Source organism: Leucopleurus acutus (assembly GCF_964270905.1).
Source record: "Leucopleurus acutus genome assembly, chromosome: 12".
Classification (NCBI taxonomy): domain Eukaryota; kingdom Metazoa; phylum Chordata; class Mammalia; order Artiodactyla; family Delphinidae; genus Leucopleurus; species Leucopleurus acutus.
The window spans coordinates 25740714-25852175 of NC_139154.1; the positions used below are offsets into that span (position 1 = coordinate 25740714).

At 48.7% G+C, this 111462-nt stretch overlaps 1 protein-coding gene and 1 pseudogene across 4 annotated transcripts; both read left to right on the plus strand.

Moving 5' to 3' along the window:
* Positions 1-10646: 10646 nt before the first annotated feature.
* Positions 10647-106100, plus strand: LIMS1 (LIM zinc finger domain containing 1; the record flags this gene model as incomplete). 3 transcript variants are annotated; one of them, XM_082851522.1, is made up of 10 exons in its annotated part: positions 10647-10734; positions 89343-89502; positions 95880-95946; positions 96580-96700; positions 97054-97203; positions 98442-98592; positions 99026-99118; positions 99888-99936; positions 100989-101064; positions 103416-106100. In XM_082851522.1, 10 exons carry the CDS (start codon positions 10703-10705, stop codon positions 103528-103530), a joined length of 1014 nt encoding a protein of 337 aa, XP_082707648.1. In that variant the 3' UTR covers positions 103531-106100. The 3 variants fall into 3 exon arrangements, with proteins under 3 accessions (XP_082707648.1, XP_082707649.1, XP_082707647.1); XM_082851523.1 differs by lacking the exon at positions 103416-106100 and adding an exon at positions 101245-101560; XM_082851521.1 differs by lacking the exon at positions 10647-10734 and adding an exon at positions 61183-61289.
* On the plus strand, positions 65304-66756 carry LOC309970177 (transforming protein RhoA-like; annotated as a pseudogene). The gene has a single exon. The product of its transcript is annotated as a transforming protein RhoA-like (transcript).
* Positions 106101-111462: the final 5362 nt, after the last annotated feature.

Consider the following 111462-nt stretch of genomic DNA (forward strand, 5'->3'; position numbering starts at 1 on the left):
AGTCTAGTGGCACAAAGATGGAAGAAAACCAAAGACACCACAGACTTACAGTGAAAGGGATTCTTTTTAAAATTAAGAAAATTTATGAACATGAAAAACAGTCAGTAAACAGACCTTGTGCCCATACTGTACCGGGTTCCAGAAAGAGTCACCCTTTGCTAAGAGCACTGCTTGGTATTCACAACTGATTTCTTTCGATATCTTGTTTGTACACAAAAGCATGATTTTTATTACTTATAACCAAAGTAGAGGCTAGAATTCAGACCTGTTCTGAGCAATGTAACAGATAGTTTATATTATTTATCTTAGTGCAGTTTAAGATTATAGGATACAGTTCCCAAAGAGTGAAATACCATTTTTCACAAAGTATGGATCTGTAGTGTCTAGAACAATGTATCAGTATACCTGTTAACACTAAGCATAATTAGGAACTCTCTACATTTTATGGTATAGAGTGATCTCATTGTAAGCTGAAAACTCATGTTAACCACCAGACGTTGTGCAATGTTTAATTCTTATGATTCATTCTGAGTTTCTGACTGAGATCACTTTCTCTGGCCTTGTGCGTTTCTCCTGGGACCCATAAAATAGGCAGCTAACTTAATTTCATGACTGCACTGTTTCTGCTTCCTTTCCCTGAAAAGGAGGAATCATTCAGATCAGCTTTCAAACTGCCTTATATATGACGACTTTGAAATACTTTAGAATGAACTCCTTTGTTCTAGAACTTCTGTGTCTAATACAGTAGCCACTGTTCACATGTGGACATTGAAAGACTGAAATGTAGTTATTCCAGACTGAGATATACTGTAAGTATAAAATACACAGGAGATTTTTTTTTTTTTTTTGCGGTACGCGGGCCTCTCACTGCCGTGGCCTCTCCCGTTGCGGAGCACAGGCTCCGGACGCGCAGGCTCAGCGGCCATGGCTCACGGGCCCAGCCGCTCCACGGCATGTGGGATCCTCCCGGACCGGGGCACAAACCCGTGTCCCCTGCATCGGCAGGCGGACTCTCAACCACTGCGCCACCAGGGAAGCCCCACATGAGATTTTAAAGGCATACGAAAAATAACTTGTTTCTTTGAGGAAAGTAGTAAAATGGACACAACTCTGGCAGGATTGACCAAGAGAAGCAGAGAGATGACACAAATAACTTTATTAATAAACAGGGGACACATAATAGATAAAGTAGAATTTTAACAGATATGAGAATAATATAAATAACTATGTTAACAATTGTGAAACTTTAGAAATGAAATAAAACAATTTCTTTAAAATTTAAATTTACTCTATATTACTGTGTACGATGATTGTGTAGAATTTAAAAGCTTGAATAACCCTATAACTACAATAGAAATTGAAATGGTGTTTAAAATCTTCTCAAGAAGAAAACACGAAGTCCAAGGGCATTTGCAGTCACGTCCCACCAAATTTTCAAGTAACAATTGACCCCATTTCATACAGATTTATTCAGACAATAAAAAGGAAATATTCTCCAACTTACTCTATAAGGCCAGCATAAACCCTGATACCACAGATAAGATATAATTGGAACATTGCAAGCCATTTCATAGTGAATATAGCTACAAAAATTCTAAACAAAATTTGATGAACAAATCGAATCCAACTGTGTATAGAAGAAGATAATACCTCATGACTAAGTGGGGTGGATCCTCAGTATGCAAGGGTGTTTTCATATTAGAAAATACATTAATATATCTTATTACATTTACAGACGAAAAGAGAAAAGGCATTTGATCAAATTCGACACACACTGATATAAATTCTTAGTTAAAAATAGGAAAGAGTATCCGTGAAAAATGAAGAGCAAACGTCATCCTAACCGGACACTTAGAATCATTCATTTTAAAATAAGGAAAAATAGGGCTTCCCTGGTGGCGCAGTGGTTGAGGGTCCGCCTGCCGATGCAGGGGACACGGGTTCGTGCCCCTGTCCGGGAGGATCCCACATGCGACGGAGCGGCTGCACCCGTGAGCCATGGCCGCTGAGCCTGCGCGTCCGGAACCTGTGCTCCGCAACGGGAGAGGCCACAACGGTGAGAGGCCCGCGTACCGCAAAAAATAAAATAAGGAAAAATAACGTGGCACTCACTAGGATTACCTTTACTTAACGTGGCACTGACATCCCTGGATAGTGAAGTAAAATAAGAGAAATTCCAGACATACAGTGGAAAAGAAGTAAAACATTATTTTTAGCTGATAAGACGGCTTACATTAAAAACAAAAAAAAAAACCCTGCAGATAAAGTATTAGAAAACTTAGGAGGGTTTGGCAAGTTGGCTGGCTATAAGATTAATATATTTAAAAGGTCACTTTTGTTTTTATTATGCTATTAGCAAACAACTGAAATACTTAAAGAGAAGACACCATTGTAAATCAGAGAATACCAAATACCTAGGAATAAATACAACAAAAGGTATGGAACACTCCTAGACAGAAAGTCACAAAACTTATTAGAATATATTTTTAAACAGTTAAATAAATGGAGAGATGCATCATATTCATGAGTAGAAAGACTCAAATCATAAAGATGTCAGTTCTTCCCTAATTAATCTATAAATTCAGAGCAATTTCAACCAAAATGTAATAGGATTTTTTTTTTTTTTTTTTTTTTTTTTGGCTGCGTGGCACACAGGATCTTAGTTCCCCAACCAGGGATTGAACGCATGCCCCCTGCAGTGGGAGCTCAGAGTCTTAACCAGGAATTAGTTAGACTGGACCGCCAGGGAATTTCCTGCAATAGGATTTTTTATGGGACTTGATAAAATGATTGTAAACTGTATGTATTAAGAGGAACAGGCAACAGCCAGGGCACTTCTGAAAAGCAAAACCAAGGACATGGGACTTGCCCCATCAAATACTGCAATTATACAAAACCACGGTAACTAAGGCAGTACATGGATACAGTGTGGGTACAAGACAAACTGACCAATGGACTAGAATAGTGAGCCAGGCCAGACCCACATGTACGTGCAACTCTGCTATTTCACACAACACATAAAATCAACTCAGAATGTGGTCCATACACACAATAGAATATTATTCAGCCTTAAAAAGGCAGGAAATTCTGAGGACTTCCCTGGTGGTCCAGTGGTTAAGACTCCACGCTTCCAATGCAGGGGGCATGGGTTTGACCCCCGGTCAGGGAGCTAGGATCCTACATCCATGCAGCACAGCCAAAAATTTTTTTTTACTTTTAAAAATTAAAAAAAGAAGGAATGCAATTTTGACACAGCCTACAATATGGGTGAACCTTGAGGACCTTGTGGTGAGTGCAATAAGCCAGACACACAAGGACAAATCCTGTATGATCCCACTCATTTGCGCTCCATAGGGTTGTCAGAGACAGAGAGTGGGGTGGTGGGGGCCAGGGGCGGCAGGGCGGGAGTCGTTGTTGGATGGAGACGGAGTTTCCATGGGGGAAGATGAAAAGAGTCAGGAGACGGACGCTGCAGATGCTGTGCAACAGTGAGAGTGTACTTGACACGAGTGAACTGTACACTTGAAAATGGCTGAGATGGTAAACCTTCTGTTAAGTGTATTTTATCACAACTAAAATTTAAAAACAACCCTAGATTGATTAAGGATTAAATGTCAACAACAGAACTTTACAACTCTTAGAATATAGAGAGGGATACCTTTTAAAACTTAGGGTGGAGATTTCTTGAAAAAGATGCCTGAGACATTAACTATTAAAGAAAAACCTGATAAATTGGATTGTAGTAAGGTTGGGTTTTTTTGTTTGTTGGAAACACTTTAAAGAAAGTGAAAAGACAATTATAAACTGGGAGAAGATATTCACCATAAACGTAACTGATAAAAGCACAATATCATGAACAAAAAGATCTCTTTCAAATCAAGGAGAAAAGCACACACACGCACGCACACGCACACAAAACAAAAACTTAGGCAAAAGATGAGCAGAGTCATCATAAGAGATGAGTCCCATACTGCCCACAAGTACATGAGGAAATAGACAATCTCATTATTGACTGGGGAATTTTTTTTTATAAAGGATTTTTTTTAAATTTTGGCTGCGTTGGGTCTTCATTGCTGCGCGCGGGCTTTCTCTAGTTGCGGCGAGCAGGGGCTACTCTTTGTTGCAGTGTGCAGGCTTCTCACTGCGGTGGCTTCTCTTGTTGCAGAGCGCAGGCTCTAGGTGTGTGGGCTTCGGTAGTTGTGGCATGCAGGCTTAGGAGTTGTGGCATGTGGGCTCAGTAGTTGTGGCTCGCGGACTCTAGAGCGCAGGCTCAGTAGTTGTGGCACACGGGCTTAGCTGCTCCGCGGCATGTGGGATCTTCCCGGATCAGGGCTCGGACCCTTGTCACCTGCATTGGCAGGCGAATTCTTAACCACCGCGCCACCAGGGAAGTGCCTGATTGCGGAACTGAAATATCATTTTATCCCCATTTCATTGGCAAAAGGAAAAAGTGACACCAAGTGTCGGGGAGGATGTTTGCCTTCGAGATCTCAGTAGTTTGGAACAAACACTTTAAAAAGTGGCTTGGCCTTATCTTCTACTCACTCCAAGATAAATATTTAAGAGAGATTGCAGCATATATACAACAGTAAACATTCAGAATGTTCATAGGAGAACACTTCACAATCGTAAGCACCTAGAATAACCCCAGAGCCCAGCAACAGTGGAATTAATTAATTGTGATATATTCACACAGTGGTCAAACAAATTAACTACAGCAACATGGAACAACATCAATGAATCTTAGCAACATAATGTTAACTGATAAAAAATAAGTTCTAGGGGCTTCCCTGGTGGCACAGTGGTTGAGAATCTGCCTGCCGATGCAGGGGACACGGGTTCGAGCCCTGGTCTGGGAAGATCCCACATGCCGCGGAGCAACTAGGCCCGTGAGCCCCAACTACTGAGCCTGTGCGTCTGGAGCCTGTGCTCCGCAACAAGAGAGGCCACGATAGTGAGAGGCCCGCGCACCGCGATGAAGAGTGGCCCGTGCTTGCCGCAACTGGAGAAAGCCCTCTCACAGAAATGAAGACCCAACACAGCCAAAAATAAATTAATAATAATTAAAAATGAATATCTGCTTATTTTAAAAAATGCAAATTGTTAAATAAAAAGTTCTAATAGATTTTACATAGTGTATTTTCTGTATAAAGTTAAACCAAACTAAAATTTTAGTTGCTTGTTTGCAGATATGTGAGTGTATGTTCAAGAATTCATATAGATTCAATAAAACTATATAAAAAGAAAAGCAAGGAGACGGTAAACAAGAAATTCAGGATGAGAGCTGCCTTGGATGGAGCGAGGGAAGAGGATGGCCCCAGTGGGTAACCATGTATTTATGTAAATTATTATGAAGGACCTAGCCTTTCTTTAAGTGGTGTTTTCATGGGTTCTTACTACATTATTAAAAATAATCAACTGTGTAACAAAACGATGAACTGAAAGTGAGCTATTAATGGACCAAGGATGAAAGTGTGTCAGGAACTAAGTGTTATGATCAACCAGTTCCATGTCCCTAAAGTTTAAAACTTGAAAAATACAAGCAGTGTAAAGATAACCCGAGGAAGCCGTTATTAACATTGTGGCTCATTCTTTGCCGTGTTTTCCTCCATGAGTGATCACACACACACACACCCCCATCGCCCGCCTGACCAGCCCCTCCCCGGCCGTGACACTGTGGGACGTACGTCACCAGGTGACCCACGAAGCCAGACTGGCTTCTGCTGTGACTGCACCGACCTCGTGGTGGCAGATAGCCCCGAGGGGAAGGTAAGGAGCTGGTCCCTGTGTAGCTCAAAGGAGCAGTTTTAGGGACCTGTATAAAAGCCGAGCCTCCTTCACCTTTCAGCATCCTGTGCAAGGTCCCCTGGCCCCGGGATCTTTCTTATCCATGTGAAGTGGGGCGTTTTCAGGAGGCCGTAGGCTCGAGCCTGGGAGTCTTCGTCTAACGTCCACCCTGGTCGCAGGGAGGGGGAGGCAAGCTGGTGTCCACCTGTAGGCTGCGTGGAGGTGGGTCTGCAGAGCTACAGTAGTGCCTGAAATAGAGGCTCGTGTGCAGGTGGTGCTTCAGCGCAGGGCAGAGCAAGAGACAGGGAGACCTACAGCCAAACACCCCTCACATAATGTAACATGTGGACATTTACAAACCACCGTACATATTCTCCAACAACATAAGCAAAAGAAAGGACGTATACCAAAACTGAGAGAATGCTTCCTTACAGTTGGGAGCAGTGGGGAGGAAGGGCATGAGTGTGAAGGGGAAAAATATGAGAAAGAAATTATGAAAGAAAATTTAAGTTCAATTGAAAAACAAGAGAATGGAAAGGATGTGAGAAGGGCCTTGCATTAATTACTAAAAATAGTGGAATGATTAACAAGTTTTCCCCCTAGGGTTAAAACCAATTAGGACTCTATTTTTTCATGTGCCTGTTCTTGCTTGCAAATCTGATAGTTTCATTCCTTTTACTCAGTGGTTCTCAAGGTGTGCTCCCCAGACGGCAGCCACAGCACCTCCAGGGAGCTGGTTAGAAATGCAAGTCTCAGCCCCACCCAGACGCCCTGCATCAGAACCACAGGCCAGAGGCCCAGCAGGCAGGGTCTAACATGCACGCTGTGTGTTTCTGGTCCGCACTCAAGTTTGGGAACCACCGGTCCATGGGACTTAGCAACAAGGAAACACTGGAGCCTGCAGAGAGCTGAGGTCAGATTAGAGAAGAAACTGGTGTGAAGACAGTGAGAGGAAACAAGTTTTATATTTTTTTTCGATTCTTTTCTATTATAGATTATTACAAGATATTGAATATAGTTCCCTGTGCTATACGGTAAATCCTTGCTGTTTATCTACTTTATATACGGTAGCATGTATCTGTTAGTCCCAGTGGCATTGGCAGTTTTTAAAAACTTCTCAGGTAATTCTAACAGCCAGGGTCGAGATCCATTGATCTATAAATAAATGGAATATACAGTGCAGCTGTTAAAAATAATGAACTAGAGATATCCGTATTGAAGTGGAAGACTGTCCAGGATATATATTTTTAAAATATTAAGATGCAAAATAGTATATATAGTGCCATTTAAGAAAACATACACAGTTGCTAAACGTATAGAAAACATCTGGGAAAACAGACACCAGACTGTTTTCAATTACTCTCTCTGCAACATGAGATCACAGGTATTCCAGTACGCTGTCTCTTGATAAGTTACATGTTTATGTAATGTTTGAATTCCTGAATAGTAAACAGTATTGGCAATTGTTATGCTTCTATGTAACTGGCATTGTCCTCAGTGCTTCTATTGTCTTTTTTTCCCCTACTGATTCCCCAGTGCCTAGAACAGTGCCTGGCACCAATATTTGTTGAAAGGTGAATTTTGTTTAATCCTCTAACAAACTTTTGAAGTAGGCCCGGTTATTATTTCCTTTTTGAGGAGGAGTCTGAAGCAGGGAGAAGGTAAACCACTCAGCAGGTGGCTAGGAGGATTTGAACGTGAATGTGCCTGAGGCCACACCCTTCCCTCTCAACCAGGACACATCACGTATGAGCAGAGCTCTTCTGCTATGGAGCCAGAAACGAGATGAGTATATATCACCTGAGGATGCAGGAAAAAGCTGTCTAACTAACCCACCATTTCTGGACAGATAAACGCTGTTTTCCCTGTCCTCCTATTACGTACTTGTCTATTGGAGATCCGTGGAGGATGAAAAGAAGAAAAACCACATTAAATAAGTGTTTATAGTGAATACAACCTCTAAACTATTTCCACGTACGTATAACACATAAACTTACAAATACCAAGTTTCATTTTCAAAAGCCGAGTAATGAGAGGCAAAACAGAGATGCACGAAGCAGGCTTGCAGACATCGTGGCTTCATCCTGAGAGACTCCGGGGAAGTATGAACAGTAAGAAACACACTTTAACGTTTAAGACCAAGAGACGGTATTTTCTTCCGTCTTTGTGACAGACATTGGTCAACCACGGAAGCAGCTCACCCAGATAGCCGTCCACAGACAGGACAACTATGACGAAAGGCACTACTGCTTGAAAACCACCAATTAGAGACCCAGAGGTAGGCAGTTTCTAGCCGAGTGTCCTGAAGTGACAGCAAGATTAATAGATCACAAACTACAGTATGTTGGAAGCAAGCTACCATGAAAAGAAACCTGCTTTATAAAATATAACCACAACAACAACGAAGCAAAGCAATTGATATGAAATTAATCTCTCATTTTTGGGAACATTTGGAATATATATGCAAAACGACCCCAACTCTTTATTCGAAAAGAAGTGGGAGATGAAATTTGTTGGGAGATGAGATATCAAGACAAGTCTCTAAATATTTTGATTTTTTCTTTAAACATTAATACATATTCTTTTCTAGAAAATGAAGAAATATAGGAAAACATCACATAGATTGTTCTCCAAACAAATCAGAACTACTGTTGATATTTAAGCATTTTTAACCAGTTGTAATTCACACACTGTATATAAAATTTTTAACTTATCCCATACAATTAACCACACTGCATATTTTCTCAAATTACTACTGTCTTATAACTTGAATTTTTAATGAATTTATAATACTCCATTAAGGAAATATATTTTGTGTGCATGTTCTCCCCTCTTTCTAATCCCTAGACCCTCTACAGATCCAACTTCTGTTACTAGTTTCTTGCATATCTTATATTTCCAGATATTTCTTAATATACAAGTGGTGTGTGTGTGTGTGTGTGTGTGTGCGCGCGCGTGCGCGCGTGCCTGTGGGTGGTGTCTCCCTTTTCTCTTCCCTCAAACGGCAGCATACTAAACAAACTTTTCTCCCTTTCATTATTTCCTTACTTGAAATATATTGCAGAGGTCATTCTTTATTACTACAAATCATCTGCCTTATTTTTTTAAACTGTTGTAAAATATACATAACATAAAATTGACCTTAAACGTTTTTAAGTGTGCAGTTCAGTAACGTCAAGTATATTCACATTGTTGTACAACCAACCTCCAGAGCTTTTTCATCTTTTATTTTTTTAATTAATTTGTTTTTGGCTGCGTTGCGTCTTTGTTGCTACGCGCTGGCTTTCTCTAGTTGTGGTGAGCAAGGGCTACTCTTGGTTGCGGTGCGCGGGCTTCTCATTGCGGTGGCTTCTCTTCCTTGTGGAGCATGGGCTCTAGGGGCGCAGGCTTCAGTAGTTGCAGCGTGTGGGCTCAGTAGTTGTGGCGCACGGGCTTAGTTGCTGCACGGCAGGCGGGATCTTCCAGGACCAGGGCTCTAACCCGTGTCCCCTGCATTGGCCGGTGGATCCTTAACCACTGCGCCACCAGGGAAGTCCCAGAGCTTTTTCATCTTGCAAAACTGAAAGTGTACCTGTTAATCAAAACTCCTTACTTCCACCTCCCCCAGCCTCTGGCCACCACCATCTACTTTCTGTCTCTATGACTGTGACTCCTCTGGGGACCTCATATAAGTGGAATCAGACAGTATTTGTCCTTTTTTGTCTGACTTATTTCACTCAGCACAATGTCCTCAAGTTTCATCAGTGTTGTAGCATACGTCAGAATTTCCTTCCTTTTTAAGGCTGAATAATATTACATTGTATGGATGGACCACATTTTGTTTATCCATTTCTCCATCCTTTGGCATTTGTGAATAATGCTGGTAATGAACTCGGGTGTACAAATATCTCCTCTAGCCCCTGCTTTCAACTCTTTTGGATGAATACCCAGGAGTGGGATTGCTGGATCATACGGCAACTCTCTTTTTAGTTTTCTGAGGACCCTTCGTACTGTTCTCCACACTGGCTGCACCAGTGTACATTCCCACCCGCAGTGCACCAGGGCCCCAGTTTCTCAACCAACACAACACCCTGCGTGTGAGGTCGGTTCCATTTGCATTTCCCTGATGACTAGTGATGTTGAGCATTTTTTCATGTGCTTGTTGGCTATTATTTTTTTTACATCTGTGTAGTAGTATGTGTATAAACCGTGATTTATTTAATTAATGTCCTGGTTAAACAAACCTCAGTTACTCTTAAAAACAAACTGCATTGGCCCTGCCTGTACAAGCGTGTGGCCAGTTGTGTTCCGCTGCCGCACGCCGCCCCCCGCCACTGCAGTCCTCCGTAAGGGGCAGCCGCCACCCCTCGGGGCTCACCGGGTTCCCCGGAACGCGCCGCGAGAACTGTCCGTAAACGGGGTCTTCAGCGCTGCTGCAGCTCCAGGAGCGGCCCCACAGCGCGCACCGGGTCAGAGCGGAGCTGACTTCACATCAGCACCTACACCGCCCACCTTCCCCGCCCGCGGGATTCTGGTGCCGGGACAGCGGAGCAGGACGGAGGGCGACGCGGCCCCTCACCCCGACCGCGCCGTGCCCTCACGCCCCGGGACAGAGTCCGCCTCCGCTAGGGGGGGCCTCGGCGCGCGGGGAGGGGCGGCCTGAAGGCGAGGGCAGAGCCAAGGTGGGGCGGGGCCCACATGGGGGCGGGGCCCACATAGGGGCGGGGCCTATATGGAGGCGGGGCCGACATCCGGGCGGGCGGTTCCGGGGGTGGGTGGGTGGGGCATGCTGGGCGGGGCCGAGCCTAGGTGGGCGCGGCCTCCGCCCCCGCCCCGCCCCTTCCTGCCAGTCCGCGCAGCGAGGAGGAGCGGCGGGAGCGGCGGGAGCGGCGGGAGCGGCGCGGGTACGCGGTGCGGGTTCGCGTGGCAGCCGGAGATGCTGGGCGTGGCGGCAGGAATGACCAACAGGTAAGGCCGCGGCGGCCGTGAACCCGCAGCCGGAGCCAGAGCCACGTCGGCGGCGCTGCCGGCCCCTCCCCGTGCGCTGACGGACAGGCCTGCAGAGCCGGCGGCCCGAGTGGACCGCGTCCCGGCCCGGCGCTCCCCACGCCCGGCGCTCGCAGCCCAGCTCGGGTTGCGAGAGGCGTCCGTGAGGGAGGGGACGTCTCAGGGCTCGAGATTTACCGAATTAGAAACGAAACTGAGACTTTAAAGGACATTGACTCATTCATTAAACGTAAAATAAGTCTGTGATCTCAACATACATAACGCATGCTTTATGAAAATAGCATTTTCCTAAACAAAAAATTAGTGTGACGAGAGCCCTGCTCTTAACATTTTGCATATCTCCTAAATGTCTGCATTTTCCTGCCTGCTCTGCTTTCAGTCCATTGCGGTCCGTTTTGGTTGAAGTCTGAAGAAAATCTGCTCCTAACCAGACATGTGGTTGGAAAAGGGAGCAGTAGTACTTTAATAGCTTTTCACGTAGTTGCGGTATTTTTCGTTATTAGTCCAAAACTAGACAAGCTTAACGTTTCTTAAAGATTAGTTTGATGTGGAGTCTGAAGCCTTACAAGGAGGTTTTCACTCTCCATGACATTAAAATTCACCGTCTGCCCTGCAGTTGGAAGGGGCTTGTACCCCGTTGTAACATCACCCTCATTTGGAAAATGTTGATTCACTGAGTTAGGCAGCCTTTCCAAATGTTGACACATCTCTTTATACAGCATCACTAAATAACATTTCTTAATATCACGGCTGATCTCCTTAGAAACTCTCTAAGTTTGAGAAGCTGTCAAACTCCAGGTGGTGGATACAAGTTTTCCAACATTCTAATTTTCAGTTGAAAGCTTGATTTTTATTATTGATAGGAAACTCTTGGCAATTGTTTTCTTCAAAGTAACAGACTCACTTTGTTTAGTTTCAAGAAATGTCTGCCAAGTGCAAGTCTAAAAACCATGGTTTGTTATTCTTTCTGGTAAAAATGGTAGACCATGAGAAAAAGCATCTAATTCAGCCGGCACTGGGTCACACTCGTGCTTTCCCTGCAGACAATCGTCTTACTGTGGTATGCAGCCCAAGTGCTTTGTTCATCACAAGAAACAGAATACAAGGTCAAAGTTCGAGATTTAATAACAGTAATTTGTATTGCTTCATCAAGGACATTTCTTTTGTTTTTAAAAAAATTTATTGAAAATTCAATCAATACAAAATTTAAAATATATGTAAGATATAAAGAATGACAATACAGTGTATACAATATGAATTAAGAGTAGAACCAAAAAAAAAAAAAAAAGAGTATAACCCTTTCCTTTTAAGAGCCTTGATCGTCTCCTGATCCCATTCCATTCCCATCCTGAATTTTCCCTTCACAATCCCTTGCTTTTTTGTGTGGTATTAAGCACATTCATAATGTTGTGTGGCCATCGCTGGCATCTGTCCATCTCCAGAACTCTTTTTTCTTGCGAAACTGAAACTCTGTCCATTAAACAGCTTCCCATTCCCCTGTCCCTCCAGCCCCTGGTCTCCCCTGTTGTATTTTCTGTCTCTGATTTAGACTATTCCAGGTTCCTCATATAAGTAGAATCATCCAGTCTTTGTCTTTTTGTGACTGGCTTATTTCACTCAATATAGTGTCCTCAGGGTTCATCCATTTTGTAGCCTGTGTTAGGATTTCCTTTCTTTTTAAGGCTGAATAATATTCCATTGTATGTTTATACCATTCATTTGTTTATTCGTTCATCCTTCAATGGACATTTGGGTTGTTTCCACCTTTTGGCTATTGTGAATAACGCTGCTATGAACATGGGTGTACGTTTTCTAATAGAAACTTTTATTGAGAGAATTGTAGGTTCACATGCAGTTGTAAGAAATAGTATAGAAAGATCCAGTGTATCCTTTACCCAGTTTCCCCATTGATAACGTTTTGCAAAGCTGTAGTGCACAGTCCCAGCCACAATACTGATGGTCATACAGTCCATTAATCTTATTCAGATTTCCCCAGTTTTACCTGTAGTTGTGTGTGTGTTGTGTAATTTTATCACGAGTGTGGGCGTGTGTATCCACCGAGGTCCAGATAGAGGGCAGTTAGTGCCCTCACCCCAAGGGTCCCTTCTATTCCATTTTCCTCTGTGTTCTCCTCCGCCTGCTCTTTAAACCACACATCCATTCAGCATCTCTAGAATTTTTATTTCAGAAATACTGTATGAGTGGAATCATACCGTTCTTAACCTTTTGGGATTGCGTTTTAAACAAGTCAGCTTAATACCCTGGAGACTCGTCCAGGCTGTTGTGTGTATTGTAGTTTCTCCTCAGGGTGGGTGTATATAGGACGGCTTAACTGTCAAATGAGGAACAAATGAAGGACATTTGGGCTCTTTCCGGTTTTGGCTATTAATAATAAGGACATATGGACGTTTGTGGACAGGTTTTTGGTGTCACCATAAGCGTCCCTTTCTCTGGAATAATTGTCCAAGAGAGCAGTGGCCGGGTGCATGGTGATTCCATGTTTAGCTTTCTCAGGAACATAGACTTTCCCAGAGTGGCTGGGGCAACACCGCTTTCATCAGGGACACTGAGAAGGGAAAGGGGTGTTCTTCCCCTGCAGGTGCCTGGGGTGAGGCGCTGGGTCCCATCACCGCTGCCCCCGCCTTGATTGGTGCTGGGGGCTGGCATTGGGCCCACGGCTGCCTTTGTACCAGCAGTGAAAATGCCTCCACCGCGCGGAGGGCCCAGCATCTTCCCGGAGCTTCTTAGCATTATTATGAAAACACTTTTCATCCCCCGGCTTCTTGAAAAGGTCTGGGGACCCTCCAGGGTTTCGAGACCACCCTTTGAGAACCACTGTTAACATAACCTGAAATCATGAGGGAAATGCAGATATTTGGAATATTTAAAAAGGGAAATCTACAAAGAGTTTTCTTAGAAGTGTGAGGCAAATGCTTGTTGTAGTGTAGTGGGACTTGAAGAACCACTAGGGGAAAAGCAGCTTTTGCCCTGAAGGATTTTTCCGGGCACGATGCCAGCGTGTTATGAAGAGGTGGTGTCCTGGCAGCGAGGGTCTTCGTAGGTCTTCAGTGCTCTCTGCCTGTTTGTGCACTGAGGAAATCGAGCACTTAGTTTAAGGAAACTGATGAAGACTTGGTAGCGGGAAAGGTGCCTCAGTTCTGGTTGCCGTGTGCCCTGCAGGCCTAGGGCTGTCAGGACCGCTGTCTTGACTGTTCATCGCCCCCCTTGCCTTTGGGGTGACCCTGAACCACTCCTGGACGCTCTTTCTCCTGCTGGGTGTGGGTGCAGTGCGTGGCCTTCCCTTTCCTCCCCGAGGGGACCTTGCTGCCCTCCTCAGGGTCCGGGGGCCTGCAGTGGGGAAGGCAGATCCAGGCCGGTGATGGAAGCACAGAGCTTTACCCCAGGAGCCTCTGTTTTCAGTAATCTTGTGTCTGTTCCTCAGAAGATCATGTAAATAAACCTCAGCGTAGGTCACGTTCTCAACTAGGGCTGCCCTTAAATAGAAGGAAAAGCGTCTCAAACTGCTGGTCAATTTTACATTTCTCGTTAATTGTGCTTTAAGCTGTGGTTTCCTGCCTACAGACATGTCATCTACATTACACGCTGGCCCGTGGCCAGGTTGTCTTCCAAAAACTTTAATTTTAAGATACTAGAGAAGCAGGAGCTGGGGCGCCCATTGCCACGTTCCGTGGACCCTTCAGCAGCTGTGGTTTTACCCATTGTGCGACGACCACTCATCTCTTGTTTCATCTCATCAGACGTTTGCACGCAGGAGCTCACGGGAGAGGGGGTCACGTTCCTGCATCCTTTTCACGTCGGAGCATACTTCTTGCCTTGATGAGTCCACAGTGACATTCTGTGTGTGGGTTGGAAGGTGCAGACCCAGCTGGCCATGGCCAGTGCATCCCATGGGAGGGGAGGGCGCGGACGGTGGAGGGTGAGCTTGGGCTGGGACGCGCAGGAGCGATGTAGCTCACCTGAGGTCACGTAGGGCCCCATGCAGCAGTAAGAAAGAATTCCGAAAGATCCAGTGTATCCTTTACCCCGTTTCCCCATTGATAACATTTTGCAAAATGATGGTGCGTGAGCCAAGCCGCAGTATCGACGGTCATGCAGTCCCTCGATCTCACTCGGATTTCCCCGGTTTTACCTGCGGTCCTGACCTTGGGACATCCCCATAGGCTGCAGACGCCCAGGTGAGACCTTGTCTGATGTATCTGAGCCCCATGAACATGGTAATTCTGGAAACGTCTGGATGAAGTATCAGATGTTGCCCCAGAGCTAGTGTATCACAAAGGTCCCGGATGTCAACCTCTTTGAAGTGGATTCCTTTTGTGAAGCGCATCCTTGGGGACTTGGGGTTCTGAGGCCCTCGTGCTGGTGACGGTGTTCTTCGTCCCCGGAGGCCTGGGTCTCCTCTTCACCCTGTGCGCTGTCCCCTAGGGCCAGCCCGAGAGGCCTTCCTGTTGGCGGGCTCCTCTGCTGGTGCATCTGTTAGGGAACAAGTCTGACCATCCGCACAGACAGGCCATGAGGTAATTCTCACGGGGAGAGCGGGAGTCCTCGTGTCGTGTGTCTGTTTCGACTCCTGAGGCCGGGCGCATTGCCAAGCAGCACAGGGCCCACCTGGGGGGGCGTGTGGGCACAGCTGGTGGTGGAACTGGGCCGTTGGTGGGTCCTTCTCCTTCTCGACGTGGTGGATGCGGCATGTGGTTCTCAGGTGCCAGGTGGGTGTGGCTGCAGAGATTCCCAGGCGAGTGGGACGTGGTCCCAGCTCATGAGAATCTTTCAGGTTGTTGTCATTCATGTCGGTTCCAGATTCACCTAAAGCATCATGTTGGTCACGTCCCCCCCTCTTTTCAGAATGTTGAGAAGACTACTCCCGATTGCCTGTCGAATAAGGGCCAAACTGCCGCGCCTGGAGTTCAGGCTGTTTGTCACCTTCCGGCCTGTCACAGGCCCCTTGGTTCTGAAAACATCCGGTGCTCTCCCATCACAGGGCCTCTGTCCACGCGGCTCTCTTGGGCTGGAAAACCTTCCCCTTCTGTGTCTTGTCTGCAGTCGGGGCAGGATTGCCTCTGGCCCCTGGATACTGAGTTCCTGCAATGTGGACTGAGGTTGTGCGCTGGGGGCTCAGGGCTCAGAGCTTATGTCTTTCCTCCCAAAGCACTTTGGCTTCTTTTCGGGTAGTTATCAACTTCTGTTTTATGTTACAGTTATTCGTAGAGATATCTAATCTTTTCTGCCAAATTGTAGGCTCTGGAAGTAAAGGAACATCTCCATCATGTTTGTTAGACGTCCAAGAAAAAAACAAACAGGATTTAAATGAGCTTTATTTCTCCTTTTATTCCTTCATTCATTAGTGAATTGAAGAGTCCAGAGCCAACTCTTCTGAGTGTCTGTGACAGTGCTTGAATAAACTCACAGAACTTGGGGTAAGACGAGATGGCCTTCACATGTGGTTTAACTTAACTCTGCAGGCAGAGACCCAGCACCCACGGACCACTGGGAAGAAGTTCAAATGATGTCATCCCTGTTTAGATTATTTCATTTCATGGCTAGGCTGCTCTTCTGGAAACTTTCTTAGTAATAACCATCTTTTATTAATGACCGACGATGATACAAGTACTTTAAAGGAGTTAAACATCTGTTTCACAAATCTGACACGGCTGCACTTTGAGGCAGGGTTTTTATGCCCATTTTACAGATGAGGAAACAGCACAGGAGGTTGGGAAGTCCCCGCGTCACAGGGACAGGGTGAGATGAGCCGAGGTTGATGCTGAGCTGTGCCCCCCCCCCGTGGCCCCTCCCCAGGTCTCTTCCCCGGGGCCCCTCGCGTTCAGGCGAGGCTGTGGCTCCCACTTCTCCTCGCTCTCAAGGCATCCTTTGTGTGTGGTTAATAGTTGCTCCCCGAGCATGGCAGCCGCGAGGGAGCTGCATCATCTCACTGCCGGACGGTCCTTCTTTCTGAACTTGGAGGGTCCCAATCTCACTCTGGAGGCCCAGCAGAGAATGTATCAGGTGAGATCACATTCTTCACTTAAATTTGGTGTCTTCGTGTGTGTGTGTGTACATGTGTGTGTGTTTGTTTTCATTTTGAGCTCCTGGCTGTGCCGCGCACGTGGTGGCGACCTTGACAAATCTGGGGACCGATGTTCCAGTTCAGTGCAGGTCTGTCCGGTGCTGTCAGCCGGGGTGTGTGTAGTTACGATGCAGTGTGGAGCTCGTCGTCTGTCTTGTATGCGGGTTATTTGTGTCCAGGTACCAGAGGAGAAGTTAAAAAAGTCTTTGAGAAATTAAAGGAGGAACTGATCATTTGTCACCAGGTATTATAGCTTTGCTGTCATTAATGTAAGACATGGGCCCCAGGCAGTGTCTCTTGAGCCCCTCAGGAGGTAGGGACATGCCAGCCTTCAACCGGGAGCCCGGTTTACTTGGCACGTCATGGGGGAGAGTCAGGAACCAGGCAGAGCTGCTCCCGAAACGTGGGCTGCAGACCTCCCCGCACGGGGGTCGTGCCAGTGCAGATGGGCCAGCCTCATCCCCTGCTTCTGGGGAAGAATGTCATGAAGCCTGTACTTTTAAACTTTTTTTTTTTTTTTTTTGCGGTACGCGGGCCTCTCACTGTTGTGGCCTCTCCCGTCGCGGAGCACAGGCTCCGGACGCGCAGGCTCAGCGGCCATGGCTCATGGGCCCAGCCGCTCCGCGGCATGTGGGATCTTCCCAGACCGCGGCATGAACCCGCGTCCCCTGCATCGGCAGGCGGACTCTCAACCACTGCGCCACCAGGGAAGCCCATAAACTTGTTTTATTTTTAATTAAAAAATTTTTTAAATTTTTTGGCTGCACTGGGCAGCATGCAGGATCTTAGTTCCCGGACCAGGGATCGAACCAGTGCCCTCTGCAGTGGCAGCGAGGAGTCTTAACCACTGGACCACCAGGGAAGCCCCTACACTTTTTTTAATGGAGAGTTCAGACGTAAACACAAAAAGTAGAATAATGTGTCCCCATGTCCTACCTTAGCTTTAGTCCTCACTGCCTGGCGTGACCTCACCTGTGACCGAGGCCCAGTCCTGTCCCTCTGCTCTGCCCTGTGTTGTATCCTAGAGATTTTATTTATTTTATTTTATTTTTTTGGCCTCGCAGCATGTGGGATCTTAGTTCCCCGACCGGGGATCAAACCCGCACCCCCAGCAGTAAAAGCAAGGATTCCTAACCACTGGACCGCCAGGGAAGTCCCTAGAGGTTTTAATAGGTATCCTAAGATGGTAAGGACTCTTCTAGAAAAGATTTTTAAACATAACTACAACATCATTATCCCACCTGAAAAAGATTAGTACTATTTCCTGTAGATCATCAACTACCCAGTTAGTGTTCAATTTTTGTTTTACCTCAAACATTCACTTTATAGTTTTTTCTGAATTGGGATCTAAATAAGGTTCATACCTTTTGAGAGCTTGATAAGTCTTTCAGTTTCTTTTAACATATAGGTACCCCTTCCATCTTTTTTTTCCCCCTTCCTGTTCTTGTGATTTTTTTTGTTGAAGAAACGGGTTCCTTGTCTTGTAGAATTTCCTACAGTCTGGATTTGGCAGGTCGCATCCTCTGGGCACAGTTTAACTTCTTTGTTCCCTATAAAGTGTATAAATTGATTGTTGGATCTAAAGAAGCAGTTCTCAAACTTCTTGGTCTCAGGACCACTTTCCACTCTTAAAAATTGTTGAGGACCCTGAAGAGCTTCTTGATATTTGCTGTATTTGAAATTTAATCAACCTTTTGTATGTTAACATAAATATTTTGTGATTATTTTCCAAAGAAACAAAATAGTGAAGAGTGGAGTGGCTTTAAAATCCTTTAGATGTATAGAGAAGATACTTTAAAAATACTTTTTGGGCAGATCTCGTCAATGTCTTAATGGAAGACAGCTGGCTTTCATTCTTTTGTAATACTTCATGTCACGTAGCTTCTGGAAGACTTCACAGTGACCCGTGAGAGGAGAGTGAGAGAGGCAGTTGCCGTCTTAGTGTTGGTGTGAACGTGGCCTCGACCTGCACGTCTTCTTGGAATCTGCGGCCCAGAAGCCTGACTGGGCTCCCACACCCATGACTGCGTGAGGGAGGGCGGTGGGTCCTCCCGTCAGGAGGCGATGATGTTGGAGCTGTGGATGGTCAGGGCCCTCGATCAGACCTTTTCTCTAAAGGGCCACGTGGTAGATGCTGTCACCTCCGCTCAGCTGTGCTGTTGTAGCGTGAAAGCCGCTGTAGACGGCATGTAAGTAAATGGGCACAGCTGCTTTCCAGTGACCTTTTAACTACAGACACTGAAATCTGAATTTCATAGAATTTTCACATGTCGCAAAGTATTAACCTTTAGATTTTTTCCCAGCATTCAAACTGTTAAGAACCTGGGAAATATGGATCAGGTGGACATTTTCCTATTCCTCCCACTAAGCACAATAAACGCTGGACATTATGTATAAAACAAGCGTAAGACTGTGAAGTGTGGGGAATTCCCTGGCATTCCAGTGGTTAAGACTCGGTGCTTTCAATGCCGTGGGCCTGGGTTTGATCCCTGGTTGGGGAACTAAGATCCCACAAGCTGCATGACGCGGCCAAAAAAAAAGTTCTGAAATGTGGAGAGAAGAAGGCAAGCTGGCAGGGACCATGGGGCCTGATGAACAATGGGGTGATGAGTTGTCTGGGTTTTCTTTTTACACTCATATCCCCATTTTATCCCAGACTCTGGCCGTCTAGAAATGCCAGCAGGTACAGACCAAAAACATGTCATAACGAAGACTGTTCTCTGTGGGACCAGGAAAGACAGTCTAACAAGGAGAAAAATGTTTAGACAGTAAATGCTCGACTTCAACCAAACACCCAGAAACAACTGTGGCCTCACCCGCACTCACGGCAGAGAAAATAGACTGGGGAAGAGAGCAAAGCCTTGGGGACCTGTGGGACCTTGGAATTCTGAAAGCAGAGGAGGAAGCGCGTGGGGTGGAAAAGGCCCAGAGGAAATAATGGCTAAAGATTTCCCCAAGTTGGCAAGAAATGTAAACCTACAGATTCAAGAGGCTGCACACACCACAAATAGGATAAACCCAAGAAAATTCAGGCCAAGACGTATCATAATTAAGCTCCTAAAAACTAAAGACATTAAAAAAAAAAAAACAACCTTGAAAGGGGCTTCCCTGGTGGTCCAGTGGCTAAGAGCCTGCGCTCCCAGTGCAGGGGACCTGAGTTCAATCCGTGGTCAGGGAACTAGATCCCATATGCCACAACTAAGAGTTCACATGCCACAGCTAAAGATTTTGCGTGCCACAACTAAGACCCGGTGTAGCCAAATAAATAAAGAGATAAATATTAAAGCAACAACAACAAAAACCAACCTTGAAAGCAGCCAGAGCAAATTGACACCATTCGTTTATGGGAAGAAATTGGAAAGACAATAGGTTTTCATCAAAGACTCTGGAGGTTAGAGGGAAGCGGCACAGTGTTTTTGGTGTTGGACTCTTACATCTCCAGAAGTGGGGGACTGAAAGGTCTTTATAAGGACCCTGCAGATCTCAGCTGCCTCTAAGCTTCTGTTAGAAACACAGGCTGGTTTCTCCAGATGCAGACTGTCTGGCTGAGAACTGCAGTTGTTTGGATTTGAAATTTTGCATGGAAAGGGTGGGAAGGTATGAAGCCCCTCGGTGCCACTGGAGTAGAGCTCAGGGCGGGTCCTGGAGCCTGTGTCTGAGCTTGTCCGGGCTGTGTGCTAGCCTCACGTCACAGGGGAATGTTGACCGTTGGTGATGACTTGGGCCTTAGTAACGATTGTCCTGAACCTCGTCTGTGTGTACAGCGCTTTGGGGTTTATGAAACCTTTTGGCTCGTCCCCCAGTCCCGACCTTTCCAGCCCCATTTGTGACTCATCCGCCCCTTCCTTCCCCCAGGTCCCTCGGAGAAATGTGTTCTGAGAACTGTTTGAAGTTAGGACACACCTTTTTCTTTTGTGTCTTCAGGTTTTTACATACCCTGTTTCCCAGTGTTTTGTGCCTTGTGAGGTGTTCCGTCCTCTGGGTTCGTTTCTGGAGTCATCTTTTCCATGCTGCCTTGGCAGTCCAGCCCTGTTGTTCCCCCTCCTCCCTCCCCAGCCCCCCTGCCGGCCCCGTGCACCATGACCCCAATGGTATAAAACCTGCCACGTCGCTTGTGAGGGGTGATTCCCCAGAGCTCCACCCTACACCCCACTCCCTTCAGAGGTGGTTTCTCTCCGTTCAGCCCATGTCCCAGGATCTAGCGACAATGCCTGGCGCCTCTTAGATGCTCAGTAAGTAGGTGAATGACCAATAAGAATAAATACGAACATCCTTGCTTTCGCATGAAGAATCAGAGATTTGGGAATTTGAAACATGCACTCAGGGTAGGAAGCTGACCCAGGAAGGAGCTGGAGCTTGAATTCTGGTGACTTGATTCCAGGGATGTTGGTTTTTCCAGCTGGAGCACTGGCCCACTGGCGCTCCCGTACCCCTGCCAGCTCCACGTTACCGGGATGAAAAGAGCTGTGCGATCAGATGTTACCACGGGAAAGAGCCTGTGCTCAGACCCCAGCTTCGCGTTTACTCGCCGGGGGTGGCCCGGCTTGCCTCTGCCTCGGGTGCGGAGTGAAGGGAATAGTGCTGGTCACGGAGTTAGACCAGTTTCCACGTGTGACATCCAGACGAACGGGGCCCCGCACGTCACGCACACTCCATGCTGGTTGTCCGGAAAGGGGGAGGAGAGGAGGTTTCCTGAGCACGGGTGAACACGTGACACCTCTGAGCTCACAGGCCTGGGGGCCGCGTTTTGCGGACTTCCCACCTAGATGGTTAACTCCTTAGGGTTCGGCTGATGTCGTGATGCTGCAGTTGAAGGCATTTCCTGTCTTAGCTGCCGCACTTCTGAGAAGGGAAGCTTCCTCTTCCTCCGCGACTACTTGGTAACCCGGTGGAACCAGGTGACAGATGATGCGCGCTGTCAGGTGACTCGGTCCAGGCCCCTCTCCGTGTCTGCTGCTGCCCCACACTCACGCCCTGAGCCTCGTGCTGGACGGGAGCCCTGCACGCAGACGAGCACGTGGTTGTGGTGCCCGTGATCGTCGTGCTCCCATTCCACAAGGGCTCGGTTGGGGCCGAGACCCGTGCTCTGAGCTGTGCGCCCTCCCTTGATGGGGGCGGGGCTCCTCCAGGAGCTCATGAGCCCCCGATCCTGCCCAGGAGGTTGACCCCGGCCAGGTCCCCGTCCAGGCGGTGGCCCTGCGGGCGGGGCTTCTATGGGAATTGCCGGCGTCCTACCGTCTACACCGGAGGACAGCTGGGGAGGGGCGGGATGTGGTGACGTCAGTCGAGGACGTCTCTCTCGAATCCTTGGACGTGATGGGGAGATCACCAGCCGCGGCCTCGAGTGCCTGGACGCCCTCAAGGGCGGTCGTGCCGTCAGTCCTGGGCTCACAGCGGCACATGCAGAAACGTAAAAACGACCCTGCTAATCAGTAATGAGCACATAATTAAAGAAGGGGCCTCTGGCGTCTGGCTTATGCCTTCCTTCCAGCTTGGATTTATTCTTCAGAGGTTTGAATATAGGTTAAGATTGAACCTGACTCCTCGGGCTTGGGCTGAATGCCTCTTTCTGCTACTCTAATGGGAAATCTTACAACAAAAGAAATATTCGTTCACTACTTTCAAATTTTCTCATTCAGAGAGTGTGTGGTAAAATGGTGTCCAGAACATCGGAGTTCAAGGTCATTGCCCGCATTAGAATACCCCAGTTCCCTTGGGTCCTAACGGATGGCTTTCAGAACTGTTCTTTCTGTGGAGCACAGTGTAGATTTTGTCACCGTGAGGCATGTGTCAGGGATGAGAGCGTAGTCTTCATTAGAATCTTGAGGTGGAGTAATTCATCCACCAAACGGGCAGCCTTTGTCTGTGGAGTGTGGGTAGTGACGTTTTTGTAAAAGCCAGGGATCCTTGGCTTTACAGGGAACACGGCTGAGACTAGTTTTCTGTTTTCAAAAATGAGTCTGAGGGACTTCCCTGATGGCGCAGTGGTCAGGAGTCCGCCTGCCAATGCAGGGGACACGGGTTCAAGCCCTGGTCCGGGAAGATCCCACATGTCACAGAGCAACTAAGCCCGTGCACCACAACTACTGAGTCTGCGCTCTAGAGCCTGTGAGCCACAACTACTGACCCCCATGCCACAACTACTGAAGCCTGCGTGCCTAGAGCCCGTGCTCCACAACAAGAGAAGCCACTGCACTGAAAAGGCCGTGCACCGCAACAAAGAGTAGCTCCCGCTCGCCACAACTAGAGAAAGCCCGCACGCAGCAAAGAAGACCCAACGCAGCCAAAAATAAATAAATTTTTTAAAAAATGAGTTTAAGATAGTAGGAGCTTCAGCTCCTACTAGAATCTGGAAAGTTCTGTTAGCACTTAGCTGGTTTCGGGTGATTGAGTATATTTACATGATTGAGGATGATGATGAAAAAAATATGTTTAAAAAAATTTTTAAGATATATGTATAGGACACTAGGTTGTCTGTGTTATAAGACAGACCAGAATCACAATGATGTAACTTTGAAGTGGGTGCCAAGCTAATGTCTGAGATAATTTAATGGTGGTTCTGGACTTAATGTCCTTTTTTTTTTTTTTTTAAATGCTGGCTTACTCGCATCAGGAAGTGAGAGCACTTTTTGTCTCTTGGGCATTTGCCAGATTTGCACAAAGCAGGAGGCATCTGCAGTTGTCTGTTAAGGCAGTTTCTTCATGCTTTTAACAGAATGTGTTAGCGTGGGTACTTATGCGTATGTAAGCTACGTGATTGTTGCTTCCCTGTGTTAGACCTGGGCTTTCCAGCCTTTGTCAGGTGCTTTCCCCTCTCTAGTGTTACTGGTGATGACAAAGGACATCGGTGAAGTTTAGAAAGTGGTGCTTAATTTTATTATATAGCTGTCTATTGAATTTGACAAAAGACAAAAAAGTCCCAGTGATTCCTCAAAATTTTAGAGGTCTGTTTTTTCCCACAAAGGTCATTTGAGGACCGTGAGACCAGAGTTAAAAAGAAGCGTTTTCCCAGCTTGAGCCCTTTTGATTTTTAAAATAAAGAAACACCCACATCGCCTTCTGATAATACGTTTGGTCATTTAGATGCTTTCTATGAAGGAAATTGTGGTGATAGTTTCTGGAACGTGAAGGCTGCAGCAGACAGATTACGTGGGTGATGGGAAAGCCAAGGATACAGGGCTTGGGAACTTTTTAGAAATGAAGCTTTGTTTTGTGCAGTCTTGGTTAATCATGCCTCCCAGGAGGAAGCATTGCTAGAGATTAGCTAAACAAATGGGATGAAAGTCAAAATTTGAGGTTGGATTTGTTAGATGAATTTTGATTAAAGGGCTTAAGTTGTAAGAATGCAACATTGTCCCACAAAAAGCTGCTGATGCTTTTTGGGATGCCTGTGTATCCCACGCCCAAGTGACAATGCAGAGCACACCGGAGGCACTCAGTAAGTGCTCGTCAAATGAATAAGTAATGGTGTCATGTGTTTTATTTGGTGTGTATGGGGTTTGGCTTAGTGAGGTAGAGCTCTTTAAATGTTGCCGTATAATAACACGTGAGTAAATGCTAATAAAGATGCCCTCAGTCAGCATTAAAATAGATTTGAAGGCTCATTTCAACTCCATGTAATTTCAGTAATTCTGTGCAGTATTTTAGCATTTCTTCTCTCCCTCGGGATTAGTGCAGGAACAGTTCTCGGACATGGGAAGATGCTGTTCTGCACCAGTGAGGCTTCCAGGGGAATGGGTGAAATCTTCTGGATCACACATGAACATTTTTTCTTGTGAACTTCTTCAGTTTTCCATATTAATATATAGCTCCAATACCATTAATCAGAATTCCAGGTGGGCGTCTTCTGGTAAAATTGATAGAATTATCCCGACGTTTCTTTCTTTGGAGGAATAAAGGGGCAAGAATAACAGCTGGTTACTGCAGGGAAGAATGTGGTGTGTGGGGGGGACATGAGCCGTGCTGGCTGTTTACACATCATAGGTCATCACACAAGCTCTGTGATAACGAGTTTTTCAGGGGGAAGGAGGCAAATTATTCAATTAGTGTCCCACAAATGGTGAGATCATTTGTTAGCAGTTAGGGGGGCAAAACCAGTTTATAGCTTTATAGCCTTATATTACATCAGAAGAAATTCCAGATGGATAATATTTAATAGTTACTTATAAAATTCAGCCAGATAAATGCTAAAATAAAATAAAAATGTTTATTAACTTTTTCAGAATGAGAAATACTTTTTGATTTTTTAAAATTAATTTATTTTTGGCTGCGTTGGGTCTTCGTTGCTGCGCGTGGGCTTTTCTCTAATTGAGGAGAGTGGGGTCTGCTCTTCATTGCGGTGCGCAGGCTTCCCATTGTGGTGGCTTCTCTTGTTGTGGAGCACGGGCTCTAGGTGTGCGGGCTTCAGTAGCTGTGGCACGCGGGCTCTAGAGCGCAGGCTCAGTAGTTGTGGCACATGGGCTTAGTTGCTCCGCGGCATGTGGGATCTTCCCGGACCAGGGCTCGAACCTGTGTCTCCTGCATTGGCAGGCGGACTGTTAACCACCGCTCCACCAGGGAAGCTCCAGCAGGTGGATTCTAACCAGGAAAGTCCTAGAATGAGAAGTACTTTTTAAATTCAGAAGTTTTAGGAACAAATTACAAAAGGAAAGACATTTGAATAAGAATAAATTAAATTTCTGAAAATTAAAAACAAAAAACAGACTGGGAAAAACACTTGCAACAAAAGCAACATAGAAAATATTAGTATTATGCATTGATCAGAATATGAAAACCCCAGTACATGTGTAGCGAAAAGAACGTGAACAGAGATACTATAACAAAATAGAAACAAAAGAGGAAATATAATTAATGTACAAAAGTACAAAAAGTGTTCCAGCGTGATTAGTGATTCATCAAAGAAATAAAATAGATATTATCAGTTGCCTACAATATTAGCAGATCTTATTAAGAACATAATTATCTTACATCGCTGGCATGAGGGTATATTTGTAAGATTTGTTAGGAAAATAATCTGGCAGTATGTATCAAGTCTGAAATGGTTTATAACTTGTAATCCAGAATACCCACTTCTGTAAATCAAACCCAAGAAAGTAATCGTAAATGTGAAGAGAATTTGATGTGAAATGATTTTGGCGGCGTTATCTATACTACAGTTTGTCCTACATTTTAATTCAATTCTGACACTATCCACCTGGAGTGTAAGATTAACCAGTTTTGAGAGCACCATTCGGTGGTATTAAATACATTCATAATGTGCAACCGTCCCCACCATCCGTCTCCAGAACTTTCACCTTGTAAAACTGAACCTCTGTCCCCACTAAACGTCAGCTCCCCGTCCCCTCCCCCAGCCCCTGCCCCACCATCTACTTTCTGTCTCAGTGGATATCACACAGGATTTGTCCCTTTGTGTCTGGCTTATTTCACTCGGCACAGTGTCCTCAAGGTTCATCCATTTTGTAGCCTGTGTCAGCATTTCTTTCCTTTTTACGGCTCAGTAATAATCCATTGTATGTGCAGACCCACCAGTACAGGGATGACTGGAAGTGGCTTCCTTGTCTTGTTTCTGATCTTTTGGGGAAAGCATTCATCTTTTGACCATTAAGTATATCTCTTTTATTCCTAGTTTTCGGAGTGTTTTTTATCATGAAAAGCTGCTGAAATCCTTTTTCTACGCCCGTTGAGAGAATCGGGGATTTTGGTTTTTGTCCTTTAGGCTGTAAATATGGTATATTACATTGATTGATTTTTGGATATTAAACCAAACTTGCATTCCTAGGGTAAATTCCACTTGATCACGGTGTAAAATCCTTTTTAGATGTTTGCAGTGTTTTATTTTTTAGGTTTCCTTAGGTTTTCTTTTTTTTGTTTTGGGGTGTTTTTTTTTTTTGAGGATTTTTGAGTCTGAGTTCATAATCGCTGTGTTCTATAGTTTTCTTATTTTGTGTCTGGTTTTGGGTGTCAAGGTACCACTGGCCTCATGCGGTGAGTTGGGATGTGATCAACGCCCGTTATGTCCACTGACCATGAATTCACAGCTCCTGGTGCGTTCTTCTTGTTATGGTTCTTGGGAACGGTGCGTCTCTGGTCTCGGGGAACCCGGGTATCTTTTTCTGTGGCTTGTTTCTTTCTCTGGTCATTTTCCTTTGCACGTCTGAGGAAGACAGTTCTGTTTCTAGAGTGTGTGAGGTGAGCCCTTGTGGCAGGACTTGTGCCTTGTTTACAGCTGTGTCAGCCGTGCAGTGTGGACCCTTCCAGTTTGGGGCTTTCCTTTGGGAAAGTACCGTTCGTTGATGTCTGAAGTGCCCTCTTTGTTGGCCATAAAACACAGAAGGAATCGCTCCATGTTTGCAAAGGGGCACAGAGTACATGTGCTGATGGACCCCGTCCCCTTGTCAGGTGAAGGGCTCTGGGTCGTCTCTGAAGCTGAGTGACCCATCCTGCTCTGCAGGGAAGTGCGTGGTTCTCCGTAGTCATTCTGTCTGTCCACTGGGCTCTTTCAGTTACAAGCAACAGAAAGCAGCTCTGGCTAACCTAAGTCAAGAAAGGGCTTATTGGAAAGGCTGTGAAATTGTAGATAAGAGGAAGACTGATTATTCATGTTTCGGAAAGAACTGGGGTATTAGTCACCCTGTCTTCAGATTGCCTTTCTTGGGATGAGTCCTTTCCGGCTTTTTTACCCGCTGTGTCATTGGGCTCAGGATCCCGGTGTTGGGAGCAGCGGGTCGGCCTGGCCTCAGTGGGCGGGTGTCCACCCGGGGGAGCAGGGCTTCCTCACTCGGTCTCACAGAAGGAGAACCGAGGCGTCATTACTAGAACCGGGGGTGGATCAGGGAAAACAAATGTTTTCTGCCTGGTTGTGGTCCATCCTTTTAAAAACAAAGGTGATTCAGGTGCTGTTAATCTGAGCACCAGGTGCCCAGTGGGGGGTCTGTAGACACAGCTGAGACATGTTCCTTTTGAAGGATTTTCCTGTATGTTAAAGAGAGAGATCCAGAGAGACAGGAGAGCAAAGTCTGCAGCCTGGGACCGAGCAGAGGTGCGGCAGGATGCCAGAGCAGGTGGGGGGCCCTTCAGCAGCCTGAACCTTGGGAGGGACTAGTCCATACAGTAAACAGTGTTCGAAGGAACAGTTCTCACTAAGAAATGTTTCCAGGCCACAGACTCCAGGGGGTGCTGGGTTGATATGGTGTTGATGTCTTTCGCTCCAGGCGGCCGTGGTATCTGCGTTAGGGCTGGAGTTTATGGTTGGTTTGTCACCATTGAGTGTTTTGTGCAGCTGAGAGAGAGCTGTGTGGTGAGCTCCCAAGCCCCCCCGGCAGCCAGCCTGACAGATACAGGACGAGGGTGTCAGGTGCTGGGGGCGGGGGGGCAGCAACCTCAGCATCACCTGTGCCCTAACCCCACCCTGACCCACTGAATGAGATCCTTGGGGGGTTCATGGCCCTATAAAGGTTTGAGACACTGCAGAGTGGGCACTGTTGCTTGCCTAGCAGCATCCGTTCCCTGTGTTTTTCTTAATAACAAGATGCAGGGGTTGTTTTTTTTTTTCAGTGCCCTTTGTAATAATGGTAGTAATGAATCTTCAGATGATGAAATGGTAGTCCTCGTTCCCCCCGGCAGCCATCCTGCGACCATGAAGGGATCAACCTTGAGACAAATCTGGCACGAAGCTGTCAGAACTGAGGATGGAAGGAACCTGGATTTGTGAGCTTCTGATCTGTCCTGGGCCTGGGTCTCTCCCAAGTCCGATCTCCCAATTATGTGTGATAAGTTTCTCATCGTTTACACCAGTTTGACTTTGGGTGTTTTTGTTCCTTGCAGCTGAAAGCATCCTAACGTATCCAGACGTGGAAATGGGTGCTGGACACACAAGGTGTTGTATGTGCCGATCCTCTGTAAAATACCCACTTTTTCAGATGGTCGCAGGTTTTTCTCTTAGTCTTATGAGTAATGCTTTTACCCCCGGGTGATCATTAAATTGTTCAGTTGAAGGTTGGTGGAGAGAGGGGGAGGGAGTAAGAAGAATGAGAAGGCTGAGAGGGGCAAGCACGGGGCTGCAGAGCCCGCTGGCTGGGGAGCTGATCCGTGCTCTGCCCTGATTTGGTGTTTGCACCTCAGGTTTTCATTTGTAAAATGAGAAGAAGAAGAATGAAATGGTGGAGGTGAAAACGCTTTGAAAACTGGACTCCTTTTTTCCCCCAGTTTATTTCTCATTTCTAATTGCTTTTGTTTTTTCTTTATGGTGCTAAAACATACATAATGTAAAATTTACCATTTAACCATTTTTAAGTGTACAGTTCAGAACTGTTAAGTTCGTCAGATTTTTTCAGCAGAAACCTTACAGGCCAGAAGGGAGTGGCTTGACGTATTTGAAGTGATGAAAGGAAAGACCTTCCAACCAAGAATTCTTTACTCAGCTCGATTATCATTTGGATTTGTGGGAGAGATAAAGAGTTTTCCAGACGCAAGAGCTGAAGGAGTTCATCAACACTACACTGACCTTGTAGGAAATGTTAAAGGGACTTCTTTAAGCTGAGAAAAAAGGGCACCAACAACCTAAGTGTCCATCGACAGATGAATGGATAAAGAAGTTGTGGTGTGAATGCAGTGGAATATTACTCGGCCATAAAAAAGAATGAAATAATGTCATTTGCAGCAACAGGGATGGATCTGGAGGGTGTCATGCTAAGTGAAATAAGTCACACAGAAAGACAAATGATCTCACTTATGTGGAATCCAAAAAAAACAAAAAAAATCATCAAACAAAACAAAACGAAACTCACGGATACAGAGAACAGATTGGTCATTGCCAGAAGTGGGGGGGTTTGGGCAAAATGGGTGAAGGGGGTCAAAAGGTACAGACTTGCACTTAGGAAATACGTAAGTCTGGGGGATGTCATGCACAGCATGGTGACTATAGTTAATAATGGTGTTCTGTGTATTTGAACGCTGCTAAGAGAGTCGATCTTGAAAGTCCTCATCACAAGAAAGAAAATTTTGTAACTTTGTATGGTGATGGATGGTAACTAGTTTTATTGTGGAAATCAATTCTTAGTGTAGACAAATGTCAATATGTTGTAAACCTGAATCGAAAATAATGTTATATGTCAACTATATACAACTAAAAAAAAACCCAAACGTGTGCATTACCACTATTTCCAGAACTTTTTTTTTTTTTTTTTTTTTTTTTTTTTTTGGCGGCACGCAGGCCTCTCACTTTGTGGCCTCTCCCGTTACAGAGCACAGGCTCCGGACGTGCAGGCTCAGCGGCCATGGCTCACGGGCCCAGCCGCTCCGCGGCATGTGGGATCTTCCCGGACGGGGGCACGAACCCGCGTCCCCTGCATCGGCAGGCGGACTCAACCACTGCGCCACCAGGGAAGCCCCCCAGAACTTTTTGTCATCCCAAACAAACCCTGTCCCTGTTAAACGCTAACTCCTGTGCCCCTGCCTGTGGCCGCTGGGAGATCTGTCCTACTTTCTGTCTGTACGAATCTGATGACTCTGGGGAACTCGTGTAAGTGGAGTCCCACAGGATCTGTCTTTTAGTGTCTGGCCTATGTCACTGAGCACAATGTCCTCCAGGCTCGTCACGTCGTAGCAGGTGTCAGGATTTCCTTCCTTTTGTAGCTGAACTACATTCCATTGTATGTGTGGATCACATTTTGTTTATCCGTTTACCTGTTTTGGACACGTGGGTTGCTTCCACTTCTTGGCTTTTGTGAGTAATGCTGCTGTGAACATGGGTGTGCAAATGTCTGTTTGAGTCCCTGCTCTGAATTCTTTTGACTATATACTTAGGAGTGGAATTGCTGGAGTATATGGTTATTCTGTGTTTAACTTTTTGAGGAATAGCCAAAGTGTTAAAAACTTGAGTCTTTTTAAAAATGAGTTGTTGGGACTTCCCTGGTGGCGCAGTGGTTAAGAATCCACCTGCCAATGCAGGGGACAAGGGTTCGAGCCCTGGTCCAGGAGCAACTAAGCCCGTGCGCCACAACTACTGAGCCTGTGCTCTAGAGCCCACGAGCCACAACTACTGAGTCCGTGTGCTGCAGCTACTGAAGCCCATGCGCCTAGAGCCCGTGCTCTGCAACAAGTGAAACCACAGCAATGAGAAGCCCATGCACCGCAACAAAGACCCAAGGCAGCCAAAAATATAATATAAATAAATAAATTTATTTTAAGAAATGAGTTATTTATATTTAGAAACAGATTACAAGGTGAACCTGTGCCTTTCTTCTTGGGACCATGTTTTTCTCGTTGATTGCAAGGACTTAACAGTTTTAACACGGGACTCATGAACTGACCTTTTTATAACACGTTGGACATAGTGTCAGATTCATATATATTACCCTCTTTAATCAAAATTAGAGAATAGGCAGTTTCTGTAAGTTAAAGTTTCAAAGTTTGAAGTGTAAAATGCTTCATGAGACTTTCGATGTCAAGGTACTCAACTTTGTGTGTGTGTTTGAGAAAGAATTGATTTATTTCTTCCAGTAAACACAGCATCTTTATGACGCACGAAAAACAAAGGGCTGAATGTCTAATGAAATAAAGACGTAAAATACAAGATCCTACTGCTCTATTAACATTTTCCAGCAAAGAGAGATGACCTTAGACTGTTAGATAGTAATGCTTTCCAGCAAAGAGAGATGACCTTGGACCATTAGATGTTAACACCTTCCAGCAAAGAGAGATGACCTTGGAGTGTTAGACACCTGAGACATTGCAGGTTCAGGAGCGAGAGGAAGGTCATTGTGGGCATTCTTGCTGCAGCGTCCCTGATGTCTATTGGCAGGTAATCACAGATGTACAAGTGTTTACCCTTCCCTCCCTTGGATTGTAGGCTCCGTTCTAACAGCCCAGCAGAGCTTGCTCGTGTTTTTATAGTGCTCAATGCCTCTGTTGTTCTGGCATTTCTCTCTTTTTTTTTTTTTTTTTTTGCGGTACGCGGGCCTCTCCCACAGTGGCCTCTCCCGTTGCGGAGCACAGGCTCCGGACGCGCAGGCTCAGCGGCCATGGCTCACGGGCCCAGCGGCTCCGCGGCACGTGGGATCTTCCCGGACCGGGGCACGAACCCGTGTCTCCTGCATCAGCAAGTGGACTCTCAACCACTGCGCCACCAGGGAAGCCCAAGGTGGTCTTTTTAGATAGTCTTTGGAGGTTATCTGCAGGAAGAGAGAGGTCTTTTAAGGTTGGGGTGAATTATTATGTAGTTTATGGGTCTAGGTCCTCGACCACATTGCGTCTTGTGTGGAAGTAGCAGGACTTCTGTGGGTCCCATAGGGGCGTATGGTAACTGAGAAGTGTCTTGAGCCACGTTTCATCCCTGTTCCACTATTCTGGATGTTGTCTTGGAGCTGTTTGCAAACAGTGTGGATACCCCCGAAAATAGACACGGACGGCTGTAGTCGCTCATCCCCACACGACTGACGCCAGGTGGGCAGTGCAGTCCCACGGAGACGCTGTGATACCTTCCTCTGGGGTCGCGTTCAGGAGGGACCGAAGCAGCCTCACGTGACGTTCCGGAAACGCTCCCAGCCGGTGGTAAAAGAGAGTGACCACTGTTTAGGACAGTGAACCTCAACATTTCATCTGCTCTTTCTTGGAAGGCTCTCGCTCTTCAGCTTTGCGCATTTAGCACAGAATCCTGTATGACAAGAAGGTACACACACAGAGGTGTGGGCTCAAGTCCTCATCTGGGGGAGCTGCTCCGGGGGTGGAGGGGCAGGCAGCCCAGAGACAGTCCTGCAAGTGGCCGACGGGGAAGGTCTCCCTCGGAGTCATGTGTCCTTCGGGAGCTCGGCCAGATCCGACCAACAGCCTGCCTGTAGGCTAAGGACCACTGACCCTTACCTGTTAGAAAAGGTGGGTAAAGGGTGAAGTTCTCCCGGACAGTGTGAATTTAGTGTAGCGGGTGCAAAACCGTGATGAGGCACAGACACACGAGCAGTGAGTGCGCTGCAGCTCATGTCTGCGCGCTGGCGGTGCTGCACGTGGCCCATCAGAGCTGCTGGGGACGGAGGACTTGAGGAACCGCAGCCTGTTCATCCTGACCTGACTTCGCGTCCATCTTCTGTGCCTTATGTCTCTCCTTCGCCTTCCAGGAATTTCCCTGTACTGGGGTGTAACTGGCGCACGTAAGCTGCGTACTGAGCTTCACACTGTCAGTTTTTCCTCGTGACGTCATCTCTGCCAACAGGGTGGTTCCCTGCAGCCCATCAGCCCCAAGGCCCCTCGTGCTCCTTTGTCATCCTCTCCCCCCGGGCCTCTGATTCCTTTGCCACTGCAGTCATAGGAGAATCTGAGAAACATTGTCTTAGGGAATTCTCTTATGTTCTGGAACCGGCCTGGACCCCAGAGGCAGCTCCTGGTCGAGCCTACATCTCCACCCGCCCCTCGTCCATCCTCTCTTGGCCTAGAGCCCGGCCCGATCTGCAGTTCCGCACATGCAGTGCGAGCGAGCTTTGCTGGTTCTCTGCGGCTTCCTGGGCCCCGGCAGGTGTGCGTGACCAGTGCTTTCCAGACTGTAGTGAAGGGTGAGGCTTTTCTTTTAAAAAAAAAAAAAATTCCGGTCCATTGTGGACTGATGCTTCTGTAAAAGACAATAAAAATGGGTTACTAGAAAAATGAAGTGAAAAAAATCATATGAGTACAAATCTCAATGTTTTTCTTTTTAGATTCAGAAGATGTGAAATTTCTCTGTCAAATTAGTAACTTTATACCTGTTCTCAACTTCTGCGCTGATCTCATTGTAGGTTGAAAAGAAACTGTCACGGTCACAGCTACACTGAGTAGTACTGTGATAGGCAACTCTGCTTTTCCTGTTTGTTTCACTGGGTAGAGTGATCTTTTGACCATGCTGTTAGAGTTTCCCACTTGGAGTGTTCAGCAGCTGTTGGCCAATTATCTTGACTTGGGAACTGAAAGGAAACTAACAATAGTTGAGTACTTACTGTGTGCTGGTCAGTGTGCAAAACATTTTTATTTTTATGATGTTAGCTATGGGATTGTCATGTACAGCTTTTATTATGTTGAGGTATGTTCCCTCCGTACCCACTTTGTTGAGAGTTTTTTTTTTCATGAATAGATGCTGAATTTTCTCAAAGGCTTTCCCTGCATCTACTGAGATGGTCATATGATATTTATTCTTCATTTTGTTAATGTGCTGTATCACATTGATTGATTTCCTGATATTGAACCATCCTTACATCTCTGGAATAAAATTCTGTTTGATTACACAGTGTATGATTCTCAGCGGAGGGGTGAATTAATTCACTTGAATTCACATATTCAGTTAAATATGTCTGAAACCTCACTCTGGGCCAGATATGTCCCAGTCTCTGGGGATACAGCAGGAAGTAGAGCAGATGAAACTCCCCATACTCAGGGGGCTTATGTCTTTGTTGTGGGGAGAGATCATAACCAAACAAATGAGACGCATTAGATGGTGATAAGTGATGGGTAGAGATGTAAGTTAGAGGAAGGTCTGGGGTGGGAGGTCAGGGAAGGTTTCACCGCCATGACCTCTGAGCAAAGATACGAAGGGGCAGAGGAGAGACCCCCCCCCCCCAATCAAAGCCAGCAGTGATGGTGAGGCTCCCAGAGGTTTTTGAGAAGCTCAGTGAAGTTAAAGACCTTTCTCCCAGGTAGTAGATGGCTGATCTGGGTTTGAACTCAAATTTGGCTTTTTTTTTTTTATCATGCTTTAAAGTCTTTATTCAGTCTCCATGCTCCTGGTTTAAAAGATGCCTGAATCCAAATACAGTGGAAATCCATTTGGGAGTGCAGTTTACGTGTGTCAGGGAATTAGGCTGAAAGTCTGCTCTCTTTGTGGACTTTGCTTTGGATTAGGTCTGGATATTTTCCAAGGCTTTGAATATCTTTTTCCTAAGGGTAGAGAATACATGAATTTTGTGGTTGAATTTCCATTTTTAAGTGGATGAACTTTCTCTAGGGGCCGTAGCAAGCTAGATAACATCAGGGAGAGACTTTTCACAGGAGAACAGATGATTGAAGCTCTGGAAACCTTTTGGTGTTGCTCTTGCATGTGCACTTGGCAGTGACGGGCTGTGTCAGGCGCTCCCTGCTCACCACGACCCGTACTTAGCAGACGCCTCTCCTCTGTGTCGACAGGCGCCCTGGCTGGGGGCTCTTTTCCCTCTGGCCCCTCTCCCACTGCCCAGGACCCCCCTTCCACACAGACCCTGTACCCGTGGTCCAGGCTGCTGAACCCTGGACTCCCCTCTGCCTGTCACTCGGCCCCAGATTGGGTTCGGGGGGGTTGTCCCTCATGACTGTCGGGTGTAACATTCTCACTTGAACTTGAACACCACATGAAATTCCCATGGCGGGTATTCCCATACCTGTGTTACAGACGAGGAGCGTGACATAGTTTGTCCGAAGTGGTCATCCCTGGATTGCTGCTATGCCGTCTCCCTTTTCAGCTACAGTTTGGACTTGAGCAAGCTTTTGTGGGTTGGTCGTGATTTTATTAATGAAATTCATGATATGGCTCCTGTGGAAATGGCAAAATTGTAAACAGAATTGGCTTCAAATTTTTGATGCTTGAGTTGGGGACTACTTGAGTATCATTCAGTTTTTACAGCCTTGCTAATTTTTCTTAAAGACTTTATTTTTTAGTGTAGTTTTAGGGTCACAGCAAAGTTGAGGGGCAGGCGCAGAGATTTCCCATACACCCGCTGCCCCCCCGCCCAGCCTCCCCCAGTATCAGCATCCCCCCCGATGGTGCATTTATTATAATTGATGAACCTACCTTGATAGATCATGGTCCCTAGTTTACGTTAGGGTTCACTCTTGGCGTGGTACATGCTGTGGCTTTTGAGAAATGTGTAATGACGTGCATCCACCGTTATGGCCTCTGCATGCAGAGCGTTTTTATTGCCCCCAGATCCTCTGTGCTTGGCCTCCTCACCCCTCCCCCAACCACACCCACGCCTCCCTTTTTTTTTATACATTTGCAGACATAGGATAAAAACGGGAGCTAACCTTTCTTCAGACAGGGGCAACAGGAGGCAGCAAGCTTGGCCCGACGCCTGTGCGGCCAGGCCTGGCTCCGCACTCACGCCCACCCAGCATGGTTCCCTCTCTGTTCCCGGCCTTGTAGCCATCCCGATGTCCTCAGCTCTCCCCTTCCCTCCGGGGAGTTTGTCGGGGCCTTTGTTCCACCGCGGCCTCATGGTCCTGCCGTCGTGGGGCTGAGGGTCTGGACAGGACGCTGACCTGTGAGTGGGGCAGTGCAGCTGCGCCCTCCTGTGCTCCCTTTTCCTCTTAGGCCCTCTTTCCTCTAAAGAATTGTATGTTTTGATCTGTAATGACTATCGAGAAGTCAGAATCTGAGTCCCCAGGTTTGTTTAGTCTTTCCTGAGAGTCGGGGGGCTGCTTGGATAATGTGGGATACAACATTCTTGAGTCTGTAGCCAAACCCAGCCCCAAAGAGGTGCCAACAGGACAGGAGAAACTGCAGGGCGACACTAACAGGACACCTGCCTCAGGGGGCAGAGGGACTGGGCCGAGGCCAGTGTGACGTTCGTCTGCACTCGGTGGGGGAGGGGCAGGCAGAGCAGGGGGCTTGGGGTGGAGGGGAGGCCTGCAACAGAGGGTCCCTCAGGTAGTCAGCGCTTTTGCCGTTAGGTAGCTTGATGGCCTCAAAAATCCTCTAGGTCAGTAGTTCTCAGTGGGGCTAGAGCTGTTCCCTAAGGAGCCACTGGGAACTTGTGGGCATTTTTTGTTACCTTGATGGTTTGGGGCATGTAGATATGGAGTTGGCTGGGGCCAGGGTTGTTGGATGGGATCGGGGTTGCTGGATGGGATCAGGGATGCTGGATGGGGCCAGGGATGCAGGATAACGTCAGCGATGCTGGATGTCACAAAGTTTGCATCCACAGGACTGTGGTTCAAATTAAAACAAAAAGGGGAAAAACGTTTTTATAATTCTCTGAGCATAGCACATGCTTTTATCTTAGATATGATCACAGAGTACTTTTACACAGTTTTAATTAACACTAAGTTTTCTGGGAATGCCCTGAGATTTGTCGATTGAGTGAAGCAAAGTTGGCTTGGATTTTACTTTAATCTTTACTCTCCTAAGTGGTATTAATTTCTTTTTATCCTATTTAGAAGCTCAAAGCCTTTAAGACATTGATTACAATCTGTTGGAAAGGTTTTTGTTTTGTTTTGTTTTTGTTTTTAAATGAGAGATGGCAGGTAAAGTAAACTGATATTTTTTCCAGTGAAATAGAGCGGAGACCTCAGGGAAAGCTTATATGTAGGGATGAATATGACAGATTTGGGGGGTTATAAATCTGTTTCATAGTCAGGATTAAGGAGAGTATTGAAAGATGGAGAGATTGAGTAGCACTTGATAGATTGAGTAAAACAAGTTGGGTGAAATTACTCCAGAGTTTTTAAAAGGCAGAGAGGGAAAGACATGCAAGGACATGGAACGCGATCCATGTGCACTCAGGGGGTGCCCCGTGGAAGGCATTTAACCTGACTGCTTTCTGTCTGTGTGAGGCCTGCCAAGGAAAACACAAGCTTGGCCGCGGCCGGACGGAGAAGACGGTCCCATTACCAGGCGTCCAGCCTGAGGCAGGGGTGACACGGAGCGGAAGCTCCACCTGGTGGAGGATGCTGGGCCTCGGCTGTGGGCCTCCCTAATTGCTGTTCGCCTGCGGGTGTACCAGGCACCGCTGTGCGCCGCAGCCCCTGTCCAGCTCCAGGGTGACAGCCCCGTCCCCGCTCTGAGAGGCGTCCTGTTCTTGAGAACCAGGCTTTCACGTGGCGGCTGTGCTCTGACCTCCGCGGCTGTCTTCTGACGCTTCTCCCTGGGGGCCTTAAGGAGTCTGGAATTTCCACCTGCACCACCGTCCTCATCCAAGAGGTTCAAACCGCCACCCCTCCTACAGGCTCGGTTTCGTTGAACTTTGCCAAGTGCCCGGTGTGTGCCAGGCATGGGCCCGGGGCCTGGACGGGCGGGAGTCCAGCTCCCCGGAGCGCAGGAAAGGAAGCCGTGCAGCAGAAGCGCGAGGGTCGGGGTCCTCCGAACCCGGTGCCCCCGCCGTGTGCAGGGATGTCGGTGAGGGCACTTGGGGAGGGTCTTCCTGGCCGAGAGGCCAGTGTGCGCTGCAGCCCCCCGCACCGCGTGCCTGTGTGTGTCTGTGCGTGTGCGCGTGTGTGTGCGTGCGCGCGTGTGTGCGCGCGCGCGTGTGCAGCTGCCGGGCTGCACTGCCTGAGTGGCGGGAGTGTCCAGAGAAGAGGATGGGGGCAGGGTGGGCCGGGGGCTGCAGGTGAGCTTCTGTGCTGAGCAGAGCCGGTTGGTTAGGGACCCGCTTCCTGGGGAGTCCTTGCTGGCCGGGTCTCTGGGGGTTGATCACGGGCACCGGCGGGGCACCCGGGAATCGCAGGCCAGGCGGGCAGCAGGGGTCCAACAACGGTGACGTAGGAGAGAAGAAATGGGAAAACTGCTCAGGAGCCAGACTGAGCAGAAGGGGGGGTGGGTCTGAGGACAGGAAGGCACAGGTGGCCGGGAGCTCACCGGCTAGTGGCTGGAGCGCATGGCCGGGCCACTGGAGGCTCACCCGGAGGGTGCAGGCGCCCGCGCGGGCAGTTTCATTTAATCCTCTGGGCTTTGAGTTGCTGGTGAGGATGTCCCGTAGAAGTAGCCCGCAGACAGTTTGGTGCCTGACTGTGAAGTTGGGGGGGTCTGGTTGGCATTGCTGGCGCAGAGGAGGTAGTAGAGCCGTGAGGATGGGGGTCACGGGGAGACAGTGGAGCCAGAAAGGGGGCTTCTCTCTCCTAAAGGCGGGAGTGGAAGGGGTCCTGCAGGAGACAGTGATGGGTGACCCTGATGCGGGCGGGGCCGTCTGGAGGCTGAGGGAATCGAGTTGGGACTTGCTGGGGAGCCTTGTTTATAAAGTCAAACATGAGGGAAGGATTGAGAACGGCCTCCTGGTTTTGTCTTTTAAAAGGTAAAAGGTGTCTCCTGACGGCAGAGAGTTGGAGAACGACTGGGCTGCCCTTAGAGAACCATCTGGAAAGGAGGAGGGGCTCCAGGTGGCCGTCTGGACACCCTGCCCACACACCCTGTGGGTGTCCTTTGCGGTGCCTGTGTTCAGTCACGAATGGGGCGAAGATGCGAGCATTCCCCTCTTGGGTGTTAACTGCAGTGGCATAAGCTACATTCTTAGGGAGAATTCCACATCCTGGGGCTGCAGCTCCTGAGACTTCCGTCCTGTTCTCCTCCTGAGAGAGATCCTGGCTGCTTCCCAGGGTTTGTGTCTGGGGCAGGAATTGGGGGCGAGGGCCTGTTTCTCCCCACAGACTGGCCTGCACTGCCCGCTTCCTGAAAGGGAGTAAAAATCCAGGCCAGCGGAAGATTCTCCCTTTTTTTTTGTTGTTTAAGATTGATTTACTTATTTTATATTTTATTTTTGGCTGCGTTGGGTCTTCGTTGCTGCTCATGGGCTTTCTGTAGTTGCGGCGAGCGGGGGCTACTCTTGGTTGCGGTGCATGGGATCTTCCCAGACCAGGGCTCGAAACCGTGTCCCCTGCATTGGCAGGCGGATTCTTAACCACTGCGCCACCAGGGAAGACCCCAGAGGAAGATCCTGGCTGGAAGTTTACTGTGCGTGTATTGTGTGAGAAATCCCCACCAGTCCTGAGGGTCAGGGTGAAGCTCAGGGCTGAGCCCCGAAGCTCAGAGCTTTCTCTGCTCTGGCTTGCCTGCTAGGCGCCAGACCCCTTGAGGTCAGATGCCCTGCAAGGGGCCTGCCATGCTGGAGGACAAGCAGAGGCCATGGGTTGTTTTCTTGTTTTCAAAGATTAGCCTCAGGGCCTGTAACCCAGGAATCTGCTCTGTAGTAAAGGAGGCGGTTAAGGTGAATCCCGGTGGGGAAGCCGTGTTCTTGCAGAAAGGTTGACCTAGTGGCTCCCGAGTTCTTCCTGCATCTCCAGCAAAGACCCCTTTATTCTTCCGTGGAAACTTGGCACGAGGCGGCCCTGGCTGTCAGTCAGCCAGGACAGAAGGAGCAGTTTCCACCGCTTGGCCTGACAGAGGGCGGCCGCCCGGCTCTGGGTTGGGCCACATCACCAGAAAGATGAATAAAGACCAGCTGCTTGACCTGATGTGCCAGAGAAGGCTTCAGAGATGCTCGGTCAGTTCACATGTGAAGGTGTCGTCAAGACCCAAAGGGGTTCAGCTCCTTGCGTGCTGACCAGTTATTATTTATTTTCCTCAATATTTTCCTGCATATTACAAGCGCTTTCAGTAAGTTTGTGGATGAACTTCTTGACTTAGTAAAGTATGTAAAACAAGCCAACAGGATGTGAGTTGTGACACTGGGGGTGTTGTCTTGCTTCAGGACTGCGGGGTTATCATGTAACACTGTCACGTGGCTCGACTGCGTGCAGGAAGAACCCTGATGTGGCTTCATCAGCTTAAATATAGTTCGGGGCAACAGACACTGAGTTGAGATGAGGAAGTTCTGTGCAGTGTAGGAAACAGGAGCTTTAAAGATAGCTCGCTGTGATGGGAACCCAGCTTCTGGAGCCCTGATAAATGAAGCGGGTAAGGGCAGACGCACAGAGAGGGGTCCCCCATTCCTGAGTCTGGAGGCAGCAGGTAAGGACCTCTTTGCAGAGGTGTGGCCATGCGTGTGCAGGGGAGAAGATGGGCAGTGGCCTCCAGAGCAGTGGAGGTGACGGCCCAGAGCAGCCAGTCGCAGGCTTCTGATGTGTTTCTGGGTTTGTTTCCCCCCTGGCCTGTCCTTCTCAGTCATTTGAAAGCAAACCTCAAAGACACTGGTCTAAACTTGCAAGTACAGTAGCAGAATGGTCTCCTAGTAGCCTTTGGCCGTGCTAATGTCTGCTTCTTGCTGCAGAGGGCAACGATGTGGTCGTTACTTCCTGTGGGTGTGTATTGTCGAATGTCTGTAAAAGCAACTGTATGTTTTATGGGTTTCACAGCAAGGGTGGGTGAGAAAGGGAGGTTATACTCTATGTTTGCAGAGAAAATATTAACAACCTTGTTAATGTTCAGTGCCATAGAGTTTATGGTCCTGCAGAGACTTTTTCTATAAAAGACCTTAGGGATGCTTTTTGGCATTTTATTACATGAATTTGTTTTGTTTTGTTTTGTTTTGCGGTACGCGGGCCTCTCACTGTCGTGGCCTCTCCCGTTGCGGAGCACAGGCTCCCGACGTGCAGACTCAGCGGCCATGGCTCACGGGCCCAGCCGCTCCGCGGCATGTGGGATCCTCCCAGACCGGGGCACAAACCCGTGTTCCCTGCATCGGCAGGCGGACTCTCAACCACTGCGCCACCAGGGAAACCCTACTCTGCACCATTTGATCATGTCTCAGGGTTGGAAGGAACCGCGTTCTGTTTAGCACCTGAGAATCTCTCCTCTTCAGAGCCTCCGCAGCCCGACCGCTGCTGCACAGACCTTCTCTTTCTTCCTTTGGCCTTTTCCTCCTTCAGTCTTCTCCCCTCTCTTCCCTTCCCCTTCCTGCCTCTGCCCTGCCCCTCCTCCACCTTCTCTAAAGGGGCGTGGTTGGGGGGCAATCCTGCAGTTCCCCCTCCACTCCCCCCGCCCCGACCTGACCTTGCTGTCCTTTTGGGAGGGATCCACGCACAGTGAGCTTCCTTAAGCCAGACCTTCAGAAGGGTTGGCACTCGTAATAAGTGATGGTGAATATTTGGGGAAAGTTGGGTGGAGAATAAGAAAATGGCATCATCGAAAATAAAAAATAGCAAGGGGCTTCCCTGGTGGCGCAGTGGTTGGGGGTCCGCCTGCCGATGCAGGGTGCGCGGGTTCGTGCCCTGGTCCGGGAAGATTCCACGTGCCGCGGAGCGGCGGGCCCGTGAGCCATGGCCGCTGGGCCTGCGCGTCCGGAGCCTGTGCTCCTTGCGCAACGGGAGAGGCCGCATCGGTGAGAGGCCCGCGTACCGCGAAAAAAAAAAAGAAAAAGAAAAAAACAGAAAATGGCATCACCAAAGCAGGAAATCCAGTCTTCGGGGGCTGCCAGCCCAGCACGTTGCTAGCAACAGCTGCAAGGAAATCATAAAAGCGGCTTTTCCACAAACCAGCCAGAAATAAAGTCCAGACTGCCAAGTCAGGATATCTTAGTCAGGGTGCCTTTCATCCCTTGTAACCCTGATTGGCCTGGCCCGTAACTGAAAGTCAGTGTTGAGTCTGACTTTACTTATTTCTCAGGCCACTGTAAAGGTCTTCATTTGTGGTGCATCTGATCAGACCCTGTGGTGAATAAAGGACGTATCCTTGCGTCTTAGGAGACTGCAGGCATGGGCAGGAAGTAGCTACAGTTATGGCAGAGCTACACTTAAATGTGGGCGGTAGCAGCCAGTTATTAATAACGGTCCTAAGGAGAACATGAGCCGCCGCCAGAAGTTTGGAGTTAATTGTACTGATTTGTGAGTTCATGGACCAGCGCGAGGAGGTGGGAGAAGCTGACGGAGGACCGGAGCCGGCAGTGCAGCTGTGGGAGGGGATGGGTTCGCCTGGGAAGCTTTGCACACGCCCTGCCCTGTGAGGCTGAATTCCATGGACGTGGTTGGAGTGGAGAGGAAGGAAAAAAGAGACTCAGGATCCAGGCTCTCTGACTAACCCCAGGGTGACTGAATCAGCCACTGAGCGTGTCCACAGGATTTCTAAGACCTTAAAGGAAAGGGCAGCACCCTTACTGAGAACGCGCTTCCCCATGCTGACCGTGGAAATGCTTTCCTTTGGTTCTAGTACTTGGCAACCCCTGAGGGAGCTTCATGTGCGCGCGTTACGGCCGGAGTCGAACCTGCCCCAGCTGATGAGGGTAGGGGTCCCAGCCCAGGCTGCCCTCCCAGCCCCACCCCGGGCTGTGCGGTTACAGTGAAAGGAATCAAAGGCTCCTGGTACCCTGAGTTTGGACGGGGTCGCCTGAGTTTTCAGTGCCTTGGCCTCAGGATGATTTCTGGGCCACATTTCTTGATTCCTTAAACGGGGCCTGTGACCTTATCTAGAACGGCCTGTCCAATAACATGGCACGTGAGCCACGGCCACTGTGTAGTTTAAGTTTTCCTAGCAGCCACGTGCAGAAAGAAACAGGTGAAACTAACTTGAATAATATATTAGGTTTAACTCAAAATGCCAAACTATTATCGTGTCCCAACTATATACATCCTGGGGTCACATTAACAATTACTGAGATGCTTTAGGCTTTGGGGAACTAAATCTTTGGAATCCTGAATGTATTTTACACTTACAGCATGCCTCAGTTTGGACCCGCCTCCCCTGAGTTGCTGTGTGTGGCTGGTAGCTACCAGGCTGCACAGCGGAGACCTAAGGAGAGGTTACTGAGACTCATCCAAACGTAGAGCGCTGTTTGAAGCCCTTGGGAGGGATTCTGGGTGGGCAGGAAGCAGCTTCGCCTGAGATAGAAAGGTCCCATTTACGGATGGCGGAACGTCACCGCACGTGTGAGCACGTTCCTGACTGAGGGGCTGTTCGTGGAGAGCAGTAAAGTCACGCGGCCTCAGTCTCCACTGCCAGCAGTGACCACAGGAAAACTGTGAGACCTTGACTGCCAGACGCTGAACCACATACTTGGGTGGCATGACTTGTCTTGGCAAATCTACTGGCCATTAAGAATGGAAACCACAGCCTTTAATGTATATATGGACACTGGTGCCAAAGAATCTTTTCCTCCGGATGCCTAATGCCTTACTCAGACGAGCAGCTGTAGCGTCCGCCTGCGGAAACAGCCACAAGCAGGCGTCCTTACGTGGGAATTTCCACGGATCTCAGCTCCTCTGCGGGCGAGATCCACCACGGTGCACACGTCTCTCCCAGCAAAGCAGAAAGTATTTTTAAATGTTCTTGGAATTTCCCCTTCCTCCTTTTCTTCCTGTGGTTCTGCCTACTTTGTCCTCTTTGCCCCACTTCACTTCTGTCTTCCAGTCTTTTCCCCTCTATACCCACTTAATCTGGTTGGTTTCTGTTGTGGAGTTGTGTGAGTTTTTTATAGATTCTAGATATGAACTCCTTATCAGACGCGTGATTTTCAAATATTTTCTCCCACTCTGTAGGTGGCCTTTTCACTCTGTTGATTGTGTCCTTTGATGCACAGAAGTTTATAATCATGGTGTAGTTCCCATTGTCTGTTTCTACTTCCGTTGCCTGTGCTTTTGGTGTCGTATCCAATAAATCATAACCAAAGCTACTGTCATGAAGTTTTTCTCCTATATTTTCTTCTAAGAGTTTTATTTGGGCTATTTGGAGTTAATTTCTGTTTATAGTATGAGATTAAGAGTCCAACTTCAGTCTTTTGCGTGTGGATATACATTTTTCCCAACACCATTTGTTGAAAAGACTGCACTTTCCCCATTGAGTGGCCTTGGCACCCTTGTTGAAAATCATTTGGCCATATTTGTGAGGGTTTATTCCCAGGCCCTCCGTCCTCTTCCATTGGTCTGTGTGTCTGTCCTTATGCCAGCACTGCACTATGTAGATTACTGGAACTTTGTAGTAAGTTTTGAAATCAGGAAGTGTGAGACCTCCAGCTTCATCTCTTTCAAAATTGTTTCGGCTTTGTGGGGTTCCTTGAAGTTCCTGTGAATTTGAGGATGGATTTTTCTATTCCTGCAAAGAGACATCACTTCGTTAGGATTTAGAGCCTCATTTTTTTCCCATTCATAAATGAGTTGTTGAGGATGCGCTGTGATAAGAAAAAAGGGCAAAAAAATAAGTTATTATTCAATGTTAGTCTTTAATATATACCTCAAATATAGCTTTAAAAATAATTATTTATTTTGGCAATTCTCTGCAAAGATGAGGATTTTCAATACAACTTACTTTCCCTCTTTTCGTAAAATACTTTTTAACAATGTGCAGCCTTTAAGGGTTAGCGATTGTACATCATTAAGCATCCTCTCTATCCAGGACACTAAAAATAATTTGTTCTAATTAAAGTTAACAGAGCCGAGTGGCCAGAGCAGAGTCCCCTCACTTTAGGTATTTTTGCTTGTTTGGGGGGGGCAGTTAATCTTACTGAACCTCAATTCCGAAGTCCAGAAAATGATCCTTAAACTCAGCCTTTTTAATCCACCCCACAGGGTCATATTCCAGAATGCGGGTTCACAGTTGAAACTTACTGGAGAGGCTGAGGGGCTGTTTGTTGAGGCAGGAGACCTCCCCCTGCCCCCCATCACTCTGGCTTTGTCAGCCCCTTCTCTCAGCCTTGAGATGTCACAGCGATAGGTTGGCCAAACCAGTTGGAAAGACGCACGCAGTTTTCTCAGTTGCACAGGTGAGAAGATGAGAGTTTTACGTTAGATCAGGTGGTCGCGTCAGTGGTAGCATCCCCTGGAGGTGACGGTGTGCCTGATGACAGCGTTGTGCAGACGGGGTGGGGGCGTGGCGGACCCTTTAGGAAGCTTAGCTTAGTGTAAAATGATTACATAACATGTGGGTGGGTTCCGTCTCCTGTCCTGTATCCCTGGTAGGGGTGCGCACAACGAGGGCGTGGAGGAAAGAGTCTGGAGGTGCTTGGAGCAGTTGGATGGGTCGTTACCGTCTTAGTTGGACTTACTAGTCCAGAGCACTCTGGGGCGCTGAGGCTTATAGACCTTCACAGAAAAATGCACGGAAGCACGTACACGAAAATTTTCTTATAACGTCAGGTTATTCGTGCTCCCAGCCTCTACCACAACACACGATTGTAATGGCAACTGCATTTCTGAGGTTCTTTTAGAAGCCTTGTATTAAATAGGACAGTTAAAATATTGTGAATTTTGGTAACTGAATAAGCTGCAAATTCACTAGCACAGAGCGGTCTGGTACTTTCCGGCAGGTGCCTGTGTATGTGTGTGTTTGCCCGTGTGAGAGACAGGGACAGACACAGGCTCTGTCTTTCCACTTCCACAACCAGAAGAATTTCTTTGCGCACGTTTCCTTTTTCTTCATTTTCCATAATGCAAACAGAAATACTGTTCTTTTAAAGCCTTCTCCTACATGTTCTACACATTAAATTCTAAGCTCTTTCTTAGACGTCCTGTTTATGGTGATAACCGCCAGTTACGGGTACCTGCCCCGTGTGAGGCTGTGCACGTCACCTCTGACCCCTGCCTCAGCCCTGCGGGGCACGCATGTTAGAATCAGGACCTGATGCACGTCACCTCTCACCCTGCCTCAGCCCTGCGGGGCACGCATGTTAGAATCAGGACCTGATGCACGTCACCTCTCACCCCTGCCTCAGCCCTGCGGGGCACGCATGTTAGAATCAGGACCTGATGTGTAAGAAGCTGGCTCAAGACCCTCCAACTAGTCAATTTTCCAGTATAGCAGATTCACAATGAACCAAAATAAATATATACTTTCGCCAAATTTATTACTTTACAAGTGGATTTTTTCACTAGGTGGGTCTTACATGTGATCTGAGGCGCAAAGAAAGCTTTCTGCTAAAAAATACCTCCCATTGTGGGTGGTATTTCCATGTTGTTGGTCAGAATAATGAAGGTAACTGTCAAGTAAAAATGTTCTGGGGAATTATAGTTTCAATCCTTAACGTTTTAGTTTAAAGTAGTTTGCCAGATGTTTTTTTCTTATCACAGCTTTAATAGAATTGAAGGAAACTTATGGCTTCTTATAAGCTGGGAGAAAGGAAAAATTGATTAGTACTATACTTAGAAGGAGAGATTGAAGACGGAGCAGCTGGGCGGTGAGCATCTCGGTGCAGGTCAGTGATGATAAAACACCCAGTTTGGAATTTTGCGTGGGATGGAGTCCTGATTGTTGGACACTAGCGATTTGGGGAGAGGAAGGTGTGTCTGCCCCGAGCACAGCACTCCCTGTTCTTCCCTGACTCCGCGGCTGTCACCTTCCTCTCTGGGCAGGTCGTCCCGTGGGGAGTGAGGCCCCGGCCAGGCGCGTGTGCGCGGGTCAGACCCCGTGTTGACGCTGTCATGTGTGCAGGCGCAGTGGAAGCTGGGAGTCTGTTTTCCTCTTGTAATTCCGCCCTCGTCCTTGTGGAGGCTGCGATTGTGGCTCTTCAGGGCATTCGCTTTGGGAAAGTAGGGTCGGATGTTTTGCTTGAGGAGTTAGCATCTTATAAAGAAAAAGCTGTTTTCTCGCGGCTCTCCAGTAAACGGTGCTTTGAGTGAGTTTGCCAGAGGTGGTTCAGTCTGCAGGCTAATGAATCCAGCCCACAGCCCGTGAGCAAAGAATGGTTTCGATGTTTCTAAATGGTTGAAAAAAATGAAAAGAAGATGTGAAAATTACACGAAACTTAAACATCAGTCTTGGGACGCAGCCCAGCATTTGTCTGCTGTCGTCCGGGGCCACCTCTGAGCCACAGGATCAGGTGAAAAGTCGTGACAGAGGCCGTGTGGCCCTCGGAGCCTGAAGTAGTCTCGCTCTGACCTTCATAGAACAGTCTGCTGACCCTGCGGCGGAGGAGGTTAGCAGTCGTGAAGACGCTGTTTACCGTTGTCAGGTTTTAGACATCACTGCGTTCAGATCCTCGCAAGTTAAATCCAGTTCTGTGGAAATGACTAGATAGTGACATACTTTAACTACATCGAAACAAGTCTTCTCTTGGTCGCCATCCTCACGAGTGGATTTCTTGTAACCAGCATGAACTAGCTTCCTTCCTTCCTGTCCTGGAAGAAAACTGGAGACTCATCAGAGCCGCCTGCCCACTGCTCCTTGGAGCCAACCAAGGACCAGGGGGCGGGGGGGGGGTGGGGGGGTGGGGGCTGGGGTGTCTGTAGAGCTGCGGGGCCCGCCCGAATCTTGTCAGCACGTGGCAGTCAGAGATGTGAACCTCTACCAGGTGAGAGCAGTTCCCCTGGGGGGAGGTTTGTGTTTGTTTTTGTTTGGGAGTGGTGGTTAATTTACATCATTCCTTTTTAATGGATCCCATTGTTTGTTGATTTCTCCATCTGGTGAGTCTCCGGGGATGCTGAGTCCTGCTCCCACTTGAGGTGCTGAGCCTCTGCCCCGGCCTCGCCAGCCCGAGGTGCAGCTGAGACCCAGGCGTGACTGCCGGCTGTCAGGTTCAGAGGTGCAGGCAGGGATGCCTGCCATCATTCCTAGAGGACGTGGCTGCAGCGGGGCCGGGCTGGGGGGCCAGACGCCCCTGCGGTGCTGTCTGCGCCTGGGGAAGATCTGTGACTGGCCGGCCGGTGGGCAGGGGGCTCTCTTTGCTGTTATGAGCTCAGTGCCTTGTTGATCCTGGAGATTCTGTGAATAGCCCAACATCCTTTTTTAAGTACCTCTTCTGCTGAAATTAACCTGAGGTGGTTTATATTGCCTGCATCCTAGAAAACCTGTGTGTATTGAGCTGAAAGTGCCCATTCAAAATGTCAAATATTTTGTATTAAAAATTTTTTTTTCTTTTTGAAACTTCTATTTATTCCTCTTGATATCCTACGTTGTCCGCCTTTTCCTCTTTATCCACACTTATCTACTGTGTACCTGCCACCTGCCAGGCGTGTTGGTTAAATGTCAGCAGAGGAACGTTTCATGTTGGGCTGTAGTGATGCCTCACTTAGGTTATGTCGTGAAGGATGGTCCCGACGTCGGTCCCCAGGTTCTCTGTGCCCATGTCAACTCGGGGACAGCAGTGAGGAGCCCAAGAGCAGTTTAGGAAGGAAGGAGGTCAGACTTTGAAATCAGTACAGGACAGAGACCTGTAGTCACCTTGAGGGATGGAGTGACTGAATGTAGAAAGAAACAGAAGGAAACAGGTGAGGCCTGAGCACCAGGTTCCCCCGCAGCAAACCTGGTAGCTCGTGTGATGCCCCGGGACGCCCACCAGACAAACCTTCTGACGGTGATCTGACTTCTCACCTGGTCTGCACCCGGGAGGGGACGGGCTGATCATGCAAGCTGAGTGTGTTCGTTGGCCTGGTGGTTACAGCCTGGATTCCTGGTTTTCACATCCGCTCTACACGTGTTAATCACAACTGCTGAGACGCATCCACTTTGGACAAACTGACAAAACGGGGTTGCCAGCCTTCAGAAACTGAAGGTCAAGCTTTTAAGCTTCTGAAAATTCACCAAGGAGAGCCTCTTTATGGGAAGCTGCTCACCTTCCCAGCACCCAGCCAACTGTCCCCATGAATCACACACCTCTTTGGGGTAAACTCCAGTTACGGTCATGTATACGTTAGTAAGAAAAAGGATCACAATTTTGTGAGACACTTTAAAAAAAAATCGATCAACATTCTTGTGTTTCTGCGAAGTTTCCAAACGTCAGTCGTTCAGCAGGCTTTTCTGTGGACCCACTGTGTGCTGCCTCCAAGCATCACAGTGTGGCAAGTGCCGTGGGGAGGATTTGTCTGCAGGAGCCCCTCCAGGAGCTCTGCGAGTCCCCACAGAGTGGAACCGTGTGGGGATCCAGATCTGCTACCAGCCCAGTAGGGCAGGGGTGTCTGGCAGCTCATCACGGGAGGGAGACGCAGAGCGTGTGGACTCTGGGAGGGAGAAGTGGCTGGACGTGAGGCCGCAGGTAAGGAGGTGGTGAAGGCTTATGTCTCCTGCGACACCAGGGTCTCTGGACTTCTCCCCCTGGAAAATAGACATCGTCTTCCGAACTGAGACATAATATGCTCAGATTTGCATTTAAAAAAAAAAATACAGGGCTTCCCTGGTGGCGCAGTGGTTGAGAGTCCGCCTACTGATTCAGGGGACACGGGTTCGTGCCCTGGTCTGGGAAGATCCCACATGCCGCGGAGCGGCTGGACCCGTGAGCCATGGCCGCTGAGCCTGCGCGTCCGGAGCCTGTGCTCCGCAACGGGAGAGGCCACAACAGTGAGAGGCCCGCGTAGCGCAAAAAAAAAAAAAAATACAGCTTTGACAGCAGTGAGGAAAAGAAGTATCGATGATGATGTGATACTTGTTTTTCATCGAGCACTCCCAATGTGCTTATTACTCCATTAATCCACGTCCTTTTCACGGTAGCTCTGTGGGGCATGGGTATAACCATCCCTTAGGAAGAAAAACTCTCCAGTAAGCCCCTGCCCAGGCTGGGATCTGAGTTCAAGGCTGACCGACCACGCCTGGCCCAGCACAGAAGGGCGGGCCTAGGGACCGGGGGACAGCGGGGTGTGCGGTGGTGGCGTGGGGGGCCTGGGAGGGCGTGCATACGAAGGGAGGGGCGACGTGACCTTCCGCACAGTGGCTGGGCTGGTGAGAAGGGGGCTGCTGAGGGCGACTGGGGGTTTGGGGGCAGCGGAGGGCGAGGCGCAGCTTGGTCAGGATGTGGGGTCGGGCGAGCGCCGCTGCACGCCCTCCCCCCCAGGGATGAATGGACCGCAGTTAAGCCAGTTGTCCGCTCCCTCCACCAAATAAGTGCACCTGTGCAAATAATCTCACACGAGGACTTGTTCCCACACGTCTAGTTAAGACCACTGTGTATGAGCTTTAGGTTTGCTTCTCTCTAACCTGGGTGTTGGTGCTGATCTCAGGTAAAGTTTGCTATTAAAAGTGCTATGTTCTGAGCGTCAGCGTCCATGCTGTGGGCAGGTTTCTTTTTACTGTGTTCTTCCTGCTTCTTCACTTCTGGGTTTGGAGTAGAGTTCTTCATTCACCTACCAGGTAGTTGTGTCTGGAAGCCGGCCCGTCTCACCTGGTTTTGCTGGCCTTATGACTCATTTAACCCTCTTATCTCTGATGTAGCCTACATGCATCCTTTTTTTCCTACAGTTTATGTCCAATAACTTTCTCATTATCTTTGGGCTTCATAGCATAATGTTTCAAAAAACGTTTTCTGGGCTTCCCTGGTGGCGCAGTAGTTGAGAGTCCGCCTGCCGATGCAGGGGACATGGGTTCGTGCCCTGGTCCGGGAAGATCCCACATGCCGTGGAGCGGCTAGGCCTGTGAGCCATGGCTGCTGAGCCTGCACATCCGGAGCCTGTGCTCCGCGATGGGAGAGGCCACAACAGTGAGAGGCCCGCGTACCGCAAAAAAAAAAAAAAAAAAAAAAAAAGTTTTCTTTTTCCAGCTTTACTGAGATGTAATTGACGTATAACATTGTGTAATTTTAAGGTGTGTAATGTGATGATTTGAGACATGTGTATAGTTTTGCAAGATGCTTACCACAATAAGGTTAATTAACCCACCCATGACCTCACATAGTTACCATTTTGTTGTGCTGGTGAGAACATAAAAACTGTTCTCATGACCTCCAAGTATACAGTATTGTTAATTGTTGTCACCATGCTGGACGTCACATCCCCAAAACGTATTCCTCTCGTAACTGGAACTCTGTGCCCTTTGACCAGCATCTCCCCATTTCTGCCCCACCACTCCCCAGCCCCTGGCACCTCCCTTCTACTCTGTTTCTATGGGTTCAATGCTTTTAGATTGCACATGTAAGAGAGATCGTATAGTATTTGTCTCTCTCTGATTTATTGCACTTAGTGTAATGCCCTAAAGACCATCCATGTTGTTGCAAGTGGCAGGATGTCCTTCATTTTTATGGCTAACACTCGTGTGCGTGTGTGTGTGTGTGTGTGTGTGTGTGTGTGTGTGTGTGTGTGGTTTTCTTTATCTGTTCATCCAGCAATGGACACTTGGGTGGTTTCCATGTCTTGGTCATTGTGGATAATGCTGCAGTGAACAAGGGGACACAGATATTTCTTTGAGATCGTGATTACATTTCCTTCAGATATATTGACCCGGAAGTGGAATTGCTGAGTCACATGGCAGTTGTATTTTTAGTTTGTTGAGGACCCTCCATACTCTTTTCCATCATGGCTGCACCAATTGACGTTCCCACCAACAGTGCAGGAGGGTTCCCTTATTTTCCACATCCTTGCCAACATTTGTTATTTCTTGTCTTTTTTTTTTTTAATATTTATTTAGTTACACTGGGTCTTAGTTGCAGCAGGCGGGCTTCTTAGTTGTGGCATGCGAACTCTTAGCTGCGGCATGCATGTGGGATCTAGTTCCCTGACCAGTGATCGAACCCGGGCCCCCTGCATTGGGAGTGCGGAGTCTTAACTACTTTGCCACCAGGGCAGTCCCTTCTTGTCTTTTTGATAATAGCATTTCTGATAGCTGTGAGGTGATAGCTCATTGTGATTTGATTTGCATTTCCCTGATGATTAGTGATGTTGAGCATTTTTTGTGTACCTGTTGGTTATCTGTATGTCTTTGGAAGAATGTCTGTTCAAGGACTTCCCTGGCGGTTCAGTGGTTAAGACTCCGTGCTTCCCATGCAGGGGGCATGGGTTCGATCCCTGGTCGGGGAACTAAGATCCCACATGCTGCACGGCCAAAAAGAAAGAAAGAAAGAAAGAAAAATGGCTTGCTCAGGTCTGGTGCCCTTTTTTTTTTTTTTTTTTTTGCTGCATCCCACGACTTGTGGGATCTTAGTTCCCCGACCAGGGATCAAATCCAGGTCCACGGAAGTGAAAGCACCGAGTTCTAACCACTGGACTGCCAGGGAATTCCCTCATGCCCATTTTCATTTATTTATTCATTCATTCATTCATGGATGGCTGTGTTGGGTCTTCGTTGCTGCGTGCCAGCTTTCTCTAGTTGCGGCGGGGGTATAACAACAATTAACAATACTGTTGACAGACACTGGGGAGGCTGTCAGACCAGGAGGGACGGCAGACCGGGAGCTGGGGACGTGGGCCCCGGTCAGGCTACTCTTCATTGCAGTGCACAGGCTGCTTCTTGTGGTGGCTTCTCTTGTTGCGGAGCACGGGCTCTAGGCGTGCGGGCTTCAGTAGTTGTGGCACACGGGCTCTAGAGCTCAGGTTCAGTAATTGTGGCGCATGGGCTTAGGTGCTCCACAGCACGTGGGATCTTCCCGGACCAGGGCTGGAACCCATGTCCCCTGCACTGGCAGGCGGATTCCTAACCACTGCGCCACCAGGGAAGCCCTCGTGCCCATTTTTAAATCAGATTCTTTTTTTTTTTTTTTTTTTAGTGTTGAGCTGTATGCATTCTTTATACATCTTGGATATTAACCCCTTATCTGATATGTGATTTGAAATATCTTCTCCCATTCTGTAGGTTGCCTTTTTATTTTTTTATTGTTTCTTTTGCTGGACAGAAGCTTTTCAGCTTGATGTAGTCCCACCTGTTGATTTTTGCTTTTGTTGCTTGTGCTTTTGGTGTCATATACAAAAAAATCGTTGCCAAGACAGATGTCAAGTTGCTTTTCCTTTATGTTTCCTTCTAGGAGTTTATAATTTCAGGTCTTACATGTAGTCCTTAATCCATTTTGAGTTAATTTTTGTGCATGGTGTAAGATAGGGGTCCAGTTTCATTCTTTTGCACCTAGCGTGATGCTTTCTGTCTTCTGTGTTATTAAGCATCATTCAGAAGTGGTAAGAAAGGCTTTTAGTGTTGGTTACGTATCGAGTGGTGGACACTCAGGCTCTCGCAGTGGGTTACATTCCTGTGACGTTGCACCTGAGAATTAACAATGCCCTTTTTTAGACTTCCATTTCCTGAAAATCATGTGCATGTAATACCCTGAGAAGCCACATGGTGGCAGAAGTGGTGCTTTGAAACTTGGGGGTTTACAAACCTCCTTTAAGAGAACGTCGGCTCTGCATCATCTTCATCCTTTTTTTTTTTTTTAAATGAAGGTGTAGAATTTAATAGAAAGAGCCTCCCAATACCCATCACCTACCTTAAATAAAACATGACAAGTACAGTTGAGCTCTTGGTACACTTCCCGTTCCGGTGATTTTCCCTCCCGCTTTTCCTCTGCGAGGGAACCACTCTCCTGTTCATCCTTTTATTACACACTGTGTGTTCCTAGCACTCATGGGGTTGTTTATTTTGTTTTAGATTTTAAATAGTGTGTGCTCTTTGTGATACTGTGCAAGCTGTGCTTTTTCACTCTCTCGGTTCTTAGGTAGGTTTATCCGTGTGGATTTGTGCAGCTTTAGTGAATTATTTTTCTTCTGTAGCAGTGTGGTATTCCAGGAAGGGGTCACGACTTGTTACATGCACTTTCCTGTTGACAGACACTGGGGAGGCTGTCAGACCAGGAGGGACGGCAGACGGGGAGCTGGGGACGTGGGCCCCCGTCAGGTCCCCTGTTGCTGTCCAACTACATACTTGGTCTCAAGAACACCCCTTTTCATTAGAATCTTTGCCTCTTTCCCCGAACACTTGGCCTGAGTCATCACACGTATCCTGAAGGGAGACAGCCTCCAAGGAGTCCAGGAATTCAGCGACGTCAAGGCGCAAGTCTGACGCCGTCAACTGGCTTCTGCCCCCGGAGCTATAGGAGGAAGGTCTGTGTCAGTGACCTCGGCCTCCTTCCCTCGGCGGCCCTTCCACCTCGTGGACCCAGGTGCAGCTGGACTCCTGCCTCATTTCTGGGAGAGAAAGTGGGCAGGCGGGAGGACCGTGGTTTGAGTCTGTCTCCAGCCTGTGTTTAGTCTGGGGTTGTCCCCAGGGCCTCTGTGCCCACAGTGGGGAGGGGACACCTCCCCTGCCCCCTGGAGTTCTCGTTGCTGAACTAATAGTAAAACTGGTGCAAGACAGATGAACAGGAGAAGAAGAAACAAGTTTCAATTCCTGTGCACGGAGGTCTCGCAGAAATGGGACCTAAGATGTGGCCAAAGCAGGTGGCTTTTTTAGACAAACAATAAGCTTGTGAGGAATTGACAGGACTAAGAAACGTAGGCTGTGGATGCTCAGTTAGTGAAGGATCTGAACGGTTTGGCCCTGGGGTTAGTCACCGGAAGAGGTCGCGGGTTTGTTTGTACGGGCTGCCCTGTCTCTGGCCATTAGGGTGTCCTTCTCCCTCCTTCACACGGAGACTTATCTCCCGCTTCAGGGAGACAGGAGGGGGTCAGAGTGTCCCTCTTACATCGGCCGTTTCTTAAGCAGCTTTAATTCAGAATAATCCATGTGCTGTTGAGGGACATTTGGGGGCAGCTCACCCTGGACCCCAACGCTGCCCTGCTCCTGTGTGCCCGCGAAGCTTCCTGGGCGGGGCTTGTCCGCGTCCAGACCTGGGTGTGGATCCACAGTCTCCCTCGTTGGCTGTGTTGCCCGTCAGGACCTTGAGCTGCTTGGAGACTCAGTTACCTCAAACGCATAGTGGGGGCAGTAATGACCCACGCTGGTAGGACGGAGGTGAACGTTGATGAGAGCGTGTTCCTCAGCTGTGAGCGGCGCTTACATCAGCTCGCGTGCGGCACAGCGTGCGCATCTTTGTGCCCCAGCCCTTTCTTTTGTAAGTACTCTTTGAAAACAGTCTTCTTAGATTCAATCAGTTTAAAATGCTGGCTCTCCGCGGGCAGGACTACGGCAGCACGAGTGCAGCCCGGGCTCCGCATCTGGTCTGCCACCGGTTCCTCTCCCTAAGACCCCCTTCCGCCCACTCCCCACCCTCCCACCCCGACCGCCACCCCCGTCTCCGCCCTGACAGCTCGGTCTCCCCGCTCTGAGAGAGGGGTCTTTGGACCAGAGAGACACCCCTGACTGGCTCTCTCGCCTCACCCGCCCCCCCAGCCCCTCGCGCAGCCTCAGGGCCTTTGCATGAGCTGAGCTGCTCTCTCCCCAAGCCTCCCCTCCCTCCAGCTCTGGGGGATCAGACCCGAGGTTCTGTCTCGGGAGGCGTTCCCTGCGTCCCTGCCATCCTCGCAGCAGCCTTGTCTCCTGTGACTTGACACATTTTCAGCTCCCTATTTATTTGTGGGTTAGATGGCTGACAAGGTGTCCCCCCAGACAGAAAGCTTCAAGATGAGACTTCACGCAGAACCCGGGGGTGTTTTGATGCCCTGGTGAAATGGTTTGGAAGTGGAAGTTGACAGTAGTAACTGGGGCATTGAAACCAGGCTGGGGCTGCGCAGGTGCTGTGGTCATGCTCACGACGCCCTGGAATTCCGGGGAGAAGAGCCATGGCCTCAGGAGCTCAGAGCCGCTGCCGGTAACTCTGCCGTCCAGGGATTCTTGCTCCGGGACCTTCGCCTGTTGGTTTTGTCACAGGAATGTTTAGTGTGGAAATGTGCTCAGCAGGTCCACGCCTGCTGCGGGGTGGATGGGTGGAGTGAGTGGAAACAGTGTGTGGAGCAACTTTATACAGAAGGTGATAGCAAAACACATTCTAAGTCAAATCATGTGAAAATCTGGATTTTCAGCAAAGCTCTCTTTTGTGAACATAAAACCACTAGAATTCCTTCAGAGAATTAAAAGTTATCCTATTTACAGAAGTTTAGCTTCATGTGCAGTCTTCTGAAACCGTGTTGACGGTGTCACATGGGGTTGCACTTGCCCGTGGATGGAGGCCGGGGCCCCATTGACTCTGCACTGTCTCTCCCCGTGGCCTCGGCGTCTCTGCGGCTCGTGTATCAGGCGGGTAGTCAGGGTCCCTTCCTGGGGTTTTATGTGCAGCTCGGCTCTTGGCTGTGGAGCAGGTGGCCGGGGAGAGGACCGAGGGCGGGGGTCAGGCCCGGGGTCGGGGGCACGGCCGGCCGAGCGTGTGAAGCCAGCCTCAGGCCCCGTCTGGGTCCGGGGCGGGAGCCTGACCTGCGGGGAGGGGTGAGCGTGCCAGGAGCCTGCCAGCCTTGGGCCCTCCCCTGCCGTGGGCGCTTGCTGAAATTTTAATCTGCAGAAAAGACCGTTCAGATCATCGGATTCGACTGCTCTGTTTCCGAAGGGAAAGATTGAGGCCTTCGGGAGTGATGTGACTCGTGTGCCTGCCTGCCCGCCGGCCGCAGCCGGGACGCTGCCCACGTGGACCCACCAGCCGGGTGACCCCGGGCTCGCTCTGCACCCTCGCACCAGCTTGTCCCCCCCTCGGCCCCGTAGAAAGATTGGTGGCGTGGGAGGGTGACTGACAGTTTTGTTTTAAATCCTGTTGAAGGACACGGGAAAGCTTGCTTGTTGCGGTGCGGCTTTGGGAATGTTCTGTGATTGTCTCGCAGAAGACGGTGGGTGACCCGTGTCGATTCTCTGTGTTTCTGGCGGCTGACCTGTCGGGTGTCAGACTTCGGCCGAGGCTCCCCCGCCTGCTCGGCGAGAGGAGGGTCCAGGGGATGTTCAGAGGGGCTCGCAGACGGGCCAGGGACCATGTCTTTGGTGATTTTTTCTGATGCTTCTGGACGGTGGATTCTGCCCTCTCACACTCTGCTCTGGTCGACGTGAACTTGAACCTGCACCCGAGAATCGCCGGGGTCCGAGCCCTCGTGTGACACCCGGGACGTGCCTGGGGGCCCGTGTGGAGGACGCGGGGCTGGAAGTGAGAGTTTTGGAGACGGAGCATGGAAGGAGGGAGGACGGTGCTCTGCTTTATCAGAGAAGCTTTACTTCCTCTGGAGGGGATTATTCATAGGATAAAATTTAAACTAAAAAGGATTCATTTCCATTAAGTTCAGAGTGGTTGCAAAACAAAATTCTTCTCTTACCGCGTGTGTACAAGGAAATTAATGGCCTGGAAACTTACAGCTGCTTGACCGTCTGCAGGCCTGAGGCCCCTGGTCTGGAAGGTCTGCTGACGGGGCCAGCAGCCAGCTGGGCCCCGAAGCCAGGGTGCAGCCCTCAGTTCTGCCGGAGCCGTCAGCGCAGGAATGCTGGGGACGGGTCTTAGGGGCTTGACGCCTAATTAGGTTTCTTTACCCCCCAGAGCCTGAAGCGGATACTGGGACCAAGTACACTGAGAACTGGACTGAGTCAGGTAGAGGGTGGCTTCTTAGTTCTTATCCCCAGTGGAAAGTGTTCATACTGGTGGAAGGTGTTGCTCAACTACAAATGTGCAGCATCTGAGTTTTTGCAATCTCTCAGGAAAGTACAGTTTTCCTAAACCGTGGAATGGATGTGCCTTTTAAGAATCTCATTTAGGTAATGTTGAGTGTTAAATGCACAGACAAAACAAAGCACAACCAGTTTCAAAACTCTGGAGCATTCATCTGAAACGCAGCATCATCATGAAGTGGCGAGGCTCTCAAAATCAATCGGTCGAACACTAAACCAGAGAACGTACTGAGCAAACGCACACTCTACCACGTACCTGGCCTTGTAAGACGCAGCGATACAGTAGCTACACGGCTGCCCTGGGAGGGCTGTTATCTGGGGCGGGGGGTGGGGGGGGATGGAGACCCTGGTGATAGTGAGTGAAGGGTCTCCAAAGCCCTCCTGTGAGAGGGACCCCTGCGCTGAGTCGAGAGGCAGGACTCGGGGCCAGGACGCCCCATCTGTCCTGGGACCACACTCAGCACGGGGATCAGCCGTCGGGTCACCCCAGGGTCTTCCAGGACCCGCGAGTGACCGGTTTACATTTGGAAAAAACTCCTAGAAATTTGGAGGGTAGAGTAGAGGTGGGTGAGGCCAGAGGCAGAGAGATGACTGGGAGGTGGAGAGAAATGGGCGGGGTGGGTACAACAGGGGCTCTTCTGTACCAGCGTCTGGCCTGCAGTTGAGGTCAGGGTCCCGCCCTGGGGCAGAGGCGTCTGTGCAGGTCGGAAGGTGAGTCCACCTGCCAGTGCCCTGAGATGGGGGCAGTGTTGTGCTCGCATGCATTTCTGAGACTCACTGACCTTGCTCGGATTCACAGAAGGTCGGTGACCGCCTCCCGCTCCACTTCGAAAGGTGAAGGGTGGGGTCAGAGGTCAGCCTGCAGAGCGAGGCCGGTGTGATGCTCCCTGGGGCTTCCTGCTTAGTCATTTCGACCAAGAGCACAAGCCTACTGCAGAAGGGAGTGCCTGCCGAGCTGACGGCACGTTTTGCTGTGAGTCGGAGCTCAGCGGGGGCAGTGGGCAGACAGGTTCGCAGAGCCGCCACCCCGCGGTGCCCCCTCGACACGTTCTGTGAACCTTTGTTCATTGACAGCCGCTGGGCTCTAAGGGAGGCAGCACTGCCCTTCGGAGTCCGTTTATGCCACGAAATGGACGTCCCTGTATGGACACCCACGTGGGCCTCCCTCAAATGCTAAGACGGTCGTTTGAAATTCAGAGCTCATTTAAAATAGGCCTGATCTACAATCCAGGCTCAACTGATAACTTTCTACGGGAGGGCGTGAAAGGAGGGAACTACGGGGATGGGGACTCTCCTGGCTTCACGTCGCCTGCCGCCTCCCAGGGCTGTGCCCTCTGTCCCTCTCTCCCCCCACGCAGATGCACAGAAACCATTGTTTGGGGGTGTCATCCGGCTGCAGCCTGAGCCATTGTGTGGTAGGGAGTTGTTCCCTCCCAGAAATGGGCGCCCCTCCCTGGCTGCGTGTGGCGGGGAGGGAAGGGTACCACTGTCTGTGTTGTCAGTGAAATGGCGGTGGTTAAAGGCCTTTGCCCAAAGCCCCAGGATTTAATTTTATGCAGTTGTGACAAGCATGGATCTACTGAAGTTTGTATGTGTCAGCACAGCCATTTTAAAAGTCTGCAGGCAAGAATTGTTTCAGTTTGTTTTACATAACTTTTCTTCCCCCTGTTCACATCCTTTTAACTTTAGACTCATCAAATACAGGATTCGTCCTACACGGTAGTGTTTCCTGTCTTGTCAACTTTACTAGTTTCCAAGCCTTTTCCCTTGTCAGCGGGCTGCATTACTCTATTGCAAGTTCTCTTTAAAAATCAAGCTCTCTTATGTTCATTTTCCTGTGGAAACAAGTCCTTTTCAACGTTGAGGCTTCTGTGTTTGCAGTGGCTACAATTAGTTTGTATTTTATTCCTCAGGCATCTATTCTGTTTTGATGCCTACAGGTAAAAAAAAAAAAAAAGATTGGTGCTTGTTTCTCTGCGTTTTTCACCTGTCATGACAAAAATGTGAGAATTAGGCGCTTTAAGGAATCCTAATTTTATGTTTCTATTACTGTAAACTTCAAACTTTTCTGTGTTTTATGTCTCAGTAGGATCCTAGAGCTTTGTTCAAAAGGTATATGTAAACCTTCTAAATTTTTCCTATTTATTTTTGAATGTGCAGGGTATTCCAAGTCCAGCAGGTATAGAGCAGTGGTTACAGAGAAGCTGTCTTCTGCTGCTCTGCCCCACCCCCAGGCACCCAATGTTACCAGTTTTCTGTGTATCCTTCCAGAGGGAGGAAGAGATACATTTGTCCCTCGATTTTTTTGGGTAATGTTTTGTCACTAATTACATCAGTGTGGTAACAAAATTACTAATTTTCCCCCTGCATTTTCTTTAAAAACGTATGTTACACTTCGATGGTGACTGTAAAAAGTTGTGTTTCCACTGGGGCGGGCGTGGGCAGGTGGGGACCAGGGCTGCAGCCCTAAAGGAGCCGGGGCCACAGTCCTGAGTGAAGGGGTGAGATGCAGAGCCCCCTTCCTTGGGGTCCTGAATATTTGAATTTATAATATGGATCCTTCTAGAGAGGGGAATGTATTAACTCTTTAACTCTTGGTGTGAAAAGAACTTTTAAACCCATTTCTCTGCGCTCTCGTCCTGGAGGGGATTCTAGGAGAAAGATGCTGACACGCAGAGAAACTGCCGGCACCGCAAAGCCAAGCTGTTGGCTGAGAGCAGGCCCGCGCTCTCGCCGGCGGGGACTCGTCCTGAGAGGGACTGAGTCAGACCCGCCTGCTGCCGCGCGGCCGTCCAGCGGGGTCCGGGGACAAGGACGTGCCCCTATGATCTGTACCCCACGCTGCAGACACCCACCCACACCCCACACCCCAGGAACCAGACCCTCCCTCCTGAGGCGGTGGCCGCTGGGATCAAACACGCAGGGACAGCAGTAGGCGGACAGTGTGCGCATCTCCCGCGAGGGGACCCGTCTCGGTGGGCGGCTTTGGGTGTAGAGAATCGCGGGACGGGGGATGGCAGAAGAAACCACCTCCCTTTCAGTTATGAATTTTTGAGTAACACTTAATGGGGGAGGAAGAAGACACTTCCTTCCTTTCTGAAGAGGATTTAGAGCACCGTGGAGAGAGCGGAGCCGGCGTGCTGCCCTTCAGAACTGCTTTTCCGTTTGAAGGAAAACGTCCCAACGAGCTCATGATGCCCAGGCACTTCTTGAAACCGACGGCTGCGTGTGAAGTGTTGGTGGATTTCCTGGCCCAGAGAACAGGGCAGGACCCTTCTTGAGTCACGACCTTTCTGGAGCGTTTTAGCCCGGTTTTGATGCAGAACGATGCTGGAACGGCCCACGCAGGAGCCGGTGCGATTGCTCAGGGCAGCCGGACTCTGCTCGGCGGTAGCACGTGAGCACCAGGCCCTCCCAGGTGCCGGCGCGGAGATACGGCCGCCCGCGGGAGGGTGTGTACCCGGCAAGCAGGAAGCGCGGCCGCCGGCGCCCCGGGCCAGGTGTGCGCGAGGTGGTCCCCAGCTCTGGCGGCCGCCCGCCCTCCGGTGCCGGACTCCGAGGGTCGCGGTCCGGGAGCATGACGGCTTTACAGCTCAAAGAGCTCTCGCAGTCGGGGCTCTACCGCCGGAGGAGGGACCGGCCGGACAGCCTGCGGCTCCCGGGGCAGCAGGAGCAGGCGCTCAGGTGAGTGGAGCCCGGCGGGAGGGGGAGGGGCGCCTGGCAGCCTGAACCCCGGCCCGGCCGGAGGGTGAGCGGCGAGGGGCGACGGGCTGAGCCCCTGGCGTCAGCTTCCCAGCGCTGCAGCCTCGCTACACCCCCAGGGCCGAGGATCGCGGAGGGAGGGTTAGACCTGCCCGCCGCTGTCGGAAGGCACATCGCTTGGGCTTCTTAGGGCGCGTTTCAGAGGGACTTTTCTCTGCGTTTTGACGGTGAGGGTCGCGGGTGGTGTCTTGGGTGGGCGTCAGGGTGTTGTTCTTCGGTGTCGACATGGATTTCACAAAGGAGGGCAGGGCAACTTTTGAACGTAACCTGGGAGGGAGGGAGACCTTTCTAACTGAAAAGGTTAGGGGTTTCTGTTTCCACCGTTAATTGGCCTAAAACAACACGGTGTCAGTTTTGCTTACCGCTACTGAATTATCTTTAGGTTACAGGTTCTGAGCAGCCCCTGCGCGCTAAGCTGTTGCTTAAACTGCTGTGTTTGCCGCGAGGGGTGGGGCTCGGAGCTGACAGCAGGGACCCTTCTCCGCGCACGCGCGCTGGGTGGCACCTCAGTGCCTTTGCGGACACTTGATCCACGCGTTTGAAAGTTCCACTCAGGTGGTGAGAGGAATAGATACGTTTTATATATGTATATAGTATATAATAATTATATCCTCTCGCTATATATATTTCACCTATAAATTCGCTTTTAGAGTTTATTTTAAATTCTTTAAACTTAACAGGAAACAGTTGACAAGGAAGCCCTTTAAACTTGTATTAACCTTGTGTACAGATTTACTGCAGGAGCCGTGCTTTGGGCGGGGTGTGTGTTCATTTGAAATTTTCTGACTCTGGCTGGTACTGTTACTCACACTGTTAGAATGTATTCCCTACCACGTTGGGTGTCTCTTCGCTACAATTAGTGTATCAACTCTGAACTGACCGGATTAGACAGAAGTTTAAAGCTTCAGAGTTTGACGTGTAAATTTCAAGTATGAGGGTTAGTGAGAATTCTGAGCCCCCTCCTGCTTGACCAGATGGGCACGGGTGGACGTGAGCCCTGAAACTGCCTCCGATCCGCTCTTGGTCCAAGAGTGGTTTTAATTTCAGATTCGGGGTCCTAAGGAATTTACTTTAAAAGAAATAAGATATGTAAAATGACGTTCAAGGCCAGCCAACTTTCACTTATTTTCAGACAGTGGCAGGAGTACCCATGAATGAGATTACCTGTTATGTCCGAGGGGCTGGTTATGTATATAAGTCATAATGACCTTTGAAACAACTAGGTTGTTTTGTTTTGTCTCGAGTTTAAATTACAGAAGGAAGAATCATTCTTAAGGTGTATTGCTTGTTGCCTTGGGGTGAGGACACATTTTCCCACTTTTTCTGCTGTATTGTCCCCTGGTGATTAGAAGGGGCTTAGACTGCTGCCATGTCTCTGTCCCCGGGTTCAGAGAAGTGACCGTTTACTTATTTTAGGACTTCGAGCTCAGCCAGGAAAAGAGCCTTTTATCGATTTAGAGAGGCAGGGTTTTCGCCTAGTTTTATAGGAAGCCTGTTGTTAGTATGAAATCGGGTTCCTCAGGTAATAGGAGCTGGAGGGGTGACTTTGAGGTTAGACACGCCCAGTTCAGGCCGCTGGGTCAGGCAGATAACCTTGATGGATTCAGGTGGCTCCTTTAAAAGGAGGATAAAAATCACTGCCGCTATTGAGTGTCGTTTATTATCTCATAAAACCCTCGCCACCAGCTTGATGGCAGGCGTTGTCATCCGGTGAAGGGTACTTCATGCATTACTCACTCGGCTACCTTTCATCCATCTCCTGCCGTGTGCCACGTCGAGGCTGGGCCGCGTTAAGACTCATGGCCGCCCCAGGGACACCGGTGTCTGGGCCCTGGAGGGTCACCTTCAGGTGTTCCTCCCAGGAGCTGTCGCTGGACTGAGCACCTGTGACATTGGGTACCTCGAAGTAGCACAAACCCACTCCCATTCTGACCCCTCCCTCACACACTGTTTTCTCAGCACGTTTATGGATTCTGGCAGAAAAACCATCAGAGACTAACAGGGCTGTGCTCACTGCCAGAAAACATGTTTAAGTTTAAATTGAAGACTGTGCTCTGAAACAGGACACAAGTGTTTAAAGAGCACGTAAGAGTCAGTGAAGGACTTCCCTGGTGGTGAAGTGGTTAAGAATCCACCTGCCAATGCCGGGGACACAGCTTCAAGCCCTGGTCCGGGAAGATCCCACATGCCGCGGCGCAATTAAGCCCGTGCGCCACAGCTACTGAGCCTGCACTCTAGAGCCCGCGAGCCACAACTACTGAGCCCGCGTGCCACAACTACTGAAGCCTGGGCGCCTAGAGCCCGTGCTCCGCAACAAGAGAAGCCACCGCAATGAGAAGCCCGCGCACCGCAATGAAGAGTAGCCCCCACTCACCTCAATGAGAGAAAGCCCGCACGCAGCAACGAAGACCCAACGCAGCCAAAAAAATTAAAAATTAAAAAAGAGTTGGTGAAACTGCTTCCGGCTTCAAACTCCAAACTGTTTAGAACAGAATGCTGCTGGTATCGATTTTTATTTTGAAGTATCCAGTACAGCCTGAAACGTGCTCTCCTTGCTTTGTACAGCAGACCATCAGCCTCCACGCCTGAGGGCGGAGTCACGGCAGGCGGTTCATCTCGTTTACACTTTGTCACAAGAGGAGAAAGTTGTGTGATTGGAGCCTCTTAGTTCTAGAACGCGTCCTTCAGTGTGGCTGGAACCTGACGTGCCTGAGAGACCCCTGGACGTCACCTTCCTCCATGGAGGTGGACCTGAGGACTCTGCATGCAGGTAGCGTTGGTGCCACCTCCTCATTCGGGGACAGGACTTCTGACGTCCTGCTCTGCCCGTGGGTTCATTCAGTGAAGCTCTTCTCCCACCCCCTGGGCTCGGAAGCTGTTCCTCGTACCTTCCCGGGCATGAACCCTTCTTCCTAAAGTGCCTGATGCCGGAAAATACCATCCAAGATATACCCTTGTGTGTGTGTGTGTGTGTGTGTGTGTGTGTGTGTGTGTGTGTGTGTATTTACTCCTTAGCTATTTGTTCTCCCTCTTAAATTGTGCTGCACCCAAACACAGTTTTTTTTGAGGAAACCTGAATGAAAAACACACCTGTGCGATCCACAACCCCTCCCACCCACCCACCCCCGTTAAAAATTCTCAGAGTCACCTCGGCTCTGCCTCAGACACATGGGGTCTGTAACTAACTGGGGACATCTCAGAATCAAGTCTTTGCCAGCCGGCTCCGAAAGGAAGTTTAAAGAAGGACCAGGGGCTGGTGAATTATGACCCTTACACCTGATCTTCCTGTTTCTCTGTGGCCCACGAGCTCAGGATGGATTTTATAGTTTTCAAATGGTTGGAAAAAATGAAAAGAATATTTCATGGCATAGGAAAATTACATGGAACTCAGTTTCCACAGATAAAGTTTTATTGACACACAGCAGACGTATTTGTACACGTGGTCTCTGGTGGGTTCTTGCCGTGGTGCCCGAGCTGAGCTGTGGCCACAAAGACGGGTCTGGCCTCCGGCTCTTTGCAGTCACCCCTTGGTCTCGAGCTCAGACCAAGGACCCTTAGGTCCTCCCCTCATGTTCCTTTAGTTTTGCCCCCCTCCTCCCCTCCACCTGCATGAAACAAAGGTGGATCAGAAGAGGCGGCTGACGTTTGTGCCCCTCTGTGAAGTCCACTGGGGAGGACTCGCTTGTGCTGTGCTTTCCTACGCTCTTCCTGGTGGAGCTGGGTCACCAGGACCACAAAGGGGGTGCAGAGAGAAGTAACCTTTACTTTACGGTGGTTAAGTAAGGCTTTGGACCTCCTGTCCTTCTAGATCTGGGATGGCGTTGTGTTCCAGCCGCAGGATGCCTTTGCTTGGTTAAGAGTAGGAAACACGGGGGGGCCGACTCGAGCCCGCTGGGCACACGGGGGCGCGCACGTCTCTCCCCGCCCTCCCGCCGCCGTCGCCGCCCGCTCTTGCTTTCTCGCGCTCCCCGCCCGTTGCTCTCCGTCGGTTCCCTCGTTAGTCCGCCGCAGCCTCATCAGCCACCCGCCGCAGTCTTCGAGCTTGCGAGTCGCGGACGGGAGTCCTTGGCGCGGAGAGGCCGGACTCGGAGTCGTCGCCTGAGTACCTTTCATCTGAGAAGTTCAAGGCACTTTGTAGAACTTCTGCCACACAGGCTGTGGGTCTTGCAGCACATTTGTAAGCAATGGCTGCCATCCGGAAGAAACTGGTGATTGTTGGAGATGGAGCCTGTGGCAAGACTTGCTTGCTTATTGTCTTTAGCAAGGACCAGTTCCCAGAGGTGTATGTACCTACAGTGTTTGAGAACTATGTGGCAGATATTGAAGTGGACGGAAAGCAGAAAACATCCCAGAAAAATGGACTCCAGAAGTCAAGCATTTCTGTCCCAACGTGCCCATCATCCTGGTTGGGAACAAGAAGGATCTTCGAAATGATGAGCACACAAGGCGGGAGCTAGCCAAGATGAAGCAGGAGCCAGTGAAACCGGAAGAAGGCAGAGATATGGCAAACAGGATTGGTGCTTTTGGGTACATGGAGTGTTCGGCAAAGACCAAAGATGGAGTGAGGGAGGTTTTTGAAATGGCCACGAGAGCTGCTCTGCAAGCCAGACGTGGGAAGAAAAAATCTGGGTGCCTTGTCTTGTGAAACCCTGCTGCAAGCACAGCCCTCATGCGGTTAATTTTGAAGTGCTGTTTATTAATCTTAGTGTATGATTACTGGCCTTTTTCATTTATCTATAATTTACCTAAGATTACAAATCAGAAGTCATCTTGCTACCAGTATTTAGAAGCCAACCATGATTATTAATGATGTCCAACCCACCTGACCCACCAGGGTCCTTCTGACACTGCTCTAACAGCCCTCCTCTGCACTCCCACCTGACACACTAGGCGCTAATTCAAGGAATTTCCTAACTTCTTGCTTCTTTCTAGAAAGAGAAACAGTTGGTAACTTTTGTGAATTAGGCTGTAACTACTTTATAACTAACATGTCCTGCCTATCATCTTTCAGCTGCAAGGTACTCTGGTGAGTCACCACTTCAGAGCTTTACTCATTTTAACAGATTTCATTGGCATAGCTCTGGGTGGCAATCCAGTTTTTTGAAAATGTGCTCAGCCAGAAAGGCCCAAGTCCACGCAGCTGTGGCAAAGTTACAGTTCTGTGGTTTCATGTTAGTTACCTTATAGTTACTGTGTAATTAGTGCCGCTTAATGTATGTTACCAAAAATAAATATATCTACCCCAGACTAGATGTAGTATTTTTTGTATAATTGGATTTCCTAATACTGATATTTGTCATCCTCACAGAAAGTGTATTGGTTTTTTTTAAAAAAAGAAAGTGTATTTGAAAATAAAGTCAGATGGAAAATTCAAAAAAAAAAAAAAAAAGAGTAGGAAACACGGATCAGGCCCCCATGCTGACTGAGCCCTTGCTGGGGGCCCGGCGCTGTGGTGAGAACTTCTGTGGTTCTGTTCTTAACTCAGTCCCGAAAGGGGGAGAAGGACCCAGCTCCCGGCCTTGGTTCAGCGTCCTGTCGGGCGGGAACTGGGCTGTCCCAGTGCGCGGGGTGGGCTGGGGGAGCATTTCCTTCAAACCTGTCTGCTGTTTGCTGATCATCAGGGGGACCCATCTTTTGACTGAAAAACCAGCATTTGTATTTTAGTTTTAGAAACGTCATCTATTAGACAGAGGGATAAAACTGCAGCTTGGCCATTTTGTCTGTCCTCATTTAACGGTTCAGCAGAACACATTTAATCTTCCCAACAGTGAGCTCAACTGATAACAAGTATTTCTTCTCTTTGGTCCAGGGAGGTGTCAGCTGGCCAGTGTTGGTTTTTGAAAGGTAGTAGTGCCTTCTCGTATGTGTTTAAGGGTGTAATTCACACAAACACACACGCACGTGTGTGTGTGCGCAATGGAGTACTATTCAGCTGTGAAAAAGAAGGAAATCCTGCCTGTCCTGACAGCAAGGATGGGCTCTGACAGGGCCAAGTGAATGAGGCGGACAGGGAAAGACAGCGTGTTCTCTGTCGTAAATGCAGAATCTAAAACCAGAGTGGAATGGGGGTCCAGGGGCAGAGAGTGGAGGCCTGGGGAGGGGCGGTTTAAGGCACAGACTTGCAAGTAGAGGATGAACGAGCTCTGGAGGGAGGCCTGCCACGCGGCACGGTGACGGCAGTCAGCAGGGCTGCGCCATGTGGCGTGACGGAGGTGTCCCTGATGCTCCGGGGTGATCATGCAGCAACACTAAGCATGTCAAACCAGCAGCCATGCACCTCAGACTCCCACGTTACGTGTCCGGTATTATCTCACTTTAATAACTGTGTGACACACAAGTGTTCCTGTTGGAATAGCAGGTTTTGCAGGCACCCGTTCCTCACCCTTCTCACCCCCACCCCTAAACTGAGTCCAAGCCACAGGCCCCACCGTCCACCCCGGGGCCTGGTAGCCATCCCTGCCCAGGGTCTGCTCCTCCCTGAAGGAATGAAAGCCCACTGGCTTCGAGGTGCCTCTTTTATTCCTGGTTAAACCCCTTTGACTCTGAGAGAGGAAGTTAAATTGACGTCCATCCCTCTGACGTCCCACACAGAGGGCTGTATCTACCAAAGGATGGACCGTGACCTTCCGGTGCTCCTTCTTCAGTGGTTTTGGGAGGCTTATTTTCTGAAGGGAAGTGTTTTCCTCTCGGTCACCTAAAGTATTTCCATACAGTTGAGGGGGTATATGCTGAAAGTAAAAATAGTATTAATGCTTAAAATTCGTGTGTGTTAAAGGGGTGGTTGATGGTCCTGTTCTGCGTCTCTGTGCTGCTCTGAGACCCTTGGCAGAGAACCTCGGCCTCAGCAGAGTCAATTTGTAAATTTGCTGTCACTCACGTAAAGTTTTCTAAATGATTTAATTTAATGACAATTAAATGCCAAGATTTTAATCATTATAAATTGCTTTTCTGTTGGTTAAAAGGAAAACAAAACTTGATGTATCAGTTATAAATCACTTATAAAAACAAAAAAATTACAATTGGCTAAAATGTTTGCTTTATATTACTTTGGAGAGATGCTATTAAAATGAAACAGTGCTATTTATTATATATGTATTTACATATCTTGGAAACACAGCCACTTAATTGTGTATATGTGTGACCCAGTGGCCATTCTGTGATTAAAACAGACTTTAGACAAATATTCTCCTACATAAAATCTACTTTTAGAAACAATCATTAAATAAGTTAATTAATATGAATTATGAATCAATATGAAGCTGGTTGCAGCTTCTTAGAGCTGCTGTAACAAGTACCACACCCTGGGAGGCTTTAGACGGCAGAGATGTCTGGTCTCTCAGTTCTGGTCACTCGGGGTCAGAAATCAGCGTGGCAGCTCTCCTCGTGCCTCTGATGTCAGCTGCAGGGCTGTGTGTCCAGCTTGTGGGGCATCACCCCACCCTGGCCTCTCTCATCACGTGGCTCTGTCTCCACATGGCGTCCTCCTCTGTGTGTGTGTCTCCTCTTGTAAGGACACCAGTCACATGGGAGTTGGGCCCACCTACTCCAGTGTGACCTCAGCTTGTGCCTTAATTACATCTTCAGAGACTCCACTTCCAATAAGGTCATGTTCACAGGTACCAGGGTCAGGACTTCAACACGTCTTTTGCAGTAGGAGCCCTAACAATGGTGTCTGCATGATACACTGAAGCTTTCTTATTTAAAAAAAAAATTTTTTTTTAATTTACTTATTTATTTTATTTTTTGGCTGCATTGGGTCTTGGTTCCTGCATGCGGGCTTTCTCTAGTTACGGCGAGCGGGGCCTATTCTTCGTTGCGGTGCACGGGCTTATCATTGCGGTGGCATCTCTTGTTGCGGAGCACAGGCTCTAGGCGTGCGGGCTTCCGTAGTTGCAGCATGCGGGCTCAGTAGTTGTGGCTCGTGGGCTCTAGAGTGCAGGCTCAGTAGTTGTGGCGCACAGGCTTAGTTGCTCCGCGGCATGTGGGATCTTCCCGGAGCAGGGCTTGAACCCGCGTCCCCTACACTGGCAGGCGGATTCTTAACCACTGCGCCACCAGGCAGGTCCCTCAACACGTCTTTTTAGGGGACAGAATCCCACCCACAGCAGTGGTTTTTTGAAGGTTAAAGATCATTCCAGTGTGCAGTTTTTTAGAAACAGCTTTATTGAGGTGAAACGAATGGGCCTCAGTAGGTGCACAGTTTAACGTGCAGCTTGGTCAGTGCTGACACGTTCACAAAGTCAAGGTCACGCGCGTCCTCCTCATCCTCAAGGCCCTGCCTGCCTTTGTAGCCCTCCCACGTGCCTAGGCAGCTGGCCACTCTGGATGCTCTTGCATTCTCTGGAGTGGGGTATAAATAGAACCATCCAGTCACATACCCTTTGCTTTCTTTAGGCTCCTTTAACTCAGCATCGTTATTTTAAGACTCGTCCGTGGTGCAGGAGTCAGTGTCATTCATTTTACTGCTGAGTCACCTTCCGCTTATGGATTTACTGCGTTTGTTGGTTGCCGGTTGAGTGGTACCCAGCCCTTGGCCGTTTCAGATGCAGCTGCGTGAACATTCGCATACAAGTCCTGTGCTTTCATTTCTCTTGGGTGGAATGGTGGGGCTGTTTGGTGGGCACACACTTAATATCTGGAGAAATGGCTAAGCGGTTTTCCAAAGAGGCTGTGCCATTCTGTGTTCCCACCAGCAGTGTTTGCGGTTCCATTTTATCCACATCCTCAGCCACACTTGGCACGGTGGATGTTTTCCAGTTTTAGCCTTTCGGGGGAGTGTACTGCTATCTACTTGTGGTTTTATTTGCATTTCCCTAATGACTCACGAAGCTGAGTATCATTTCTTGTGCTTATTTGCAATTCCTGTATCTCCTTTGGGAAATTTACCATTCAGGTCTTTGCCCAACTTTTACTGGGCTATTTCTTACAGTATTTAGTTGAAACGGTGCTTCGTATGTTCTAGATACAAGCCCTTTGTCAGCTACATATTTTGCAAGTGTGTCCTCGCAGTGTGCGGTTTGTCTTCTCATTTTTATAAATGTCTGTTGACAAGAAGCAAAAGGTTTTTTTTTTTTGACAGTTGATTGATCTTTTTCTTTATATAAAGTTTGTGCTTTTTGTGTCCTATTTAGGAAATCTTTCCCAAACCCACAGTGAATAAGATTATTAATAAATATGTTCCATATAAATGTAAAATCATTAATTATTTCTTTACACCAGCTTGGCCTCTCTTGCCCTTCACTGCTTTTCTGGCTGTGCTGAGTCCTCACAGGGATGCTGTGCAGTTCACAAGAAAGGAAAAGGGCCCTGGAGACCCGTGGTTGGTAATTCAGGAGTTGAGCCGGGGCTGTTCCCCGTGTGTCTTATGCTCTTAACTACACACTTAAGCCCCACTTAAGTTTTAGGGTAAGGTTTCTTACCTGGAAGGTCTGAATACACTTGATCGTATCTTAAAAGTTAAAAATTTACCAAGGGTGACTTCCTATGATGCCCGTTGAAACAAAAATGGAATTTTTCTGCCTCGTAGATAATTCATACATGTTTGCCAGAGAAACTATCTAGGTTAAGAAAGCTAAAACTATTATATTTTTGTTTCATAATGAATATATTACTTAAAATTAAAATTAAGCATTATAAGAATGTCCAGCCTTTTATCTTACCTAAAACATTTGTCCTCCTGCCCCAGCATCAGGATGTGGGGGAACGGACAGCGTAGGAATTGACCAGGCATCAGGGCACAGAGGATGTTTGCTTATGTCTGAGCATGTCTGCTGCCAACTTTAGTTCTCAGTTCTAACAGACAGACAAAACTGGGACAAAACAGAAATTCTGCAGTGGTTTGGAAAATTTTGTTTCTTTCTTTTTTTGCCGCACCTTGCAGCATGCAGGATCTTAGTTTAGCTCCCCAACCGAGGATGGAACCCGAGCCCTCGGCAGTGAAAGCGCAGAGTGCTAACCACTGGACCGCCAGGAGTGATTAGGGCTCCGCGCTTTCACTGCCGAGAGCCCGGGTTCCATCCCTGGTCGGGGAACAAAAAAAAAGAAAAGAAAAGAAAAGAAAATAAGCCTTTCTGGAAAATTTCAATAACATTTCCAGGTGCAAGGAAATACGTTCTTTGTTTCATGGTAAAAGCTAATGTCAGTCATCTTGGCAGTATTGGAGATAAACTGACGTTATGGGTATTTTAAACAACGAGGTTTTATAAAAGTATAGCCGATTTAAAAGATCAAAACTTTTCCTGGGTATGGAATCATTCTTTGTGTGGCAGTCAACGAATGCCTTTAAGAATGGATCCAACCGGAAATATCAGCTGTTCAACACAAATTGCGGTTTTGGCTCTTCTTGATTTAATGTCGTGCTTTATTTAAAGGATATATTGTCAGGTTATGGGTTTTCTGCATTAGGCGTTGGTGTGGTTCAGTCAGCATTTGCTAAGGTCCTGCCACGTGCCAGGGATGTGAGGCTGGTTGAAACATTCATTATCTGCTAACACAGAAGTTCTTGTGTGTGGACAACAGAGAGATACTTAAAGACCCTGCATCGCTAGAGGGAGGCCCATAGCGCTGCAGGAGCAAGTGCGTTAAAATCCTCTATTGTGAGAAACAGATTACCCAGCACTGAGCGGCAGTGGGAGTTGGCAGACTTTCTGTAAAGGGCCAGATAATAAATGTTTCAGGCTTTTGTAGGCCTTCTGTCAGCGTCACAGCTGCTCGGCCTGCGGCTGTAGTGTGAACACGGGCCGTGGAACATGTGGGTGAATGTGTTGCTAAACTTAATAAAAGCAGCCGGGGAGCCAGATCTGGCCTGTGGGCGCGGATTTGCTGACGGCAGGCCTGTAATCACCATCATTGTTTAGCTCCCAGTTGGTGAGGGTCAGGAATCGGGTTCAGCTCAGGCCGGCGCCTCTGGCTGAGGGTCTCTGAGTCAGGGCTGCCTCTTCTCGAGGCTGGAATGGGGTGAGTGGCCCCAGAGCGTTTTGTAGCCTAATTCCAGAAATGACTGCCGACCACCTCTACTGAATTGTCTTCATCAGGAGCCCTTCAGCGAGTCCAGCCCACACCGCGGAGGGAGCCGTTGCACACAGGTGCGAATACTGTCAAAGACAAAATACTCATGACACCTGGTAGAGAACAGGAAGGACCATCAGGATGGATGTAGGGACCCCTGCAGTGGGGCAGAGAGATGGGGCTCAACTCCAAATCCACCAAGGAAAACTGGGGATTTACAGCGAAGGAGCAGGCGGGGGTCAGCGGGTGGAAAGTTACTGAGAGGGAACATCCGGGTGGAGGGATTCTGGCTAAACTGACCTCCCAGGATTCCTGCTGAAGACAGGCCAGGGCATCAGACATCGCCTGGGGGAGGGGTGGAGGCCGAGGAACCGGTCAGATACAGGGGGCCATCTGACCTGCAGGGAGGGGATTCTGGCCCAGCTGACAGAGCAGGATTCCTGTGAAACTGGACACTCAGAAGTCAGGGCCCGTCAGAAAGCTCGGCAGGGAGTCTTTGTGGGTGCCTGGAGGTGGCCTCCCCAGGGCTGCCGCAGGGGCTCCCAGAGGAGAGGCAGTGGGTGCGGTGCAGGGAGGTGAGACCCGCGTGCCCACTGGCTCTGCTGCCAAGTCAGCCTGGGCTCCTGGTCCAGCGTCAGTGCCTGTGTCTCTGTCGTCGTCACGGTGCCTCAGCCTCCCGGGAGCATCATTCCCTTCCATCCAGCTCCTCTCGTCTCCGACTTCTAGTTCCATGTGTTACTTTGCAGCCAGGCTTAGGTAAACACTTGCTGAATGAAAGCGAAGGAGATCCAGGAAAGAAGCAGACCTCTGCAGACAGGATGCCACAAAGTCGCGGCCGTCCGCCCACATCCATTGTTGACCCCTCCTCTGCCCGGTTGGTGCAGGGGCGCTGGGGTGGGGACAGCGGGCACTGGGGCTCGCGGCCGCCCCGCCCACATGCCCTCATGCTCCCGGGAGCCCCTGTCACCGTCCCCACCAGGCAGGCGGGCGTCCCGGCTCTGCTGAAGTGCGAGAGGTGCGGGGACCAGGTTTTCCATCACGGTGGCTTCTTGCTAATAGACACTCAGCACAGGGTCGCTGAGTTGCAGGAATAAATGAAGGTCCTGGTACCTTGCCGTCGGCTTCGTGGTTCCTCGTGTCCCCCTGACAGCAGCACGGCCCTGCGGGGCCCATCACGTGTCCTGATGCAGAGCCACCCCGTCGAGTAGCTTCCCCGCTGTGACAGCAGCCTCGATCCGCTAGGCCGTCCAGACCTCTGGCCCCAACACCCTCCACCCTGGCCAGTCTGCCAGCCTCCTCGGGCCATAATGCCCTACACACCTCATGGCCACCTTCCCGGGCCAGTTATTCCCTGGACCGATTCCCAATTCACGTAACTCCTAGCCTCTGATTGCTGGGTGAACAAGTGATAGAAGACAGATTTCTGTCCTACAGCCTCACCTTCTTCCTGGTTACCGCGGGGCAATCTTCTTCTTTTACTGATTTTTCTATCACCCTTGTTATTATAACTATTTGAAACCTCCCCCGTCATTGGTTTTTTTCACCGCACCTGCTTTCCTGAAACCACCGAAGCTCAATGGTGTAAGATTTCTCTCTCTGTCCCCCTCGTATTTGTGCAGATAAACTCCACGTGGGGACACGTTCAGGTTTGCAGGGATGTTATGCAGCCAGTGCGCGGTTCCTCCCGTGTGGCGGTGTAACTGCTTCCCGTGCCCCCGTGCGTCTTGCCCGGCCCCTCAAGGGCCCTCCTCCCCGAGCCTCTTTGACCTTTCCCCCTGCCCTCGGTGATAGACGGTCCCTCAAACGCTGTGACTTTGGTCTCTTCTCAGCCGAGCCCTCGCAGCCCAGACAGAGTTTGACCCCCCCCTCCCGTCACTGGCCCACGTCACCTCATCAGTCTTGGTTCTGGTAGGGGGCAGTGACCGTAGCAGGCTCTGGCTGGCTGAGGCAGGAAAGAATTTTATTGGAAAGAGTTCAGATTGCTCACAGAATTGACAGAAATGGGCAGATGGAAGAGCCGGGCTCAGGGGGGGCGGGAGGCTGGGAGACCCCCCGGCAGGCACCCTGGCCGAGGTCCCGGAGCTGGACCGAAGCGTCCCGGCTGGAGCTCGGTGCTGCTGCCTAAGCTGCTTCTGTCCCTAAAGATGCCTCGTCGGCGGTGAGGTGCTGGAGCCAGGGTCTTGGGCCTGCAGGACCAGGAGGGAGCCCCAGGGGCTCAGGGTCCATGGTTCTGGACAGTCTGCTCCTGGATGGGCGGGGCCCGACCTCAGGGCGCAGGATGAGGGGAAGGGTGGTCAGGCTGCAGCAGAGCCTGTGGCCTCTTCCTCAGCTGTGAGGGCGTCAGGGGAACGCGGGTGGTCCAGAGAAACCGAGTCAGGCCGAAGAGGAGCTTCCAGAGCTGTGCTTGAGCCCAGGTAGGTGCGTGAGCCCGGATGCAGCCTCGGGGCTCAGGACCAGTGCTCAAGCATCCAAGTCCATGGGGAACGTCAGATGGGTGAGGGAAGGTAACCTGGCTCGTGCAGGTCTCCTGAGTAAGCAGTTCACCTGGGCACCATCTACACCTGCACAGCGAGTGTGCAGACTGCCTTCTGGGTGAAGAAACGTGGACGTTGGCCCCTGAGGCTTCACGCTGTTGTATTCCGGCCTGTGCCCAGGTGGTGACCGCACAGGTGATGCCCCGTCCCCGCCCCAGTCCGTGCTGAAGGTCTGACTCAGTGTTTTTACCGCAATGGCAGCATCAGGTGTGGATTTTGACCTTGTGAGCTGTTCTTGTTTTTCTATCCCTTCACTTTTGCCAGGATCTTACCCTTGGTAATTGCTTTGGTGGGTTTTTAAAATTTATCCTTTGAATACAGAATTCTTTTCTGTATCTGAAAGGAGAAAACCGTCCCTTGAAATAATCCTGGTCCTTTGTCTCCATGGTTTAGAGTATTCTCCCCTGTGGAGAGCTCTTAATAGAACCAAGTCCACGTGCGGTGCAGCCTCACAGACTCATCACTGGAGGGTTAGCCGCTCTGTTACTCAGTCCACGTGGTTCTATTCGTTTGTGTGCACTATTCTCAGTATTCGTCTCTTGATGGACTTTCTTGGTAGACTGAGCTCTTTGAAAACTCGATTATTTTGTTCTTGCTATTTTCCCAGCTTAGTCGTGTGACCTGGGCCAGGCTAGTTCTGATGGCATTTTTGCTCTCCTTTATGCCATGACAAGAGATGGTTCTGGTTTGTGCTTTGCCGTGCTTGGTGTGGACCCGGGACGGGGCAGGTGCACGTGGCCTCCTGCACGGAAACCGCGCCCCCCGCCCCATCAGCTCCATTTATGGGAGAATTGGAGCCCCGCAGTCAGGAAGGCTTAAGGTTGCTTTTATATCATTTAAGTACTTAAATGTGAAAGACGCAGCGCAGGCGCTGCCCTGAGCTCCGGAGCTTCCCCTGCACAGACCTTTCCTTCCACACCTTCCTGGGAGGGTTGTGGCTGAGGCGGGAGGGAAGGGGGCAGGACAGACACGGCGCGGGGTGGGAGAGGAGGGCACGGGTGGGAGCTGACCTGGACCCCCAGCGATTTTATCACGTGACCCACCACCCTGCCTGTAGGTGTGGGTGTTTCCAGCTGCTGAGTGAGCCCCGTGCCTGTTACTGGATCCGGGCCCTGGGGTCTGAGCATGGCCTCGTGCCTCGATCTGGGTCCAATCAGGAGGAGAAACCCACACAGTGATTAGAAGGAGGAAGGTTCACTGCAACAATGAAGTTCCTAACTCTAACGGGCTTGGGAAGAGGGGCTGCAGGGGGGAGCCCACTGGGCGCGGGGCTGGGGGCCCAGGGCCGGGAAGAAGGGGCAGGATCTGAGCCCGCAGAGGGAGCCGGGAGGTGGCCGGTGGGATGTCCGCCTAGCCCAGCGCCCAGACCGGGTCAGAGCAGAGACCCCAGTGATGCTGCTGAGGGGCCGGCGGGCCTGCCTGAGGTCGGGTCGGGTCGGGCGTGACCACCGCTCCTGCAGATACGCAGACGCCCTGCCCCTGAGAAAAGCCAGGGGACTGGCCGAGAGCTTTCTCCCTCAGCCTGCGGAACGGCGTTCAGAAACCCAGTTCACCCAGTGCGGTGAGGGGTGCTGGGAGGACCAGAAGAGGGGGACACGCGGGACACGCATGGGCCCACGGAGAGACGCCAGCCGGTGCCGGACATCACTGTTCGGCCCCTCACATCCTCCGACGGTCCCGCGGGGGCATCTAAGGCTCGGCAGCTGAAACAGGCCCGGCCTTGCTGTGCACACCCGTGAAATTTGAAGTGAATGAAAGAAAGGAAAGCTTTTTTTTTTTTTGCGGTACGCGGGCCTCTCACTGCCGTGGCCTCTCCCGTTGCGGAGCACAGGCTCCGGACGCGCAGGCTCAGCAGGCATGGCTCACGGGCCCAGCCGCTCCGCGGCATGTGGGATCTTCCTGGACCGGGGCATGAACCTGTGTCCCCTGCATCGGCAGGCGGACTCCCAACCACTGCGCCACCAGGGAAGCCCAAGAAAGCTTTTTAAAGTTATCCAAAAAAACCCCATTTTTCAGTTCCCGCACTTTATCTTGTCCGATATTTTTCAAATGTTGCTTAATGTGCTAAAACATACATGAAAACATGTTCTTTGTTTAAAAGAAAAGCAGTGAGACGGGTAGATTAAAATTTGAAAGCGTTGTTTTCACTTGAATCAAATGTTTCTTTCTGTCCTTTGTCCTGAAATTCTCACGGTTTTTTTCCCTTGAGGAGGGCAGACCTCACAATTAGCTCACGGTCACGAGATAACTGGGCTGGCTTCCTCCCCCCAAGGTCTGCTGAAGGTCAGCTTTCAGGGAGCCGTCCTGGCTGAGGCAGAACTAAAATAAGGACCTAACGGAGAGCCAGAAAGCAAGTGGCGCGGGTGGCCACCGTGGGCGCAAAAGGGCTCGTGGACACACTGCAGGGATTTCCTCGCAAACCGGGCTTTCTCTGGAGTCCACACTCCTGCTAAAAATGCTGCCCTTTTGTGTTTGAAATACGAGACCCTCTCAAGTTTGTCTCTTTTGGTCAGGACACAATAGATCCCTTAAAAAGGATGTTTCGTGGTGAGACGGTGTGTTTGTGGATCACAGTATGAGTGCCGGGGAGAAGTGACCTGAGAGTGGAGGGCTGCTCCAGGGGCGTTTTCCCACGGAGACGGCTAAACACGCAGAGAAAACGGCCCAGCCTGTAAGAGGAATTCTGAGCATGTTCTTCAAGCTGACCAAACCCTGCTTGTCTGAGTGACCGTGGGGACCCAGTGGGAGGGAACCTGGGAGCCCAGTTCCAGATTCCAGCGGTGATGACAGTTCGGGGGTGGGGGCAGTTCCTTTACTGAGGGGATGAAACCAGGCTGAGGTGGTGAGTGAGACCCTTAGATGGAGTCATGCAGTCCTGGGGGAGGGCGGCAGTCTGCCCACCTGCTGGCCCATCCCCTGCGACTTCACACAGGGCTGGTCCAGCTGTTGGGAGATGGGGGAGCACGATGGGGCCGGTGGCGGAGTGTGTCCGTGCGGCGCCGGTCCCTCTGCAGGGTGGAGCAGGGTTAGATCTTCCCAAATCCCACGGCTCCCAGGCCACCGGTCAGCACAGGCGGAATGTCAGAGGAGTTTCACAGGAGGATCTGAGCGCCGGGCGGGCCTCAGAGGGCTGGAAGCTCCGGAAGGCTCGGGAGAAAGGGCCTGGAGTGTCCCTGTCCTCTTGGATGGTGTCCTCAGTGCCGGGAATATTTGATCGTCACCAGTAACGGCGATTGTAAACACCCACGTGGCGACAGCCGTCTCGAGTGTGTGTGGATCTTCACAAGGAAAGGGACCGGGTATTAGGCTGTCTGCACACACGGAGGTCTGGGGACGTCCCTCTGCTTATCCACGAGTTAACTCAAGTTTTACGCCTGTTTGTGGCCTATCGGGCATACGCCGTACACCTGCTTTAGTTATCAAAGAAAAGTGCACACTGACCAGAAGTAAAGTCCTTCTTCATATAAAGACATAAAGGCTTCCCCAGACCTCCGTGTGTGGCAGGAACATGGTGAGTCTTCTCTGCCTCTTGTACACTTTCTGTAACAAGCTGCACCGTGTTTGGGCCGACGGGGTCGGGGAGTCCAGCCCACCCCGCAAGCCGTGCAGTCGGGCCCTCCTGTCCCGGTGCCCCATGTGCCTGCACGCGGGGCTGCCCGCCGCACACATCATTCGCCAGTTTTCTGCTATTAAAGATTTTGCCTTTTGCTCCTGTCGATGGAAATAATCAATAAACGATCTAGAATAGGAATAGAAAAGAGTTTGGGGCGTTTTTCTGAGCCAAACTGAGAGGACTTTAGCCCGGAAGACAGCCTCTCAGGTAACTCTGAGGAGCTGCTCCGGAGAAGCAGGGTTTTCAGCACAGTTTTATATTTCATCAGAACAAAGAACATGAAACAAGCCAGGGATGCTTTCCTTCACGGTTTAAAAACAACAGACCAGCACACACGCAGTGAGTCAGCGTGGCCTTGGCCCCTGGGGAGGGAGGCTTACCATCCGAGGAGGACCAGCGCTGTCGTCCCGGGAAGGGAGGCGTTTCATCTTTATATTAACAAGGACGTTCTTTACTTCTGGTCACCGTGCACTTTTCTTTAATAATGAAAGCAGACATACGGCGTATGCTCGATAGGCCACACACGGGCATAAAGTTTGAGTTAACTTGTGTATAAGCCAGAGTGACTTCCCCAGACCTCCGTGTGTGGAGACGCCTTCCACGCTTCCCCGTCCCCCTGCTTCCCCGGCTGGGCCTGCACAGCAGGTGACAGGTGTGCAGCTCCCTCATTTCCACTTGGTTGGAGGAGGTGTGCAGCCGAGTCTCTTCACTCTGGCCCGTCGCGGTGGATGATTTTCTTCTCTGCAGCCAGGATCTGGGAACAGTTTAACGGATGGGGCAGACGTCATGGTAGCAGCAGTGCCCTGTCCCTCCCGTCCGTTGGAGGGAACGGGGCATTTGTGCTGGACGGGGATGTGAGAAGGACCTTTCCAGCACCAGTATCTTTACTGCATGTCACGATTGTTTTGTTTTAATAGGAGAGGAAAATCAGAGTAGGTTTTCCGTTTGAGTGAAATAGAGAAACAGTGAAAATAGCTGGTTTGCCATCCCCACACTCCGAACGCCCCGGGTTCCTGTGGATAGAGGTTGGAGAAGCTCCTGCCAGGCTCTGGGGTCACATCCACAGAGCGACTCTGCCTGTGTGACAGGGGCAGCATTAACAACACGTTTCCTGTGTCAGGGCCCGCTTTTTACAGGCAGTCGGTCAACATGTTCAGCCACGTAGATGAGGACCTACTGTATGTAGAGCACAGCAAACTCTACTCAGTACTTTGTAATGACCTATATGGGAAAAGAATCTAAAAACCAGTGGATCTATGTATATGTATAACTGATTCACTTTGCTGTACCCCTGAAACTAACACAACGTTGTAAATCAGCGGTACTCCAATAAAAATATTTTTAAAAACATAGATGAAATATTTGGTAGTGATGCATGTAATTCAGTTGTTGCTATTTGAGGGAATTTGAATTTAAAAGGTACCAGTTATTAAAAAGTTGCGTTTTTGACTTTGCCAGCCATGCTGGGCTTACACTCAGCGTCTGAGCTGGTGGAAGGAGCTGCCCTTTCTTGGTCTGCCGCCTCTGAGCAGGCTGTTTGCCTTGGGCAGGGTGTTTCCCCAGGGGCGGAATTTGTTCTGGCTGAAATCATGGCGTTAGCTGGATTGACGGACTTGAAGCCTTCGGTGCAGGACACGGGAGTGGTCAGCTCAACAGCAGATGTGCTGCGTGTGGTTTGGCATCTTACATGCAGTCAGGCACACTCAGCCAGGGTCCCAGATCCTGCCTGCTCTGGTCTGAATGTTTGCGCACCCGCTCAATTCATGTACACAAGTCCTAACCCGCGATGTGGTGTTAAGAGGGGATGAGGAGCTTCCCTGGTGGCGCAGTGGTTGAGAGTCCGCCTGCCGATGCAGGGGACACGGGTTCGTGCCCCGGTCCGGGAAGATCCCACATGCCGCGGAGTGGCTGGGCCCGTGAGCCATGGCCGCTGAGCCTGCGCATCCGGAGCCTGTGCTCCGCAACAGGAGAGGCCACAGCAGTGAGAGGCCCGCGTACCGCAAAAAAAAAAAAAAAAAAAGAGGGGATGAGGTCGGGGGGCGGGGGTGAAGGTCTCATGAACGGGACGCACAGGGCCCCTGCCCCTGCGCTGTGTGTGGGCTCAGCGAGGAGGTGCCGGCCAGGACCCAGGGGAACAGGAGAGTCCTCACCCCATACGGCCGCGCTGGTGCCTTGGTCTTGGGCTTCCAGCCACCAGGACCGTGAGACATGAATTTCTGTTGTGTATAAGGTGTTTGGTTACAGTGGCCCTAAAGGACTGAGCCACTGCCCAGCATACAAGAAGTCTCTCCACTCTGGATGGACGTCTGGGGTCCAGGCCTGTCCTGGGGGATCCCCCGGAGATCCAGGTCAGCCTTGGTGAAGAGGAGGCCTGAGCCGCTGTTGGAAACTCTCGGGAAGAAGCTTTGGGAACCCAGGAGCCAGGAAACCACCTTACAGGCCCACTGTTCAGAAAACAATGGCTTTGGGATATTTTATAAAACAGCTTGCCACCTGCTTCAAGGGCTGTTCTGCTGCGCTGTATGGCCCGTAGTGATTTCAGTCAAGAGAGTTCAGATGAATGTTTTTCTCATGGTTACGATCACAGTCTAAAAGGATTGTTTGCATTTCTAAGAGTGACATTATTAAGAGCCAAAAATGGGTTAAAAGTAACAGAATGCCTGGCTCTGAAAACTGAGCGATGGTGTTCATTTGGCCTCAGATTACCCCTTGCCCTCTTGGAGAAATTACACGCGCCTTTGAGCTCCACTCCTCCGCATGGCTGGATGGGGACGTGAGGGACCAGCCGACTGTCCTGGGCAACCCTTTGGACGTGTGGTGCCCTGACCGGTGGATGCCACGTAGTCATGGCTCTGCCCTCGGCTCCAGGGCCCGGGGAGAAAGGCGCTCGTCACCTGCGTGAGCAGTGGAGGGAGGACGAGCATCCCCGGGCAGCTCCTGCCACACGTGGACGCGCCTGTGTGCTGAGCGGGCGCCTCTTACGTACCAGTTAGGTCTGCAGAATCGTGAGCACGTAGCAGAAGTTCCGTGTGTTCAGATGTGACACGTGTGATGTAAGGAAGTTCCTTGAGCAGTTACCTTTTAAGAAGCTGAGACCCCAGCAGGAGGGCGGCCGAGGCCGGGCGCCCGCCCCCCACCCGGGACGCCCTTGGGGCCGAGGCGACCATCCGTCCACCCCTCCCCTCAGCCGGCGGCGCTGCAGCCTCGCCTCTCACTCCTGTGTTGTTTGAGCATGAGGGGCGCGTGGAAGGCCCAGGGACTCCCCTCTGCCCTGAGAGCTTCTCTGCGAGAACCAGCTCCTGGGACGAGGCCGGTAGGGGCAGATGTGTGATGAAGGGCCCACGGCTCTTCCAGCTCCTCCCTTCAAACCTCAGCCTGCCCCCAACCCAGCTCCCAGTTAGGCCACACCTTGGTGATTAAAAAAATGAAAGGAGGAAAGAATGAGAGGCGGCAGAACTGTAAGCAGACAGAGTGTCGTCTACCCTCCGCGTCGGCCGCGGTGCCCTTGTGCTGAGGGGCAGAGGGCACCTGGGGCTTGGACTCCGGTGGCAGGTCGGTCTCTCTGGGGCGACTGTGCGCCCTCGTCGGCACGGTTCCAGCTGGAAGGAGAGGAAACCGGGAAAAAGGAGGGTCTCCTCCTGCTTCACCTTCACACAGTGTTCCCGAAACAGCAGAGCTTCAAGAGCAGAGGGACGCTTTACTAAGTTTCCAGCGCAGTCTGAGAAGAAGGACCTCGTGGAGGGTGTGGAACAGTTAGTAGCTGGTGGAGAGGAGGGTCGGGACGTGTTTCCTGTCCAGGCACAGCCTCTGGCAGCTCTGTCCGTGGAGAGATTGGCGAGCCTGGCTGCATTCGGGGTGCCGGGGCAACAAAGCACGACACACCAGATTTGCACTAATCGCGACCTCAACTCTCAGCCTTGGTGATCAAGGATCATGTCATTCTTTAGTGAGCGCTTTAGTTCATCAAAGGCACAGTTGAGATTAGTAGGACAAACACAAAGTAAACAGTAAGACACCTTACTGTTCATTCTGTACATCTCTGTAGCGTTTGAATTTTTTTCCCAAATAACATGTATTTACTCTTTTTCCTTTCTGTCAGTACGATTATGTGGTGGAGTGACATTTCTGACTTCCTTTTTGTGCTTATCTGCGTATATGTGAACTTAATACGTGTGCATAATAAAATTGGGACTGCACACCTATTAGAACAGCTAAAATGAGTAATGATAACACCGAATGCTGGCGATGGTGTGGAGGAATTGAATCTCTCACGCTTTGCTGGTGGGCATGTGCAGCGGTGCAACCACTCTAGAATAAACAGCGTGGCAGCTCTCAAAGAACTAAACGCACCCTTCTCGCCCTGGAGCACTTATCCCAGAGAAATTAAACCTTATATTCACCCAGAAACTTACCCACAGCTGGATTCACAACAGCCCCAAAGCGGAAGCTGCTGAAGTGTCCTCCAGTGGGTGATAGTTAAACAAGCTGTGGTGTGTGCACACCACAGAATACTTACTACTCAGCAGTGAAAAGAACAGGCAATCCACATATGTGGCAACTTGGTGGGTTTCACGGGCATTTGCTGAGTGGAAAAGGCCAGTCTCAGAGGTCACAGGCTGCGTGATTCCCTCGACGCAGCTGTCTTAGTCAGCTCAGGTTGCTGTAACAAAAGTGCCATAGCTGCATGGCTTAAGGAAGGGTTTGTTTCTCAAGGTTCCGGGGCCTGGGAAACTCAAGATCAAGGCTCCAGCAGATCCTGTCTGCTGAGGGCCCACGTCCTGGCTGGTGGGCGGCTGTCTCTAGCTGTCTTCTCGCCTGGGTGTCTCTGACCCCATCCTGGGGGATTAACGCCCCTCCCTCATGACCTCATTCGACCCTGCTGACACCCCACAGGGCCATCTCCAGTTCCCGTTGCCTTGGGACTAGGCTGTCAGTGTGAATTCTGGGGACACAGAGATTCAGTCCACAGCAAAAACGTTCTCTAAGTTACAGTTATGTGGACGGAAAACAGACTAGTGTGTTGCTGGAGGGTGGGTGTGACCATCAGAGGGGACGTGAGAGAGGTCTTTGTGGGGATGGAAAAGCCCCAGGTCTGGATGGGGGTGGGGGTTACACGAATCTACAAGGTGTGACAAGGTGACACAGACCTGTACACACATCCCGCGGGCGTCAGAGTCCTGGTTTTGATTGTACGTAAGATGTAGTCATTGGGAAGCTGTGTGAAGGGTACAAAGGTCTTCTCTGTACAATCTTTGTAACTTCCTGTGACTATAATTATGTCAAAATAAAAAGTTTAAAGTGTGATTGCAGGTCCTTCACATTAATTCCTTGCTGGATGAGAGACTTCATTGCGTCGTGCGTTCAGGAACCATCAGCTTCTCCGCAGTCCTGCTTTCCTGTCTAGTAGAGATGGGACTAGTCGTTATGGGGGGAATGAGATAATTGGTTACATTTTCAGATGTGCCAACAGCAGCTGATTGTCATGGTTTCCCAGAGCAGGTAGGTGGGTGGTTAGCCCCTTTCCCTCACCAACAAGTATCTGTCACGCATCTTTGTGTCTGTGTGTGTCTGTGTGTGTCTTGTGTGTCTGTGTGTCAGTGTGTCTGTGTGTCAGTGTGTGTCTGAGTGTGTGTGTCTGAGTGTGTGTGTGTCTGTGTGTCTCTCCACACCAGCTGTCTCCTTCCCTCTCTATTCCACACGGTCACTGTAAACAAACATTTTTTAACCATGAGGCTGTTTCTTTCCTGTTTAAAGATGGCGAGCCTCTTGCTACATCCCCTGCAGGCTCTGGGCTGGGACCATTCTGACCTGTGCCCTGAGATCCTTAGGGTTCAGAGTGAGGAGAGCATGTCTCATTTTCTGCCTCTAGCCCCATTTTGTATGCACTACCCAGCCTTTCTAGATAACCTGTTTTGCTCCCCAGTAATTACGTGTAACCGTTTTCCCACAGAGAGTTAGCATCTCGTCTGTGGGATCAGACCACCTGGGTTTAAATCTCGACTCCACCACCTACTTACTGGTTATCCAGCCTCTTTGCGCCCCGGTTTCCCCACCTGTACCTCCTGGGAACACGGCAGTGAGCACCTAGGAACGCTGTTTACAGTTCTAGCCGTCATGCTGCGGACGTCTCAGACGCATTTTGTCTGTTTGCTGATGATTTCATGGCCCTTCTGTCTCTCGTGTGACCTGCTCTGTCAGTCAGTGTGCCTTTCACCTGCTCCCTAGGTTTTCTTTTTTTCTTTTTGATTGATTAGAGCACTAAATATTTTTTTTGAAAAAAAACCCCACTAAATATAATTTCAGCATCTTATATAACCATGTAGGTTTAAATTTTTTTAATTTTTAAAGAATTATTTTCTTGACGTTTTAAAATTGAAGTTTAGTTGTACAGTATTGTTTAAGTTACAGGTGTACAAGACAGTGAGTCGCCATTTTTAAAGGTTATGCTCCAGTTATAGTTATTAGAAGATATTGGCTGTATTCCCTGTGCTGTGCGGTATAGCCTTGTAGCTTATTCGTTTTATACGCAGTAGTCTGTGTCTCTTAACCCCCTGCCCCCGCCTCCCCTCCCCCCTTCCCTCTCCCCACTGGAAGCCACTAGTCTGTTCTCTGCATCTGTGAGTCTGCTTGCTTTTCGTTGTGTTCACTAGTCTGTCGTATTTGTTAGATTCCCACCTGTTCCCCTTGGTCTGGTGGGAGGCACAAGGGTGCCAGGAGGTCGGTTTGGAGAGATTGGGCCCCTTTCACTGCCCCAGGACACGTGTCCTCATCACTTCACTGCCGACCCTGGTGCGCCGGAGCCGACGGTGGTGTGCAAGGAGCACAGCGAGCCTGCAGCGCATCCTTTATCCTTTAACTTCTATCCATGATAAAGACCCAGAAGGACTGGCTGCCTTGGTTACAGGCTCAGCTGGGGCCAAACGGAAGGAGTTGTAACTGGACGCCGGCTCTTCCCCTGCTGAGCCTGGGACTGAGCTGTCACTGCGCCAGAGTCACAGAGCAGGGTTCATGCCTGCACCCCCTGCACAGCTGTTCCCTCCCCCCTGAGGGCGGCCGGGCTGCCACACAGCTGGTCCCGTGTGTGCGGGGAAAGTTCCTGGAGCTTCCAGACGCTCAGCGAATCCACACCGTCTCGGGCACAACTGCCTTGCCTGGAGCTCTTAATGTGAAAGGGCCGGTGCGACCCTGGAGCCGCTGACGTGTGGGAGCGGAGAGGGGAGTGACCGGGACGCCGCCTGGGTGTCCGTGCCTCCGTCCTGACCCGTCCAGTCCCCCGTTCCGCTCCGCGATGGCACTCCCAGACCCGCGCCCCGCTGCCATCCCGGAGGGCGAGGAGGTACCCCCGGCGGCCTGTAACGGGGAACACCGGGCACCCTGCGGCCAGGATGAGAGGGCTGTGTCCAGGCTGCAGCGCAGGCACAGCGACGTCAGGGTCTACAAGGAGTTTTGTGACTTCTACATCAAATCGTGAGTGCCCCTCCCAGCCCTCTCCTGGGGCTCGGGTTCCCTGCCTTGGGCTTTGACATCACCCCACCTTCAGTGGGGCCTTCCGGGGTGGAGCGGGCGTCCAGGATGAAATGCAGAAACGGAGGAGGAGAGCGCTGCCTTCTCGCTGCCCATGCAGCGCTGTCTCCCTGTTGGGAGCTGGGGGTGCCTGGGGCCTCCAGGGAGTCATTAGCCAGAAGGAGCATTTAACGGCCTGATTCTCTGTTTCCACCCATCCTTTCCCTGCGCTTTTGCAACAGATGTTGCTTCTCTTTACAACTCCTGAGGAGCTCTGTTTAAGACTAATTGGGCAATTATAATTACACTGTAACCAAAATACTTCATAAACTGTCACGACGCTTTTAGGGTTTACATTTCTGCACTTTAATGCTCGAGGTTTTGTTTCACACGCTTTGATAAACGAGGCACTTGAACAAGGGAAAGCTCGAGGAAGTCAGGTTTTCTGTGTGCAGCTGATGTGTGGAAGCAGGTCGGCCAAAGCAATTCTGACCAGACAGTTACGAAGGCTTTTCTGTTCCCCAAGCTTTACGTTTCCCAACGTGGAAATCCTTTTTTGAAAAATTAGCCTATTAATTATAACTAACCAAGTGACAGCTCTATCATCCCTGACTTTTAATAAGTAGCTTGTATCATCTGTGTTAACTGTGACAGTCACTGTGGAAAGAATGTGTGTGTCAGTTTTCCTTCCATGGGATGTTGGCCATCGGGGACACTGTGCCTGCAGGGTCGGGGGTGTATGGGAACTCTCTGTATCTCCCGCACAGTTTTGCTGTAAACCTAAAACTGCGCTAAATACAACCCATTAAAAAAATACACAGTGCCAGAGGGTCAGAGACAAGAGAGAAAGGGAAATAGTGTGAACAGTTGAGTAGGTGGGTGAGACTATTGGTTGGTTGGTTGTTTTCCTGGAAGTTTCCTCTAATGTTCTGTTTCTTTTCCTGCTTGTTATTAAAATGAGTACTTCTTCAAAAATACATATGACTTTATCTCTAAAACTACTTTATTTTTCCTGTGTGTGGGGAAAGGTTGTTTGTATAATGTGTCTGTTTTCTAACTCTTTGAATATTTGAACTTGAATGTAAACGGTCTATAGTGTAATGAGTATAAATAGGTCATTGATAAACATTTTGATCTTGGGACCCGTTTACATTCTTAAAGCAACATTGAGGTCTCCAAATAGCTTTTGTTTTATCAGCATTTACTGTATTAGAAAATAAAACGAAAAATTTAAGTATTTACTAGTTCATTTGAAATAACAATAAGCTCATCGCACATTAATAATATTAATACATATTAATATTCATTAAGTTTTTATGAAAATTGTTTCCAAAATGAGAAAACTTGGGGGGAAGAGTGGCATTGTATTACATTTTTGCAAATCTCATTAATGTCTGTCTTGGTAAAACTGTTTCACCTGCATTCATCCTTCTGCAATATGTTCTTTCACATGAAGTTTATAAAGAAAATGTGGCCTCTCACAGAGATGTGGGAAAAGGGAGGACATTTCCACCCCGCGAGGGTCACTGATCTAGGAAATCATGAGTCAGGATGTTCCAGGATTTCTTCTTTTGTAGGTCTCCTGGGGTTCTACTAAAATCATTGAGAATTTGGTGACTCTTCTGAGAAAGTTTTAAAGTCATAATAATGCTTCATATTTGAGTAGCATCTTCTGGTTTCCAAAGTGGTTTTATATACTTTTTCTTATTTCGTCCTCACGATGGTCCTAGGCCCATGGGGGCAGCTGTGGGCTGAGCACACCTCGTCGACGGATGCCTGTGGATGCTGGCCCCCGCTTTGGAGAAGGGGGGGCAACAAGCCTTTCCAGAGCTTTGACAAAACTACCGCTGTTCGTCTGGCTTATGGCAAAGCCAGGTGACGAAGGGAATTGATGGGCTTTTCTCCCTGATCCCAGTAACTTTGCAGTGACAAGTAGAAAATTTAATTTAGCATGAGACTCAGGTCAGGTTTGCCACAAGCAGTGGGGCTGCCTCCCTTCCTTCCTCTTCTGGTGGCTTTAATTGAGTTTTGCTTGGTGTGGGGTTGTGAACAGGCACTTCTGGTGGAGTGTGAATACCACAGGGCAGGATGCTGCTGGGTGAGAGCTTTGGAGGAAGAGGGCGGGGTTGTCTTCCGCTGGGGTAGGCGGGGGTGAAGCGTGCGCCGCGCCAACCTTGCTAAGGAAGCAGCGAGGTGTAGGCTGTGATGGGACGGGGCAGCCCGTCTGCCTGTGGGATGGACCCCCGCCCACCTGCCGCCTGGGGGGCTGGGAAGGTTCCTCGGCGATGACTTCCCCAGGTGGGCTGACAGGGTGTCTGGGTGGACAGAAGCTGCCCCAGGGCCGGCCACAGAGCAGAGCGTGCGCTCTGAGTGGGGTCTGGATATCTGAAAATAAACTTGCAAACTACGAAGCTGGCTGAGCCAGTGCCTGCTCTGCCTGGGGACCTTCCCACCTGGAGGCCGTTCCTTTATGTGAGATTCAGAGTAAGCAGTGGTCTGGTCATGGGCTTGATTGTATGCTTTTCCTCCAGGTTGCACAGGGTTGGGTGGGACGTGGGCCTTTACTGGAGGCACCCGCGTGTGCTGGGGTCCAGGGGGGACCCCGGCCCGGACTCACCAGCCGGGGTCTCGTAGAGGGTCCTCTCACGTCCTCTCGAGCATTTGACCTGATGCCATCATCTGGTTGTGACGCGTGGGCGGGGGACCTGGATTCTGGGCCTGTGTCTCCTGCGAGCTGGACAGCTTTGCAAGGTTGGGCTCGTTGGGCTCTGAACCTGCACTTCACCATCTGTAAAATGATCTTCAGAGTGGACAATTCTGTGCTTTTAAGATACATTTTGTAATATTAGTGTTCAACGTTTGTCTTCCCAATTGGATTCTAGGGCTAAGGCGTTTGGCGGGTTGTAGAGCTACTGAAGCTGCGTTCGGCAGGCCCTCGGCGGGTGCGAGGGGCCCTGCGTCTGGCCGGGCCTTCAGCGCGTCCGGACCCACGTGAGGGGGACTTAATGAGGCCACCTGCCAGGTTGTCGGCTCAGCCCTTGAGGCGGCTCTCGGTGCCCCCTGCATCCCTGCCTCCTGGAAGGCGGCGTGGGTGCGTCGTGGGCATTTAGCAGGGGATTCGGGAATGTCGGCGAACCAGAGGGTCTGCACCCCGGACGCTGGGTGGGGTTGGGACCTTGGGTCGCAAGCGGGAAAGCGGACAAGCGGACAAAGATACGGGAAAGCGTATCTTTATGGACAAGATACGATTGTGGTGGCCTCAGACTGAGCTCCCGGGAAGGGCCGCCCTCCGTGACCTGTGTCCCTTGTGTGTTGCAGCAACATGGCCAACGCCCTGGCCAACGCCAGCTGTGAGCGCTGCCGGGGAGGCTTCGCGCCCGCCGAGAAGATCGTCAATAGCAACGGCGAGCTGTACCACGAGCAGTGCTTCGTGTGCGCCCAGTGCTTCCAGCAGTTCCCCGAGGGCCTCTTCTATGAGGTGGGTACTGGCGGGCGGGTGGCGTGCGCGAGGGCAGGGGTGGCCCTGGGCAGTGACGCTGGCGGGTGTCTGGGGCTCGCCCGCCGACCCTGCAGGTGCCCCCCGCCCCGCCCCAGCACGGCCCGCTTCCTCTTGCCCCACAACTCCTAGCACCTGTGTCCTAAAGGGGCTCTTGTTTGGGGAGTTAGGGGGCACCCCCTCTGTATCCAGCTCTTCTCTGTGTCTCCTCTTCTTCCCCAACACTTGTTCTCCCTGATCCTGTGGTGTCACCACGTGGCCCGCGCTCGCTTGTGTTCATTCTGACCAGTCCTGGAACCCCCTTCTCACGTCTGCTTTGGGGGTGCTGGTCTAGGGATGACCCCGAGCTGTGAGCGAGGACGACAGTGTGTGTGTGTGTGTGTGTGTGTGTGTGTGCGCGCGCGCGCGCGCGCGCACGTGTGTGATCACCTCCTTACGCATTTGCATGTGTCTCTCTATGTGATGATACACATACATAGAGTTATGGGATACCCAGAGATGGCCACTGTTTGATTTCTCCTTCTATCAAGCAGATTTTAAACTTTTTCTGTTTTACAGGCCATTCCTAAGGAAGGAACGGTGGTTTTTAAAGGTCATTAGTAAGTCAGTTCTTGGCCAACTCGACAGCATTTTCCCATAGAAACAGTGCCCCTGGGAGGGAAGCTCCCGGCCAGCCTGCGGCGCAGCGTGTCGAGACACAGCTCAGGGAACACCGTGTTATTCACTCAAACGCATTTCTCCAGCTCCTGCTGTGTCCCAGAAACACACGTTCCCTATGACAGAAACCTGTGCAATTGGAACGAGAATCTCTCTTTCCGTGAAGGGCAATGGCTTTCGGGCTGGGAACGGCAGGGGACAGTTTGGGGGGCTGAGCGGAAGAGGGGACCCAGTGACCCACAGCCGGAGGGTGGGGCTGCCCTGGGTGCTGAAGAGGGTGAGGGGAGCAGGGGGAGAGGGGGTGGGGCAGCGGCTGAGGTCTCATGAGGCTCTCTGGCCCCAAGCCGGAGCAGGGTGATCAGACCCAGAGCACACTTACGGGGCTCCAGGGAGCCTGCCCCCAGCAGACATTGGTCTCCACACCCTGGAAAGCCTTTTCTTCCTTGAGGCCCAGAGAGGCTGAAGTGCGCTTGCTGACCGCAGATGAGTGACATAAATGGGATTCGAACCTAGTTTGGTCCCTAATATCCGATACGGTGTTCTTTCCCTGACGTGCGCTTTTCCAATCTAAGATCTTTTTATTGAAATGCGTAATATGACAAAGGCTTAGGAGAGAGATTCCAGGGGAGCAACAGAGAAGAAAGGCAGGCTCTGTTATTTCCATGGTCCGCTGTTCCCTCTCTGTCGCCTTCTCTTTCCCATGCTGTGCGTCTGCTGGCCACGTCGTGCGGCAGCACTGGGTGATGAGGTGAAGCAGGCGGCGCGCGCAGTGCTGTCGGTTAGCCGGCCCCGGACTCGCTCCAAGCAGGGTCCCCGTCCCCGCACTGCGGGCCCTCTGTGCTGCATGGCGCGTCGCTGTGGGGCGTCCCGTGTGTCATAGGGTGTTAGAGATGTCCCTGGCCTCCCCTTACATACGCAGTCGTGACAACTGGAGGTACCTACACACATTGCCGGCTTTCCCCTGGGGAGCACAGCCACCCTCGGCCGCGACCTGCTGCACTAACACCTCTTCCCGTAGGTAATGAACTTCCCTGTGCTGGCCGCAGGTTGGTTCTAAATGGCTCGTTCCCCAGGCCGTGTACGCAGAGCCCTGCACAGAACAAGACCTCCCTGTGGTCCCTCTCTAAGAATCTGACTGCAGTCACAGTGAATTCTTGTGCCATAAAATGTATTTAGAAGGTATTTCTAGAAAGAACTCACTTAAGAAAGACCCTAAAGAAAGCATACACCTTCTTGTGTAAATTGGCACAGGGAGGTAAGTACAGGCAGACCTCAGATAGTGTGGGTTTGGGTGCAGACCACGCAACAAAGCGAGTATGGCAATAAAGCGAGTCGCACGAATTTTTTGGTTTCCCAGAACATAGAAAAGTTATATTCACACTATATGTAGTCTGTTAAGTTGCAGTGGCGTAATGGCTGGAAAACAACACACACACCTTAATTTAAACTAATGCTGTCGGAAAAATGGCGCCGGCAGGCTCGCGGGAAGCAGGGTTGCCACAAACCTTCAGTGTGTAGAAAACACTATCTGCGAAGTACAATAAAATGAGATGTGCTTGTACGCATCCTTGGGCAGCTCATCACTCAGCTGTAACGAAAATAACGTCTTCATTTACCAGAAGCCAAAACATACTTTCTGTGTAGTGACTAGAACCGGCTCCCCAAACTGAAATTCAGTTTTCTCTTTTAAAAGATTCTACTTCTACATTTTAATTTTAAATAACTTTTAATTACTAATGATTATGAAAGTTATCCATCTTTTTTTAAAATATAAATTTATTTATTTATTTATTTTGGCTGCGTTGGGTCTTTGTTGCTGCACACGGGCTTTCTCTAGTTGCGGCGAGCGGGGGCTACTCTTCGTTGCAGTGCGCGGGCTTCTCATTACGGTGGCTTCTCTTGTTGCGGAGCACAGGCTCTAGGCACGTGGGCTTCAGTACTTGTGGCTCGAGGGCTCTAGAGCGCAGCCTCAGTAGTTGTGGCGCACAGGCTTAGTTGCTCCGCGGCACATGGGATCTTCCGGGACCAGGGCTTGAACCTGTGTCCCCAGCATTGGCAGGCGGATTCTTAACCACCGCGCCACCAGGGAAGTCCCCCAAAGTTATCCATCTTTTAACTTTATCCATATCGGAAGACAGTGATCAAATAAGAACAAAACACTGCGTGTGATTCGTGATCCTTACTTTGGTGTTGCGGTTATATCTTGAGAGGGAAGCCTGTCTTCATGGGCTGTCAGTGTTGCCCATCATTCTCCAATAACGTGGAGAGGTGTTTGTAAAACGGCCAAGTCACAGGCGGTTGATGAAATGCCATTTCCAGGGGGAAACACCCATTTGGCCCCCAGGCCCTGACACTGTGTGTGGCCATGACACCACTTCCTAAATCTCATTTTGTGACATCAGGGATTTCCTCCAAAAGGATTATCTTAATTTTTCCCCAAAGGAAATGGTTTGTGAAATAAAGTGGAACCAACCGTTCCAGAGTGACGTGATTCCAGAAAAGTTACTGACAGGATGGAGCGGGGGAGGCCAGGCAGCCTGCCCAGCTCGGCTCAGGACACCTCACCTTTCTCTCTCCTTAGTGTGAATTCCCCCAATGTGACCCCCGCCCCCCCCATCACAAATGCATAACAGGAAAGTCCAATTTGTGGTGAGTGATTTAGTGGGAAGACTTTACAAAGAGGTTACTTCCCTGGTTTCCTCTAATATGGAAGGAATAGTGATTCCTCAGGAAGCTGGACCCTGGGGGCAAGGCTGGTGGGCAGGAAACCTGGGAAGACTTCTCACATCTGCATGTGGCTGGAGGTGAGACCATCAGCACAGTTTCAAATTCTGAGCTTTCTTTAAAGCGGCAGGATTCTTCTTTTCCCCCAAAGAGAATCTTCACGGAACTCCAAACCAAACTTAGAACCATTAAAAGCAGGGCTGTTCTTGGCCAGGGTCCCTCCCCATCCTGGCGGGTCGCAGGCTTCTTTGGCATTTTGTTAAACGCTGCGAATTTGGAGCATTAATTTTTCTTATTCTCCAGACTTGTTCTATGATAAACCAGTTCTGGGTTGTACCTAGAAAGACAGTATTCCTGGAAGTTTGATTCTTCCAACTTGACGCGTTCTGACTTTTCTTCGTTTCACACCCTAGAGTTTTACTTTGGATCAGCCTCCGGCCTTTCTCCTGCGCTCAGAAATCGAGCCGGAGTGTGTCTGATCATTTCTACATGCTTAGAAAAGAGGCAGCTCGCTCTAGCAAAAGAAGCTCTCCCTTTTCAGAAGTCTTCATTTGGGGGAGCACACCCCGGGCATGCAGGGGGGTTGCCATAGGGATGGCTTCAAGGGCCCATTTCTGGACCCTCAGATTCTGGTCTCAGGGACTGTTCATCCTAAAATCAGTTTGCCTGATGATATTTTTGTATTCTCGATAGCGCTTAGTCCTCGCCCTTGACGAAAGGAAGGGATGTGAAATCCTACTCTGACAAATTGCTCTAGGACCCCAATCAGAAGAGATTGGGGGGGTCTCTAAACCCACAGGGCTACCCACCTTTCCCGGCCTTATGTGTTCTCTTGCTAAGGATGCAGCCCAGCTGAGGAGCCGTATCGGGTGTTCTGTATGCAGATAGATGGCAGGTTTGGGAATGTGGGGAGTCGTCGTGACAACGGTCTTTTAGGACTTTGCCCTAATCTCGTCCCCTAATTTCAAAAGGACTCATTGTTTTAAGGCAGAGAGAGGCGTGCAGAGAGGCTGCAGAAGGGCGGGCGTGGTGGGAGCCGAGCAGAGCAGGCGTGCCGCTCACCGCGCCGAGCAGGTCGCGATCCAGCCGGGCTGCGTCTCTGTCCGTCCACGGCAGGGTCCTTAAGCCCCACCGTGTCCTGCCCGCATGAATTACAGCTTTAAAGACTTATTCCAACCACAACCGGCCCTAAGCTTTTCAGTCTTCTACTAACAAATACAGCATATATGCCAACTGCTGGCCTCCTTTTGCTTTGTTTTTTTAAGCAATATGTCTTTCTCTTTTCATTAAATGCAGAGTCATTGCTGATCATTTCTTTTATTTTTCTCCTTCCACTTGATTTTAATGGGTCTCAAAAGTCTGTGACAGATCTTTGATCGAGTTATTTCCATCGAAAATACTGATTTTAAAAACTGATCAATTAAAACTGCCACTCGCGCGTGCACACAAGCCACAAAACACTATCCTTCTGAAGGCTTTACGACGCCTTGTTACCATTACCCAGCCTTTCACTAGTAAACTTAAGTGGCAAATTGAGACAGTTTGAGTCTCCTTCCTCCACTGAGCAAGACGAGGTGGCAGGTAAAAAGTTGATCATTTCGAAGTACAGTTATTTCTGCATTTTTATATTACGTTTCTTTAAAAACTTACTGCTGAAAGCTCGATATCAGATTTCTATGGATGTACACAATATACACTCAGTAAAGGAACACATCTCACTTATAAATAACTTCTGCTTTGGGCTACACGTTACAATGCACTGTGACGCGATATTGAGTAATAGTGTATTGAGTTAATACCTTCTGTTTGTAACTTTAAAAAATAGACTCATTAAATGTATCAGAGCTCATTCATTTGAGTTTAGAAATGAAGTAAGACTTTTTCTGGCACAAGATAAATCTGTTTTGCCCGGAATGCCAGTTAAGCTGTAGGGGATATGGTCAATAAATTGAATGAGCTAAATCTGCAGCTAATTTCCATAATTGAGGAGATTGAGTTGACAACTGGAACATCATTAAGCATGGATTTTGATAATCAAACAATATGTGATTGTGACAAATAACTTGTAAGGAGCTCAGAGATTCAAAGGAACGCATTATATAATTCCCATGACTTATTTACATGAAAAGGGTACAAGCAACCCCCAAAATAGAAAATAAATCTAGAATTAATGTTGAACCCTGAGTCTTCCAGTGGTCAGTCATCTTCATCCATGGAAGCATGAAGTAATGGTGAGGGTAAAGAGTGGCCCTGCTCATCTCATTAGGGTTTGCTTCTCATGTAGATAATTAAATAGTGAATAAAATGTAACATTCGTAACATACCTATGTTTTCATCATTTGTATACCAATAATCATTGTAATGACAATCCAGAAGAAGAAGAATGTTAACCTTTAGGGCCTTATGGATTTGGAAAGTAAAACAAATTTTAAAGTTTCACAATACATTTTAATTGCAGAGAAATATGGTAGGATGACCAGTTAAAGACCTTGGTGGAAAAAGTATTGTTGTAGCATAAAACTTTTGGGGGGAAATGAAAGGAAAACAGTTCAAGGAGAGAAATGAAGGATAAATTTTCCACCTGTAGGAAAAGGATATTTTTTTAAACGGGTTTTGGCCCCATTTTAAAATGTTTATTTTTTTTAAATATGCTAGCATATTTACTGCTCGTAAGTACGTATTTTCAACGTGGGGGGAGGTTTGTACGTCTGTGCACATTTTCTGGGGGGGTGTCTGTGGGAGGAGCTCACCCTTCTCTGGGGGCAGAGGATCAGTTCTGGCCTCAGCGGGTCTTTCCTGTGCCCACACTAGGTGCCAGGAAGGTACCAAAGTGTGTCTGCCTTTACATATCTCAGGAGGATTACAGATTCTGGGCAGAGCTCTAGTCCAGAAACCTCTTTCCTACAGTCTCCGCAGAAAAATTCCATTCATCCCGGGATTGTTTCCTATTTACAAGTCGCTGGTACTTTCTGTTTCAGTTTGAAGGAAGGAAGTACTGTGAACATGACTTTCAGATGCTCTTTGCTCCCTGCTGTCACCAGTGTGGTAAGTTCCACTGCCCAGTGCACGGTGAAAAGTAAGTTTCCTTCAGAACGACCTCATAGCACGTGCTCATAGGAAGGAAAGCGTGCAGGTGCGGTGTTTTGTCAGCCCTCTTCCCGTCAGTAATGTTAATGACGCTTCTCAGGGCCTGTAGGGTGAACGTAAGACCAGGACTCACCGGACTTCTGTTCGATGCCCCGTAGGATTCCTTTCTTCCCTGTCAGTGCAGCCCGGGCGGCCTCAGCGGGGACCTTGAGACGCGCAGGGGTGGCCTGCGTGTCACACAGCAGGAGAGACTGGGGGCACCGAGTAGCATGCTGACAAGGTTGAATGAAGGAAGAAATTAAGTACGTGGTACAAGAAAACGTGCAGTGGATTTCTGTTTTCTGTGTCCATGACCAGAAAAAAACAAAAAGACCTTCGGGAGAGGGAGAGCCCAGTACCTCCTCTGGAAAAGCAGATTCAGAGATGTGATAGACAGCCTGAAAGTGTGGCGCTACAGAACCCAAAACAAGGACTCAGATGACACGGAAGCACTTTTCTAACGTAGCGCTCTGTGCGGGAGCCGCACACCTGGGGGAAGGGGCGGCTGAGGGCGGGGAGGCTGCGCTGCAGCCCGTGTGCTCCTCTCCGCAGGGGAATTCATCATCGGCCGAGTGATCAAAGCCATGAACAACAGCTGGCACCCCGAGTGCTTCCGCTGTGACCTCTGCCAGGGGGTCCTGGCAGACATCGGGTTTGTCAAGAGCGCCGGGAGGTAGGAGCAGGGCACCCTGTCACCCGTCGGGCACGGGTGGGCAGAGTGACGCTCTGCAGTCGCGCGTGCTCCCTGGGGCCTCGGACACGGAGTCGGGGCATGGGGCCCGGTGTCTGCGGGAGAGGCTACCGCAGGGAGTTTCTCAGCCATCAGTCTGGTCCTCTGGGAGGGATAAATAACTCTCCCTGTGAAAAGTCGGGGCTCGGTTCTGCTCTCTTAAGCCCAGCGGTGATGTTTAAACAAACGGTTTCTTTAATTTCTTTTCATAGATATGGGAATCTTTTTTTTTTAATTATTAGGAAGAACCTTAGATCTTAAATTTAAGTTTCTAAAGCCGTTCTGGCTCTGTTTAGACATCTGTGTCGCCCCTGCCATAACCGAGAGAAGGCCCGAGGCCTCGGGAAGTACATCTGCCAGAAGTGCCACGCCATCATCGACGAGCAGCCTCTGATATTCAAGAACGACCCCTACCATCCAGACCACTTCAACTGTGCCAACTGCGGGTACTGCAGTGTCTTCCTTTTCATTGTACAAACGGAGGGAACCAGGGGTCACGCTGATCCGTAGTCTTTCTGTTACTCTGGCACCCAGATCGGTTTCCTTCAACTTTTAATCTGGAAAACGTTCAAACTGTAGAAGAGTCTGGAGACTAATACCTAGAGAAGCGCCACACCCTTCGTTCAGTTTCACCAGGCAACATGTTGCCACATTTGTGTGTGTGCGTGTACACGTGAACATGTACACATACCTTTAAATAGTCAACTCGTATTAGAATATACCTAAGGATTCCCACAACTGTTTTTCATAACCATGTTCTTCCAGTCCAGGATCCCCCCACAAACAAAAAACTTAAAAAGGTCTTATCTTGGTACATGCATAACAGGGTGTGACATTAGAGTGTTATCTTAAATTACATTTGTTACTTTTGCTGTATTTACACCTAAAGGGAATTTTTTTTTTTCCTCAAAAGCTCATGATAAATTGTTAGGCTGTGAGCTTCGGAATCTGCCTTCTAATATAAGAACTTAATGGAAAAGATACTTTACTGTAGTCAGCATGACCATCCGTGCTAAGTTACGGTAGGGAGTGGAGAGCTGGGGTGAAGGCTGACAGACAGCTTCTTTTGGGAGTTCAGTTTCTACCTTATCTCGTTCTCTTGCCTGTCCTCCCTTGGTTCATTGTTCATGAGCACGTCTAAAGAATCGTTTAAACCCGATGAAATTCATCTTGATTTGGGGCCATCTCTGTTTATTGACTCAGGAGACTGAAAATAGTAGTGAACGTAAGCATTTGGAGGAGGGCCGTCTGTGTATTTTCTGTTCACCTAAAACTACTCTTAGCAGCTTGCTAGTGAGCGTCAGTAAGTGGAGCTAGTCTCCAAACTCCTCGGTTATTTTGGGAAGATAACATCGGCGGGTCTGTCCTCACGCCTGGGATACTCCTCCCCAGCGTTTAAGGAAGACGAGGGACTCTAAAGTGACGGCAGACAGGGGACGGTAGCTGTGGCCGGCGCGGTGGTGTGTGGCCGGCTTGTCAGCACCGCACGAGGCGGAGGTTTGGATACGAATCTGAAGCCTGTTCAAGCGTCTTGATCAGACTACTCTGACCACCTCCGGGGGGAGAAAAGCAGCTACAGGGGTCCTTGCGGGTTCTCTTGGGAACCCCGGAGGCACAGGGGCTGCACCAGCTGCCTGCCCGCCTCGCCGCGGTGCTGCTCAGCGGGTCCCTTTCTCGTGGGCAGGAAGGAGCTGACCGCCGACGCCCGGGAGCTGAAGGGGGAGCTGTACTGCTTGCCGTGCCACGACAAGATGGGGGTCCCCATCTGTGGCGCCTGCCGCCGGCCCATCGAAGGGCGCGTGGTGAACGCCATGGGCAAGCAGTGGCACGTGGAGGTGAGTTCCCCGCGGAGCGGTGACCGGGGCCCTCGCACGCCCGGCACTCAGGTGCGCTGGCGAGGCTGGGAGATGCTGAGGGGCACATGTGGACCTCGTGGAAGACTAAGAGCATAGATTCTACACGGCTCTGTGACCTCCAAGTGGCGAGGCAAGCAGTGCTCTTGCTTCCTAGATCCTTGAGGCAGGAGGTGTCCTGGTCCAGCCCAGAGACGTGTCCCCACGCTCACCTCTGTCCTCACTCTGTGCTGCCGAGTCTAGGCCTCCGGATGCCTGGGCGCAGGCCGGGTGCTCTCCAGGGCCACCCGTGGCCCGAGTGGCATAAGCAGCCCAGGCTGTCACGGGTCTCCTCGGAGCTGCCCCAGCTCGGGCTTTGCTTCACTGCGCAAGTGGAACGTGGCGGTCCAGCTGTGACTAACGCGGTTTCTTCCAGCATTTTGTTTGTGCCAAGTGTGAGAAACCGTTCCTCGGACATCGCCATTACGAGAGGAAGGGCCTGGCGTACTGTGAAACCCACTACAACCAGGTAGTGACGGGGCTCGTGGGACGCTACGCACGCTTGTATGGGCCTGAGCCTCTCAATACTTAAGCACAGGAGAGCTCTGGGAAGATGTACGTTGGGCTCCAGCAATTGCTTTTTAACCTTTCATTTGGAAAATCGTTTCAGGCTCGCAGAAAGGTTGTAAAATAAAAAAATACAAAGAAAATACCTGTTTTACTCAGGTTTCCTACCTGCTTCAGCCTGTGTGTGTCCTGCCCTCTCTATGAAGACGACACTTACGTGAATGCACGTTTCCTCATATACAAGTTTATGTACACATATAAACACATGCGTATTTTTCCTGAAGCATTTGATGATGAGTTCCCCATGGTCCTTTACTCCTAAATACTCGAGTGTACATTTCCCAAGAATACGGGAATCTCTTATGTGACCATGGTTATCTGTATTGATGACTTCAATCTGTCCGTTTCAGTTCTGTCACCTGACCCAATAAACTCCTTCTGGCCTTTTTTCCACTCCAGTACCAGACCCAGTGTAGGGTTTTCATGCTCCTTTAGCTTCCTGAAATCCAGACCATTTCCAGAGCCTTTGTTTTTGATCATGATGAAGAGTAAATTCTTTTCATTGTAGGAAGTAAAAGCTAGTCAGTGAACTTTTGCTGATTCTGTCTCTAGTAATGGCAAATTCTGGGTTTAGGTAGCCAGCTATTTGTTTTTAAGTTGTACAAAGAACTGAAATTATTTATATTAAGTGTTTGGTGTTCTCATACTTAGTTGTAACTTTTCATTTTCAGCTATTTGGTGATGTTTGTTTCCACTGCAACCGTGTTATAGAAGGTGATGGTAAGTACCTGCAGCGGTTTTAACCTGTAGGGCACCGTTTTGACACAAAAACCCTTGGGTCACGTGAAGATTGAAAAGGGTTGTTTGGACTGCGATGGTTATCGGTTACTTTTCCCTAGTGTTCTCCAGCAGGGAGACGCTAACTCCTGAGAGGTGGGCTGGCTGCTCCTTTAGGCCAGTGCCGGAGGGTCGTTACCATAGGAGCGGCTGACCCCAAGGCCTCTTCTCCTTGCAGTCCCTCCTTCTGGAAGCTGCAGGGCGTGTTTCTTGGGAGCACTTAGGAAGGGTCCCCTGCACCCTGGCAGTTATCTCTAGGTGTTTCCAGGGCCCGCCCCCTCGTCCCTGATTGATGTGGACGGGAAGGAAGCCGCTGTGTTTGCCAACAGGCGCAGCAAGTTCTGCCAGAAGCTTCCTGGCGAAGTTGCAGACATTCCTGCTGCAGCCTCTGAGCAGAGAGCCTAACTCGGCCAGGGCTTTCTGAAACACTGCCCGTGTGCCCTTCACGAAGGGGTGGGTTCAGGAAAGTGATCTCTGGTGCCTTTGGGAATAAATCTTACCCCCGCCCACGGGAGACAGCTGCCAGGGGAGGGAAGCTCTTGCCCTAGTGTTGGCTTGGAAGACAGGCTCCTGCAGGCTAGTGAGTCAGTGTCTGGACTTTGTTTTAATTACCTGCTGTGCTAGGAAAGCCGGGCGCGCCCGTCACAGCTTGGCAGTTGGGGCGGGGCTGGGGGGCGTCGGCGTGAAGATCTGGTACCTGCCGTTCGGATGCCTCACGGGAGAAGAAAACATTAACCACCAACACGGGTTGAAAAGGCAACGGTGATCTTCCCTAAGGGGAAGCCTACAGTCGTGGGAGACAAATGCAGAGCTGGGGTTGTGTGTTCTGACAACGTGATGAGATAAATTAATGAATAACGTCGACTGAAGGTCAGTTAATGGCCCTGAAACTTCAGTGCCATGTGTGGCTCTTCGGTGAGAAAAGCCCTCGAGGGCACCCACCCCGGGAGGGGACGGGTGGGTGTGGTGAGTGACGTCCCCCTCCTGTCCCCTAGTGGTCTCCGCCCTCAACAAGGCCTGGTGCGTGCACTGCTTCTCCTGCTCCACCTGCAGCGCCAAGCTAACGCTCAAGTAAGTCTGCCCTCGGCTCCCGCGAGCCCCGCGACGAGCGCTTAGGGGACGATGTTAACAGAGTTTAAAAAGAATGATCTGATGCCTTATTTCTTCTTTCTGTTCAGGCCTTCTAAGAGCAAAGTTTCTTCCTTTAATTGTTCCCTGTTTTCTCCTGTTCCTTCTCTGTCCTGCGCAAAGGGATAAGTTTGTTGAAATTGATCTAAAACCAGTCTGCAAACACTGTTATGAGAAAATGCCAGAAGAATTTAAGAGGCGACTTGCCAAACGGGAGAGAGAAGCAAAGGATAAGGACAAGCAGAAAAAGAAAAAGCCAGTCTGTTTGTAAACTTTTCTATCCCTCTGTCAGCATTTTCACTGCTTTCTCCTGTGGTTAGTCCTCTAGAATATGTTTTCATTCTGTTTTTGTCTCTTGCGTTTTTCGTTACTTTCGGGCATGTATCTGTAGCCAGGAGAGGTTGAAATAGAAGCATTTGTCCCATGTAGAGCTGGTCCTTCTGCCTAATTATTAAAGTTCCACACCTTGAGAAGGGTTCACACTTAACACTGGCTTGTACTTCACTTTTGTCCCTGAACCTGTAGACTCTCTCAGCTCGTTTTTTTAATCACAATATGGTATAGATTTCTTTTTTCTTTTTCCATGGATTCAAAGGGAAGAATTCTAATCTCCTAATAGAGACTGGAAAAGTTTCAAAGTATTCTTGTCCGATAATTGCAGCTTTTAAAATCCTGGTTTTTGGTTTCTTTGCCTAAAATAATATAATTTGATCAATTCCAGTGTTGCATGTTCTAAGTTCTGTATTAAACTGAATCCTCTCAGCATGTTTCCTGTCTAAGCAGAGACCCTCTAAGGTACATAATAAGATACGGCATCTCTGGTGTGTGTATATGTGCTTTCATTCACTGCCCACATGCTGCTGGTTATGAACTCATTTTCTGGATGTTTTCAAACTCAATTGTATTCCTGATTTTTATGGGAAATATTTCAATCTTGGAAATTCTCTTGAATTGCTAGCATGATTGTCCCAGTTCCTTCAGAGTACCATTGTGTTATGAGCTCTAAAAGTTTTTTTATTGTTTAAAATTAAAGAGGAATTAAAATTCAGGTATGAGATTAAAACAACGTAAGGTTTGTTTAGCGTTATCTCTGGGAGCAGGGATAATTTATTTCTTTCATCAAAAACATGGCGGTTTTAATAGCTTTTGTTCTAAGAAGACTTTGGGAGAACTTTTAACTCAATGGTATTATTTAAATCAAATTGCTAGTTGAAATGTAACATCATGTGAATAACTGTCAGCATTAGGATCTCTGAAAAACAGTAAAAATAATTCCCATGTGGTGCTTTAAAATAAAAGATTTTTCACTTTAAATGTGTGGTCAGGAATTAACTTTGTCATTAATGTTGTTCTTTAAAATTATATCAGCAGATATAATAATATGTCACAGCTGACAGCGTATCACTGGACCTGTCCCAAATTTCACAGAAAATGAGCTGTAAGATTCTGCATTTGCTCCATCCACAATTAAGGACCCATGATTTCAGTGGTGATAAGCGCTCATAACTGTCAGCTGGAGATGTATCACCCATAGCTAGGAGGCCGTCTCAACACCTGTCCACAATTGTTTTACAAGTGAATTGAGAGTGTGTATTGCCCTGGCTTTTTAAAGAGTTGAGTTCTCCGTACATACGCCATTCACAGATGTGACCACAGACCACAGGTCACAGATGTGACCACCTGGTCCACTTATGCCCTTGAAGAGTGATTTAAAGCTTTCTGTCAGACAGCCAACCAAAATAACCTATATATTATGTTAGATTTTTTTCAAGATGCTTGTTGGTGTTGTGGGGATGGGAGGCCAGGAAAGATGAAACCTCACAGCTACATGATATAAAATACTAAGATGATTTTGCCTTCAGTAAAGAGAGGATCGTTCAAATTACAGAAATACAGTTCTTTGCTTTGAATGACTGTTCTTTAAAGTGCTCTCATGGTACTTTAAAATGTGATTGACTTTAATCATCTTAATTTTATTTACATTATATTCCCTGTATACTTAGCACAGACTAAATAAAATGTATCGATAACATCCGTTCTGTATTAGATAGATGTACAAGATCAACTTACAAGGGCAACTTCCTTCAAATGATATTGTGAATTTTTTATGTTTACCGTAATGATTAGAATTGAGATTAGAATTATAGTTTTTTGCTAGTATGAATATAGATGTAATATGCATAGTGTCTTCATTTACTTCAGTAAAATTACTGCACGTTATTTGTCTGTCTGTATACAAATGTTGACTACATTTCCACTAATTTCTTTTTTTTTATTATTATTGTTATCTTTAGGAATAAGTTTGTGGAGTTTGACATGAAGCCAGTCTGTAAGAAGTGCTATGAGAAATTTCCGTTGGAGCTGAAAAAAAGACTTAAGAAGCTAGCTGAGACCTTAGGAAGGAAATAACTTCATCTTATTTTTTCTCTTCTCTGCAAGATAAGAGATGACAACATTGCTTGACCTAATACACCCTTCCTTAAAGCTGTATCGCAAAAGAGTTGAGAGTGAAGACCTATTGAATGGTTTTCTTCATCTCCTTTTTCTCATTAAAAAAAGTTTGTGTAATCATATTTAAAACATGGATGAGATCAAAATTTGCCTTTGTTAGTAACCCGTATCAATTTGAAATGGCAACTGTACTTAATAGCAAAAGAAGCATGGTTAAGTGTTCAATTTTAATTGAGATCCAACAAGTTAAATATAACTTTTAAAAATGAAAGTAAGGAGTCAGCTTTTACGTGACTCAGATAAAAATATAAACACTATTTTACTTTGTATTCAAAAGCAAATTAATTGCAACTGCAGTTTGGGAGGATATAAGAAAGAAAAACAGCCAACCAGGAAAAACAGACCTTACGGAATCTTAGTGCATTTATCAAACTAGTGGCAAATGAACACACACATTACTAAGATAAGAAGCAAGTATATTCAGAACTGCGTGATTGGGGGTTTTGTTGTTAGGGTTATAAACGCCTTAATTACTGTGCTTAGTTTTACATTTTGTTCTCCTTGTGAACTTCTTCACACAGTTACTTAACACAGTAGTTATAGCTGATAGTATTCCTTTTTAAATTTTGTGCAAAACAATTTATACTAGGTATCTGAAAATACAGTATACTTTACAATATTGGGGAAATGAAGTATTTTTTAATGTATTACAGCAATTATGCTTCTAAGGTTAAGGTCAAAGATGTAGTCTTAGAATAGGACATGAAATTAAATGTTATGTAGTTTGGAATGTATCACTTTAAAAAAAAGTGAATGTATATGTGTTGCTCTTATTGCCTTTATAACCAGCTACTATCTATGCTTTATACATAAACGAACTTGCCTTGCCTTAGAAAAATACATACATTAATCAGGAATTCTAGCTGTTTAACACCTTACAAACTAAAAACAAGTGCACTGACTGAGATTTGTAAACTCAAATTCATTTACCACAGCCATGATTATATGTTAAACTTTTTTTCACTTTTTGGGGAAACACATTGAAATTAATTTCTGTAATCTTACTAGAAGAGAAGGATGTTGATGTGTGTTTCAAATTTTTCATTACAAATCTCATAATTAGATTTTATTTCCTATAAGTAGGAGGCATAAATGACACTTTTAAATTGCAAGAGGAATGTTTAGGTATCAATTTTAGGTTAAAAGTGGTGAATTACTTTACTTTGTAAAAAGTTTTATCCTGAAGTTTCTGGACCAGTCTTTCCTGATAAACTTGTATGCAAAGCAAATTTTGTGAACATTTTTTAAATGTTGCTGCTGCTGTGTTATCATGTAAAAGAAAATTGCCAAGGTGGACTTAGGGGAAAATTATTGGTTTTTCCAAAAATTGCTGAAATACTGTTTTACCATTAAAAAAAAAAAACATCTCAGGATGCTACCAGTCTGCCATTAAAATATTTGTATGCATGTATTTTTTAAACATTTGTGCATGCACTTTACAGAGTAAACTGTATTTCAGTTAATTTATAACCAATTGCTTTATTTTTTAGTGTTCTTTTAGAGTTCAAAGAATTATCAGTGATTGAAGATAATCAATATATAGTTCAAGACTGTGCTTAGAAGTCTGAAACTGTCTTTGCATTTGACAGCAAGAATCAGAATCCCTTCAGCGTGCCTTTGTCAGCTAATATATGACCAGCAACAAAAATCTTCAAAGTCTTTATTAAATACTATACTGTGGATACAGGCAGAATAGTGCAGGGTTTTCAGTCTGGGGGTCTCGATGCCAAATTCCTAGATGCTCTCCCACCAGAAATTCGGAGCAGAAGGCGCCCGTTTGCCTGTGTTTCTAATCACTGGGAAGAGGCATGGGCTGAACTGCTGCCCGGTTCATGTCTCTCCTGTAGCAGAGGTCCCACTGCTCACCCCTCTCATAAAATACGAGTTTGTATTTCCTGCAAGTCTGCCTCATTAAGCCTCCAAGGCTGTGGGGTGTTTTATCCAGACACACACCTTCTCCGCTGTAGGGGACACAGAGCCCTCACTCGTGGGGGGAGGAAGGGCTGAACAGTTGTCAGTGGACGAGAGGATGGACTTGCTTACTTCACGGCGTTTCGCACGGCTTCCTCTGGCCGGAGAGAGACTCAGGCTAGTGAGCGAATCTTGGCTTAAAATCCTACAAGGCCGTTTGGAATAATTCACTGTTTACCGCTTCTACGTGGTCTTTTTCTTATCAAGCCTAAGATAATTGGGAAAACGTTTGGGTACAAGTCAAACGTTCTTTGGATCATGTTCAAAGCCTTATTAACATTGGAACTGATGCTAGATCATTTTGCCTCATTTATTTGCCAAAATAGCAATTTCTAAATTAAGGAAATTTTGAGGTCGGCTTACAGCATTGTTATTGTATTTCATTTTATATTGTAAGCTCAGTGGCAGGGACACTATGTCAATAATTGTGTTTTTATATAGCAACCAGTGCAGTATACTCTTGGTGCTTAATAAATGTTCATAATTGTTAAAAATAACTTGTGTTTTGCTTAACTTGAATGGCTTTGAGACATGGAACCATGAGAATATAGGACTAGTGCTTAAGAAAGCTGTTTTGGAAACAACCTAAGCGTCCATCGACGGATGAATGAATGAAAAAATGTGGTCTGTATAACAATGGAATATTATTCAGCCAGAAATAAGACGGGAATCTTGCCATTTAGGACAACGTGGATAGGACAACTGTGCTGAGTGAAATAAGTCAGAGAAAGACAAATACTGTATGATCTCACTTATATGTGGAATCATTTTTTAAAAACCCCAATAATCTTAAAGCAAGAATCATAAAAAAAAAACAAGAACAGATAGGTGGTTGTCAGAGGTGGGGTGGGAGGGTGGAGGTGGGCAAAATGGGTGAAGAGGGTCAAGAGATACAAACTTCCAGTTATAAAATAAACAATTCATAGGGGCATCATGTACAGCATGGTGACTAGTTATTAATACTGAGCTGCACGTTTGAAAGTTGCTAAAAGAATAGATCTTAAAAGTTCTCATCATAAGAAAAAAATGTTAAAACTGCATGGTGGGGGCTTCCCTGGTGGCGCAGTGGTTAAGAATCCACCTGCCAATGCAGGGGACACGGGTTCGAGCCCTGGTCCGGGATGATCCCACATGCCGCGGAGCAACTAAGCCCGTGCGCCACAGCTACTGAGCCTGCACTCTGGAGCCTGTGAGCCACAACAACTGAGCCCGCATGCTGCAACTACGGAAACCCGCGCACCTAGAGTCCATGCTCTGCAATAAGAGAAGCCACCGCAATGAGGGGCCCGCTCACCGCAACTAGAGAAATCCTGCGCACAGCAACGAAGACCCAATGCAGCCAAAAATAAATAAAATAAATTAATTTCTTAAAAATTCTGGGAAAAGAAAACTGCATGGTGACAGATGTTAACTAGACATTGTGATCATTTTGCAATGTGTACAAATATGGAATCATTATGTTGTACACCTGAAACTAACTTGATGTTATAGGTCAGTTACACTTCAATTTTAAAAAGAGTTCCACGTTTTTTTCTTTTAAAGTCATTTTAAACTTTTACTTGTATGTAGTTTTTTCTGGAAAACAGTTTAAGTGGTACGATATCTAAAAGCATGTAAAAATGTCAGTCAGACTCTGCATTCACACGGCAGCCACCTTGTAGGTAACACGGTGTTATTTAATCCTGACAACCCCCCAGGGCTGTGAAGTCAAGGAGGCCCTTTGAGCTTGCACGGCAAGACGTGGCGTGTCCAGAACCTGAACCCAGGTGGTTCCTGTGCTTCCGAGCTTGTGCACATTTCTACCCTGTTCCTTGGTGGATGTCTGTGTGTCTGAAAAATTCAAGTCGTCTTGAGTATATCACAGAAACATTCATGTATACGAATAAAAGCAAATGGGCTGATTGCTGTACATAAGGCAAATCTGAGAACCATGTAGGCTGCTGGTGGAGTCTTCCCACCCTTCACCCTGAATTCTGAGCTGCTTCAGTTCTTTATCTTCACACCCTTCAGCTGCCCCGTGCTCTTGGGGCTCTATCATTCCCTCCTCCCCTCCTCAAATGTCTGACCTGAGTCCTGCACGCCGTGTCCTCCCCTGGGCAGGTGCAGGCCTTGGCTTCCTCCTGCCCAAGAAAGAGAGACGGGCGATTACAGCATAGCATGGGGGGAAGCATAAGGTTCTGCAAGGTCACACAGGCAGCACCCCGCAGGTGGCGGGGGAGGGTCTCCTGGAGCTGGATCTTGAAAGGAGAATAAATACCCACTAGCCCGGCCTGGGAGCAGGGGCCCTGGCCCTCTTCCACTTCCCATTTCCTCCATTTTCCCACTGCCCTTAGTGGCATCACCATCTCTCCAGGCTCCCAGGCTAAGGTCGAGTTGCCGTCTGTTCTCCCCTCCCCCACCCCTCCCATCCCCACAGCTAAGGACCCCAAAGTCCAGCCGTTCAGCTGCAGAAGGTCCCAGAGCCCTTCTTCCTCCCAGCTGGCGCCCTGGCTGGCTCCACGCTTTCCTCACTCTGCTCTGACCTCCAAGCAGCCATCGCTCGACTCCCCTTGTTTACCAGCCTCATTAGGCTCACCGAACAAGCAGGTCCCAGCCTATTGCTGAGTCTGTTTTCTCCCAATGGCCATGCCCATCACGCAGGACTATCTTTCCCAGACCTTCACCTGCCCTCCTGAGATCCATATACCCTCCTCACTTTTGAGACTCACATCAAATTCACCCCATTTTTTAAACCTTTCCTGACTTCCTCAAGCAAAACTAGTCACTGTCCTTTGCTCCCCAAATCCTCTGCTCACACCTCTGATTCAGTAGCTGTTTTGAGCACTTGTATGTACTGGTTTGTGTTCCTGCCAGAAGGATGGCTCCCAACGGAAGGACTCGTTTTGTCCTTGTACCCTTGCCACTCACAGGAGGAGCTCGGCGATTGCTGGGTACTTGGCAAAGCACGTTCCACCCTGAGCAGCTTCCAGCATTCCACAAAGCTATCAGAACTTCCAGAGCTCAGAAGCAGCAGCGCCCACGGCCCCCAACTGGCCCTGGGACACATACGTGCTACGACAGACCATGTTGCCTCTTCATTTTCGTTCATCTCAAGGTATTTTCTAATTTCCCTTGTGATGTCTTGACTCATTGGTTATTTAGAAGTATGCTGTTAATTTGCACATATCTGTAAATTTCTCCAATTCCGCTCTGTAGCTGATTTCTAATTTCATTCCATTGTTGTGGGAAAACATACTTTGTATGTATCATTTCAATTTTTTTGCACTTAGTGAGGTTTATCTTATGCCTTAGCATGTGGTCTATGCTGGAGAATGTTCCATGTGCACTTGAGAGGCACGTGTATTCTGCTGTTGTTGGGTGGAGTTGTCAATAGATGTCGTTTAGGTCTAGTTTGTTTAGGGTATTGTTAAAGTCTTCTCTTTCCTTGGTGATCTCTGTCTAGTGGATCTGTCCTCTATTTTTAAAATATATTTGATGACAAAGGAAAAATTATAACACTGTTCAGTGGCATTTACAGTTCATGTACATGTAATATAAGACATCTACAACATAAAGGGGGGAAGGTAAAGCTATCTATATGGCCATAAAGTTTCTACATTCTACTTGAAATGGTGAAGTATTCGTTCTGAGTACTCTGTGAATAATTATCTATATTGGAAACCCTAGAGCCACCATTTAAAAAACAACTATACAAAGAGGTATATTCAAAAACAATAGATAAATCAAAATGGAATGAGAATATTATTATACAAAATACTCAAATAACCAAAAAGAAGGCAGAAAAGAGTAAACAGAGGAATTAAAAATGGAATAAACAGAATCCAAATAATAAAATAGAAGACATAGATCTAAACATCAATAATTACGTTAAATATAAATGGACTAAATGTAACAATTAAAAGACATTGTCAGAGTGGATAAACAATACCTAACTATATGTTGAACAAGAAACTAGCTTTAGCTTTTCTTGTCATTTTATAATGACATACATACATCAAAAGTAAAGGGATGAAAAAGAAATATAGAAACTTTAACCAAAAGAGCTAGAGTGGCCATATTAGTATCAGACAAAGTAGATTTCAGAGCAAAGAAGATCATCGGGGATAAAGAAGGACATCATACAATAATAAAGGGTCAATTCACCAAGAAGATACAACTATCCTAAATGTGTTTGCATCTAGCACCAGAGCTTCAAAATTCATGAAGCAAAAACTGACAGAACTAGAGGGAGGGATAGACAAATCCAAAATTATAGCTGAAGACTTCAATACTCCTCCCTCAGTAACTGACATAATTAGGAGACAGAAAATCAATAGTGACACAGACCGAACAGGACCATCAACCCAGTGGATCTAATAGACATTTGTGGAACACTCCACCCATCAACAGCAGAATACACATCCTTTTAAAGTGCACATGGTAGATTCACCAAGGTAGACTGTATCTTGGGTCATAAAACAAACCTTATCCATTTAAAAATAGTAACTAAAATCATGTAAAGTTAGTCCTTTGATCTTAGTGCAAGTGGACCAGGAGTCGATAAGACCAACATAACAAGAGAATCTCTAAACACTTGGAGGTTAAACAACAGACTTCTAAATAATCGATGGATCAAAGAGAGGAAGTCAAGGGAAATTAGAAAATGTCCATATCCCTCATGAACTTAAATGCAAAATCCTCAAGAAAAATAAGCAAATTGAATTGACTAGTATATAAAAGGTTAATACAAACTCATCCATGAAAAGTCATGAAATTCTGAAAAATGTTGTACCATAGATGAAACTTGAAAACATAAGGCTAAGTCAAATAAGCCAGGCACAAAAGGACAAATAATGTATGATTCCCATTCTATGAGGTTCCTAGAATAGGCAAATTCATTATAGACATAGAGTAGAGGGTACCAGGGGATGGGGATGGGGGGATGGGGAGTTACTGTTTAATGGGTACAGCGTTTCTGTTTGGAATGATTAAAAAACTTTAGGAGATGGATAGTGGTGATGGCTGTACAACACTGTGAAGGTATTTAATGCCATTGAATTATACACTAAAAAAATCGTTAAAATGGTAAATTTGATGTTCTGTGTATTTTACCACGATAAAGAAACAAGCCACGGAGCAACTAAGCCCGTGCGCCACAACTACTGAGCCTGTGCTCTAGAGCCCGCAAGCCACAACTACTGAGCCCGTGCGCCACAACTACTGAAGTCCACACGCCTAGAGCCCATGCTCCGCAACAAGAGAAGCCACCGCAATGAGAAGCCCACGCACCGCAACGAAAAGTAGCCCCCGCTCGCCGCAACTAGAGAAAGCCCGCATGCAGCAACGGAGACCCAATGCAGCCAAAATATAAAATAAATAACTTAAAACAAGAAGCAATATCAAAAAATAAAAAATTATAAAATAGATAACCAACAAGGACCGACTGTATAGCACAGGAAATACTGCTCAATATTCTGTAATAACCTAAATGGGAAGAGAATTTGAAAAAGAATAGATACATGTATATGTATAATTGAATCACTTTGCTGTACACCAGAAGCTGGCTCAACATTGTTAATCAACTACACTCCAAAATAAAATAAAATATTTAAAAAACCCCCAAAACATACAATCTAACTTATGGACTGTGTTGATAGCTAATTTTTATTTAAGAAAGATTTCCTACTTAACTCTACCAAATGAAATGCCAAAAGAAATTTTATAGGCTGTTGGCTATGCTGTATTTGTAAATAATTATACTGTTTCAAAATATGGTATACCAATTGTCAAAACAAATTTTGCATTTTCTATATTTTACTTCTCTCTCAAAATACACCTGTGCTTCCTTTTTTTTCTTTTTCTTTCTTTTTTTTTTTTTTT